General features: G+C 42.8%; 1 protein-coding gene across 1 annotated transcript; it reads right to left on the bottom strand.

Moving 5' to 3' along the window:
• Positions 1-32822: 32822 nt before the first annotated feature.
• CPLX2 (complexin 2) lies at positions 32823-101846 on the bottom strand. The gene is made up of 4 exons (XM_066591182.1): positions 101660-101846; positions 77412-77510; positions 75292-75467; positions 32823-36987 (listed from the first exon to the last, which is right to left on the bottom strand). The coding sequence occupies exons 2-4, from the start codon at positions 77440-77442 to the stop codon at positions 36790-36792; spliced, it is 405 nt and encodes a 134-aa protein (XP_066447279.1). The 5' UTR covers positions 77443-77510; positions 101660-101846; the 3' UTR covers positions 32823-36789.
• Between the last annotated feature and the right edge of the window lie 42333 nt (positions 101847-144179).

Below are 144179 nucleotides of genomic sequence, written 5' to 3'. Positions count from 1 at the left end.
TGGCCAAACCTTTGACGGACCTTACCAAGAAGTGCACGGAGGTAAATGTCTGGTCACCTGAAGCTAAGGAAGCCTTTGCTCGCCTTAAGAAGGCATTTTCTATGGCCCGGTATTAGTACAACCTAATCTCGATTGCCCATTTGTTGTGGAGGTGGACGCGTCCGAGCATGGGGTGGGTGCTGTCCTATCCCAGGGAACTGCCCCTCTCTCTAATTTGCAGCCATGTGCCTTTTTCTCCAGGAAATTTTGTCCGGCTGAACGTAATTCTGATATTTGCAATAGAGAATTGCTGGCTATCAAATGGGCATTTGAAGAGTGGAGGCACTTCCTGGAGAGGGCCAGACATCAGATTACTGTATTCACGGATCACAAGAATTCGACTTACCTAGAGTCTGCCAATCGCCTGAATACGCGACAAGCCAGGTGGGCTTTATCTTTCTCTCATTATAATTTTGTAGTCACGTATGTACCAGGGTCCAAGAACGTCAGAGCCGATGCTCTATCCTTCAGTTTTGGGGCACCTGAACAAGAGGATTCTAAACCCCAGGCTATTCTATCCACTGAGGTGGTGGTGGAAGAGTTGTCTTCCTACATCTCCGGCCAAATTCTTGCGGCTCAATCTGGTGCTCCGAGTGCCCTCCCTGAAGGGAGGTTGTTTGTACTTTGTGCCTTGGGTTTACTTGTTCTGGAGGAAGTTCATGCATCGGTCTTGGCAGGCCACCCGGGTATTTGTTGTACGTTGGAATTGTGCAGACGTCTGTAATGGTGGCCTCGGATGGCCTGGGATGTCAGAAGCTTTGTCGAGTCCTGTTCAGTTTGTGCTCGAGGGAAGAATGCCAGGAGATGACCCGTGGGGCCCATTCTGCCACTCCTGGTGCCATCCAGACCATTGTCGCATTTTTCGATGGATTTTGTCACGAACCTTCCGGTGTCTCGGGGACACTCGGTCATATGGGTGGTAGTTGACCGGTTTTCCAAGATGGCACATTTTGTCCCTCTAAAGAAGTTACCGTCGACTCCCGAATTAGCTTCCATTTTCATCAAGGAAGTAGTGCGGTTACACGGCATCCCCGACAATGTAGTGTCGGACCGAGGGGTGCAGTTTGTTGCCCAGTTTTGGTGTGCTTTTTGTAAAAACATTGGAGTTGGGTTGTCGTTTTTCATGGCTTTTCACCCGGAATCCAATGGACAGAATGAGCGCATGAACCAAAAACGTATTCAGTAACTTAGGTTATATGTCAGCGATCATCAGGATCAGTGGGCAGATTTTTTGGCGTTGGCAGAATTTACCATAAATAATCATTGTAATTCTGCTTCTGGAACTTCGCTGTTTTTCTGTAATGCTGGCTATCATCCCAGGTGTTCCTTTTCTGTGTCTTCGGCATTCGAGAATCCTTCGGCGGATTCTATGGTCAAGAGACTTCAAGAAATTTGGGGTGAGGTACGTTGTAACTTGGAGCATTCTTGAGAGGTCATGTTAAGGAATAACGAGAACAGACATACGGTCTCTGATTCTTTTTTAGTTGGTCAGTTGGTTTATTTATCTTCCAAGAGTTTGAAATTGAAGGTCCCCGCATTAAAACTGGCTCCGCGATTTGTGGGACCTTTTCCGATCACCAGGATTGTTAATCCTGTGGCTTATGGATTGGCATTACCAGATTCTTGGAAGATCCCTAGAGTTTTTCATAAATCTATGTTGAAAAGATATGTCCCTCCTGTGGTCCTAGTCCTGACATCTGGTTTCCCAAAACCCTGGTGTTTGCTTCCATGCATGGTGTTCTTTATGGCATGGACAGTGACGCGCTCTGTAGGTCTGTGCAGGTAGCCGGACATAATATTAAAAAAGTCTTGTTCTGCATGGTATGCATTCCCTGGTGTGTTGGTGTGAACTGTGTCCTGTCCTGTTTTGGATCATTTACCATCTGGGGCGAGTTAGGTTCTTAGGTTCCAGCATGGGTCTGTCACTATTGGGATGATCACCTCGCATGCAGTCGAGATTCATGTGCAAGTTTTCTGGTGAGAGTAGGGACCCCCAGAGGCCACGAGGACCCTTGTCGTGGGCTTGTGGACTTAAATGTTTGGCCCAAATACAAACCAATACCTCGTATCATTTTCATTCCAACTGTTTATGCATGCAGGTATGCTAGGTGAGTGTTTTGGGTATTTGTCAGTCATTGTGTATGTCTGCCCATGAGTCCAGTTCACAGTTCATTTTGTATTTGGTGTGGTGTTTAGAGTGTGTGCACTTTTTCCTATCCCAATCGTTCTTTACAGTCATCCACTGGCTGTGGAGGAAGCCAGAGCCTGGAACTGGTTCCTCTGTTTACCTTAATCTATGCAAAGCTAAGTACAGCTTTTTATATTTGTTACATCTTGTTTGCTGTGGTATTCTCCTATCCCATGTAGGGTCAGCTAGTGGTCTAGGTACATGGTGCATATAGGCAGGTTCCTTCCCTTTGTAGGTTCATTAGGGACAGAATTTCCCTTGTTGTGGTTGTCTTTATTGTTTATCACTGCTGGGTGTGTATTTGCAGTAGTATTTCAGGTTATGGATCCAGTGTGCCCCGTTTAGACGCTACAGTGATACAGTGTATAACTATACCAATACCATGCCCAAAATGCATTGGTGTAAGAATTTAAAGGGTTACATCTGCACCTGCCATGTGGAGCCTCCATGCCTGTCAGTATCACATCTTACATCCAAGCTAGAGGCGGTACAACAGAGTACTAGAGACCCCATGCCTCCTGGTATCACATCTTGTATCCAAGCTAGAGGCAGTACAACAGGGTACTAGAGCCTCCATGCCCGCCCATGTCACATCTTACATCCAAGCTAAAGGTGGTACAACAGGCTACTAGAGCCTCCATGCCCACCTGTATCATATCTTACATCCAAGCTAGAGGCAGTACAACAGGGTACTAGAGCCTCCATGCCCACCCGTATCACATCTTACATCCAAGCTAGAGGCAGTACAACAAGGTACTAGAGCCTCCATGCCTGCCTGTATCACATCTTGTATCCAAGCTAGAGGTTGTACAACAGGGTACTAGAGCCCCCATGCCTGCTGGTATTGCATCTTGCATCCAAGCTAGAGGCGATCCAACAGGATACTAGAGCCTCCATTCCCCCCTGTATCAGATCTTGTATTAAGGCTAGAGACGGTCCAACAGGGTACTAGAGCCTCCATGTCCGGTTGTATCACATCTTGTATCCAAGCTGGAGGCGGCCTATCAGGGTATTAGAGCCTTCCTTCAAGTGGTCAGTTTTAATAAATTATCACTTAGCTCTCATATTGTAATCACTTCATGAGATAAAATGAAAGCTGCACTGTAATTGGTTTCTAGAGCTCAGCTTTCATTTGTTACACAGCTGAGGTAAAATGAAGGCTGCACTGTGATTGGCTGCTATTTCTTAAACTGCTGCTCTAAAAGGAAAGCTGCGCTGTGATTGGTTGCTACAGGCAATACAGATTTTCTTTTGGACAGCTTTCATAGCAGTGCTGTACTCGGCTCATTTTTGTGGCCAACTTTGTATATTCTAGGACTGCTTTTTATAAAATCACTGTGCAACGCATGGGTATATATCCCTTATAAACTATATACAATCTGCTCAGCTACTCCTGCTATATAACATGATGTCTTGCAGTTTTAACAGCATGTTCCAGCTGACAGATTCCCTTTAAGGCACAGTTACCTTTGTTAAACATTTACAGACAGGAGGCAAGAAAATATTTAATTTTCCATTTAGAAATGAACAGCAGATTAATAGTAACCAACATTTTTTCGTTGGAAAATTGCAAATCAATTAAAAGTTGATCATGTTGGAAATTCTAGAATATCTGTTACTTGCTACATGTAAACAAACAATGCTAAAAGGCACAAGTAGTGAGAAAGCTGCACCATCAATCCTCCCACAACGAGCAAACGGTTCATTTCTTAATTCTGGCATTTCTCTATTGCAGTAATTAAGAGTTATTTTAATTTTATTATACATAGGCATTTCGTCCTTCTATACCAGATTTACAGTTTCTCTGGTAGGGAAGGTTTTACCCCCCACCCCCTTCTTTTGGCTGTGTAAGTACAGTTCTTGCATTCTCATTCCCCTCCAGTAATCAGCCAGCATTGTTTCAGAAATTCCCTTTTGTCTTCTCAATGAGCTGGCTGAATGCCTGCTGCCATTTTCCTTTTTGTTTCCAGATGGTGAGAAAGATCACACAAAAGAATGAAGCAATTTGCAATATGGAGTAGGTGATATTCTTGCTCCACTGATGCACTTATACTTTAGTTTTACATATAGAAAAAATATTCAGGTCTGAAAACTCATAGTTATTCAACAGTAAAATCATTAGAAAGCTAAACATTGCAAAAAAAGTGCAGTGTGTATGTATCTATATTATAGCTACAAAAAACTCCTACTTTTGGTTGCTAATGAGTCTAACAAGCAGCCAGCTTGGAGAGCTTCTTAGAGGAGATGTGATTCCTACACACAAGGCAGTAAGGAAGGATGGGCATTGTCAAGGCCAGGGGTGGATTGGGAACTCAAAGTGGCCTTGGAAGAAAATTATAAAGTGGCTCCATGTTGTCAGTAGACCCAAACCAACAACAAGTAGGGTGAATGCAAGTAGGCAGGGATCAGCAAACTGCCAGCCGCAGCCACAGGTGCCACATTAACTCAAACCTTCATGACATAAATGAACATCATAGATTGGCTTGCCCTAAGCCTTTATGATGGACATCATGTAATGGGTCCTGTGCCTGCATGATCCTCACAAGAGCTCTGTGTTGACTGACACCCGGACTCATGTTGTATTAGCATTATGTGGTTACACAGCAAGAGAGAGAAAGGCCCTTCTGTCCCCAATGGCAGTCTGCAAATGTAATTGTGGGATGCTGATAGGTAGCTACGATAGCTAGAGGCCTAAGAAAAGCATTTAGGCATGCCACATCTGTATACCCCTGGTACAGATCTGATATAGTCAGTTTCTCTGTATGGCCATTTGTTTAAAAAGATGTCAGGTATTAGCTATTTCAGGCAAAGCAATAGAAGTGGAATTTTTGTTGTCATATTTGATTTTAAGTTAATCTTAGAGCACATTGAATTCCACTCCCGCAGAGTAGCTCTCACTGTTGGGGGACTTGGTAAGAGTTTCTAGGATGGCAGCAAGTTTGCTAATAGATATGCTCTCCAATTAGAGATACCCATCAAAAGTCGGGTAATCCTATGCCTCCAAATCAGAATAGAAAAGGCCACTCTAGGTCATGCTCCCCTCCATATGAACCTATTTATTTGTTGGTGGAATGCTGAAAAGATGGATTCAAGGATGGTCACAGGAATAGTTCTAAGGCGCTATAAAATGTGGAGAAGAATAAGCATGTTGTATCGGATTACTCTTCCCATCCAGCTAGGTTCCAATTTGGCCAGGCAGTCTAGTTCCTTTTGTAATGACGTTTTTAGTAGCGGGAAGTTTGCTGCTGGTAAGTTGTTAATTGAGGGAGTTAGCCTTATGCCTGGATAGGGTAGGGATGAAGAACACCACTGGAATGGGAAGACAGTCTGTAAAGACTTCTTGTCCGTTTTTGGTAAGTGAATAGCCATCATTTGTGATTTGTTTAGGATTTACCTTGTAGTAAGAGATAGTTCCAAATTGTTGCAAGCTGAACATCACATGGGGAAGTGAAGCCCTTGGATCTGTTAGAGTTAATATTACATTGTCAGCAGATAAGTTAAACTTATGCGTGTTTGCCCCAAGGGGAACATGTATGTTCAAAAGTGGTGGATTTGCTGCCTATTTTCTCCAGCAACATTCTTAGCAAAGCTAGCCATACATTAGCGATGTTGAACAGGGAAAAAAGGGGGTGAGGGTCGGTTCATATGTGGCAGATCTGCTGCAGATTTTTTGCAGTGGAAAAATCTGTAATACATCGCAATCTGCATCAGAATTCACACCAAATAGTGCACATTTTGATGTGGATTTGGCACAAATTTCATAACCTTTAATTTAGGGGGTGAAATCCAAGGTGAATCAGCAGCATTTGGTGTGGATTTTGGTGCAGATTTGTTGTGTGTTTTTCTGCTGTGAAAAATCTACAGCAGACCTGCCACATATGAACTTATCCTCAATCTACTTTTTTGCCCATCCTAAGCCCCCTTGTCCACGGGCATTGCGATATCACGCGGCGAATCTCAGCCATGGGAGCCGCCGCCCGGGAGCAGACTGTTCTCCGCAGGTCAGCCAATCTGACAGATAGGCTGACCGCGGAGAATCGAGGCAATTTGCAGCATGCTGCGAAATGCCGGCCGAGAGTGGAGAATCGCAATGATTCTCTACTCATGGACACGGGGCCGGGACTTTCCATAGCAACGCTATGAGAAGCTTCAGCTGGCGATTTACCGCTGGCAAAATCACTGGACAGGGGGCCTTAGTCTCTAATGTATGGCTAGTATTACTCAGGGCTCTTTCACGCGAGCGTATATCGGCCGCCGTTTTCATGGTCAGCCGCTATACGCTAAGATCCAATGCATTAGCTCACATGGCCATATTCCCGCAGCATAAAAGCGCCCCGCCGGGCCAATATAGTGCCGGGCGCTTTTATGTCAGGCCGGAAAGATAGTCCTGCAATACGTCCACCGCTGCATGGGCTCCTATGGGAGCCAATGACAGCGGACAGAGAAGGGAGGTGGGAGGGAGTTTAGCAGCGTAGGGAGTTTTAGACTGCTAAACTCCCTCCTTCTCTCCTCCTCTTTCCTCCCCTCCGGTTGTTTGCAATAGCATGGAAAGGAGTGGAGAGGGGAGGTGAGCTGGCGAGATGGAGACAGCTAAGCTGACTTCTCATGCCCAATGGAATTGTGGCCTCAGAGTATATAGGCGCGGACGCTGTGCTGTCTAACGTTTGTGCACCCATTCATGCGTTTTTACGGCACCGGCGGGCGCACGTTAAAACGACTATGGCCATCTGAAAGAGCCCTCAGATTGTCATCTGGGGAATATGACTGCAGAGATCGTGAACTGTCCAACCTTTTAACTACTGCCTCGAAAGACCTTGCTCTTCACTAGGTCATTTTAGCACACTGCTTTGATTTCTCTCAAGTAATTAAACAGTAATAGACTATGAATAGCTCAGTCACTTTTATGCAATCTAATTGACAGTAGAAAGCTACACCTAATGTGGCAATGGCTTCTGTGCAACTGTAAGGGGGGAGCACTGCTTGCCCTGCCCATTACAGTCTGCAGTGACTTTGGCTAATGTAAGGGTTCTGCTAGTTGTCCCATGTAAAAGGACCCTTAAACTTGGCTACATTTGTAGGACCGGTACACAAGACTATTAAATATCATACAGTTACCTTGGCAACTTTACTGCCCAATTTGCGTGCGCTCCTTCTCGTTATTATATTTGAAGTGGATGCATAGAAAGGTATAAATTAGGGCACAGGATCAGCTCTGCTGGATTTCTGCTACTTTCGGACCAGCCATAAAGGAGAGATTAATAATTCTATTTAGCAAAAGGGTGTACATCTTTAATGAATTCCACCCACGGATTTTCCATTTGGATAAGGTCTGTAAGCTGCTTCAGGGGACGTTCCAGTTAAAAAAAACTTGGTTATGTTTTTAGTTCAATTTCTGCCAGAGGACATCCTCTTAATTAGTTAATTGATTCTAAGCAGAAGATGGAGATCCACTAATTGCTTTTAAAATGATACACCAAGGACTGAAGGAAAGAGATAATAAGTAGATGAGAGCAAGTAAGATGAAAAGGAAAGAAAGTGCACGTGCCATCTTGGGAATTAGAATGGAAATGGGACAGTTCAGCTGAAAAAGATGAGAAATAAGGGCTGAGGGTGAAACATAAGTGTGACACTGGAAGTGAAATATCAGAGCCATGACAACGGTAAATGATACAGATGATTTTTCATAGACTTGTGGTTCAGTAGAAGAGTATTTTCCCCTCACTGTACACTACGCCCAGATGGCTACTATGAATGTATGACAGCTTCTGTTGGATGGTCATTGGTATGGTTATGCATATAAGTTCATCCAGCATGTGCATGAGCTTTTACAAACTCTGTTCAGATTCTGCTTGTAACACATCTGTCAAGCCTGAATTTACTTCTTGAGAAGCCATATGTAAAGGTATTGAATATCATAAAAAAAAGACATATTTCAAAATGTTTTATTATAAATTTATGTTTCAACTAGAGATGAGCGAGCACCAAAATGCTCGGGTGCTCGTTACTCGGGACGAAAATGTCGCGATGCTCGAGGGTTCGTTTCGAATAACGAACCCCATTGAAGTCAATGGGCGACCAGAGCATTTTTGTATATCGCCGATGCTCGCTAAGGTTTCCATTTGTGAAAATCTGGGCAATTCAAGAAAGTGATGGGAACGACACAGCAACGGATAGGGCAGGCGAGGGGCTACATGTTGGGCTGCATATCAAGTTCCCAGGTCCCACTATTAAGCCACAATAGCGGCAAGAGTGGCCCCCCCCCCTCCCAACAACTTTTACTTCTGAAAAGCCCTCATTAGCAATGCATACCTTAGCTAAGCACCACACTACCTCCAACAAAGCACAATCACTGCCTGCATGACACTCCGCTGCCACTTCTCCTGGGTTACATGCTGCCCAACCCCCCCCCCCCCCCCCCGCACGACGCAGTGTCCACAGCGCACACCAAAGTGTCCCTGCGCAGCCTTCAGCTGCACTCATGCCACACCACCCTCATGTCTATTTAGAAGTGCGTCTGCCATGAGGAGGAACCGCAGGCACACACTGCAGAGGGTTGGCACGGCTAGGCAGCGACCCTCTTTAGAAGGGGCGGGGCGATAGCCCACAATGTTGTACAGAAGCAATGAGAAATATAATCCTGTGCCACCGCCATCAGGAGCTGCACACGTGGGCATAGCAATGGGGAACCTATGTGCCACACACTATTCATTCTGTCAAGGTGTCTGCATGCCCCAGTCAGACCGCGTTTTTTTATAAATAGTCACAAGCAGGTACAACTCCGCAATGGGAATTCCGTGTGCACCCACAGCATGGGTGGCTCCCTGGAACCCACCGGCGGTACATAAATATATCCTATTGCAGTGCCCAGCACAGCTGGTGTAACGTCAGCTTTAATGCAGGTGGGCAAAAAATTAATTGGATTACACTGTAGGCGAGGGCCCCAAAAATTGGTGTACCAACAGTACTAATGTACCTCGGAAAAATTGCCCATGCCCAACCAAGAGGGCAGATGAAACCCATTAATCGCTTTGGTTAATGTGGCTTAATTTGTAACTAGGCCTGGAGCCTAGTTAAAATAAAAATTGGTTCAGGTGAAAGTTTCAACGCTTTAATGAGCAGTGAAACGTATAAAAATTGTTTACAAAAATTATATGACTGAGCCTTGTGGGCCTAAGAAAAATTGCCCATTCGGCGTGATTACGTCAGGTTTCAGGAGAAGGAGAAGGAGGAGGAGGATGAATATTATACACAGATTGATGAAGCTAAAACGTCCAGGTTTTTGATGGTGATAGAGAACAATGCTTCCATCCGCGGGTGCAGCCTACGTATTGTTTAGGTATCGCTGCTGTCCGCTGGTGGAGAAGAGAAGTCTGGGGAAATCCAGGCTTTGTTCATCTTGATGAGTGTAAGCCTGTCGGCACTGTCGGTTGACAGGCGGGTACGCTTATCTGGGATGATTCCCCCAGCCGCACTAAACACCCTCTCTGACAAGACGCTAGCCGCAGGACAAGCAAGCACCTCCAGGGCATACAGCGCGAGTTCAGGCCACGTGTCCAGCTTCAACACCCAGTATTTGTAGGGGGCAGAGGCGTCACGGAGGACGGTCGTGCGATTGGCTACGTACTCCCTCACCATCCTTTTACAGTGCTCCCGCCGACTCAGCCTTGACTGGGGAGTGGTGACACAGTCTTGCTGGGGAGCCATAAAGCTGTCAAAGGCCTTAGAGAGTGTTCCCCTGCCTGTGCTGTACATGCTGCTCGATCTCTGCGCCTCCCCTGCTACCTGGCCCTCGGAACTGCGCCTTCGGCCACTAGCGCTGTCGGATGGGAATTTTACCATCAGTTTGTCCGCCAGGGTCCTGTGGTATAGCATCACTCTCGAACCCCTTTCCTCTTCGGGTATGAGAGTGGAAAGGTTCTCCTTATACCGTGGGTTGAGCAGTGTGTACACCCAGTAATCCGTAGTGGCTAGAATGCGTGTAACGCGAGGGTCACGAGAAAGGCATCCTAACATGAAGTCAGCCATGTGTGCCAGGGTACCTGTATGCAACACATGGCTGTCCTCACTAGGAAGATTACTTTCAGGATCCTCCTCCTCCTCCTTCTCCTCCTCAGGCCATACACGCTGAAAGGATGACAGGCAAGCAGCATGGGTACCCTCAGCAGTGGGCCAAGCTGTCTCTTCCCCCTCCTCCTCATCCTCCTCATGCTCCTCCTCCTCAACGCGCTGAGATATAGACAGGAGGGTGCTCTGACTATCCAGCGACATACTGTCTTCCACCGCCTCTGTTTCCGAACGCAAAGCGTCTGCCTTTATGCTTTGCAGGGAACTTCTCAAGAGGCATAGCAGAGGAATGGTGATGCTAATGATTGCAGCATCGCCGCTCACCATCTGGGTAGACTCCTCAAAGTTTCCAAGGACCTGGCAGATGTCTGCCAACCAGGCACACTCTTCTGTAAAGAATTGAGGAGGCTGACTCCCACTGCGTCGCCCATGTTGGAGTTGGTATTCCACTATAGCTCTACGCTGCTCATAGAGCCTGGCCAACATGTGGAGCGTAGAGTTCCACCGTGTGGGCACGTCGCACAGCAGTCGGTGCACTGGCAGATGAAACCGATGTTGCAGGGTGCGCAGGGTGGCAGCGTCCGTGTGGGACTTGCGGAAATGTGCGCAGAGCCGGCACACCTTTCCAAGCAGGTCTGACAAGCGTGGGTAGCTTTTCAGAAAGCGCTGAACCACCAAATTAAAGACGTGGGCCAGGCATGGCACGTGTGTGAGGCTGCCGAGCTGCAGAGCCGCCACCAGGTTACGGCCGTTGTCACACACGACCATGCCTGGTTGGAGGCTCAGCGGCGCAAGCCAGCGGTCGGTCTGCTCTGTCAGACCCTGCAGCAGTTCGTGGGCCGTGTGCCTCTTCTCTCCTAAGCTGAGTAGTTTCAGCACGGCCTGCTGACGCTTGCCCACCACTGTGCTGCCGTGCCGCGCGACACCGACTGCTGGCGACGTGCTGCTGCTGACATATCTTGATTGCGAGACAGAGGTTGCGTAGGAGGAGGAGGGTGGTTTAGTAGAGGAAGCATACACCGCCGCAGATACCACCACCGAGCTGGGGCCCGCAATTCTGGGGGTGGGTAGGACGTGAGCGGTCCCAGGCTCTGACTCTGTCCCAGCCTCCACTAAATTCACCCAATGTGCCGTCAGGGAGATATAGTGGCCCTGCCCGCCTGTGCTTGTCCACGTGTCCGTTGTTAAGTGGACCTTGGCAGTAACCGCGTTGGTGAGGGCGCGTACAATGTTGCGGGAGATGTGGTCGTGCAGGGCTCGGACGGCACATCGGGAAAAGTAGTGGCGACTGGGAACTGAGTAGCGCGGTGCCGCCGCCGACATCATACCTTTGAAAGCCTCCGTTTCCACAACCCTATACGGCAGCATCTCCAGGCTGATAAATTTGGCTATGTGCACGTTTAACGCTTGAGCATGCGGGTACGTGGCGGCGTACTTGCGCTTGCGCTCCAACACTTGCGCTAGCGACGGCTGGACAGTGCGCTGAGAGACATTGGTGGATGGGGCCGAGCACAGCGGAGGTGAGGGTGTGGGTGCAGGCCAGGAGACGGTAGTGCCTGTGTCCTGAGAGGGGGGTTGGATCTCAGTGGCAGGTTGGGGCACAGGGGGAGAGGCAGCAGTGCAAACCGGAGGCGGTGAATGGCCTTCGTCCCACCTTGTGGGGTGCTTGGCCATCATATGTCTGCGCATGCTGGTGGTGGTGGCTCCCCGGCTGATCTTGGCGCGACAAAGGTTGCACACCACTGTTCGTCGGTCGTCTGCACTCTCAGTGAAAAACTGCCAGACCTTTAAGCACCTCGGCCTCTGCAGGGTGGCATGGCGCGAGGGGGCGCTTTGGGAAACTGTTGGTGGATTATTCGGTCTGGCCCTGCCTCTACCCCTGGCCACCGCACTGCCTCTTCCAACCTGCCCTGCTGCTGCACTTGCCTCCCCCTCTGAAGACCTGTCCTCAGTAGGCGTAGCAAACCAGGTGGGGTCAGTCACCTCATCGTCCTGCTGCTCTTCCTCCGAATCCTCTGTGCGCTCCTCCCTCGTACTTACTCCAATTACTACTACCTGAGTGATAGACAACTGTGTCTCATCTTCTATTTTTTTAAAATGCTGAGCTGATACAGCAGACAGATACTGTAGGCAGCGTATAGTATTATGTATACTGTTTCCCTCTGGCGGGATGACAGCGCTCATGTAACAGAGACAGCAGATCCAGGAAACAATTTTGCGCAAACCTGCTGTAACGCTTAGCTGCGTATTAATTAGGACTACTACCCCCAGCAGATAGATACTGTATGCAGCGTATAATACTATGTATACTGTTTCCCTCTGGCGGGATGACAGCGCTGATGTAACAGAGACAGCAGATCCAGGAAACAATTTTGTGCTAGCCTGCTGTAACGCTTAGCTGCATATTAATTAGGACTACTACCTCCAGCAGATAGATACTGTATGCAGCGTATAATATTATGTATACTGTTTCCCTCTGGCGGGATGACGGCGATCATGTAACAGAGACAGCAGATCCAGGAAACAATTTTGCGCAAGCCTGCTGTAACGCTTAGCTGTGTATTAATTACGACTACTACCCCCAGCAGATAGATACTGTAGGCAGCGTATAATATTATGTATACTGTTTCCCTCTGGCGGGATGACAGCGATCATGTAACAGAGACAGCAGATCCAGGAAACAATTTTGCGCAAGCCTGCTGTAACGCTTAGCTGCGTATTAATTACGACTACTACCCCCAGCACATTTTATTCTGTTATTTATGCTTTCCGTTTCTTACGGGATGGACAGCATTTGCATTTGACTTACCCCCATTGCTCTTTCCACGAGCGCATAACTGTTTTCACTTAAAACCCCCAGCACATAGATACTGTAGGCAGCGTATAATATTATGTATACTCTTTCCCTCTGGTGGGATGACAGCGCTGATGTAACAGAGACAGCAGATCCAGGACACAATTTTGCGCAAGCCTGCTGTAACGCTTAGCTGCGTATTAATTAGGACTACTACCCCCAGCAGACACGCAGTAAACTGAAGACGGTCACAGGCAGCCCAAATATAGTATTTTTCCCCAATTTTTTGGAAAAAGCCCACAGCCTATATAGCCTGAATATCTCTTTCCCTGCCTCACCAGTACTGGCCCTATACTCTGTACAATGACTGCAGACTGCGGACGCAATGCTCTGCACGGCCGATATACAAAAAAAAAAAATTGTGCAATACTGCTAAAAGCAGCCTCAACAGTACTGCACACGGTCAGATGTGGCCCTAAGAAGGACCGTTGGGGTTCTTGAAGCCTAAAATAACTCCTAACGCTCTCCCTATAGCAGCTCCGGCATCAGCAGCACTTTCCCTGATCTCTGTCAGAATGCATCTGTGGCGGGAGGGGCCGATTTTTATACTCGGGTGACACCTGATCTCGCCAGCCACTCACTACAGGGGGGTGGTATAGGGCTTGAACGTCGCAGGGGGAAGTTGTAATGCCTTCCCTGTCTTTCTATTGGCCAGAAAAGCGCGCTAACGTCTCAGAGATGAAAGTGAAAGTAACTCGAACATCGCGTGGTGCTCGCCTCTAGTAACGAGCATCTCGAACATGCTAATACTCGAACGAGTATCAAGCTCAGACGAGTACGTTCGCTCATCTCTAGTTTCAACCATCTTTGTGCTGTTATTTTGATTGACCACGTGTAAAAGTCTTGAAATATTCAAACTCTCTTAGTAGTTACTAGAGTATATGAGGTACAGCTGAAGGAATCGCTACCATGATCGGCGCATTGTGTTAACTCGATTTATAGCAATTTAGTACATTGTATTTAAAGGGAATCTGTCAGCTAGAATCTGCTATCCAAACTGCAGGCATGATGTTATAGAGGAGGAAGAGCTGAGCAGATTGTATAGTTTTATGGGGAAAGATTCAGTATAAGGGTACATGTACAGTCTTTTTTTCCATCTGATTTTAGACAGAAATAGCACCCATTCATTTGAATGCATGGGATTCCTTTTTACTCACATGAGAATCACACATGTCAATATGTGTTGTTCCGCACATCGGACAGCACACAGACTGGATGTCTGAGTGTTGTCCGGTGCGAGTTGCACCCGAGAAGCTCAGGTGCAACTGAGTTGGAAGGGACCTCCAGGGTCCTCTGGTCCACCCCCCCTGCTCAGTGCAGGATTTACTAAATCACCCCAGACAGATGTCTGTCCAGCCTTTGTTTGAACACTTCCATTGAAGGAGAACTCATCACCTCCCATGGTAACTTGTTCCACTCATTGATCCCCCTCACTGTCAGAAAGTTTTGTCTAATATCTAATTCATGTCTCCTCCGTTTCAGTTTCATTACATTGCTTGTAGTCTTTTCTTGTACAAATGAGAATAGGGCTGATCCCTCTGCACTGTGACAGCCCTTCAGATATTTGTAGACCGCTATTAAATCTCCACTCAACCTTCTTTTTTACAAGCTAAACATTCCCAGATCCTTTAATCGTTCCTCTTAGGACATGATTTGCAGACCGCTCACCATCTTGGTAACTCTTCTCTGAACTTGCTCCAGTTTGTCTATGTCTTTTTTAAAGTGGGGTGCCCAGAACTGGACCCAGTATTCCAGATGAGGTCTGACTAAGGAAGAGTAGAGGGAGATAATTACCTCATGTGATCTAGACTCTATGCTTCTCCTAATACATCCCAGAAATGTGTATGCCTTTTTGGCTGCTATATCACAATGTTGACTCATGTTCAGTCTATGATCTATTAGTATACCCAAGTCTTTTTCACATGTGCTGCTTAGCCCAATTCCTCCCATTCTGTATGTGCTTTTTTCATTTTTCTTGTCCAGATGTAGGACTTTGCATTTCTCTCTGTTAAATACCATTCTGTTAGTCGCCGCCCATTGTGCAAGCTTTTCTAGATCTTTTTGAATACTCTCTCTCTTCCCTAGTGTTACCTACCCCTCCTAGCTTTGTGTCGTCGGTAAATTTGATCAGTTTCCCATCCTTTCCCTCCTCTAGATCCTTTATAAAAATGTTGAACAGCACTGGGCCTAGGACAGAGCCTTGTGGTACCCCACTTGATACATTGTTCCACTATCTGTTTTGGGCTTCTACTTTTCAACTTTGCTGAGTAGACTTGAGCAGAGTCATCTCAATTGAACTGGTATAGTCTTACAGTAGATAAAGCAGAACAGCAGCACTATGCATTATGCATTACCTTAGTCTATGGAGGATGGGTAATAATCCATCTCTTCCCAGACACTGTATTGGTCTCATCACTTTTTACTCAAAAATGTCTTATGCTAGGGCAACACAGTAATTTTGACTGCTATGTAGTGCAGCAATATCGCAATGCCATTGAACTCAATGAGTCATAGTTTGAGTCGTAGGTTGCTGTGTTTGCAACAGTGCAGTCTCAAAAATCCCACCTGGCTGAATTTTTTGTGATCACAGTCGTTACACAGCAGTTTTGGTCCTATGACACCTATTGCAGCTAAATTGGCCATGTAACCCTAGCCTTATTCACATGGCATGTATTGTGACTGTATGAAATCACGTGCAGTCTCTATCACTCTGTATAGTGGAAGTGGTATCACTCATTGACACTTCCAATGGAGGTGTTCATCCATATAATACTTCCTTAACATTTCATGTAATAGAACATGTCATTAAAGCCATGCAGAGGTACACTAGCATCTCATAGACTAACATGGATGTTGCAGTATAGCTCCCTACAAGTTGGTGGTTTTATACATGTTGCACATTTTAACTTGACTTTTTTAATGCATTATGATAACTTTCTGTGCCACAAGTTGTTTATCCTTTCAATTGCTTTACAATGGTTTTTGCTGTGCTAAGATAAGAGGACAATCGCTTTGTATTGCTTAAGATAAGATAACTTGTCACAGAAAGTTGAACTTTGTTACATCTGTATATAGTCAAAATAGAATAACTCTCATTTATTGCAGGTGTAAAGCACACAACCTACTGCACTGCCTATACAGACAATACAGGAAGGAAGTGTGTCTCCAATCTTGATGCGCATAGGGTAGGCTTTAAAAAAAAAAAAGCTACAGGTAAAGTCCCGTGGTGCATGCACCGAGTCGTGGCCGACTCCTAGGGTGATGTCACATCATGACGTTTTCTTGGCAGACTGTTTTTTCAGGGTGGTTTGCCATTGCCTTCTCCTGTCATCTTTACCCCCCAGCAAGCTTTTACCGACCTTGGAAGGAGGGAAGACTGAATCAAACTGGAGCCGGCTACCAGAACCATGCAGGGATTGAAGTTATGGTCTAGGGTAAAGGGGGATTAGTTTAGCAGTATGGGTGGTAGGGGTGCTCTTTCGCCATTGGGATGTTAGCCATGTAAGTGTCCTCTTGTGGCAGCATCGGTTACAGTGCATGACTGCATCTAATATCAGGTAGGGATTCGCATAAAAGAGTTTGACATGCAAGCGGGCCTATAAAATTTGATTTGTGTACTAAGAATTTCATGTTCGTGTTTGCTTTAATTTATGGTCAGTAGCAATAAATCACTCTAAAATTAAATGTGAGGATCTTTTGTTTTTCTCGTTTTTTGTGCTGTACTGATCTTCTTGTTTAGTCAACCATTTGTATGATAAATGAGTATTGATCCTAGCACCCAGCAGTTGGCATGTGTGACATAATGGATGAGGTATACAGAGATTCTCACTATTCTAATAAATTCCAGAACCACCATTGTAAAGTGAAAATATGGTCAAGTGTGATCATAAGATCTCATCTGCACGTTTCTTTGCTGAGATTTTGAGGAAAAAAATTGGCAAAAATGTGTGAATGAGGTCCTATTGTATTCCAAGGCATTAAAGGGGTTGTCAGTGGTAAGATATTTCTTTTACAAATAGGTCTCCCAGTATGTAAACTTAACAAACAGCTCATAGAGCCCATACTTATGATCTGCTTTAGACTATGTGCAACATGTCCTCTAATAACTAAGCAAGCCCCTCTTTTTATCACTGCATTGGCAGTGATAAAAAGGGAGGTTTGCTTAGTTGTTATAATGGGCCGACAGTCTGTCCCTCACCTATGGTGTTCCTTGTCGGAACTCAGCCAAAAGTGGAAAGTCCAACTTAGCAAGTGCCTGCAAGTAATTCATATCCCTGGATAGCCCTTTTAAAGCCCAGGACCAAGCGGTCTATATTTACAGCGCTTAGTCCTTAAAGGGGATGTCTCGCGAAAGCAAGTGGGTCTATACACTTCTGTATGGCCATATTAATGCACTTTGTAATGTACATCGTGCATTAAATATGAGCCATACAGAAGTTATTCACTTACCTGCTCCGTTGCTAGCGTCCCCGTTGCCATGGTTCCGTCTAACTTCGGTGTCTTCTTGCTTTTTTAGACGCGCTTGCGCAGATGGATCTTCTCCCTTCGGCTGGTCTTGGAAGCATCGGCGTTTTGGCTCCGCCCCCTTTTCGCGTCATCGCGTAGCTCCGCCCCCGTCATGTGCCGATTCCAGCCAATCAGGAGGCTGGAACCGGCACACGTCATGGGGCGGAGCTACGCGATGATGCGTACAAGGGGGCGGAGCCAAAACGCCGATGCTTCCAAGACCAGCCGAAGGGAGAAGATCCATCTGCGCAAGCGCGTCTAAAAAAGCAAGAAGACACCGAAGTTAGACGGAACCATGGCAACGGGGACGCTAGCAACGGAGCAGGTAAGTGAATAACTTCTGTATGGCTCATATTTAATGCACAATGTACATTACAAAGTGCATTAATATGGCCATACAGAAGTGTATAACCCCACTTGCTGCCGCGAGACAACCCCTTTAACGGTTAAGCAGACTTTGTTGTAGTGTGCCTTGCGTGCTACTATCATTCTTCAATATGTAAGCAATATTGTATGTGAGTGCCTGATGGGGCTCATATACCAAGGTTGCTTTTTAATCACAGTCCGGCCCTGGGTAATATTATAATTTTATAAATTGCAATATTCAATTAAGGTACAGTAAGTTACAATGGTGCAGAGATGGTGCAGATTGCAGACACTGTGTAAACAGATTTGGCAGCCTGTGAGTGCAGGGAGCAGCCTGCAAAGATAGCCCCTCTCCCGTGTCTTAGCATCCCAGTAACTACAGAAGCCCAGTACCTAACAACAGACAGTGGATTGCTAAGTTACTGGAAGGGAGACTCCAAGTGGCAGCCACTACTTCAAACTTGATTTATAGTGGTAAAACAACAACATTTTAATGAAGGTATATTGCAAGATTGATGAGACACACACAAGCCTCTTTAAGGGCAATTTAATGGGAACAGTGCTTGCAATACCAGCCTGGGCTGCTGTAAAGTATATGAAGCTGTCTGCTTCCAGGTCTAAAGCAGGGTTGCCAACCTTCTCCTCAATTTTTTTCTGCCCAATTTCCCTAAAAACCATGGAAGATCCAAAATGTTTAAGGCCAAATGTCCCATCCCTTTTTAGAGACAAAGCCCACAGGCCACGCCATCAACACAAAAAAGTTTGCATTGTTTATCTGACTGTTGGCCGCCGTAACAGAACCTTGTTTGCACAGCACAAATTCTGAATCGAGAGCTGAAATTCACAGACAGTGGCTTTATTCTACCAGATAGTACGAATGGCAGAAAAAAGCACTCGGTTTTAACAAACTACCTGCGAATTTATGACGGTTGGCGACCATGCTCTGACTGGGGCTTGGCAAACAATTGTTCAGCGGGGATCATCTACAGCAGATCCTCACCAATCAACTATCAATGAACTATCCTGAAGATGAATCATCAATAGTTCAGACACGGGCAAACCCATGGAAACCAATATAAATTATCATTATCATTATGCAGAATGAGATTCGTGTATTTTAGAGCGTGATCTTCGCAGCTCTGCTTATTCGCATGTCGCATATGAAAATGTCTGTAGCTTTGTATAACATAAATTGGCTTTCTGCATGCCATGAGGTAATTTTTCTTTGCCAGTGAAATAAATGGGAATTCAAACATCATTCACACATAATAAATTTACTACAATCTTTGGCCAGTAGCAAAAAACTGTCAGAATTGTTAACAAATGAACATTAGAAATCTTATAAACTTGTGCTATCAAAAAGATGTAGAGCAATAACTAATTCATTAAATTACTGCCTGCATAATAAGAAATCTCTACTACAATCTATCAGGTCGGGCGCAGAACTTTGAAAATGGAGATTTGCCCTATTTCAACTTACATTTTAATAAAGTAGCTTTGTAGATAAGAAGAGAGCAGAATGTTGATAAAGCTGCTTTCTTGCTATTTATACTCTATCTTATCATATAATAAAGTTGGGGGTGAGGGGATGTTTGCAGTTTCTTTTCACAGAGATCAAGTTAGTGTAGCGAATCTTACAATGCTCCCTTGGGGAAGAAAATGCGAATTAGCTCTTTGTCAAAAGGTAGAACATTTTCTCTGGTACCACCTATAGGTAAGCTACTCTGCAAGTTAATGTCCGGCCTTGAAACATGAGTAGGGATTTCAGCCAAACCAGATACCCATCTGTAGACAGATGTTGGCTTAATTGAAAAGAGTTTTATTTTAATTACTCGTCAATCGCAAACATACAATATACTAAGATGCATTGCAGGCTGGGCAACAGTACGGTATATACCATAAGGGGCGTATTTTATGCTGTTTTTAGCAAGAGCATAAAATACAGTACAAGAAACAGCCCTGTATAGCAGGTTGTTGTTGTTAGCCATTTAGTCATTCACGACCCTCGGCGACCCTAAAGGCCAGCTCCCTTCATGTTTTTCGGTTTTGCACTGCTTCTTTCAGCTGTGTGATATCTATGCTAGTAATCCACTCCAATAGCCCACAGCACACCTCAGGATTTTTAAATCTATTCAGAAGGGACTTACAAGTCCAATAGATGCACGCCAAAGCGAGGGGGTCAGAGCCTCCAGATACCCCTTAGGTATAATCCAATGTTTCAAAGCAGCAATGCAATGGCAGTATTCCAGGCGTGTCAAGTGAAAAAAATACTTTGACAAAGACCCCAAGAGGGTCGAAACGTAGCAGTGTATGGAGGAATAAAGTATTTTTTTCACTTAACACGCCTGGAATGCTGCCATTGCATTGCTGCTTTGAAACATGATATCTATGCTAGTATCAGCTCTGACAGTATCAGCCATCGTGTCCTTTGGTGGTCGGGTCTTCTTTTGCCACTGATCTGTCCAAGCATTATAGATTTTTCTAGCGACTCCGCTCGCATTACATGGCCAAAATATGTGAGTCTGAGTCTGGCCATCTTGCCCTCCAGTGATATACCGGGTCTTATATGATTCAGGACTTCTCTGTTTGTTACTCTTGCTGTCCAGGGTATACGCAGCAGCTTTAGTGGGACCAATGTTCTACACCAGCCAATCTAAGGATACTTTTAGATGGGATGACTGTCAGGTACTAAAGTGTCCAAAAACTGTCCCAACAACTATCACTCCTGTGTTTTCACACAGAAGTGATAGTCGTTCATTGAATGGAGGTGAAGTGGAGCGGGCCGGAGATCTTTCCGGCCACTCACCTCCACTCTCTGTGAGCAGGCAGTCACTCAAAGATGAATGACTGCCTGCTTACGCTGAGTGAAAAGTCTTTTACTAGTCGCTTTATTTCGGTGAGCTGAAACAAAGCGACCAGCGACTAATTAGCGGTTTCTTGCTTAGTACTCTGTCGAGTCCGTTGTATGTACGACACAACTATCAGTCAAAGTGGCTCATCAGAGCAATTAGCCTGTATAAAAGGCTGTGTTAACATCTGTATCAGAGACTCTGGACAGATCTTCCAATGCAGATCTAATACAAAAGCTCACACAGCATGCTGTGCTATTTTGTCTGGGAAAATGTCCTAGTGACATGTCAATAATCAATGGGGTCCAATGGGCTTTGTTTAGAGATGAGCGAGTACCTGCCCGCTCGGGAGCAAAGATTCGGCTGCCGGCGGCGGGCGGGGAGCGACGGGGAGGAACGGAGGGGAGATCTCTCTCTCCCCCCCGCTCTCCCCTGCTGACTGCCGCAACTTACCTGTCACCCGCGCCGGCAGCCGAACCTTTTCTCCCGAGCGGAGAGGTACTCGCTAAGGACAATGCTCGATCGAGCAATTGTCCTTGGCAAGTATACTCGCTCATCTCTAGCTTTGTTCATTTCTGTCATGTGAAAAATCAATCCATTTTCATTTTCCTATGATAGAACAAGAAAACGAAGAGCTACAACATATATGTAAACACAGCCTGGTACAGCTAAATATTTCATCCAACAAGCAAAAAATGAGTATGAGGAATTGCGGAAAAAAGGGAAGGAGACAAAGAATAACTGAAGAATTCCTTGAACATAATAGTACTGAGTCACACAATAAAGATAAGGTCATTTTTACTTGACAATGAACACACAGTAAAAGCGAAACATCCCAAAAGTGGCAAAATTGCATTTTTAAAAGTTTTCCAATACATATGGTATATTAAATGGTACCATTAAAAAATACTAGTCCCACAAAACAGAAGCCCTCATGTAGATATGTTGCCAGAATAATTTTAAAAAATTATAATCTTTTTGAAAGTGGTGTTAAAAAAGTAAAATGAAAAAGGGCTCCAGTGTGAAGTGGTTGAAGCACAATTTATTCCAGATAGCTGTACACCGGAAAAGAGGGATCTTAATATATTATGTATAGAAAAGGCCAGGAACAATACATTTGGGCTAAATGACTTATAAATTGATACACAGGGAAAGAAGATCCTGCCCATGAGGGCTTTCAATCTACAAGGAAAGGGGAAGGAGACAGCAGGTGAGGGTAGAAGGTATTTGTGTTGTAGTGTCAATGGGGCTGCTATAGGTTGTAGGATTTTCTGAAGAGGTAGGTTTTCAGGTTCTTTTTGAAGCTTCTCAAGGTGGTAGAGAGACTGATGTGGTGGGACAGCAAGTACAAGAACATGGATAATGCACAAGAGAAATCTTGGAGGCAATTATGTGAAGAACACACTAAAGGAGAGCAAAGTAGGAGGTCTTCCGAGCACCATAGATTACATTTTGGGAGATATTGGGATATTCAGAGATGTATGGAGGTAGCCAGTGAAGGGATTGACAGATGAGAGAGAAGAGTGTAATGAGGCGAAATGTAAATTAGCTGGCTAGCAGAGATAAGGATGGATTGGAGGGGTACCAGAAAATTGGATGGGGAGCCATAGAGAAATATAATGATAAAGCCTTTTTGATGCCTTGGCGCTAACTTTCCTCATATCTTAGAGATGTTTTTGAGTTTTTATAATCAGTCCTATCTTACTCTTTAAAACCATAATTTTCTGTTGCATATACTGAGAAAGATGCAACATGAGAGCATATAGATGAGCACCATTCTGTCGTGGGCAGTCAATGCAGTGTTGAATTTATTTGCCCCTCATTCACTTAAGGATTACCAGGCATAGTTGCATGCACGGATAAACGTTTGTGCATGAATAGCAATGAAGGAGGAACAGCACTCAAGACATTAACATTACCCCTTTATTCAGCCAAGCCCGAGGCTCCTGCCAATCACACCTTGATGGTCCATCGTAGGAATATTTTTTCTCTGGAAAATCCCTTTAACCACTTCACGATCACATAAAACATAAATATAGACAACATGAAAAAATCCCTTTATGCTGCAATACTGAAATATTGCAACATATAGTATGAGTAATCCAATGATTACAACCTCATCCTACAAAAAACAAGCCCTCATACAGCTTTGCTGATGGACAAATGAAAAAAAAATCTCTGGTCTTGAAGCGGTTAATATTTGGCAATACTGATGTACGCTTTTGCATGTTTTCAGCTTAACGTGTTTTAACTAATCAAGTCTGGTTTTTAAAGTAAGCATTTCTTTTCTTAGGGCTCTGTAATAACTGCAGCAGTAGATGAGTTTGTAGTTCATTGCACAGTAAAATCCTCCTAATCCGGTATTGCTTATCGTGGGCAACACAGGAATTTTATAGAATTAGCAACATAATTGTGAATATTGCATCTCATTATTTACGGAGTATCTTTTCTTTTCCTTAAGTATACTTATTAGCATCCAAACAGGTACAACATAATAATGTTGTGGGTGGTATAAAATTAACCTTAGCATGTGTCTGCTTGAGATAGGCAAATTACACCGTGAGTCTCACGGGGGACACTGACTGATGTGAGTACATTTTCTGTACAGCCCTGTGGAATATGTCAGTACTACCAACACATAAATGACAGTCCTTGAGTCATATATTTTATTATATCAAACCTTGAGTCATCAAACAACATTTTAATTGTAAATGTAAAATATCATCAGACTTTTATTCATTGAGAATAAATGGTTTGAAGGATTGAAAATCTTTGCGTCCTTACATGCAGTAATATTCTTTCCAGTAGAACGATGGAAACCCGATAGATCTCATTGGAGGTTCATCTGGCATCAGTGATTTCCTAAGTGTAATGGATAAACAGAAACCATGACACATCTGTGAACAGAGACTAAACCATGATCTTTAATCATACTTATATGATAATTACCAAATATACTCAGGATTAGAACTATTTATGGACACAGCTGTGGAAGTTAGAGCAGGTTAGACACCAAAGAAGGTCAAGAGAAAGGTTTCATAGGGTTCTAATCAGGGGCATTAAACACAATTTTCTGTCCTTGTTTAAAATCATTCGTCTTATTTCTCTATTCATTAATTTGTCAGTTTACAGTTTTCCCAGGTTTAGATGTCCTAGCAAATTCACCCCAAGGTCAGACTATGCAATGCTCAGAGATATTGCGAAAACCCAAGAGCTACATCTCAGACTCTAAAATCCTCAGTTAGAATGTGAAATGTTCAAGTTCATGAATGATGACAGTGCAATTATAAAAAGACTGAACAAGTATGTCTTATTTAGAGAGGTTGCCAAGAGAAAGCCGCCTCTTTCTAAAATGAACATGGCAACACGGCTAATGTTTGCAAAGTTGCATCTGAAAAAAGCCTCAAGACGTCTGGAGCAATGTCCTTTTGACAAATGAGACCAAAGTGGAGATGGTTGGCCATAATGCCCAGCACCACGTTTGGTGAAAAGCAAACACTATCTGAATGTGGAATCAGTCGAATAGCAGATGGAAGATTAGGGTATTGAACTGTTCCTGTTTTCTTCATTGACAATCCTGCCTCTATAAGTCAAGCAGAAATAGCAGTCATCTGTATGATTTGTAGGCTCCCTCCAAACCATAGGCACAGCAAAAACCATAGATCGTTTTTTATTTTTCAGCCATTATCGTAGTTTAACTGAACAAGAGTTGCAACATATATGTGGAGCCCATGACTTATCCTGGTCCCCTACCTTCATGCCAAAATAATAATGATAGGCAGTCTTCACAAGAGGCGTCAGATTTCGTTTCCTTGACTAAAATGTTATTTCATGACAAATGTAAGTACTATCACAGGATGTTAAAATTCCTATTTGTCAAGAGGCACCTGTGCATATAGGTGCAGTCTGGCAATTGTCAGGAAAACACAAACACGGGGGGCTCTTGCTCATGCTCATGTAATAGCAGCCTAAGACAGTTGTGCATAAATGAATATCCACAAATCTTTTCACATTTTCTTGTATAAGAGTTTCCATAGTAAGTATAAAAGGGGAAGGGCAGAGTGGTCAACCCTGTCTTGTGCCATTGTAGATGTCAAAGGCATGGGACAGGGTGCCATTGATTTGTAATTTCACTTTCTTTGGAATAAGCTAGATATGGGCCCTCAACGCCTGTATGGGGAGGTGTCCACCCTTGAGTAAATTGTTACACACATTTAAAAATCTAGGTAAGAAAAGGTGTTGGAATTTCCTATAGTAACTAGCTGAGAATCTATCAGGACTAGGTGCTTTTGCATTATCAAACGAGTTTAGTATTTGAAAAGTTCCTTAATGATAAAGGGTTCCAACAGGAGTCCTTTTTCCTCCATTATGAGTGGAGGTAAGTTAATGGAACTCAGATAGTTGGAGGTGAGCGTGTTTGCATCTGAGTGTTTGGGGAGGTCATACAGAGAGCTATAAAAATGTAGGAACTCATTTGTTTTCTGATCAGTTTTTGTAGCTAAGCTATTGTTAGAATATCTAATTGTCTCAATGAAAGAATTTTCTTTGTGTTTCTTGAACGCCTCAGACATACATTTTAAGCCTCTATCACCATATGCATAAAATGTGAAAGAGCTTCTCTGGTATAACCATGCTGAGCATATATTAAGTAAATTGATGAGTTTTCTACAGAGGTCGGAGAATTCCTCCTGCACCCACACTGTCCTGGAAAACTTACCAACGTTCTCCAAACCAGAGATCTGAGCAAGTAAAGTGTTAAAGGAGATGTCCCGCGCCGAAACGGGTTTTTTTTTTTTTAAACCCCCCCCCCGTTCGGCGCGAGACAACCCCGATGCAGGGGTTAAAAAAACCACCCGCACAGCGCTTACCTGAATCCCGGCGGTCCGGCGTCTTCATACTCACCTGCTGAAGATGGCCGCCGGGATCCTCCGTCTTCATGGACCGCAGGGCTTCTGTGCGGTCCATTGCCGATTCCAGCCTCCTGATTGGCTGGAATCGGCACGTGACGGGGCGGAGCTACACGGAGCTACACGGAGCCCCATAGAGAAGAGGAGAAGACCCGGACTGCGCAAGCGCGGCTAATTTGGCCATCGGAGGGCGAAAATTAGTCGGCACCATGGAGACGAGGACGCCAGCAACGGAGCAGGTAAGTATAAAACTTTTTATAACTTCTGTATGGCTCATAATTAATGCACAATGTACATTACAAAGTGCATTATTATGGCCATACAGAAGTGTATAGACCCACTTGCTGCCTCGGGACATCTCCTTTAAGTGTTAAGTTTAGATGAGCATTGTTTCTTGCATTTTGTACCTTGTATAAAAACTTTATGTATTTACAATAATATAGGAGGGGAAATCTCGGGCATTTCATTTCTGGTAAAAAAAAATGCTCTAGGGATTCCTTTAATTGGCTCATGGGGTGAGAAGCATCAAGTAACATTTTATTTAGGGTCTAAGTTCAAGAACAAGGTAGAATGTTAGAGAAGTAAAGAGAAAAGAGGAACCTATTTGAGAGGAGTATATTAAAATAAGCATTTCTCGCTGATGAAGAAATAATCTAATCTGTAATGGCCGTTATGTATCGGGGAGAAGGTATAATCTCTGTCAGATGGGTGTGAATACACCAGATATCAATTAAATTCAAATCAATCAAGTGTTTCTTCAGTTTTTTAAGGGCATCATAAGAAATACAGGATTTCTGATCAGAGGTGTCTAAGATAAATTTAGTTCTACAATAAGGTCTCCTTTAATTGATATTATACCCTTAGCAAACATTTTAAAAGTTCCTAGTGTCTGAATAAGCCAAGGAATTTGCAGATGATTCGGTGCATGTAATAGTGATGGTGAGAGAGCGAGGGAATATGGTTGGCTTTAAAATGAGTTTCTTGCCATAGAATAATATCACTCTCAGGCTTCCTAAGCTGCGAGAGGATATGGCTTCTCTTTCTGGGTTCATTTAAACCTTTAACATCATATAGCATGATGTTAATTAGTTTACTAATAGTATTGGTAGATATTAGATAGGTATTTTTTTAAAATTATTCCATTACGAGGGGGTTCTGGCATGTGGGGAGGAACCTAGAAGTATTTTTAGGGGACAACATCAATCAAAAGAATATTCTAAAAGCAATGAAGTGAAAAATGAAGACCACTCATCTTCAGTTAGTTTCAAAACTAGATCCACATATAGAGAATTATTAATTAGTTGGCACTAGGCCTTATATATCTATCAATCAATCATCAGACAGGTGCAGTAGTAGGGAAAGCTAGGGTGGGAGGAAGGGGAAAAGTGAGAGAGGAAAGGAGGTGGCGAGGGGAAGGTAGGGGGGGGGGCTAATTGAAATCAAGACTATTATTTTAAATTCTCCATAGAAGACTAAAGGTATTGATCATATTCTGTCAATCGGAACACAGAATAATAACTTTGAGTGAGAAGAAAATGTTTTACTGACACTTATATACTTATTCAGAAAAGCAGTATGTATGAGCAAATAATATGTAGTTGACCATGTAGTATCCAGAGATGAGTAGAGACTTCATATGGAATTTTGAATCAAAAAATTATTACCTTATGACGAGTCTGGAGATGTTGAGGGCTAGGAAGACAAGAAGGGGTAAGAGTAGAATCAACAATTCTAAATCTTATTAAGAAATAGGTTAAGTTCCAATAACTGATGTTGTATGAATAGTTCCTTATAAGTCTCTCAAAGTCTGACAGGCAGGAAGCCAGTCATTAATTTCAATGGAAGAGGGTAACTTGCAAACTTCCACAGAATGGGAAGATGTAGTTCCTGAAACTTTGTAGAGGCTCCAATGTAAAGAGGTGGTAGCAATGTTGAAGGTATCGGTGTTGATACCGATGTTGAATCCCCTCCTGAAACATATCAGTGAATTGGGGTTGATGTTATTAAGGGGAATCCATACTGATTCTTTTAGGGGTACGTTTACCAGAACATTTGCAGGTTTTGTTTTAGCTTGTTTGTTGGAGTGACTGAAGGGAGACCTGTAATGTTCTGAATTGCTAACCAGAAATCTTTAGATCTTCAATACCAATAGTAGCATATATTTCACAGAGGTTGTAATGTTTGCAAATCAGGAATCTCTGCCCCTCTGTAAGGAAAGAAAGGCCAAAAGGAAAGAGGCAGTTGCAGATGATCCCTTTTTTTCTAAGAGCCTCTATCAGAGGTCTCAATATGTAGTGTTTAGAGAATAAAAAAATAAATAAATCTTGTTATTTGTATAGCGCCAAATTATTCTGCAGCACTTTCAAGTAATTTATTTATTACCCCCCACTAAGCTGGGTTCTCATTTTACCAACCTCAGAGGGATGGAAGGCTGAGTTAACCTTGAGCCGGCTACCTGCACCATGTAGGGACTGAACTCACCTGCATTTCACAACTGCATTTCTGCAGCCTTAATACTCTGCACCACACGAGGCTCAAAATTCTAGTTGGGTCTTGAAAAATAGAGATTTCTATTCCATCCAGTGACACAGAACTAGATTCTCTGTTTTTACGGGAAATGTTGTCCCTTGCTTTGGAGGGGACTAGTAGGGATGAGCGAGTATACTCGCTAAAGGCAATTGCTTGAGCGAGCATTGCCTTTAGCGACTATCTCCCCCGCTCGAGACTGCAGGTTCGAGTGGGAGCGGGGGGTAGAGAGGGAGAGAGAGATCTCCCCTCCGTTCCGCCCCGCTCTCCCCCGCAACTCCCTGCCGGCACCCAAACCTGCAGTCTCGAGCGGGGGAGATACTCACTAAAGGCAATGCTTGCTCGAGCAATTGCCTTTAGCGAGTATACTCGCTCATCTATAGAGATTAGTTTACAAATGGTGTATTTCGGTGGTTCATGTTTTTTAGGTTTTGCTCTCAGGGATCTGTGGGCTAGCTTAACAGAAATTTTGTTGGTGTAATCATTGCCAATAACAGAGATATTGTATTTTTCGATGTATAAGATGTGTTTTTTTGACAATTTTTATTTTTTTAAAATCCTCCAGCATCTAATACACGGGATGCCAACATTATAGTGTAAGTTTTCGTCGGAAGTGATCCAGGGAAAACTTACACTAACATGCCGGCACAATACAGACCAGAGAGAGCAGCGCCAAGAGAGAGGGAGTGCAACGGATAGGTGAGTATGCCTGACGCCGTCCCACATCGTCCCACACACACTACATATACACTACACAACATACACACACACATAGATCCACTGTATACTTACCAGCCATGTCCTGTCAGCACTAGCCGGATGGGTCTGCAGTCTCCTGTGCTTGGTCCCCATTGCAAAATGTAAACAGGAAGTGAAGGGGGAAAACTGCAGAGAACCTGCCGACAGCAATGAAAGGACGCTTGGTAAGTATAACAGGGACTTTTAGTGATGTTCAAACATAGAACAGCACTATATAAACATGTGTACAATTCTATGTTTAACATCTTTTTTTGGGGGAGGGAAAATTAGGGGTGCGTTTTATACACGGAAAAATACAGTAAATAGTTGTTCCATTATCACAGGAAGGGACCCAGGGGGAATGGATTCTGAAACACCTTCAATCTGAAGGTTGTTGTGTCTTCCTCTATTATCTTGGCCCTCAAGCCAGTCAATTGTTTTGCTAAGATGGTCTTGACATTTAGTGGAGGAAGAAGTGGAAGCTTCTGTGTATGTCATTAGTTGCGCTTGAGTGGTTTCAAACTGATCCACTCTTCCCCCTATCTGTCTCATATCTTGTTTTAAGACTGGGTCTAGGGCTTTAGTAAGGGCTCTGCTAATAAAGAACCTAGAGATTAGCAGGTTTCGGTTCATTAAAGTGTCATCATTGTTATTGCTTTCATTGTCCATATTTGCATGTGTTATTATAGGAGGAACTTGTTTAGCAGTCTGGAGTGTTGAAGCTGAGGTTTTTGGAAGTTCAGTAGAGTGATTTTTTTTAAATAAAGTCATCAATACTACCAGTCTTTCATACTGTAGCGGAGTTTCTTGATTTATTAGGGCCTATCTTGACCATCCTAGTGAAAAAAGGTAAATTCCTGGGTATCTTAAATAAGTTAAATCGTCAATTCCTAGGAGGAGGTATCTGATAAATTATCAGAGTGAAGCTTCCAGCGTGTGGATCAAATCTTTTCTTTACACATTGATTGTAGCGTTCATGTTCACATGCAATAGAGATGTATATTTAGGAGCTTGGGTAATGGAGAGAAGAGAATATTTATGCTTAAAAATATACAGAGGAGTGAAGTAGTATCTCTCCAAGGGGAGTATTAAATGAACAAATGGAGAAAAAGCAGTCCTCTGGAAGTGATGCTCAGAAAGCATGGGATATAACCTCTCCAACGTGTGTTGAGGGATGGGAGTTTAGAGAAATAGAGGCTATTCAAGGCGGATCTCTGACATGGGGATCCTGTAAAAATTTAGGTTAAGCCCACAAAACTTGTATTTGATACTGATTCAACAACAAGGATCCTAGTAGCAACAGGAATAGTCTCTATATTGCAGGGGTGATCTTATCTTTTTCTTCTATATTAAAGGTGAGAAGTTATGTAGGGATCTTAGGTATTGGATTTATTTGCTTGTGTTTGGGTGGTGTTGATGGTGATAACTGGAGGAGCAAGTCTTGGATTAGACGACTGCAGTCACATTTAGGCACATGATCTGCACATTCAGGCATAAGTAAGATTTCAAGAGAAATTAGAAAAGTAGGCTTCTTTACAGTGGTATACACCTAATCATTGTCCTGCTGGGATAATTTGGGAGAAAGGGCCTCACAGAAACTGATGTCCCATGCACAGACCCCAGCAATATAGTGAGAGTAGGCCACGTGGCCAGAGGAGGGACTCAGGACTGGAGTGTCGGCTTGAGAAGAGTCCTTAGTGAGAGCCAGGAGTTGGAGGCTTCTTAAAAATGTATCACTGTGTGAGTGGTATTTTGTCTGGACGTTCCGGAAGCAAAGAGCTCACTGCTTCTGATGTTTAGCGCAGAGGTCCCGGCATTGCTGTTGGAGTAGGCTAAAGCAGGGTTCCAGACTAGACCACCAAGCGGTATTAAGCTCGCCCAGGGGCGTAACTATGGGGGATGCAGGGGATGCGGTTGCACACGGGCCCAGGAGCCTTAGGGGGCCCATGAGACCTCTCTTTTCCATATAGGGAGCCCAGTACTATGATTAAAGCATTATATTTGGGGTCCCTGTTACTGGTTTTGCATTTGGCCCAAGAGCTTCACGTTACGCCTCTGATCTCGCTCTTGGAATTGGGAGGTGGAGGTCCTTTCTTGAGGTTCCACACCAGAGTGAAATATCCTGGAGGTGCAGGTCTCACGGTAGTTGGTACGCTGCATCGATGTTACATCAGTTCAGACCGATTAGGCCACGGGTTGTTGCAGAAGCTTCAGCACAGAGGGGTCTTCCTCCAGAGAAGGGCCCAGGAGATCACTAAGATAAGGGGAAAGGGAGCCTAGGTGTTCCCAAGATGAAAAGGTTTTCAACCATGGGGGAAAGTCCTCTTTTAACAGACTTTGTTTTTGTAACTTTAACCATGTGCGTCTGTCTTGCTCCTTCAGTAGGTCATGCCCCCATTCTCTATTTGTTTCCTGTTTTTTAAGTCCACCTAACTGATGTACATGGACACGACTGTCCACATAATATAAAAGAACATATGATTCATTAAACCAGACTACCTTCTACTATTGCCATAATGTCAAGTTGTGATACTCACATGAATAATAGATGCTTTCGGTGAACAAGGGTCAGCATGTTCACTCTGACCACTATGGTGCTTCTCAGTTCAATACCCAGAAAGCTGTGATAAGCTGTGTTATCTGACACAAAAAATTATAGCCAGCAATAACTTTTTTAGCAATTTGTGCATAATGCCACTTCTGTGGGATTGGTTGAGAAAGGCTAACCTTTGCTTCCAACATCTTTCAATATGCCTACTGCAACTATGACCCTATCGCTAGTTCACCTGTTGTCTATCCTTGGACTAATTTTGCTGAGTACTAACCACTGTATCCCAGGAACATTTCACAAGACCTGCCATGTCGGAGATGCTCTGACCCAATGGTCTAGCCATCTTAATCTTTATCAGAGTTGCTCAGATCCCTACACTTGCCAATTTTTCCCTCTTACAACACATCAATTTCATGAACTGACCGTTCATTTGCCATGTAACATATCCTACCTTTTAACAGATGCAGTGGGAAAGCTATAAGGCTTGCTTGGACTCCATCAGCAACTGAATTCTAATATCTTGGGGACTAGAGATGAGCGAGCATACTCGCTAAGGACAATTGCTCGATCGAGCATTCTCCTTAGTGAGCATCCCCCCGCTCGGCAGAGAAGGTTCGGGTGCCGTCGCGGGTGACAGGTGAGTTGCGGCAGTGAGCAGGAGGGAGCAGGGGGGAGAGAGGGAGAGAGAGATTTCCCCTCTGTTCCTCCCCGCTCTCCCCCGCAGCTCCCCGCCCGCTGCCGGCAGCCGAATCTTTGCTCCCAAACAAGCAGGTACTCGCTAAGGGCAATGCTCGATCGATCAATTGCTCTTAGCGAGTATGCGCGCTCATCTCTATTCGGGACCTATAGTCCACTCGATCACATACGAAAAAAAAGATTTTAAGTAGTTGATGAAATTCTTTTAAATGAACGGAAATATTGTAGTGCTAGATGGAGTCATCTTACTATATAAATGAAATTATTTCTCTATTGTATGTCGGTCCTTTATAAAGTCATGATTAGATACACTGGCTTTGGAAATCATCGTCAATCATCATCATATATATCCCATGTAACAGAAGACTTTGATGACCTGTATATGCTGGCTTTGCTGTACATCTTCAATATCAATTCATGGAATATGCATAAAGAAACCCTGTGTAGACATGGGTCATCCACAACGTAAAGATTATTGTGGCCTTTATCTTAACCCAAGTAAATGTGGAGGACTGTTCTTATTACACTGATATGGTGTTCAATATTTTTTATTATTTAAGATTATGAGGTGATTTTATAGCATAAAAAACCCCAAAACATTAGCATGTAAGGAACCCACCTTTTAGTACAGGTATTCTGACATTTACAAAATCCAACTCACTTTCACACAGTTCATATAATTAAGAAATATTGCAGTTATAGCTATAGAGGTGAGGAAATCCTGTATGGTTCAGTTTCCCCCGACGCGCTTATAGATTTTGATTAGTATAATTGTTATCATATCAGTGTTCTTTTATTAATGTCGGTACATTTTAATTACATGTAGTGTGGCCATTTTTTCATACTAGGTTGGTAGTGTTGTTTAAAAAACATCTACAATAAAAGTGTTTTTTAGACAGCGTGTTTAGTCTGTTATAATCTTAGGAATAGAATGCCTCTAAAATCTGAACCGTGCAAGAGTGATTTACTCATCCCTACGTAGGAATATGGCTTCAAAGAAAACCGGGTTCTAAAAGAGGAATCTGCAAAGCTTGCCCCATAGACAAGATTGAAACTGTTTGGATTAGAAAGAAAAAAAATGAAAGTAGAAATATTAAATAGCATTTGCCGTATAAATTAAAAAATCACCATTAAATATAAATCTCCGAGGTATCTACTGTATATTGACCGGTTTCTTATTTTTGCGAAATGTTAGGCCATGGAAATGTCAAACCAGCCTAGAAATTCAAGAATTCGTGTTTACTGGTGATTTTTTTAAGAGGTAATGTTCTTTACCAAATTTTCGGATACTTATTGAAGCCAATGTCCAGAGGCTATAAGTACAGTTACCATGTCTATCACTGTTATCATTTGTACAATAGTTTATATAACATTTTCTAATCTCTCATATAAGACTTTTTCAATGTTGACTTTTAGGTAAAGTGCAAAGTGGGAGCTTTTCTTAAAGTAATGTACAAGGCAGAATACATACAGTACTATGTTTATGCTGCATAAAAACCAATGTAGATTATTTCCTGTGCCAAACTATATTAATATTGCATTCACAACTTAAATACTTTGGACAATTTTGGTTGCTTTCAGATTTGGCCCTAACAGAACCTCTAGAACGGAGTTGGTTGGATTCTATATAGTCATGTGCATAACAGAATGAACATATACAAAACAGACTTTACAAGACATCAAGTAATGGCTTTATGGCTTTATCTCCTACAGAAGCCTCAGGGCTTCAATGACCGGTCACGGTTGGCCGTTCCCAGTCATGTGACATGGGCAGCTTGGTATCACTGTGAAACAGAAGCATGCATGTATGAAACATTTATCCATTTTTGTAAGTCATAGTAGGTGACAATAAACACACACAGGAAATATAAGTGGTAACATCGAACATCTCAATGTACATAAATATAGATACACACACTGGACGCACACATATACATACACACAGATAATATATGTACATTAATATTTGCAAGGACCACTCAAAGTTTTTCAGCTCTTAAATTCTAGGAATTTACTATTTGTGAATATTATATTTAAAAGATCTACAGAATTAAACCCATTTCATATTACTATGCTGTATAACGCCCTTTGTTCCCTTTATATTTAATGTTTTTTAATACATTACAGAAATTTTATGTTTTTAGTTATGAATGCAAGTAATTATCAAAATATATACAAACCCTATTTATGAAAAAAGAACCTCTATGCCAAATAGTAGGCTGACAAACATACACTTCATAGAAATATCTGGCGGCAAAGGATTTACGTTCACATTGTGTCATCATTACTATGTTCGTTAAAGGAGTTGTAAATGATCGAAGTAATAACATGCAATAGTAGAATGTAGTGGGCAACCAGGAACTATCAAAATGGAATAATTAGCATTTTTTGCATTGTAAATATCCTTTTCGCACTGCTATGTGTTGCATTGCATACTAATGTTGAGGCTTGTGCATTGTTGAAAGGGATAACACACTAAAGGAGTTTCTCAGATATAGACACAGAATTTATTTACATTCAATTGATTGAGTGGCTGTAACTCAGCTGCCGTGCTGGGACTTCCTGCTGCGCTAGAGGCAGATAGACCTGCTTCGTTCATTGCCTGGAAGGAGCACTGGTCACATGGTTGCTGTAGAGACATTACAATGTGGATCACCGATAAACTGAAAAAAAAACTACTAATTTTATATGGAATAGAGAGCAGTAGTGGTGCATATTATATGCAAACATTTTGCTTTGTTTTTGTTGTACTACATGTGAGGCAATGATATTGTGTCTACAACCACTTTAATTTAAGGAGAACAACCTTAAAGGCAATTCGGGCCTTTTGATTACATGCTAAGATTGTTTTATAGTAGGCAGAAATGTTGGGTATTCCCTATTCGTATATATTGTGTATAATACCTGTAAATGTAGAAGCATTACCCTAATTCATTTCCTAATTAATAAGTCCTATAAACCAACGTTTCTTGATAATAGGTGAATGGAATGTACTAAACTTCTTTAGAAAATCAATGATATAGAAACATGGGATGCAATCACAGTTGTGGGTATATAGAGCGGTTCCAAGAAGCAAAAGGTTATGGACTCTGTGCTATATTATATAAAATATTATGCTATTCCTTTAGAGGATCTGCAATTTGGTCCTTGGCATTTTGCCTTACCCCTTGGCGATAGGGAAGAGGAATTATGCCTTCACGTTTTCGGAATGTTGGACATAAACATTAACTGACAAAGACAAATATAAACTTTTAAGAGAGAATCACTTTGGTTTGATTACAGAAAATAAGATCTCCCACAATAAAAAAATAAAGAAGTGAGCGGCTGCTGAGTGCACACAACGGTATACATGTTAGATTCACAGCTCTACTCTGGTCCTCATGGTATTAATGTAAACAGGAAGTACAGTGATAGGCACAGGACTAAGACAGACAGTGCTTGCAATTTCCAAAAGGCATTAAACACTTGTATGTTCCTAAGCATGCAGTCAGCATTACAGTCATAGAAATCTAGAAGTGAAGTCTATGGATCCTAGGCAGCGTTCATGTGCGGATCCACACCAGGCTTCAGACCCTTGTTCCCTCTGTAAGAAAATTATTGCTAAGAGACCCGCAGGGTAAATATAATTTCTACACGGCACCATAGCTTGTTTCATTTTGTGTAGAAGTCTTCACAATTTCTGTGCAAAGGATGTTGGTGGATCAGAAATTTTGAATGAAAGAAGCTAAATGCTGCAGGTCCCATTAGCAAAGAAGAGATAAGGGAAGGCGAGAAGAAAGATCGACAAGAAAACAATATACAGTGTACAGTACAGATGGAAACACACCAGGGTTTCTCCACATGCATCTCATGACATATTCCAAGCTCCCGGATGTCACGCAGTGTGTGACAAAATTCACAAAGTTGACTGTAAATCTGCATATGAACTCGATCACTTTGCATCTCCTTATGCCCTTGTGGGAGAGGAGCCCCTTATTTACACATATTAACACTCGTAAGATATTACAAGCCTTAAATTATTGTTGAGCACTGGAGCCTTGTTTTGTTGTTTAGTAAACATCTATAGGGCACAAACATCAACCCTATCTACTCATCCAATGATTACGGCAGTTCGGCAATGACAGCTCCGAAAGTGGTAAGTCTTATAAATTTGTCTCTGCTGAAATCAAGCAGCAGTGACAAGTTTGGTCCATGTAACATAGTGTGAGACTTAAAGACCCATGTCCATAAAAAGGAGATTAGACGTTGAACTTTGTGTCCTTGTGTTTTCCGGAATGTACATATATATATGAAATTGTGCTTGTGTGTCTGCATGTATGGTTATTGTCTGTCAGTAAAGTAGATTTTGTGTTGTACTTATGCTTGTTTATTCTATTTTTGTGTTACGCAGTGGTGTGCTTTTATGTATTTCTTGTGGTCAAAGATCCCATAGATGGTCCCGTTTTTTTTTTTTTTGTAGCTGAAAATATGTTGGCTAGAGAAGAAGTCCGCTTCAGTGGCCACAGTTACTTTTTGAACATGTCCTGGAGAGGACCTGGAAGGTACTTGAGTACAGTATCCAAAATGCTTTCTTCTTCTTCCTCATCATCATCACCGCAACCTGCTGGAATAGCTTTCTTTGGACGAGTCAAGCTACCTTCACAAGGCTGTTCCATGGCTGCCTTCTCTTCTGCTTCTTTTTCCTCTTTCTTTTTCAAACCATACTGTACAAAGAAAAAAGAAGTTGTCAAGTGGACTAGCTATAACTAGTATGCAGCTCTAATAAAGTGAGGAGTAGTAGTGATTTAATAAAGTGTCGGCACTGAGGTTCAGAAAAATGAAAGTCATGTTAAACAGTCAAAACTTACACAGTAGAGTACTAATGCTTACATGCTTAGTCAATGTGTCTCTACTGAGAGCTTTTGATGACATCCCCTTCTGATTTTTGTCAGGAGTAGTGATGCCATGAAGACCTTGCATAGATTCAAATCATATCGACATCAGCATCTACATATGTCTCATATATACAAAATATCTAACTGGCTTAAAAAGTAGCAAGTCATTGGTGAACATTGATGCAAGATAACTGTCAATACTGCATCAGAAGGAGAAATGTCATTAGAATATCTTTAACCTCAAGCTTTGGGTTTCCTTCTACATGTTAAAGGGGTTGTCCCGCGCTGAAACGGGTTTTTTTTTTTTCAATAGCCCCCCCGTTCGGCGCGAGACAAACCCGATGCAAGGATGAAAAAAAAAAAAAAATAGTACTTACCCGAAATCCCGCGGTCCGACGTCTTCATACTTACCTTGTGAAGATGGCCGCCGGGATCTTCACCCTCGGTGGACCGCAGGGCTTCTGTGCGGTCCATTGCCGATTCCAGCCTCCTGATTGGCTGGAATCGGCACACGTGACGGGGCGGAGCTACGAGGAGCCGCTCTCCGGCACGAGCGGCCCCATTCAGCAAAGGAGAAGACCGGACTGCGCAAGCGCGTCTAATCGGGCGATTAGACGCTAAAGATTAGACGGCACCATGGAGAGGGGGACGCCAGCAACGGAACAGGTAAGTGAATAACTTCTGTATGGCTCATAATTAATGCACGATGTATATTACAAAGTGCATTAATATGGCCATACAGAAGTGCTTACCCCCACTTTGTTTCGCGGGACAACCCCTTTAAGTATATCACAGCAGAAAAAGGATGCACTACAAAATTAGTTTTTTACATGCTCTTTAATATTCTAATGGACCTTTTGTACATTTTTTGGGTCTCTTTACCCCTTAAGAACGCAGCCCTGTTTTTTTTTCCATCTTTAGTTTTTCCTCCCCTTTTATAAAAACTTTTTATTTATTCATTGACATAGCTGTCTGAACGCTTTTTTTTTAATTTTTTTTGCGGACGTCCTGTAGTTTCTACTCTGGTACCAATGTGCAGTACATATGACTTTTTGATCACTATTTATTACATTTTGTCTTAGAGACGGTCTGAGTAAAAAAAAAGCACAATTCCGGCATTGTTTTTTTTTTTCTGATTACGTTCACCGTGATGCGTGTCTTTGATAGATCTTACTTTTACAGATGCAGCAAATATGTTTTTTTGTTTTATTATTTAGATACTTTTATAATAAATACGGCAAAAGTGTTTTTTTATTACCTTTTATTTTTTTTTATAATAAGTAAAACTTTTTTAAACTTACTTTTACCTTTCTTTCAGTCCCCATAGGGGACAAGAATTTGCAATGCTTTAATCGCTTTTACAGTATGATGTAATACCAATGCATTATATTATACCGCGATCTGAAAGGCAATCTTTCAAGCCATGCTCCAGGAGCATTTAAAGGGTTAACAGCTCAGATGAGCGGCGCGGCAATGGGAGCTGTTTTGGATGGGTTTTGGCTGTAAGAAACAGCTGACACCCACATTGTATGGAGCAGGATAGACCCGTGATCCCCCTCCATACAAGCCCGAACCTGCAGGACATAACTGTACACCCTGTAGTGTTAAGTGGTTAAAAATAGGTATGTACTATGAAAAAAATATATATAATTTATGGGCATAGCTATTTAGGTGTACATAGTACAAACTTGAATATCCTCTTATTTCATTCTATTTCTAAATGCATTACTGAAAATGGAAAGAAAACATTATGTTGAAAGCAATTGTGGACAAGCATAGCTCTTTTCACATGCCACATTATGAGCTAACTGATGAAACATAATGTTATGAACGCATTATCATACCTATTGTACAGAACAATATAAGATCTGATTACATTATATGTTAGTTATACTCTGCTTTTCCATTATAATAAACTATGATGACCTAAAGTGGTTGTGCAGCATTATGAAATCATGACTACTTTTTTTCCAAAACACGGTCATATCTATACCTTGAACAGCTCTTATAAACCCTGGGTATATCAATTGAACAGCTCAGTAAATAAATACTGTACCAGAACCAGGCTCATAGCATAAATACACCACCAGAAGCAAGCTCAGTACATAAATACACCACCATAACATAAATACAGTAGCAAAACTAAGTGACCATGTTGTTTGGATGCCGATGGACTGACTGTGGAACCTTGGAATGTCAGAGGTGAGGACACAGAGCCAGGAGGAGGATGATTCATTTAGCTTCACATGACACTAGTGCACAGTGAAAGAAAATTATCTGACCAGATTGATATCTCAGGTTCCTTCCCTATAAGCTGGCACCATATGGGTTGCACATAGGTAAGCCCAGCCATATCTAGGTGTCACCATTCCCTTTATCTAATAGGTATGTCTCTACATAGTCTCAAAACATAAAAGTCGACAGGTGGCAAAATACTGAGCCCTTTACTGGCTTATCACATAAAACCAAATCTTTATAATTCATTGAGACAACAACAAGCCATAATTTAAAAGCTAGTTAGGCTGAAGTAGGAATACTGGTTGAACGAGCCGATTTGTGGTGTTAATAACATAGTATGTAAGGCCGAAAAAAGACCTATGTCCATCCAGTTCAGCCTATTACCTCCCCAATACACCTCTACACTTTAAGGCCTCAGTCAGACGAGCGTGTGATGTTGTGCACTGATGTGTACAAAAAAATGCGTTGCACGCATGTGCAAAATACGCGTGACTGAAGCTCCGTGCTTTTTTTTTTACATGTGCGCAAAATAGTGTGTTCACATAATGTAATTATCTGCAGCTTGCACCCATACAGAGTTCAGTTCTATCTTTAATGTGCAGCACGGACCTTATAGGCACGCATGTTCTATCTCTTGCAGGTGCGAGTATTTTGGTATCAAAAAACGGGCGGGAACACTTTATAGGAAACCAATGGTTCTAATAGATGCAATTTTTTTGCGGGCACAGGAGCGCAAAATAACATGCTCATGTGACCGAGGCTTAAGATTGCAGCTTTTCACAGTACTTCCCCACTTACGGATCAACTGATCCAATAATACATCAAGGGAGCACAGAGGAAGGTGAATTCCTGCTGCAGACAGATAAGTATCTCAATAACACATCTGGCTCTAATTCAGACCACTGCTCTATAAAAATATCTAGCTGCCTTCCCCCTGATGTTTCGGCAAGCAAAGGCGTCATCAGAGGAATGGGACTATACTAAGTTCAAAGGGGCTGTGTTAGGCCATTTAAAGGCTCCAAGTTAGGTCACATATACATGACATCGTAACAGAACTTTCAAATGGCCTAATGCCGTCCCTTTGAACTCAGCATAGTCCCATTCCCCCTGATGATGCCTGTTAGAGGGAGGCTCTAGATGATTTTTATTAGAGGTAGATACTGCACATTATTGAGATACGTATCTCTCTACAGCAGATATACACTTTCCTCTGTGCTCCCTCCATGTATTATTGGGTCAGCGGGTCCTTATGTAGGGAAGTACTGTTGAGTAGGTGCACTATTACAGTGTATAGGTATATTAACACCACCAATTGGTTAGTTCAGACAGTATTACAACTTCGCCCTAATGAGGCTACTATACTTTTAATTTAGGCTCTGCAGTTGTTCTAAGGAATAATTTAATAAAGATTTGGTTTTATGTGATAAGTAGGTAAAGGGCTCTGTAATTTGCCAATCGGCAACTTGTTTGTATTGAGAATACTTATTGCCGCCTCTATTTAATTTTTACTCTGACACTGGCAATATTGATTTGAAAAGGGGAATGGTAACACTCAGTTATAAATGTGTTCCTAAATTTCTAGGAGGAATAACATAGGAACAGTACAACACAGAGTTGTAAGAAAAGATGATCTCGAATGGTTATTTCATGAACATTACAAGCATTTACTAGACAGAGCTGACAGTAATGCTGACAGATACGCTTTAATCATTGTTGGCATCATTATACACACACTACGTATTATACATCAGACAGAGTAGATTGTTGTTGAATGAACCCATTGAAAATATAGCCATGCATCACTTGGCTCCAAAGTCAGGTTCATATGTGGTTGGATTATTGGAACACATTATTGAGTTAGAGCAGGCCTGCAAAAGTTGACAGAAAGTAGGGGCCAAAATTAAATTCGTCAAACCTCTTGGGGACGCACATAGTAAGTCGTTAAAAGTATCTATTCTACAGTTTAATTATTAAAGGGGTTTTGTCATTAGAAAAAAAAAAACAATACTTACATATTCTTCCCCAGGCAGTCTTCTTACCACATCTTCTCCTCACCCAACTTCTCCTGGCTCCTCCGGTTCCCCGAGTCACGTCACCTCCAGCCGGATGGATCTTCTTCTTCCTGTTTTGGAACGTCCATTAGCTGCAGTTCACTTCCTGCAGTAAACACTACGAGTGACGCAGCATTCACTGCCTAGCAGGGAATGCCGAATGCTCGGCAGCCTGCTTTAGCACGCATGTGCGATATCTTGCCGCTAGTGTTTCATATAATATATAATATATGAAACACTGGCGGTAAGACATTGTACATGCGCAGTCATGCTAAAGCAGGCTGTCGATGATTCAGCATTCTCTGCTAGGCAGTGAACGCTAGGTCTCTAGTGGCTGGCTACCCTGCCCTGCTTGAAGCAGAAAGCAAAGAATGTACACTTCGTCAAAAGAAGAAGAGGATCCGGCCGGCTGGAGGTGAGGTCACCTGAGGGACTGGAGGAGTCAGGAGAAGATCGCGGAGGTGAAGATCTGGTAAGAAGGCTTCCTGGGGAGGAATAGGTAAGTATATATATATATATATATATATATTTTTTTTTTTTTTTTTTTTTTAAATGACAGAACCCCTTTAAGCTAAAACTTTGAAAAACCAACAATTTACATTTACAATATCGCTATGGACCTAAGAAAAAGCACAAGTAGAATGATATAACTTTTTACCCTACAATGCACTTACTGCAGGAAATACACATGGCTCGAAATATTGTAGGTTGAAAGATTCTGCAGAGCATTCCAACACCCAAGAAACTCCATGTCAATAGTCATTTCATCTGAGCAAACTAGAAAACATTGCACACATATTTGGAACCATCAATCAATCCCATTTCAAGAAATGTAATTTCTACCTCCACCACACTGTAAACAGAAGAAGATGAAGAGATTTCTTTCTTTTATGAGGAATATGCTTTATTTATCTGATATGGTAGAATTCGAGAAGGCCAATTTAGTGTCTGTTATCTCTCTCATCTTCCTGACAGGATATTAAAGATCTATGTCCTTCTGCCCACCTTTTGATTAGATGGAACATCTGCTGAGGGAATGAGCTGCCTAAGGGAGATCATAGATAGAGATATGACAGAGTTTTCTAATATTAAGCGATTTGTTGATAACATTGAACTTTCTTAAAGCTCTTCAGTGACAACATACATTTGGTTTCCCAAGGTCACAGATGGGAGTGAAAAGTAAGTTATATGCCTTCAAGTCTGTTTAATCTTGTTCCTGCAAATGTACAGATACAATTTCTATGAAAGAAATAAGAGGAAAGTCTCCATGCTATTTCTAAATAAGTTACAACTAGAGATGAACGAGCACCAAAATGCTCGGGTGCTCGTTACTCGGGACGAAATTTTCGCGATGCTCGAGGGTTCGTTTCGAGTAACGAACCCCATTGAAATCAATGGGCGACCTGAGCATTTTTGTATATCGCCGATGCTCGCTAAGGTTTCCATTTGTGAAAATCTGGGCAATTCAAGAAAGTGATGGGAACGACACGGAAACGGATAGGGCAGGCAAGGGGCTACATGTTGGGCTGCATCTCAAGTTCCCAGGTCCCACTAGTAAGTCACAATAGCGGCAAGAGTGGCCCCTCCCCCTCCCAACAATTTTTACTTCTGAAAAGCCCTCATTAGCAATGCATACCTTAGCTAAGCACCACACTACCTCCAACAAAGCACAATCACTGCCTGCATGACACTCCGCTGCCACTTCTCCTGGGTTACATGCTGCCCAACCCCCCCCCCCCCCCTGCATGACCCAGTGTCCACAGCGCACACCAAATTGTCCCTGCGCAGCCTTCAGCTGCCCTCATGCCACACCACCCTCATGTCTATTGATAAGTGCGTCTGCCATGAGGAGGAACCGCAGGCACACACTGCAGAGGGTTGGCACGGCTAGGCAGCGACCCTCTTTAAAAGGGGCGGGGCGATAGCCCACAATGCTGTACAGAAGCAATGAAAAATCCAATCCTGTGCCACCTCCATCTGGAGCTGTACACGTGGGCATAGCAATGGGGAACCTATGTGCCACACACTATTCATTCTGTCAAGGTGTCTGCATGCCCCAGTCAGACCGCAGATTTTTATAAATAGTCACAGGCAGGTACAATTCCGCAATGGGAATTCCGTGTGCACCCACAGCATGGGTGGCTCCCTGGAACCCACCGGTGGTACATAAATATATCCCATTGCATTGCCCATCACAGCTGAGGTAATGTCAAGTTAAATGCAGGTGGTCTTCGGCCCACACTGCATGCCCCAGTCTGACCGGGGTTTTTAATACATAGACACTGGCAGGTACAAATCCCTAATGTGAAGTCCCTGTGGACACACAGCATGGGTGGCTCCCTGGAACCCACCGGCGGTACATAAATATATCCCATTGCAGTGCTCAGCACAGCTGAGGTAACATCAGCTTTAATGCAGGTGGGCTAAAAATTACTAGGATTACAATGTAGGCGAGGGCCCCAAAAAATTGGTGTACCAACAGTACAAATGTACTTCAGAAAAATTGCCCATGCCCAACCAAGAGGGCAGGTGAAACCCATTAATCGCTTTGGTTAATGTGGCTTAATTTGTAACTAGGCCTAGAGGCAGCCCAGTTAAAATAAAAATTGGTTCAGGTGCAAGTTTCAACGCTTTATTCAATTGAGAATTGAAACGTATAAACATTGTTTACAAAAGTTATATGACTGAGCCTTGTGGGCCTAAGAAAAATTGCCCGATCGGCATTATTACGTGAGGTTTCAGGAGGAGGAGCAGGAGGAGGAGGAGGATGAATATAATACACAGATTGATGAAGCTAAAAGGTCCCCGTTTTTGATGGTGATAGAGAACGATGCTTCCATCCGCGGGTGCAGCCTATGTATTGTTTAGGGTGCAGCCTATGTATCGCTGCTGTCTGCTGGTGGAGAAGAGAACTCTGGGGAAATCCAGGCTTTGTTCATCTTTATGATTGTAAGCCTGGCGGCACTGTCGGTTGACAGGCGGGTACGCTTATCCGTGATGATTCCCCCAGCCGCACTAAACACCCTCTCTGACAAGACGCTAGCCGCAGGACAAGCAAGCACCTCCAGGGCATACAGCGCGAGTTCAGGCCACGTGTCCAGCTTCGACACCCAGTAGTTGAAGGGGGCAGAGGCGTCACGGAGGACGGTCGTGCGATTGGCTACGTACTCCCTCACCATCCTTTTACAGTGCTCCCGCCGACTCAGCCTTGACTGGGGAGCGGTGACATAGTCTTGCTGGGGAGCCAGAAAGCTGTCAAAGGCCTTAGAGAGTGTTCCTCTGCCTGTGCTGTACATGCTGCCTGATCTCCGCGTCTCCCCTGCTACCTGGCCCTCGGAACTGCGCCTTCTGCCACTAGCGCTGTCAGATGGGAATTTTAGCATCAGCTTGTCCGCCAGGGTCCTGTGGTATAGCATCACTCTCGAACCCCTTTCCTCTTCGGGTATGAGAGTGGAAAGGTTCTCCTTATACCGTGGGTCGAACAGTGTGTACACCCAGTAATCCGTAGTGGCCAGAATGCGTGTAACGCGAGGGTCACGAGAAAGGCATCCTAACATGAAGTCAGCCATGTGTGCCAGGGTACCTGTACGCAACACATGGCTGTCCTCACTAGGAAGATCACTTTCAGGATCCTCCTCCTCCTCAGGCCATACACGCTGAAAGGATGACAGGCAAGCAGCATGGGTACCCTCAGCAGTGGGCCAAGCTGTCTCTTCCCCCTCCTCCTCATCCTCCTCATCCTCCACCTCCTCCTCCTCAACGCGCTGAGATATAGACAGGAGGGTGCTCTGACTATCCAGCGACATACTGTCTTCCCCCGCCTCCGTTTCCGAGCGCAAAGCGTCTGCCTTTATGCTTTGCAGGGAACTTCTCAAGAGGCATAGCAGAGGAATGGTGACGCTAATGATTGCAGCATCGCCGCTCACCATCTGGGTAGACTCCTCAAAGTTTCCAAGGACCTGGCAGATGTCTGCCAACCAGGCCCACTCTTCTGTAAAGAATTGAGGAGGCTGACTCCCACTGCGCCGCCCATGTTGGAGTTGGTATTCCACTATAGCTCTACGCTGCTCATAGAGCCTGGCCAACATGTGGAGCGTAGAGTTCCACCGTGTGGGCACGTCGCACAGCAGTCGGTGCACTGGCAGATTAAACCTATGTTGCAGGGTGGCAGCGTCCGTGTGGGACTTGCGGAAATGTGCGCAGAGCCGGCGCACCTTTCCGAGCAGGTCTGACAAGCGTGGGTAGCTTTTCAGAAAGCGCTGAACCACCAAATTAAAGACGTGGGCCAGGCATGGCACGTGCGTGAGGCTGCCGAGCTGCAGAGCCGCCACCAGGTTACGGCCGTTGTCACACACGACCATGCCCGGTTGGAGGCTCAGCGGCGCAAGCCAGCGGTCAGTCTGCTCTGTCAGACCCTGCAGCAGTTCGTAGGCCGTGTGCCTCTTCTCTCCTAAGCTGAGTAGTTTCAGCACGGCCTGCTGACGCTTGCCCACCGCTGTGCTGCCACGCCGCGTGACACCGACTGCTGGCAACGTGCTGCTGCTGACACATCTTGATTGCGAGACAGAGGTTGCGTAGGAGGAGGAGGAGGGTGGTTTAGTGGAGGAAGCATACACCGCCGCAGATACCACCACCGAGCTGGGGCCCGCAATTCTGGGGGTGGGTAGGACGTGAGCGGTCCCAGGCTCTGACTCTGTCCCAGCCTCCACTAAATTCACCCAATGTGCCGTCAGGGAGATATAGTGGCCCTGCCCGTCTGTGCTTGCCCACGTGTCCGTTGTTAAGTGGACCTTGGCAGTAACCGCGTTGGTGAGGGCGCGTACAATGTTACGGGAGACGTGGTCGTGCAGGGCTAGGACGGCACATCGGGAAAAGTAGTGGCGACTGGGAACCGAGTAGCGCGGAGCCGCCGCCGCCATCATACTTTTGAAAGCCTCCGTTTCCACAAGCCTATACAGCAGCATCTCCAGGCTGATAAATTTGGCTATGTGCACGTTTAACGCTTGAACGTGCGGCTGCGTGGCGGCGTACTTGCGCTCAAACACTTGCGCTAGCGACGGCTGGACGGTGCGCTGAGAGACATTGGTGGATGGGGCCGAGGACAGCGGAGGTGAGGGTGTGGGTGCAGGCCAGGAGACGGTAGTGCCTGTGTCCTGAGAGGGGGGTTGGATCTCAGTGGCAGGTTGGGGCACAGAGGGAGAGGCAGTGGTGTAAACCGGAGGCGGTGAACGGCCTTCGTCCCACCTTGTGGGGTGCTTGGCCATCATATGTCTGCGCATGCTGGTGGTGGTGAGGCTGGTGGTGGTGGCTCCCCGGCTGATCTTGGCACGACAAAGGTTGCACACCACTGTTCGTCGGTCGTCTGCACTCTCAGTGAAAAACTGCCAGACCTTTGAGCACCTCGGCCTCTGCAGGGTGGCATGGCGCGAGGGGGCGCTTTGGGAAACAGTTGGTGGATTATTCGGTCTGGCCCTGCCTCTACCCCTGGCCACCACACTGCCTCTTCCAACCTGCCCTGCTGCTGCACTTGCCTCCCCCTCTGAAGACCTGTCCTCAGTAGGCATAGCAAACCAGGTGGGGTCAGTCACCTCATCGTCCTGCTGCTCTTCCTCCGAATCCTCTGTGCGCTCCTCCCTCGGACTTACTCCAATTACTACTACCTGAGTGATAGACAACTGTGTCTCATCGTCATCGTCCTCCTCACCCACTGAAAGCTCTTGAGACAGTTGCCGGAAGTCCCCAGCCTCATTCCCCGAACCCCGGGAACTTTCCAAAGGTTGGGCATCGGTCACGACAAACTCCTCCGGTGGGAGAGGAACCAGTGCTGCCCATTCTGGGCAGGGGCCCGGGAACAGTTCCTGGGAGTCTGCCTGCTCCTCAGAATGTGTCATTGTAATGGAGTGAGGAGGCTGGGAGGAAGGAGGAGCAGCAGCCAGAGGATTCAGAGTTGCAGCAGTGGACGGCGCAGAACTCTGGGTGGTCGATAGATTGCTGGATGCACTTTCTGCCATCCCCGACAGTACCTGCTCACGCTGCTCATTTTCTAATAAAGGTCTACCGCGTGGACCCATTAATTGTGAGATGAATGTGGGGACGCCAGAAACGTGCCTTTCTCCTAATCCCGCAGCAGTCGGCTGCGATACACCTGGATCAGGAGCTCGGCCTGTGCCCACACCCTGACTTGGGCCTCCGCGTCCTCGCCCGCGTCCACGTCCTCTAGGCCTACCCCTACCCCTCAGCATGGTGTATTACCAGTAGTGCAGAAACAGAATGCTGTAATTAAGTGTGCTGCTTATTGGCCTGTGGTTGGCACAGCAGAGCCAGGAAAGAATTTTGCGCAAGCCCGCTGTAACACTTAGCTGGCTGCGTATACTACCCCCAGCAGAGACGCAGTACAGTCAGGACGGTCACAGGCAGCCCAAATATATTTTTTTGTCCCAAATTTTTTTGGAAAAGCCCACTGCCTATATAGACAGTATATGTCTTTCACGTTTTTCACTGTCCCTGCCTCAGCACTACTGGCCCTATACTATGTAAAATTACTGCAGACTGTTTCCCTCTGGACAGGATGACAGCAATGATGTAATGGGCAACGCAGAGCCAGAAAAGAATTTTGCGCAAGCCTGCTGTAACACTTAGCTGGCTGCGTATTAATTAAGACTACTACCCCCAGCAGAGACGCAGTACAGTCAGGACGGTCACAGGCAGCCCAAATATATTTTTTTGTCCCAAATTTTTTGGGAAAAGCCCACTGCCTATATAGACAGTATATGTCTTTCACGTTTTTCACTGTCCCTGCCTCAGCACTACTGGCCCTATACTATGTAAAATTACTGCAGACTGAGGACGCAATGCTCTGCACGGCCGATATACAAAAAAAAAAAAAATGTGCAACACTGCAAAAAGCAGCCTCAACAGTACTGCACACGGTCAGATGTGGCCCTAAGAAGGACCGTTGGGGTTCTTGAAGCCTAAAATCACTCCTAGCACTCTCCCTATAGCAGCTGCAGCATCAGCAGCACTTTCCCTGAGCTATGTCAGAATGCATCTGTGGCGAGCCGCAGGAGGGGCCGATTTATATACACGGGTGACACCTGATCTCGCCAGCCACTCACTGCAGGGGGGTGGTATAGGGCTGGAACGTCACAGGAGGAAGTTGTAATGCCTTCCCTGTCTTTCTATTGGCCAGAAAAGCGCGCTAACGTCTCAGAGATGAAAGTGAAAGTAACTCGAACATCGCATGGTGCTCGCCTCTAATAACGAGCATCTCGAACACGCTAATACTCGAACGAGCATCAAGCTCGGACGAGTATGCTCGCTCATCTCTAGTTACAACGAAGAAGTAAAATGTTTTCTTTCATGGATGCTGCTTTATTAAGATAATGGGATGTATCTGATTTGGCACTGTTACAAACAATTTTGGCAAATCCACAAAATTAGATATACCGTGAAAGATTGACTAAAATGAATTACATGCAACTCAATGCCAAGAAAAGATAAGCTGGCAGACACAGAAAACATTGCCTAAAACCTAGTATTCGTTATGGAGAAATTTTATCAACTGGGGTTATATGAGCATGGGGTGGCAGCATATTACACATGCGGGTTTTGTGCGCATAAAATGCTGTACCAATCTCCTATAGGCGGTTATGTTACCGCTCACATGAATTGCGTGAAATACGTACAGAAGAAAGATCGCAGCATGCCCTATCTTGATGCGTAATACAAGCGTATATACGCCAAAATAGTAAATAGCGATGGGCGATACGCAGTCAATATGATGTGAGATACTCTCGTGTGAGCCCGGCCTTACAATGACAGATCTCAAGAATTAGAAACATTAAATTAATCTAAAGCCAATTCATTGTCTCTGAAGAGTTTAAGCGTAGCGAGAGACTCTGACATTTACCTCATATGATTGGTGCCATACTTTAAATAAGAAGACATCAGTTTATGGTATCATCTTCAATTAGAATTTGTGAAGATCACTGCCATTTTCTTAATCAAAAACAGGGAGATGAAAGTGAAATAAAAATAGCTCTTACAGAAGTGAGTTATTTACTGTGTTACAGCTGCTGGAATTACTTCTCCACTGCTCAGTGTTGCTGTATAGTGTCTTTCATGATGCAGCTATTTTTGTGTCTGTGTCTCGAACAAGAGACAGTTAGGGATCATGATCTGCATTATTCTTTGTAGATAGTGTGTAGAAAACAACATGACATCTGGACTCTGCCTACCAACTCAGAGAGAACTGAAAATCAGAGATAAAAATAGTGATAATTGCAGGATACAAGGGATATAATGACCAGAAACAGTATTATTACTCATATGCAAACCTAGTAACATAGCATTTAAGACCGAAATAAGACATATGTCCATCCAGTTCAGCCTATTATCCCCCCATGTTGATTCAGAGGAAGGCAAAAAAAAAGAAAAACAATGAGGCAGAAGAAAATTTTCCCCATCTAAGGAAAAAAAATACTTCCTATCTCTAATCTGGCAATCAAAATAATCCCTGAATCAGCAACCCTTCTGAAGTTATTAATGGCAGTTATAGCATGACAGCTTATTCTGAAACGTTTTCTAAAAGGCCATGCATGCTTTAAAGTAAATGTGTCAAATGCAATAGGCACTCATACCTGCCAGAGATATGCTATATAACAGGATATGAGACTGGTTTGACATACAGTTTAGCTTATAGTTTAAAGGAAACTTAATTTAACTTGGAATTCATTGATAAAAATTACTGCTTATTATGAACTTATGAGTTCTGCTGTTGGTCTAATATTGATTTGTGTGAACGCGCATATAAAGCTAGTTGTCAATCTTTGAGTTGGTCCATTCACTGGATTCATGAACCCATGGATTTAAATGAATACATTATAAATAAATGTATTTAAATCTTTTCTAAGATTGTGCACTGTGGTCAGTACTAATTAACTAGTAAACAGTAGTTCACTTTAGAATAGAGGTTTGGCATTTCATGGGCAAGATTGATTCGAAAGCATATCTCCATTTACACAAATGGGAAGATGGAACAATGCCTTTACATTGCCACCTATTAAAAGGCAGCATTTCTACCAGCCAATGTCAGACCTTTTGACTGGCCTTGTATCAATAGCTGGAAATATAGGCCAAAGATATAATACTCTCTAGAAGGAAAAGATGAACCTCACACAGACATCTGTTTAGGGGTTTTTTTGCCCCTCATCAGTGTGCAGTAGGTTGTTGGCTTGGCTGGGTGTAGGGTCAATCTTCCCATTTGCATACATTTCCCAGAGGAACATGCATGATCTTATCAGTCTCCTCACACCCACTAGGTGCTCTCCCTAAGTAGGAACGTTATCGCTTCTGACATTTATCTCATCGTACATGCATGTCTAAAGACAAAAATAGTTATATTGTTGTAAATGCATTATAATGATCTCAGGAAATCGAATCAAAACTCTAAGTCATCTATCTGCTAAAATGGTTTAGAGAAATACCTCCTGACATGACACCCAGTAGTCATTCCAGTTCAATTATTTCTTAATATAATCTTAGGTTTATATGGGAAATTATAGTTCTATGTAGTATTCAAATGGCCCTTTGCTGAAAGCTTTGTTTCAAACAATTTTATGATGGTTGTACACATCTTATGGATTCTTTTAGAGATGAGCGAGCATGCTCGTCTGCGCTTGATGCTCGGTCGAGCATTAGCATACTCGAAAATACTCGTTACTCGAGCGAGCACCAAGCAGTGCTCTGATGCTCGATCAAATTTCAGCTGAAATAGAGAGAGAGAGAATTGAAAATTGCTCGACACCCGGCGGGTCCATTTAAAAATGCTTGAGTCTCCCGTTGACTTCAATGGGGTTCATTACTCAAATCGAGCTCCCGAGTATTACAAAAAGCTCGGCTCCAATGACAAGCACCCGAGCATTTTGGTGCTTGCTCATCTCTAGATTCTATAGATAGTGTTCTGTATAGAATCATTTTAAGAAAGGTTAACATGTAAAGTAATAATAATGCTGAAACCGAAAATAGATCTGTTTAAAGTAATATGATTACTTTTCTTCTGGTAGACTCTTATTGTCATCACTTGAATCCTTTCTTGTATGCCCAAACTACATTGAAATCATACTTTGCTTCTTAAATAACTCATTAAATAAACATAAGACTTGTTAACATCAACTTATTTATGAGGAAGGGAAAGGGTTACAGCCATATGGTGTAAAGTAAAAAAACAGGAAGCATCTCGGAAGCTAATCAATTATTAAGTGGGCAAAGCCAGTGCAGTCTGCTAAGTCCTTACAGAACACTGAACATTATGATAAAATATAGGCATTAGAAGAAAGAAATAAAGCAAAAAGATGGTGGTACGGGGGAGACTTTGATGTAGACAGCTGTCACAGGGGTTAATTCCTTCCAGGCTAAATGTTCAAAGAGTAAACAGGTTGTAAATATTGCATAGTATGAGATAGGCATGAGAGAGGACCAGTAGGGAGATGAACAGTACAATGCTGACCCATTATTTTTGATGTACAGACACAAACTACATCTGATGTTCCAGTTCACTGCTCCCATACTGATCTCTGTCTCAGGGAGTTCAGAGGTCTGTATTTCTCAGACAGCCAGTTCAAAGAGGCAAAGTTTGATGGATAGGTTCCAGTTATATTACAGTAGCCTCAATAATAGCATAATATTCAAGGAATCTTACAGATAAGTATTGCAGTTTTGATTTAAATGTATGGTGTACTTGTCACTCCCTTACACTACTATCAAGGAAACTGGCTAAGAGATTCTGGGACAGGGACAGATTGAATGACATGAAGAACCCAGGGGGTTACAGGGTTATAATATAACTGATCATGGTACAAATGGTAATGAAACCTAAGATCCCTGATCTGCCCCGACTAGACCCGACAATAAAGCAAAGCACCCACCCTGAAAAGGGCGACCCCACTTCTGGAACTTCACTAGATTCCTTATGTGTACCTAGGTGAAAAATGAAGGAAATGGAATATAAGTGCACATAGTGGGACAGGAAAGACAAATTAATAGGACAAAAGAAAGTATATTGAAAGCGCCTCTAGGTGCAATGGTCTATGTTTACCTGGTGTGGAAACCTGGACCCTATTGGTCTCTAGGTGCCTCACCTATGGTCCTTCAAATGGTATTCACTCGGCTTTATCTTATGCTGTTCCAGACCAGAGCCTGGGACCAGAGCCTGGTTAGTGCCACTGTGACAAGTCAGCACTTATGCCTCACAGCTCTTCATGTTAGCCAGGTGCCCAGGGTCACCTCTCTGGGGTGTTGCACAACATCTTAGTGTTGTGCCCAAATCCAGTTGCACAACCTCCTGAGATGCCAAGGTTTCCCCCCTTTGTGACCAACTTTTTTTTATATTTTATAACAATCAGTTCCAGGATCCATGGTGTCTTTTTTCTGTACCTTGCTTAGCATCCCATATTAGCAAATCCATATCACGTATGCTATGTTATACTTTTCTGCCATTAGCGTGGTAAACTGGACTCTCTTATATGTATTAATTAGTAAAAATATTTGGCCCTAATGGAAATAAGGGGTATAAGTAATAAAATTGGAGGTTCTAAGGTATCCAGGATTTAGGGGTTCTGATTTCTGACAACCTCAAGATAAATCCACAATGTGGTTGGGCAGCAAAGAAAGCAAGTAGGATGCTCAGCTGCATAGCTAGATGTATTACCAGTAGAAAGAGGGAGATTGTGATCCTGCTGGTGAGACCACATCTGGAATATTGTGTTTAGTTCTAAAGACCTTGTCTACATAAAGACATTGATAAAATAGAACGAGTCCAAAAGCGAGCTACGAAAATAGAGGAAGGTCTCAAGAACAAAATATATCAGGAAAGACTCCAAGAACTTAATTTGTATAGCCTCGAGGAGAGAAGGGAATGATCAAAACTTTTACATATGTTACAGTATACACAAGGTTCAGGAGGGAAGGGTATTTATTAGTAATATAAACACTAGAACAAGGTGGCACCATCTGAGATTAGTTGGAGGGGATCAAAAACAATGGCAGGAAATATGTTTTTACTGAAAAACTAGTAGATGCTTGGAACAAACTTCCAGCAGACGTGGTTGGAAAATCAACAATATATGAATTCAAGCTGCTTGGGATAAGCATAGATCTATCCTAAGAAAGAGAATAGAAAGGGAATATAATAAGGGCAGACTGGATGGACCGTGCAGTCTGTTCTGGTGTCAATTCTCTATGTTTCTGTGTTTCTAAGTGAAGCATACGACTGATGTTCTGTATTGTGCCTATTCTACCTTTGCTTTTAAAAGTTATACTTCCGGAGTCAGTATTTTATTGGCTACTCAACACTGATATTTCATTTCTTGGTCATTGCAAGCCAAATATTGGAGTATAATAAAATGAATATATATATATATATATACTTTTATTAAAAATAACATTCTTTATTACAAGGTTGTATAATATATATATATATATATATATATATATATATATATATATATATATATATATATATATATATATATATAATACAACCTTGTAATAAGGAATGTTATTTTTAATAAAAGTAACAAATTCATATTTACAACTATTGTTAGCTTTATCTAGTAAAGGCTTTTGAGACATTGTACTTTTTGGCTCACACAGGCCAGGCAGCAATAGCTGATGATGCTGGAGGGTGAACACAGAGGCTAACAAATGTTCACAGTCCTGATAGGATCTTAGACAATAGAACTCATCCTTGAATGCCAAATTCAATGTATTCATGTGTGCTTGCTCTGAGCTCCAGTCTGCTTTGAATGCAATTTTACAGTATTTTTCTTTTTCCACTGGCAACAATCTTCTAATATCAATTATATTCCCCAAACTACTTTTTAAATGTCATTTAAGCCCTTGGACATGGATGGCTTGTAGGAAGAAATGACAGCATATGCTCCTTCTGTTGCTTTTAATGAAAGTTTTTTTTCTTTTCCCCTTTGTATAAAAATTGCCTAGATGTATGGCAGAAGGTGAGTAAATATTGAAGTTAAATATTGGAACAGAGTTTTGAAAGTGTCTCTATTTAAATAACATTTGCTTCTTCTTGTAGTTGACCTTCAAGTACAGACAGCAATGAAAGTCATATGTTCCATAAAATATAAAATTCTGTGCACTAAGATGCACACTCACTTATATCGCCATGTGCCAACTTTGTGTTATCAGTGGGCTTCTCTTCCCTGCGGTGTAAGAAAGAGAATTAGCAGATGACAGTGCTGCAGTGAGACTATTTGTCACTTCTCTCTACTGGTTTCATTGCAAAATAACAAAAAGGATTATTTTAGATGGTATTTCTCCCTTTTTGTAAATGTGTTTAATATGCATCATTTCACAAACCAATGACCCTCTAAAATGTGGGATCTTAAAGGAGAACCCCACTGCAAACTTAACATACGTATGTCTTTCTTGGTGCAAACCCTTGAGCGGGTAGAGCAATGCTCAATTCCTCACCTCCTCTAGGCATAGGTGCTTGAGGAGGGCTGAACGGATGAGAATACCACTTCTAGTGACCTCCTCTCCCGGCTGTTGGAGGGTCGTATTTTGACAGATAAACAGACCTGCAACTTTCCCGTTTCCAGTTTGGGAAGGTTGAAAACACCCCTGGTGGTGAGACACTGCTTGCTGCCAGATGTCTATGTTCCTGGTCCCTAACACTGATTTAACGACATTGAAAGGAGATATGTTAGTGATATGGTTCCTACTCAGAAAGGCAGTATATTGAGGACAACAATATAATTTTCTATCTCTTTATTTACGATTTTAGTTTGTTTTTTTTTTTAAAAAAGAGTGCCAATCAGGAAATTCTGCAGAGAATAGGTTTGCAGAAAATTTAATCTGCAGTAGTTACTGCAGCTAAAAGCTTTATAAGTTAACATTAAAAGCAAGTGTGGGAGCTTGCATGTATTGTGTTCTAAAGGGAATCAGTAACGTTAGAACAGTACCATAAGCTAAATTATGCTGCTATTCCTGTATGTAATGGGGAGTCGAAGATCATGTGTAGTGGTTCAGGTACTGGGTGTTGAGCCTTAGGTCTCAGTCACACGGGTGCATCGGCGCCAGTGTACGGATGCTGATGCGCCCGTGTGACTGAGCCCTCAGGTGTAAAAGCCGCAGATCTGGAGAGTAGTCAAGGAAGAGTCAGTAATCAGCATTGAGAGGTCTCAGTTTGCAGTACATATGGCTAAGGCGGGTAGCGTGTTCAGATGGAAGCCAAAAGTCAGTATCAGGAGGTCTTGTAGCAATAGCAGGCAAAAGAGAAGCTGGATCAAACACTGTGTGCAGTGACCGAGACACGAGGCCCACGCTGAGGAGCTGGCAGGGGTAGAGATGGCACTTGTCATGGTGGCTCTACCAGACTCCTCCCCAGAGGGACGCATGTAACCTCAGTCAAGGTACTGCTAGGCCTCTTCCAAGCAACGCTAAGTCAGCAGTTACCTGAATAGATGTGTAAGGGAATGCAGAAGTTGTCCCTCGTGACACCATCGTTCCTTCACACCGTTGATTCTCCAGCGGTAGAAAATAAGAGAGACCACACACGGTTTAACTTGGGAAACTCAATCACTGGGAACGGACAGTGATCGGAAACTTTACTTCTTGCTTTTCAAGATACAGCTTTACTCCAAAAAACTCCTTTTGTTGCGGCACTCAGGAACTCATAGTTGAATCCAGGTGAACTGATAATCGCTAAAGACCTTTATTCTGACTCCATAAAACAATTAGACATATGACGCTTCGACCTAAGCGGTCTTTGTCAAGCATAACAGCATGGTCCAAATACACTCACATAAATACACACAAGTAATACTCAACAACCAATTAAAAGCAACAAATACGAACCCACCTTCATCTCATGTTCTATCCTTATTGGCGCATGGGTCCTCAGTCAGGTGGGTCCATCCAGATCACCTCAATTATAGATGTCTGGGTAACAGGTGTGCTGGCCGCATGTCCATATGAGGAAACTGCCATACATCTATATCATAGTGCCGTGCGGCATCCTGTTGCACTGAGCATGCGTAAGGATTGAACAATGTCGCAAGCTTTCAATAGAGTCAAATTAGCCCAGTTACAATATAATAGAGATGATATCTGCGCCCGCGCATGTACGGGAACACCCTGATATCACGAGAGACTTGATTGACTGTCCTAAGGGGGTGGTACTAGGCCTGTAAATCTGTGGCTCATGCGCACTGCGGCCGACTACCGAGATGATATTGCGGCCAAATGTGAGACCATAAGCGGGGTTGTCATGGCACTAATATAATCAAGACACCCACATTCGTAGTACTCATGCGTCCCCCAGTATTGTCCTAAATGATGTGTCAAGTCAATATACCCAAGTATAATTACCAAAGGACCATTATGTATCTCTCAGCATTTGCCATTCAATAGGTGCAAGACCAAGTCACTGTAGATCATATCTATAAAAAGATTAATTCAAACTCCAAGTGGTATGTATATATAGATATACAAATACATATATGATTTCTTACCCACACCACACTCGTGAGTGAATAAGCTTGACTCTATGGAAAGCTCGCAACATTGCTCAATCCTCGCGCATGCTCAGATAACTGCTGCACGACGGACTCTTTCTCTTCTCTCTCACTCCTCACAGGTGGTTCCTGGAATTGGGGACCTCAGAATACATTTCTTCTGCTTCCATCCCTTCACCACATGAGGGTTGAAGGTACCCCCATGTGGCCGGCACTCTCACTCCTCTAACAACCATTGAAGCAGATGGATTCAACTGAAGACCAGACCTAATTTTCAATCATACGACACCTAGACAAACTAGACAAACTTGATACTTTTTTCAGACATATCACAGCCACTTTCAGACATTAACCTCTTACATGCTGCAGCTGTGCAATACATATAACTTGAGACAAGCCACTTTGCACAGACATGTATAACAATTATGGAGGGGCCAGATATATAGATTTTGACCACTGCACTATGGAGCAGAATAATCATGCAAGGAATGGGTGGAAGGGCCAGGCTTTATAGGGAGTCCTAAATAGCAGCAGGGCGGGGCCAAGACAGAAAGGCAGCAACTAGAACAGGAGCAAGGAACCAGTAACAAGGATTCAGCAGGGGGGCTTATCTAGAGAGCTGGATAGCTGAACATGGAGAACCGGTGGCTGGAGTACAGGAGGTCCCAGCTTTGATCCCTGACATCATGGTAGGCGTGAAGGTATCACTTTCCTCTGAGTCACGTGTGCACTCTCCCACAGACTTGTATGAAAGAGCATGCACGTAACTAAGAAAGGAGTCATATGTTTGCTCCAGTGCAATCTTCACCAGCGAACACCAAGGGAATCGGGGAATGGGTGAGCATAAAAATTACATCCCCCAACTCCCCTTTATCTACAGGAACAGCAGCATAACTTAGTTTGTGATGCTGTTCCGACATGATGGTCTACCTATAAGTGTGGGAATTGAGAATAATTGTACCCTTACATTAAGTAATTATTGTTCGGATAGTTACTCAGAAAAGTCATTGAGGTGCACTAAAATCAAACAAACAACGAGAATCATCCAGTTGTTCACTTTCAAGGAGCTTAAAATCCGAATGACACATCGTTCTGTGTAAACAACAGCCATTCAGAGAGCCGGGGGGAGAGCGGGGAGACTACTCTCCTCCAGCCGCCCGCCTCCTGCCAGCTGTGCAGTGAGAGACCCAGTGATACTTGCTCCTGTGCAGAGGGAACATCACAGGGACGAGTGTCACAGGGAAGGCATCGTTTGACCAACACTGGTTATGTGTAAAAGCACCCTTAAGACTATGCAATACAAATGAGGGTGGAATACTGGGAGAGGATGGTACAGTTAGAACAGTTAAAAAGAAAATATCTAAAGTAAAAAAAAGTAAACAAAAACCTCTAAATTATATGGTGACTAGTACTAGACGTTTGACCAGTAAAGTTGACAAACTGGAATAGTCGGAATAAGGGCTCAGTCACACGGGCACATCGGCGCTCGTGTGACTGCAAGTAGCAGTCGGCCGTACCTGAAGACGGACGTCTCTCTGCAGCCCTGGGCCGGTCATGTGTTCTTTCATCAGCACTGCAGAGAGACGTCCGTCTTCAGGTACGGCCGTCTTATTTCTGCAGTAACTGCTCAGTCACATGGGCGCACCGGCACTGGTGTACGGGTGCCGATGTGCCCGTGTGCAAGAGCCCTAACTGGATGAAAGTTGTGACTAGGTGGTTAACGTACAGGGTTACAGTCTGTTCAGACGAGATCGTAAAAAACAGGGGTAGGTGTTTGCCTTAACATGAAATCCTGTTTAAAGCCCACGCTATGCTTATATGTGAGGGAGATGAACATGTGGTATCTCTATTGGTTGAGATACATGGAGGGAAAAACAATAATAAAATCCTCGTAGGGGTTTTCTATAGGCCAACAAACAAAACGGAAGCTACTGAAAATCTATTACTAAAGCAAATAGATGAAGCAGAAATTCTGATATAGACTGTCAAGGTATTTCTTTCCGTAAATCATGAGTTTTTTTTTCTTCCTCTGGATAAACAGTGCAGGATGGACATATTTATTTTTTATTTTTTCAACCTTAGAAACTGTTGTTAGGTGATTTCAATATCCCCATTTGTATCTGTCAATGTAGGCTTATTGTAGGGTTGTGATTTTAATACTTACAATGCCTAAGGTGATTTTGCAAGTACTGAAAAACCTCTTTAAACCTAGCATATACGTGGTGGCTGAAGCAAACCGTGAAATGTTGCCCCCACTTCCAAATTGGAGATGAGGAAGGTGTACAGATGGACCGTGTATCAGCCAAAATACTTTGCTGCTTCCAATTAGGGAACGGTGCTACCTCAGGTGAAGTTCTCACTATGCTCCATGGACGATGTACCCCAGCCAACTACTCATTGATGTTGTTTACTTTGTGCATATCACATGTTATACAATAATATGTGATAAATATGAGAAAATACTATGTATCAGCTTCTCAGTTCTCATTCTAATAGGCATTTGATATCTTTTAATTTATTACATGCTTTTTTATACATTTTACTGGACAGATTCAGACATGGCAAAACATTTACATAGATGCATTACTAGTTTTCAAAAAGCTTTTCTTTTATGATTACATTAAGAGCTTTGCATTTTAGTGTTCCTGAATATCTTTTTAGCATCTGTGTCTTTTGGCAGGTTAAAAAGGATGAACTTAATTAAATACGTTTGCAGCTTTTACATTTGTATATACTGATGTATATATTTTTATGTGTCTAATGCGGAATAACACATTTGTTACACATGGACTTCAATTTTTCTTTCCTGTGATTTCTAAACATAACAGTTTGGCGTAGCATAGAGAAAGGAAAGCTGTTTTCTGTTTGAAGGTGACCTTGTATTAAATGAAGCAAGTTTTAGATTGGATCCATGGACCGTTGATTCTGTGCCCACCACTCTTGGATGACACCGTAATAGAGGAAGTCATGGCTCATTTACTCAATCCCACCCTTCTTACACAGCAGGAAATATCTAAAAGGTATAAATGGAGTCCTAATATGCACAAGCTCTTTGCCTCTAATATGAATAATACAAAGATGTATAAAAGCAACTCTTATTGAGAAAACAAAAATGACTGAAAACTATGCAAGGACATAGTGTTCATTTCTGATATTTCTGTAATAAAGACATAGATGCACAGTAAAACACCCGATTAATCCAATTAATATTATCAATAATATTGCTTTTTAAATATCTGATTATTTCTTCCATAGAGGAACATCCAAAAAAATATCTATATAAACAGTAACTAAATGATCTGAAGGAAAATTGGGACACCTTATAAATACAATAGTTTAAGATAAGCTTCAAACCCCATTGCTACCCAGCATCCCATAGACTGTAATATAAAACATATTATTTTATCAGTCCAAATAAATAATATTTTCTGATGGAGCAAATTGAAAACGGGTGACAAATAAAAGCATAGCTGCAGTGAAAATATTTCAGATTACTCTTAGATATACATGTGTAGCACCCATGTGAAGCTATTTGTTCTGCAGACTTTCTCCTAATTCACTAACAGATAGTTGTTAATATTGTCTACCGTGTTATAGAAAGTTACTTGTTCATCAGTAACTGTTTCTATAAGCCTTATATTTTCTGTAATATTTTCGATTCCTCCCACTCCCCTGTTAGTACATTCCTGCAAACTGCAGGTATCCGGGTTGAGGCTGCTGTAATCACAGAACTTTATTAAAGGGGTTGTCCTATTTAGTTATTTTTTAATTCATGTTTCTCATAGCCAAACATAATAAAAGATCCTATACTCACATCTCATGGCTACACATATGTCTAGTGCCACACCTTTGTATTCTGTGCCTGATCTGTTTTAACAGGCCACAATCTTTTAACAGAAGGCCGCAGCTTTCCAGTGCTTAGATCTGTCATTGGTGGCAGCAGATTCCAGGATAGTGTTCAGCTCAACCACACTTGACGCTATCTTGGAATCTAAGTAGCAGGAAAGGAAGCCGCCTCAGCCACGGTTGGATCTAATTCTAAAACACAAGATTTCTTCCAGCACTCATATGAAGTTGAAAACAAAACCTTTATTGTAGAATCCTTAAAAACATCCTCATAGAAGCAGACAAAGAAAAGGAACAATTAACATGTTTCCAGCCGGAGGAAGAGCCCCGTTTTGTAATTGGTTGCAGCAACCTGTAATGTGCCATTCACAGACTGTCTCTGCTAGTGGTGCTTGTAGAGATGAGCGAGCATACTCGGTAAGGCAATATACTCGAGAGAGCATTGCCTTTTTCGAATACCTGCTGGCTCATCCCTGAAGATTCGGGGGGGCTGCGGGGTGAGTGGGGGGTTGCGAAGGGGATCGGGAGGGAGAGAGAGAGGGATCTCTCTCACTTTCCTCCCCGCTCCCCCTCGCTGGCCCGCACCGCCCCCGACCCCCGCGCCCCCCCGAATCTTCAGGGATGAGCCAGCAGGTACTCAAAAAAGGCGATGCTCTCCCGAGTATATCGCCTTACCGAGTATGCTCGCTCATCTCTAGTTGCTTGTGATAATCAGCCAGGCAATAAAATCATGCCAATTTTTGCATAATCAGATCAGGTGATCCTGACATGATTTTTTGGCAAAAATCATCAGAAAATTACTTTACAAATAGAGAGGTGTGTGTCTCAGCAGCTATCACAGTTAAATTTCAGTGCTAAGGTTCTCGGTTTAGATCACATAAAGCACAACATCTGTGTGGACTTTGAAAAACTTCCTCCAGATGTTACCTGTTGTCAGATTTGGACCCAAGTACTATAAGGCAACAGTGCTAAAGACTGAGCCACCATGCTTCTTCATTCTTCCTTCTCCTCCTTCTTCCTCTTTCTTCCTATTCATCCTCTTTTTCCAGATGAGGAGAAGAAGTAAAAAAGGAGGAGAAGGATGAGGACGAAGAGAAACAGGGTTGAAGGAGAATTATAAGAACATCTCCTTCTTCTTTTTTTCCTACCCATCCAGAGAAGGAGTAACCAAGAAGTTATAGCTTTTGAAGTTATAGTGTTGCTTGGGTGAGCGCTACTGTCATTTTAGTCTATAACAGGCACAGCGCCATACATTATAGTGGTTGTACTTGGTATTGCAGCTTAGTCCCATTCACTTGAACAGAACTGACCTGTTCTTAGACCATGTACCCCTCATGGCTTAAGAAGTGGCTACAGTTCTCACCTGACCACTGCAACCTGTTCAACCAGCTGACTGGCAGAGATCTTGAATGGTGGATCAGTTAAAGACCCATCCTGAGAATAGTTCATCAATAATTCAGTTCTGGAAAATCCCTTTACCCTTTATTTGTGAATGTTTATTGTTCCACTTTATTATTCTGTAATACACAGTGATAGAAAGCTTTTTACCTTTTTACACATATGACATGCAATGACAATATAGGTAGAACTTCAGAGCTCCACCCGGAGGCAAATAGAATGCATCTATTCATCTTTCATTCATTCAGTTGGAATACAATTCTTATCATTGTCCAGGTTTTGCACAACAGCTGTTCCATTCAATCTGCAGTGCACACGATCAATGCCTGATGAATCCTATAATTATATTTGTCCTTTACTATTCTCTTTAAACTTACTTTTCATTCTAGGTTTTACTCTGAACACACACAAACAACCAGCAGGATAATTTATAACCAGCAGGAGCTACTTCCATCTATCAGCTGCTGCTAAACTAATGGCTTATTGCATTATGGATGTGGGAGCCAGATTGTGAGGGTTGAGAGGTCAGATCATGTCAGCAGTGTACAGTATGTATTGTTTTGGAACTTTTTACACTTAAGTTATAGTTGTTGTTTACATAATGTATCATCATTTTGATGGACGATGGAGCCTCCAATGGTAAATTACACAATACAAACTGCAGAGGATAAGTTGTATTTACAGTGCTTGCTACCCTGGATGCAGGGGCGTAACTATAGAGGATGCGGGCGATGCAGTTGCACCCGGGCCCAGGAGCCTTAGGGGGCCCATAAGGCCTCTCTTCTCCATATAGGGAGCCCAGTACTATGAATAAAGCATTATAGTTGGGGGCCCTGCTACAGGTTTTGCATTGGGGCCCAGGAACTTCAAGTTACGCCTCTGCCTGGATGCTCTGCTGTATAAATGTCAATATAAATTATTAGGTATCGTCTTCTCCAATGTTCCTTTTAGGTGTATCCAGAAGTACAAAGCTTGTGACTATCCTCCTTTCTGTTCTTGATTTTCCAAAGAAAAAAAGGAAGACTAGATGTGTGAAATTAACAAATGGTGAATCATTAATTTATTTCAGTTGCTTATATAGAGCCAACAAATTCTGCAATATGGTGAAGAGTTTTTCATCATTCATATGTCATTATTCCCAGTAGGGCTCACAATCAAACTTTCCAAACTCAGACACAAACTCCATGAAAATTTTGTCTTTAGTCGGATTCAAATTCAGGACCTTTGTGCTGCCAGGCAACAGTGCTAACCACTGAGCCACCCTGCTACCAATAGGAAAGAAGGAAAGGATTAACAAAGGCCAGAAGAGAAATAAAATTATCATCCAGTCCACATCATTATCTATTCTAAACAGTGCAGTAACCATGTAATACTCAGACCATAACCAGCTCTGTACAGTGATAGTGATTACTGTGCAGTTATTTCCAGTGATTATAGCTGACATCTCCTTCAAAGTCATTCTTTTCTGCTTTTCTTCTCTATCTAACCCCAGAACAACATAAAAACTTTTTCCAGCCACGATGTATCTCTTCACATGCTCCTCGTCTTGCCACTGTGTAACTGTGATCCCCTCTGTGCCCCTCACTGGAATTGTGTTCCCCTCTGTGCCATTATCTAGGGGGAAAAAAAGAGCTGAGCTGCTGTATCTAAGCCCGGTGTGTTACAGAGATTGTCTTATGCTGTCTCCAGTGTGTGCATGCGTTGTTCTATCTGTTGCTTAAACAGAATGTTGTTTATTCAAACGGTGCGAAACAGTGCCCTGTGAGTCAGTATAAATCTTCTTGCGTTGCAAACAGGCAGAAACAGTAATTTCTTGGTCTCCTACTGTAACACTAGAGCTGGGCACTGGGAGAGAAGGATACCCGAGTTCAGGAGGCATGGAGGGGATGGCGTCATAAACAGTTGCACAGAAAGGAACACGGTAACTTGTCTCATCTTACAGTGTCAGCACCTTGCAGTCCAAGGGGCCCAAAAATGTTTCAGCCTGTCTGATGCAATACGAGGGGCTGCTGATAAGTCTTTGGCTTTGTGTTCTTTTTTTGTTTCTATGGTAACAAATGTTAAGCCTTATGTGTCTAATATATGTTTTCAAAATTTTGTGTATGTAGCTTATGGCAACAGTGATCTAGGCATGCGGAGAACAAAATGGCGGAGTCTGAGATGATATTCACAGCAAATGAGAGCAGAGGAGTGATAAAATTCTTGTTTATGCAAGGAAAATCTGCAAAGGATATTCATGGTGATATGTCGCAGACATTGGGGGATCAATGCCCTTCATATTCTGCAGTTAATCCTTTCCAATCCACTGTCTGACGTCTTAAGACATTATGATTTAAGGCTGTACAGCTCCGATGTTGTAAGACATCCGTCGGGGTTCTCTCACTGTATATTGCCAGCATCCCTGCTGTCGGAGCCTATCCAATATGTCACCTCATGCAGTACTGGCTTTAGCCAGCATATAGCGCTGTTGTATAATGGCAGAGAAAGAGTAAGCCCCCTAGGAAAACCAGGATACAAATTGGATTGGAAAGGGTTAAGAACTGGGATGCCAAATTTAAAACGGGGCACTTCAACACCAATGATGAGGAACGTCCTGGACGACCGAGAGAGGTTGTTGTTCTGGAGATCGTTGATACTGTGCACAACCTCATATTGGAGAATCTGCGAATTTCAGCTAAAGGAATAGTAGACATCATGGGGATTTCTCGTGAACCTGTTTGTGTCATTATCCATGAACATTTGAACATGAAGAAGCTATCTGCAAAGTGGGTCCCCAAATGTTTGACACCAGATCAGAAAAGCATGCGAGTGAAAACTTCCTGGTCCATTTGTCAGCGTTTCCAGACTGATAAGAACTTCCTTGATCAACTGGTCACTATGGATGAGACCTAGATTTATTTGTATGACCCTGAAACTAAGGAGCAATCGAAAGATTGGAGGCCCAGTGGTTCTCCTCGCCCAAAGAAGTTCAGGGTGCAAAAATCAGCCACTAAGGTGATGGTGTCTGTGTTCTGGGATAAGGAGGGTGTGCTGCTAGTGGACTACCTTCAAAATGGTTCCACCATCAATGCAAGGTATTACATTGAACTTTTGGACCAATTGAAGGCAGCCCTGAAGGCCAAAAGGCGGCGCAAGCTGTCCAAAGGAATCTTGTTCCTGCAAGACCATGCCTCTGCTCACACTGCACAAGTGACCATGGCAAAACTGGTGGAGCTAGGCTTCCAGCTGGTTGACCACCCACCTTATTCACCAGATATAGCTCCTTCCGACTATCATCTGTTTCCAAACCTGAAGAAACACCTCAAGGGTACCAAATTTTACACAATTTATGATGCCATGGCAGCTATGAATGACTGGCTTGAGGCACAACCGAAATCCTTCTTTTTGCAAGGGATACAGAACTTGGAAGACCGATGTAAGAAGTGTGTTGACATCAGTGGAGAGTATATGGAATAAATGTAAAGTTTCATCTTCCTATTTCGTTTCTGGGTGAAGCCAAACACTTATCAGCACCCCCTCGTATAACAATAGCGGACCCAAAACAAAAACCAGGAGCTACTTAATACAAGCTCTCTAAGCCATTGCCACCTCCTGTCCCCAGGAATCCGTCCACCAATTAAAGGTACACACAAACAAGCTGAAATCTATGAACAAGCTAAAATGTTCAAAAAGCAGGGGGGTACCCCATTATATACATATGTATTGCTATAGCTGAGCAACTCTAGTAAAAACCTCTCTCTTACTTAGGATTACACAAGGTTTTTTCTAATGTAAAGAAAGGGCAATTTTAAGCCCTTTTTCCCATTTATTGAACAGCTTCTGAACTTGTTTAATAGAAAATCTGTCACCACAGGCTGCCCCTATCCTATTCAGCTGAAGACCATTGCTTAGGAAAATCCATCTTCAGCTAAACAGCAGAATACAGCTCAGTACGCGGACGGCTGTTCTTCAGTGCTGCAGCCTGCAACACTATTCAAGGCATAGTTCTGAATATACAAGGTTTTTTTTTTTTATTAAACATGGCTTTTATCTCTATAATAACTTAATTTCCCTCTGCAGAGTGCAGGAGTACCAAATCCATACCCCCTAACAAGAAGCTGCATTCAGCTTCTCTTCACAGCATGCTGGTTACACTTTTAACAGGCTGGCGGTCTAAAGTGGTGAAGTTATCAGAGAAGGAATCCCCAGGCACAGTAAAGTGGGGAGATTAGGCTCAGCACGTGCTAATAAAAGCAGAGTTGGATAGGAAGAGTCAGCTGAATGTGTTTATGATGGATTAAGCGTTAGAACCAGGCTGTGTTAGCCATGATGACACAAGTCCAAGATAGAGCACCGCAGGCTTACTGGTTGTGGTCGTGGGAAAGTAAAGTCTGTAGCATGTGTGAGACGGTGACCGGCAAGGTGCTAGAGGGAAGGTATATCTCCCCTAGGATGCTCTCCTATGCTGCCTTGAGGAGCGCTTGGTCAGATGCGTGGCACCGAGCAGCCTGGGCTCGGTGGAGGAAGCCGGCAGTTTAGTGTTAGTGGCATTAAGTCACTAACACATTGTAGTGAGTAAGTGGTTCCAAGCCGCATAATCCGGGCCGGCTTTTCCTGGAGTGACCAAAGTGAAGGGTGGGATGGTCACTCCCACGTACCAGGTGGGGCTGGTACCAGGCCATATAAAGCCTGGGCCTACAGGGCCAGCAGGAGAGCTGAGACTTTTGCAGGTCTGAGAGTCCTCGCTGGCTGTGTGCAGGAGCTATTTGTTAACAGTGTGTAGACAGGAACGCTACATGTATAGTAAGTGCTCAGACGAGCAGGATTTATGTTATGTTTGCCTGATGTTAAGGCTGTATTTTGCTTTTGTTTGCTTGGAAATAAACCCAGGCAAAGCCTGGACTAAAGACTTTATCCTATGTGTCACTGTCTCTGACTGCTTATGCCCAGGTTGCTACCGATCCTAAACGCTAATCCCTCACACATGTTAATAGAATAACTAGAGGGGGTACTTTTTGAGTTGGTCAGTGAGGAAGGAAATCCTCTTGCTAGCTACTACTGCCAGCCTTTCATTGTCACAGTAACCAAGTATGAACCTCTTGTAAGAACTGTTGTTGTAACCAGTAAGCCTGTGTGCTTTCTTGTTAATAATGGGGGGGAAAAGTTGGTCCTGCACTCATAAGAAATAGTGAGATAGGTTGAATTAGAACAAAGGAAAATTAACTTTGGAGGAGATCTCTGTCCTTGAGACCCCCCAAACAGGTTTCCAAGCGGTGTGTATAAATCCAATCCAAGGTCTTGACTGGGAAGTTTTTATTGGTCCATAAAAACAGATATACCGGTACAGAATGATAACACAGGAAATGTTGAAGTTGAAACATGTTTCGGGGTGTAAGGAAGCTCCATTTTCAAGCATATTTAATATGTAGAATGAATTGACTTACATAGCAAAACTTAAATAAAGGGGACGATTTGCGGCCAGACTGATTAATTGGGTTGGACCTCAGACACCAGGTGAGTCCCAACAAGGAATACGTTTTTTTATGAAACTCTCAAAAAAACAAATTTTTATTAACCCCCTAATGCCCATTGAGCGCTGTCCCTCAAAATTTGTCTTTTCTTGTTAATAAAAGCATTTTGTGAGTTCAACAGAAACATTTTGTGTGAGCCTCCATGTCAGCACCCAACTGTCAGCTACTTCTTTTGTCACGCCAGGCCGTGTGCACATCTTACTAGGAAAACACTAATATTTTTTTTTGCCTGTCTTTATCCAGCGTTGGCAAGTCATATCCAGAAGTAACAAATGACAGCTACACAGGTTGTGCTACTAATTAAAGCAAGTAAGATACAAAGGCCAACCTGTCACACTATGCATAATTTAACCATGTCAATAATTAAAGCGATGAGTTAGCACCTCCCCCACTTACAAGATTGCAGAGGATCCAGTCATGTGCACTAATTCTCTCATAATAAAATATTTAATAATATAAAAATGGTTGGAGTATAACATAAAATGAGCCATGGTCAGATATGAGTAGAACATGACAACTCCCAAAGTTTACTACTGGAGTAATGCGATCTACACGAAAGAACAAATATAAGAGTAATTCCCATTGACCAGTACACATGTACTATTGTCACAGATATTAACTAATTAGTTATCATCGTAATGGTGGGCACAACCAGATGGCCCTTCATCTACTATATTAAATATATGCAGTAATGAAATGAACGAGCCATAAAATTTGACCTCTACTTCAACTGTTCTTGAGAATTGAGTGAGTTAATTTTGTGTACAGCACGGAACAGGAGAAAACAAAAGAAACTTGGCTACCGAATGTCACCAAAGGTTTCAAATTTTACAATCTATCAAAAGAAATAAGAAACCTAAAGCTGACCATACACATAAGATCAGTATATTCTGGCTGTTCAAGGACTTGTTGGATTAAAAAAAATCAAATTGACAGTTTACATTTTTTGGCAGACAACAGCCTGCTGACCAAATGATGGTCGAAATTGCCCATTTCGGCCAACGTTTATTTCATTATGTCATCAACTATGGAGGCATTTCCATGACAATAGAGATGACAGTATCAGGCAAAGTCATAATAAGAAGCATAAAACATTTTATACTAACAGGAAAAGGAATTGCATTGAAACTTAAAATAAATCATGGAAGGGTAAGAAAGTTTGTAAGTAGGCGGGAGTCTGGTGCCCCCCACGGTAGACCTCAAGCGGCATGCAGCTTATAAAACCAATTTTCTGCACTGTTTGTCAAATGTGATTGCTATCAGTCACTATAAGTAGATCAGCAGCTATAAAATTGTCTACTCCATATCACCCCAGCCGGAGCCAACGCCCTTATGGAACTTCAGATGGTCTGGAGTACCTTATCCGTTTTTAAATAATTTATTGACTAAATATTGCACTACTCATGTCAGTGAAACTACACCGTGACCATCCAGATCACCTCCTCCCATGCAAATGCGGACAGAGAGAAAATTCCACCACAGAGGATCAGGCCATAGAATCTATCGCAGGGATGTTGAAAGCCCCAGCTAGGGATCGATGCACCTAGATCAATCATCAGTCCAACTTCATGAGAGTGTAGGGAGCACAACCGCTCCTGGGAAGCACCCGGACCATATTTTCTGCCTGACTTGAGTCTCTTGTAAATAGTTATATATCAGTGAAGGTAGGAAAGCTTCTGTATATAAATAATGAAGTGTAACTTGTATAGATGCCAGAGGTTATTATAGAATAAGGTTTCTTCTACATACGTGAGCAGATTTCCCGCTCTGTAATGACCATCAATCAATGATAATAGCATGTTGATCAGTGCTTGTTTAGTACTTTTGAAAAAAGTAATCATTGCAGGTATGGGAATGAACAATTGTTAATATATGAGGTGTGTAGCAAACAGTGTTGGTCACCTTCCGTAGCTCTTTCATGCCCAAGGGTTATTGACCCGCCTGCGTTCAGATCACATTTTGCACATTTTGGTATTCCCAATTTCAAAGATATCATAACTTATTTCTCCAGTGACATATTTACATGAGGGCTTGTTTTTTTTTTGTGGGATGAGTTTTATTTTTCAATGGTACCATTTAATGTATAATATAATGCATTGAAGAATTTTAAATATTTCTGAGCGGGACAAAACGGGAAAATTGCCAATTGCACCAATTTCTTTTGTTTTTGTAGCATTTGAAGTACAAGAAAAATGACAATTACAGCAATACTAAATTTATAAAGTTTTTTTTTTAAGTAGTGCTACTTAAAATAAAATAGATTTATTTGAAAACATTTCTTTTCTGCAGACACCTTTTGACCCTCGTTATTCCACAAACTGCTAAACCACGGTGAAATATGGGGTAATGGTAAAAAGGCTAGTCTCTGCCCCCTAGTGTGGTGCGTACCCTGGTAAAGAGTCTAAGGAGATGGGGAAACATTCCAACTCATGTTTACTTGGTTCAGAAACTTGTCAATTCAACATCCAATTGATGTAGGCCCAAAACTTTACAATTCAGTTCAACATTGGCCCTGAGTGTGGTAGCTTTAGTTCCTGCTACCTTCCTGGTCTGTACTGTCTTTCAGTAAACACCATCGCTCCTTGAGGACTCTCTTCTAAACTTTCTAGAACACTACATGAACTTTAAACTCTTGCTTCTCCCACTGCTCAATGCTGATTGGCTGTACCTGTGAGAAACTGAATCACTGGGCTGTTCTATCTCTCTCTGTACTGTATTCTGCTTTAGCCACCACCTTCAAGGCAAGACAATAATAAAGTGCAAAATATATTTAAAGGCATACACACGACTCTTAGGAAGGTCAATATTATTATGTAGGGACAGTTCCACAAGCTAGTGTAAATGCTACCACTAGAATCTAAGGTTAGTTATGTTACATTTTAATTAGCTGATTAAAATACTTGTGTTTTAATCTTTTCAACTCAGGAGCCAAAAGTGGCTTATGCATGTTTCTGATATCGGCTGCACGCTCACATCCTGCTGAATGCAGTAAAGGCTAGGAGTGGGAAGAGAAGACGCCTGGCTAGAAGGCAGCACAGCAACAAGTTAAGAAAATGTTCCACTGTCCTAAATGCACCACAAACCCCATCACTTCTAGACTCTGAGCCTCTACAGAACAAGACTTCCATAAAGCACCTGTGACACTACAACTACAGTTCTCAGTATGTAGTGACAGCTGCAAATTTTCAGTTCCTGCCAGGAGTTGTAGTCTCCAAAACCGCAACTACCACCATGTCTTGTAGTTATACAGATCTCCGAATGTGCTTGGAATTGTAGTTTACCAACAGATGAATGGGTAACCTCTTTGATAATCATGTGACCCTTCATCAATTGGAAAACTAGAACTCCTAGCATATCCTGACAGCTAGGAGCCCTCAGGATATGCTGGGTATTGTAGCGCCTCAACAAACAACCATTTCAATAACTACCATGACTCGCCTAAAATGACAATCCTACAGAGCATGCTGTTAGTTCTAATTTTCCTAAGAGCTTGTGAGCCATAGATTGCACATCGCCGGGTATCCCAGTAGAATCATTTTAACTTGCATCATTCATAAAGTATATGTAAAGAATGATCTTAGCTGGAAATAGTTAACCATGAGGGATATGCAGCGTTTCTTATTTTTCTTGATTTTACAAGTTTAAAGTATTTCAAGACTTAGTTCCCATAGTAACGGAATGTTTCACTGTTTTACAGTATGTAGGATATGAATGAACTGTACCAAGGTCATTTTCAGATTTCATCAGTCACAACAGAAAAGGTCATAGCTAGGTAACCTGGCACGGAGCTTAGCCAGCTGTAAGAGTTAATATCTAATGAACGTTGTAAATGAAAAGTCTTCTATTCAGAGTAACCCCATTATTTATTGTAACCTTTTGCAATGTATTTCTCCTTTCGCATGCTTTATCATTTAATATGAACCAAGTGCTTTATCACGCACAGACACCATGTACTGATCCTTAGGTGCCTTTCATGCGGGACAGAATATTCCGCAACCGTATTGCAGAATATTGAGCACCAAAATCCATACCGCTAACATGTGGATTTTAATGCGGAATTAAGAATAGTAGAATTCTGCTTGCATTTCCGCATTAAAATCTGCAGTTAGCCATGTGGATTTTGTTGCAGAATTCCGTAATGGACAGTTCTGCTTCACTTTTGCGAAATATTCCGTCGTGTGTGAATGGTCACTTAAGGTATGTGTCCATGGAGCAGAAATTCACACCATTTACACTATATGGGCAAGACTTTTTAATTTTGTCTATGTGGTGCAGAAAATTTTCACACCAAATTTGCAGTAGATTGAACATGCGGTCTGGAATTTTAATCCAGAGCATGTTGCAGATTTCTTAGTGCAGCAGATTTCAAATGAAGGGGTTAAGTCTGTTCCATTATGTGCAGATCTGGGCAAGGCAATGCAGTAGTGATGCCATGGTTTATTTATGCTTATCTTTTAACTGCTATTTCATTAAATAAGAGTTTTAATTCAAATGGCTTTGGAATCCTGTGGTTTACTTGCTTTGCTCATTGCTAAAAGTCATGCCCAGGGATTCCTCCATGCATAGGTGAACTGACTTTCTTTGGCATTTGCACAAAGTGGTGTGGATTTGGCGTAAATTTTATGTTGTGTGGTTTCTATTGTGAAAAATCTCCCATTTTCAATCCATGGAAACATACACTAAGGGTGGCGTCACACGAGCGTGTTTTTGTAAGCGCAAAAACACGCGTGTATGAAGGCAATGGTCTGCCGGCACCCCTGAATTGTTTTTCAGGAAAGGGCTTTACATATAAGCCCTTCCATGAAAAACAAGTGTCCCCGCGGGGATGAAGAACACATCTGCCGCATGAAGCAGATGTTTCCTTCATCTCCGCGAGGAAAAAGAATTCCCTGCTGCACCTGCCACATCTGTGGCAGATGCAGGAAAGGAATTCTTCATCCCTGCGGGGAATAAAGAATTCCCTACCACAGCCGGCATCCTGTGATTGTTTTTCAGGGAAGGGCTTTAAATATAAGCCCTTCCCTGAAAAGCAAGAAAAATGTGGTAGGTGCAGCAGGGAATTCTTTTTCCTCGCGGGGATGAAGGAAACAACTGCCGCATGCAGCAGATGTGTTCTTCATCCCTGCGGGGACATGGCAGCGGCGGACAGGTAAATATTTTTTTTTACACTAAAATTCTTGTTTTTCAGGGAAGAGTTTATATGTAAAGCTCTTCCCTGAAAAACAATTCAGGGGTGTTGGCAGACCATTGTCGCACCTGTAAAACACGGACATGTGCACACACCATAGGGAATGCATTGGTTCTAATAGAAGCGTGTTTTTGTGCGTGCGTGCGTGCGTATGCATGCACAAAAACACACTCGTGTGAAGCCACCCTAAATGTGGTAACCTCGCATTAGAATCTTGCTTATTTTATTGCACAGTTTAATATATATTCTGCTAAAAGTCAAATAAATATTCTTTAGATTTGCAAACGATGGATGGATACAGTAACTGAATTATATCCTAGTGTTCCAGTAAGCAATAAGCAGTACCAGTAGCAATAGAAAATATGAAAACTGGGTAATCTAATGCCTTTAACATGTTTATATGTCCATCTAGCTGTCACACCTACTAATGATTTAAACAGGTTAAGGCTTTGATATAGGTAGATAAATGTAACATCTATCACTGGTTCTATGTAGTGGCACATGTTATGGAGTCTCATACAGACCATATAAGGGTAGTTTTAGATGGCGTATGCACAACTATGCTTGCCAAAACGGAGCGTACTTGTGCATGAATGAGGGTTTTTTTCCTTGACGGTCGTTCAAACTCCACGTCATGGCGCAAGAGTTTGAAGATAATAGCGGGTAGTTAGATGCTGCCCTATCTTTTCCGCATGTAATTACTACTATGTATGGGAAAGATAGAGCAAGTCCCATCTTTGCTCGCTTGTCCAACAAACGGGCGGGAATCCCAATAGTGGAAATTAAACCACTGAAATAAATTGAAATGAGTGGTTTTGTTTTCTCCCATAATGTCAAGTTCATGTGTTTAAACCCCTGCCCACGAGTGCTCAATTTGGGGGTCAGCTGTTACCAACAGTGCTGTGAATTTCGAAGAGTCATGAATGGAGGGTAAAAGGGATAAACTTATCAAGAGGAAAGCACATCAAGTCAACCCTTGTCAGGACCATCTTCCACTTGGAAACCACTGTCCCAATGCGAAAGAACCTGCGGATCAAGAACAGGTCTCTATAGTCAGACCCCATACTTGGAAGGTAATCATGCTTGGGCACGAGTGATAGTCTATGAGATTATGATGAGATGAGATCTAGTTTTACCAGAGGATAGCTGCCTCCTGAAGCTGTCCCATGATCATAGGGTAATTTTTAAGATTACCTCTCCTAATCTTCATTTTGAAAAATAAAATCTCAGAAAGTGTAGTATGAACTTACTTAACTCATGCTTCAGCTTCTTGGAGGCAAATTCCTTGCACAAATCCTTCTAGCAAAACCCTTCACGCTACAGTAGAAAGACAAGGTGGCAAAGTTCGTATTCTCCTTTCTTCTTCCTACTTTAATCATTTCAGGACCGCCCATAGACTATGAATGTCTAGACAGTCCTTATCTCTCTCTGCAGGTATTCTTAAAAGGTCCTTGTAGAGAATCCCACTAGAGCTTCCCTGCTGTGCAGGAGCTCTGTGATCTGAGAGTCTAATGACAGCTCAGATCATAACGCTTTGCCAGGAGACCAATCAGCATGGCCTCTATGCATGTGATGGCCCTGACAAAGCACTTAGAAGTCAGGCAGCTCATCCCATAAGAAAGGAAAGTTAAAAAAAATGATGCTGACTAGAGATGAGCCAGCATACTCAGTAAGGGACAATACTTGAGCAAGTATCGTCCTTTTCAAGTACCTGCCTGCTCGTCAGAAAATATTCGGCTGCCAGCGGGGGTAAGCGGTGGGTTGCGGGAGTGAGCAGGGGGGAGCGAGGGGGAAGGAGAGAGATCTCCCCTCATTGTTCCCCCCCCCCCCCGCTCTCCCCCGCCGCCCCCACTGGCACCCGAATCTTTTCTAACGAGCAGGCAGGTACTCGAAAAGGACGATACTCGCTCGAGTATTGTCCCTTAACGAGTATGCTCGCTCATCTCTAATGCTGACATAATGTGGGTAAATGGCGAATGTTATTTATTACCTTTTTATGTGATATGACTATCTGTCTTACAAATAGAAAATGCCAAATATTGAAAAATGCAAATTAAAAAAAAAATCTCTAAATTTTGAATTTTTTCTAAATAAACGCAAAACATACCAAACAAAATTTACCATGGATATAAAGTAAAATGTGTCACAAAAAACAATCTCAGAATCACTTGAATAATTAATAGCATTTAAAGGTTATTACCACATAAAGTGAAGCATCTCAGATTTGACAGATTGGGCTTGGTCACATAAGCAAAAACTGTCCTGACTTTGGAGGCAGGTGGTTAAACACATACCGTCCAAACATTGCCAGGACTGCCAGACATTATACATAATTATACAATCTAAATAGGATGTAAAGGAAGCACCTTATCTCTTATTTGTTGCCGGACCTTCTCCCTTTCTGCTTCCATCCTGGCATGTTTGGCCTTTCTCTCCTCCTCTTGTTGACGCAGAGCTTCCTGTCTTTCTTCTTCTTTCTTTTGAGCATCTGGATCTTTCTCCTCCTCCCCTCCAAGCATCTTCCCCATATCCTTTGTTGCCCCTGCATACAATGGGAAATACAAAATGACAGCAAAATGCAGGAAATATTGCAAAGTCAAATAAGTTTATTACTAGGAATGAAATGCTCTATTATATCTATATTTCTGGTACTGATATCAGCAATGTCTACACATCTCAAGTCTTAGATATATACATTTATCATTATATATAACACTACATTGGCAATAAAGCAGGTTGAAGGGGGCAAATATAGTTTATTAATTTATACTGTAACTGTCCCATGGTGCCGTTGGTTTGTGCACATTACTCTTTTACTTCTATGTACTCTGCAAATACAATGCAACACTGAATGATATACACGAGAGGGTACAGTGTCAGGGCTCAGTCACCCGTGTGACTGAGCCCTCACTCCATGAAGCAGCAGTTTGTAGAACCACCTTTAGCAGCAATGATTTGAAGTATCATTTTCTGTATGACTTTATCGGTCTCTCACATCATTCTGCAGTCATTTTAGCCCACTCTTCTCTATAACAGTGCTTCCGTTTATTGAGGTTTGTGGACAATAGCTTATGCGCAACTCTCTTAAGGGCCCACCACAGCATTTCAATTGGGTTGAGGTCTGGACTTTGACTGGGCCATTGCAGCATCTTGATACTATTTTTCTCCAGCTATTTTGATGTAGATTGGCTGGCGCGCTTGGGATCATTGTCCTGTTGGATGACCCAGCTTCAGCCAAGTTTTAGCTTTTGGATAGATGGCTTCACATTTGACTCTTGAATACTTTGTTATATAAAGGAGTTCATGATTGACTGCAAGGTGCTTCAACATATAACATGCTGACTGAGACCTCTAGAGTCTGAGATGTAACTCTTGCCCTTTCTTTTGTAATTTCTCTGAGCATTGTGTGGTCTGACCTTGGGGTGAATTTGCTGGAACAACCACTCCTGGAAAGATTGTCATTTGTCAGCCATCTTGAAAGTTTTCTACTTATGAATAATCTTTCTCAATGAAGAATGATGATCTCCAAAGTCTTTGGAAATGGCCTTAGTTATAATCAAATTGAAAGGCCGTAACAATTGCTTCTTTAAGATCATTGCTAATGTCTTTCCTCCTTGACATTTAGTTAACACATGCCTGAATACTCCATAACAGCAAACTACCAAGACTTCTGCCTTTTATAGAGGTAGTCACACTTGCTAATATCAATTAATCAAGGCCATTAATTCCTATAGAAGCATTAAGCGTGTACTTTATTTTTCACACACTACTTATACATTTTGGGATAGTTTTTGTTAAATAATGACACATTGTAATTTGTTATGTGTAGTTTTTCATCTCAGGTTGTATTAACCTAATTGATTTTTCACTAGGTCCTGATATGTAAAACTATAGAATTCAAAGAGGGTGTATTTAGTTGTCTCCTGACTGTATACAAAGGTGATGTCTTAGGCCAGGTTCTCATATGTCTGGCTCTCTCACTATTTTTTCCCTCTGGCATTGTAGTATAATGCTGAAGAGAAACCTGTTGCCAGCACTGATCCCATAATTTTCTATGGGACAGTTCATGATATCCAGCAGATTTGATGTTGAATACTTAACTACACCCGACAGAACAACATAGCATGAGTTTTTCTGTCTGACTATGTCTGGCTATGGATGTCGCACCAATATAAAAAGTGCACCAAAACAGCATCAGTTGTGTCTAGCTGGAGCATGAAAACAATGGCCAGCCACAACTTATAGGTGGGAACTCAGCCTTATTCAGGCAACGCCTTTATTCTGATTTACTCCTAGATGCTCGGCATAGTTGCTTTTCGTCCGGGCTGGAAAACGAGTCTACATAGCTGCATGAAAACGCTCGTGTGAATAAAGCCTCATGCCTTATTTTAACAGCTGCCCTTAAACTTGTGAGAGACTATACTAATCCTAGCATAATCAGTTAATTAGAAGCAGATGGACTAAGGTTTTAGGAAAGATCACTTACCCCCTAAAGCTTGTTTCATCACAAAATCCATGGTCCTCTGATGAGTTCTACCCTGCTGGTCAAAGAGGTATTCTCATCCAGCACAAATGTAAGGAGACGCTGCAAGACAGAGACAGAGAATATAAAGAAATGTGTAATATGCCAAGGGGTTGATAAGACATAATGGACGACTGATATTTATTACACCACTATATAGAACATACAGTACATGGACTATCCATCACTACCAATGATGCCTGTAATTTGTCTCTTAATGTTGACAGTAATTGCATAAGAGTTAACTCTTAAACTTCTTCTCATTCATATCCCTATATGAATATAAACTGGCCCCCTGGATCAGGACGCATGTAGGTCCCCAGATTTCTCTGCACTGTAAAACATGTATATAGATAATTACAACTGTGATAAAACATTTTCATCCTAAGGAATGGGCAAAATCTGAAGTAGAAGGAACTCTGCTTACACTTTTGCTGACATTTTCTAACAGTTTTCCATTGGGGGTTCCTGTATATTTAGATTAGTATTCTATGTTTGTATCTCACTGCAGCAGAGACTTCTTAATTACATGCAATTGAGCAAAGAAGAACTTGACACTTTTTCTGGCAAAAATAGGCCCTGGATTATTTTTACAAACAGCTATTATAGACTCAGAAAAGCAGCTACACAGCACTGGGAGTAGAAAGATAAAAGGTTTGTGTATAGGATGAGTATCAGGAAGCGAAAAGTATTTGCCCCCTTCTACATATTCCCTGTTACATGTTTGTCGTACGATGTAAAAAAACAATTAGACGACAGTAGCCTTAGTATACACATGGCAAAGTATCATATGCTATAACTGCCCCATTAACTAAATAACTAGCTGCACTACATCAGTAGTAATAACTAGATAAATAGTAATAAATAAAGTTGCCGACTCTCCTGACCCATCTGTTTTAGTAAATATTGGTTTTCCCTGTAAAATAACAATGCATCTTTTCTTGGGGCTATTGTGCCATTTCTTGGTTATTCTTCCTAGAAATGTTTGCATTGATTGACAACGAATGTTACTATTCCAAGTGTCAATGGGGTATGTCTCCACACAATCTGACACTGTGTAATCAGTATTGACAGTGTCATAAGGGGATGGATGATTTCAATGATGCATAAGTAGTGTTGAGTAATTATAGACATTTTTGGGTTAGGAGTACCTGACTCAATTAAAAAAAAATAAAAAACAATTGGGAATCAGAACAGTCAATTAGAAATCCATTGAATTTATGGGGAAAAAACGGGCACGTGAGTTTCTAAGAATGTGGCTTTTTTGTTATAACTTGAAATCCCATCAAGGACAGTATCAGCATGGACTTTGAACAACTCCATCGAGATGTTATACTTAGTCAGATTTGAACCTACAATTTCAGCACTGCAAGACGGCCGTGCTAACAACTGAGCCACCACAACTGTCTTTTCTGCTCTCAAGGATGAATAAACACAAAGAGAATATAAAATCCCCATCAAAATATTGTCCTTGGACCTATTTAGACCTAGAATTTCAGCACTGCAAAGCAGCAGTGTTAACCAAGCCCCTACACTTGTCTGTTCTTCTCCAGAGAAAGACATATAAACACATAACATAAGAACCCCATCCAATGTTGCCCTTGGACAGATTTGAACCTACACCTCCAGCACTGCAAAGCTAACAACTGAGCCACAACACGTGTATGTTCTGCTCAAGAGGAGGACAAGAACAACAATAATAAACACAAAGAGAACATGTGAACCCCATCTAGATGTTGCCCGTGGTCAGATTTAACCATAGAACTCCAGTGCTGCAAGGGAGCAGTGCTAACAACTGAGATAATACCTTACTCCAACGGACATTCTTCTTTAGATATAAGCCTCAATGGATGTTTTTTGTTTATCGAGAAATGGATGTGTCCCTTTTTTCTTGAGCTTTCCATTTACCAATCTTTCCCTGGCCCCTTAATTAAACTATATAGCCTTGTATCCTGCTTATGCCCAAAGAGAAGTGCCTGTTAGAGTTAGCAACCCATCTAAAACTAATGGTCACCTGGACGTAGTGGATGGGCCCACATATTTTGATCAAAATCTGCTCTAAGAACGTTGCATTTTTAAGAACGTTGCATTTTTATGCAGCTAGTATATTTAACAGTTATGCCTTTTGTATTCCGATATTGAATGTGTATTAGTGCTTTCACCATCTGTTTTGCTTGCATTGTTTTTTCACAATCATGGCTTATTCACACCTATACATTTAATTCATTTGCTGGTAATGCTGATTTGTGTTTTTGCTGCATTCATACTAAAATGGTGGTGCTAGAGTGATGGGGTGCTGGTCAGGACCTAGACAGTTTGAAGGAAATTCTGAGCAACAGTAGAAAGGCTGAATCATAATTGTCCATATCTATTTGCTTCATAACCAGAATTCTTCAGTATTCGTGAATGGCAGAAGTGATACAATATCAAAGTTCTTGATTTATTGAAAGTCTAAACTTCAACCTGATTGAGAAGCTGTGACGGACAAGACCCACTAATATGTCTGAAATAAAGAAGTTCTCTTAAGAAGAGTCGGCAAGAGTTCTTCAACGGGTACGAGAAAGTCTAATTTATATGAAATAGTGTTTTCTAAAGATTATTGTTGCTAAAGGCATACACTTTAAAAAAGATCTCTTAGATGCTTTTTCTCATTCTTACCTGCAGGTCTACAACCACATTGCTCCTCTCATTCAGAGAGGCCATGTAGTGTCTGCATACACATATGCGATTTGAAAGTTTAAAACTTTAAAGGGGGCAATTACATATTCAGAGGTGTGAAATTAACATTGGCAGACTTAAATAAAAAAAGTGAAATCAATAAGTGTAGATGTTTAAACTTTTTCTAAAACTCTCAGTAAAGTCTAGTCTTCTCAACTTCCTCATATTTTTTGAGTTGGGTCTTGATACAGAATGTACCGCACACACAACTAAAAAAAACTCTTTTTACCAAAGCTAGGATCCAATTGAAGTGAATGGGAGTTCTGGAAACAGCATAATGTAAGGCCTCCCTCACACAGGGCGTTTTATACAGCGTTTAGCGCTGCCTTTTCAGCCCAGCGCTAAACGCTGTACAACACTCCCATTCATTTCAATGGGGCTGCTCACACAGGGCTGAAAAAGCAGCGCCTTCCAAGACTGCGCTTTGACAGCGATGCAAGTTCTATTTTGGGGCGTTTTCAGCCCTGCGTCGCCCATTGAAATGAATTGGCAGCGGTTTTAGCACTGCCTGAAAACGCGGCAACACTTGGTGCTGCGTTTTTGGCAGCGTTAACCGCTTGCCGATTTTCGGGGTGAGGGCTTGTAATAGAAGCCCTGCCCTGAAAATCAGTCCCAGCTGACTAGAGAAAAAAAAGAAAATAATACTCACCTAGCCGCTGCAGTCCAGGTCGCGGCTGCTGGTCTCTGCCGCTGATCCGGGCTTCCTCTGCACTGACAAGTCTATTGCCGTAGGCCAGGTTTAAGAACCCCGCCTCTGGCAATAGAGTGCTGTGATTGGTTGTCGGCACGCTCGATGCCCAATCACAGCCCTTCATTGACTGTCTCAGCCAATCAGCGCCGGCAAGTGCTGATTGGCTGAGACAGTCAATGAAGGGCTGTGATTGGGCATCGAGCAAGCACCGACAACCAATCATAGCACTCTATTGCCAGAGGCGGGGTTCTCAAACCTGGCCTCCGGCAATAGACTAGGGAGTGCCGAGGAAGCCCGGATTAGTGGCAGAGACCAGCGGCCCCGACCCGGACTGCAGCGGCTAGGTGAGTATTGCTTTTTTTTTCTTTTCAGCATTCTTGGCTGCGTTTTCAGCCGAGCTGAAAACGCAGCCAAAACGCTGGCATAAAGTATGCCAGCGCTGCTGAAACGGGGCGGAATCTGCAGTAACGCAGCGTTGAAAAACGCTGCGTTTCTGCAAACGCCCTGTGTGAGGGAGGCCTAACTCTCTGTGCTACACTTCTTCAGTAACTTCTATTCACTTCTGTAGGCGTTACGCAAACAGTGTAGCACAGCGCGCTCGGCTGTTCTGCAACTGCTGGCCACCACATACAGCCGAGGTGGGGGGCAGTAGGGACCACAACTCATGACAGGTGCATGTACCAGAAGTGGGAATAACCCTTTAATCAGTAATCTCTTGTTTGTACATATCTATCTATTTAATGATCATTTAAAGTTAATTTATTCTAACTTATTTATGTTTATGAGATTTATAATATGTCTTGGAGATTACATTGTAGCAAGGTTACAAAATGTAGATGTGTCATGTATTTGATGTAAATAACCTTGGTAATCCTATTCTATCACGTGGCAACAACTATAAAGTCGGTATATGTATAGTGATTTACAACGCTCTAAGAATACCATCTAACAGTTCTCAGGCTTCAAAACATTCCCAATTACCATAATTATTGGACGTGACGATGGAAGGCATCACAGCTAAAACCAAGCAAAGGAGATTATCTTCTGTTCATTTACGGCATGGATTAATCAGTGCTGTATGGTCATTTTTGTCACAGACTTGCAACCCATTAATGGGAACCACTCACTCATTTGTGATCAGGCTTTGCATTTCTAAGGTAGTTTCATATTATCAAGATTCCATACTCTTTCCCCATATAAAATTCCTTTTACCTAATTTATCTTTATGAATATCCAGAAATCCCAAAACTTTTTAGCAATGCTTAGCAAATAAATTACCTGCTTCAAAGCAATTCTGTTGCGGGAATTTTAATGGGCACATTTTACATTTAGTTGCAATGGACGTATTTTATTATTGTAGATGTGCTTATTATTTTAGCATTGCCATTAGCAATATAATTATCATCGTGTCTCAGTATTGTCAGATCGCTATTCACACATTTCTCAGGAGAACTACTTTTTTAATTCAATCAGTACATAGTGTCCTTCACACACACACATGCATAGTAGTAATTGATAGTAATAACATTATAACAATTACATCATATAAGACAATCTGGGCTTCACGTACCATAAGGGCTTATTCAGAGGTCCGTATATCGGCCGGGTTTTCATGCCTGGCCGATATACGCTGTCCCTCTCTGCAGTGGAAGGAGGTGGGACGGGTCGGGAGCAGTACAATGAGCCCCTTGTCACTATTTGTAATGGGAGGGGCGGGATGGGGGCAGAACCTATACAGATATAGGGATGTCTGAATAAGCCCTGACTGTGTCACACCAAGATGACGCATAGAAGGTTTCTGATGCCTTTTTAATAAAAACGGCAACAGTACTGAAGCAAAAGTTCAACAAAATGGCCATGACATCCCTCACAGAAAGCATATTTCATAAATAAAAGTGGTATTTCTATTCAAGGTAGAGATTCAAAGTTCAGTTTTAATACAGGGTGGGCCATGGAAAAGTAGTCGACCTCAGACAGTTTTGTCTGAGGTAGGCTACTTTTCAGTGGTCCGCCCTGTATTAAAACTGAACTCTGAATTGTTACAGGAAAAAGAGCAAGTAGATTGTTTTTTTTTCCAAAGAATTATTGATTTACCCACACGTTCAAATCCTTGTACCTCTGGGCATGTCGGAGCATGTTGGCCGATACTGCCTGCAGCTCTTCAATGGTGATGTTGTGGATAGTGTTTCTTGATATTTATTTTCCTTGAGTTGATCTACGGTATATCGATTATTGGTGTACGCTTTCTGCTTTAAATTTCCCCATAGATAATAATCGCATGTGGACACGTCCAGGTGATATGGTGGCCATAACCCCTTGCTCATAATTTTCTCTTCCATAAACAGTTTATGCAAGTTTGTTGCCGGAGGTGTGGCATGTTGCCCCATCTTGTTGGAACAAGCAGTACATTCTTTCTTCTGACGTTAGTTGGTCGTAAAACTGTTCAAACATGTCCAGTATTCCTAGGTGATTCAAAGAAAATTAGGCCCACAATTCATGTTCGAGACACTGAACACCAAACGCCAAATTTTCTGGTTGTGAAGGTGTGTTTCATGAGTCAGGTGGGGATTTTCAGTAGACCAGCACCTCGTATTCTGTGAATTCACCTGATATGATAAATGAAACCATGCTTCATCCATCATAAAGTACAGTGATAAGTCCAAAAGTCAGCAACCATGTACAGTAATTTATGCATTTAGCTTTGTCAAGTGCTTTCAATGTCACGGATGACTTCAGATGTTTGAAGCGACAGAGGCCTTGGTTTTTTCAAGTTTGCCACAGACCCGATTTGACGCCATTTCTGAACCAAGCTCTGAATACAACATTTAGCTGATGGTTTTTTACCTGAGTATTCGTTGGTGAAAGCCTCTGGCATTTCCTTAATTGATCTAATTCGCACATAGCCTTACACAATGACTATTTAGTGTCGCAGGAAGAAGACCATGGGGCACATTTATGAAAGCTGTCTAAAAGAAAATCTGTCCTTGTTGCCTGTAGGAACCAATCACAGCACAGCTTTCATTTCTTATACTGCTAAGGTAACATGAAAGGGTCAAGGCCTCCTCCAAAGAGTGTTGTGTTCGGATCGGAGCCTCGCTCCGTGGCCCACCCTGAGCAATTTTCAATCAAAATCCAGAAATATGTGAAAATGACTAAGAGATAATGGAGGAATGTGCTAAATATTATTGTAACTTGTATGATCAAGTACTGTCTAATTCTGTCATGGATTTAAAGGTAGAGAATATCAACCTTCTTATGATGGAAGTCACTGATTATACTATGTGAAATGTTTCTATTTCACTGGAACAATTAGTAGAGGTACTTGTTGGTACAGCTTTCATTTCTTAGACTACTGAGGTAAATTAAAACTGTGCTATAATTTGTTGTTATGGGCAACCAATTTTTTAGACAGCTTTCATAAGAATGTGGTGCCAGGATAGGGCTACTTTTCTACCCTGTATTTCCAGATTTATTTAGGAAATGAAGCCTACGCTCTCATTAGATTTGATGAGGTAACTTAAAAACTTTTGGAGCTTGTCTTAATGTTTTACTATTAAGCAGTCTTTTCTTGTGTGTGTACGCGGATGTTGCCTATGACACATACAATAAGTAGATAGAGTGGGCAAGATTTATTACTAGTGGTACATCTTGTGCATCTAGCTCTCTTCCAGGACAGTATATAATAGATACACAAATGGAGTGCATCTGTTATAGAGGAATAATAACACCAAGTTGGACCTGTCATTATATTTTCTGACTTTTTTTTTAGTTAGAGAATGTAAATTTAGTAATGAGCTGCATTTCACATGACTTTAAAGCCCCAACTTCCCCACTTATTTTTGTGTGGCTCATGGACCAAATACGGCATTTTGATAGAACGCCACAATTTTCAAAATATTAATGTCCGAAAATTTGTGTGTTAATACATAGATAACTTTTTCTCACTCTTTCAAAATGCTGAATAAGTAAGCATGTTACAGGGATTCAACTACAGAAAAAGCTGCATTAGGGGCCACGTTCTTTGAAAGCCCATTGGCACATGAAACTAGCACAGGCATATCTTACAACAAGGTGTAACATCCCATCATGGATTGCCTAGTACTCACACATATTTGTATATGTGACAAAATATTTTGAATGTCTCTGTTGTCTATTCAGGTTATCAAGAATTTTTCAAAAAATATTTCACAATTTCTAATTTTGCCAAAAGTAGGCAAGTGAAGCTGCCAGCTTAAGGATGAAAGAACATTGTTAGGAATGTTCTTGCCTGATCACTGGACTGTGTAAAAGGCCTTTTATTTGGGATGGAATTTGGCTTTAAATCCCAGGTTAGCTACAGAGGTTACTATCAGATACGCCTGACTCTCTCCCTTGTTCACCCTTCTATAGGATTGAGTTTCATGTGCTCTAAAGACCTTGTTCTACAAGTACACTGATTAAATCAAGATTAAAGTGGCTAATAAAGAGAATGAAGTAGTCTTGAGATGGTGTTTTGGTCTAGGAACTCAGAGTGGTGCCAGAGCTAGGGCTATGGGTTAGCAGAACAGAGGTCCTTCTAGAACCCATGGATTTGAAGGGCAGGGGGGCATAATCTTTATTAATATAATCATCACAAAATGTGGAGCTGCTGAGTGACCATGGCTGCAACAGGCCAGTGGATGTTTCTGGATGTTTCAGGTCTGCCTGTCAATTATTGGTCATTAAGTAACTAGGACTTGGATGACTACTAATCTGCACTTTCCTTCAGAACGATTTTACATCTACCATGGACTCCTACGGTCTTTGTGTTGACCACTGGTCAGAGCCTCCACTTTATATTCTATGTCAAATGTTTGGACCTTAGCTCTTATCTAATTTTGATTGTTGGCCTGTCTTCTAACCCATACTACCGATTACTCCATCTGTCCTTCCGACTTTCATGGATCATGTCTAAAGTGTTTAGTTTAGTTTAGTTCCCCAAATGTAAGTGTCTTTTTGCATTGACAGAAGCCAATCAATGAGATCAGTGCACTTCAGCCAGACCTTCACACGGGTAGATTCTGACTTTATCAGGGAAGGAACTATCCATCATAAAATCATTCATTCCCCTTAGAACTTTAACATTCCTGGCAGTAAATACCCCGAACACTGGAAGACGTACCGCCATCAACAATAGGTTTTTGTGCTACATAAAAGATGCAAGCACCCAAAGAATGAGTGTTTGCTCGTTCATTGGGTGGTCGGCCGCAGGTTCACATGACCCAGTGACTGAACAGAAGAACATTGATAGGAATGTTCTTGCCCAGTCATTAGATCATGTAAAAAGCATTTACCGTAGTTGGGATGGAATTTGATTTTAAATCCCATTAACCATCTGCCTTCAACAATCAGCGAGAAATTGAATATTATACTAACATTTTATGTTTGCATTCGAATAAACAATTTTTCTCAGCTCTGTTTAATAAAACATTACGCTTACAAAATGAACAAATGTAAATGTGTAATTTCATGACTCACTTCTAAAAAAATGTGTAAAATATAGATTTCATTCCATTTATAATAACTACTGACATCATGATAATTAGTCAATTAGTGATGTTTCATTATAATAAGATACTACTATATTAACAGTTTTACATATGCAGAAACACTATAGGTCACTGCCAGGGACACTAAAACATCAAGATAAATAAAATATAGAAATAATTCCTGCTCTGCAACGGCTGCCAGTAGCTGAGTTTGATTAAAACAGGTTACTTGAGAGGAGACCACAATGTCTAGTGAATCTCCTCAATTATCCAAGTTAGCTTTGCAAAAACAATCCCCAGTGAGATGCTGGAAGAAGTTTCTTTTAAGACCTTTATTCCATACAGGGGCGTAACTATAGGAGAGGCAGGGGATGCGGTTGCACCCGGGCCCAGGAGCCTTAGAGGGGCCCATAAGACCTCTTCTCCATATATTGAGCTTAGTAGTATGAATAAAGCATTATAGTTGGGGGCCCTGTTACAGACTTTGCATTGGGGCCCCGAATCTTCAAGTTACGCCTCTGATTCCATACACATATTAGTAATAAACATAATGAATGAGACTCAAGTTCAACAATACGTTTCATTTATTGTACTTGAAAAAGAAGGTGCTGGCCTTCGAAATGCGTCCTGAAACTTGAGTCTCATCCATTATGTTTATAACTGATATATGCATGGAATAAAGGTCTTAAAAGGAAACTTCTTCCAGCATCTCCCTGGGGAACCTTCTTGCAAGGCTAACTTGGAAAATCAGGGAGATCCACTGAACATTGTAGTTTTATTTCAAGCAAGTAACCTGCTTTCAGGTTCACTCGCTGAACTTCCTGAACAATACAGGGATTAGATGCATGCAGGGGTGTAACTATAGGGGATACAGAGGATACGGTTGCACCCTTAAAGGGCCCATAAGGCCTCTCTTCTCCAAATAGGGAGCCCAGTACTGGGAATAAAGCATTATAATTTGGGGCCCTGTTACAGATTTTGCATTGGGGCCCAGGAGCTTCAAGTTACGCCGCTGGATACATGTAACAGTTTCTTATTGAAGGCACACCTAGACAAGTGGTGTGGGAGCCTGTCGTCTAGTGGCCCCCCATACCAGGTGAGTTCACCTCCTATTTTTTTCCCATTTCTTCTCATTTTAAGCATTAAACAGTGTTTGAAGCATGTCCGCATTTATTCAATTCTACTAAGAGTCCATTGGCTACTTCTATTTTAAGACCTTGTCAATATCACTCTGAGAAATATAAATCATTTTGTATCGCAGAATACTATACAAGTTTGTAAAGAATACAATGCTGTGAAATTGCACCAATTAATATAAAAATGCCCAGATTATTTTTGGCACATTATTGAGAAAGCATTTATTATGTGATATAGAAAAACACTTTGTGACATTTTTGTATGATATCACAAGTAATGTATTGTTTGAAAATAGTCTTTATTGGTTCTGTGTATCTATTACTGTTCTCAGCTCCCTAGTCAATTAAAAGCCCTTAATCCAAGAATCAATGTGCTGAACTCAAGAAACATCCAGATAATTAAGACACAATGCTACACATGACAATAAATCTCACACTTATTCTGTGCTTCCCTGTTGCCTTCCATGTCTCTGCGGTGAGGGAAATTTTCATTTGATGTATTTTTTAAATGCATCTTTAGCTTTGGCTGGACACAATGAAACAGCATTTTACGACTCAGGCATAGCATCAATATACCCCATATTAACAGTCACCCCATGTATAAGTGCAGATATAGCTGTCAAACACTCTTAAATCCCTGCTCACTATGACTCCTAAACTCACAGTGAGCAGGGATTTAAATGCTAAAATACAAATTATACTGAGTCTTTCTCAATAAAACCACACATCAATCTGCTCAGTTCTTCACACTAGGTAGTATGTTCAATCTGACTTGCTCTCTTGAAAATGTACCTAACTTTTCAGGATGATCTGCCATATGTATACATGAGGAATAACACCATTTCTGGATATTTTATGACTCATATCTTGCATTCATCACCCTTTTCCCTTAAAGACTGTATATCTGATTTTCAGTTCTCCCTAAACAGTTGGGAGGAGCCTGACTGCTGTAGTGTGTTCTCTGTGCACAGAGAAAACTGCAGATTTTGTTCCATAACTTTCTATAATACACACACAAAAATATGAAAACATTACTGAGGACTGTATAGGAGGACAGAACAGTGTAGATGTGATTTTAGTATAACACAGTAAATAATCACAGGCTTGGCCTTCCCTGAAAGTCTGGCCAGCAGAACAAGTCTCCTTGTAACTAACTGCCCTGCTGATCCGGACACTGCTTGACTAAGTGCAGAGGTCAACTCTGCTCTGTGTCTTTCCTTATTTCAATGTACTACTGTCAAAGAGCAGCATGAGTTAGACTTTGAATTGAGCAAAGCAGCATTTGAAGTGGAAAAACTTTGAGCTACAAAGAGAGTTATGCTGCTGCCCAGACTTTTGGAGAAGGGATGGGGATAGAGATGAGCGAATCTACTCTGTTCGGGTGTTTTTGAACTCGAGCACCGCTTTTTCCGAGTAACTCACTACTCGGACGAAAAGATTCGGGGGGTGCCGGGGGTGAGTGGGGGGTTGCATAGGGGAGTGGGGGGGGGGGGAGAGAGAGCTCCCCCCTGTTCCCCACTGCTACCCCCCGCTCCACCACGCCACCCCCCAGCGCCCCCCGAGTCTTTTTGTCCGAGTAGTGAGTTACTCGGAAAAAGCGGTGCTAGAGTTCAAAAACATCCGAACCGAGTAGGTTAGCTCATCTCTAGATGGGGAGACATAGCAGGTGCTATAATCTTGAGCGACACAAAAAGGGCACTATAATTTTCAGGAGCATAGAGGAAACACTATTATTTTTGAGACACAGAGGGGCTATCATTACTTTGTGGTGCCAAAGTGGGTACAATATTACTTTGGAGGGCCACAGAGGGGGCATTATTACTTTGTGGAACCATAGATGAAGCACTTTTACATTGTGGATCCCCATAAAAGACACTATTTCTTTGAGGGGACAATGAGGGGCACATTGGTAGCGGCAAAATGGAAAGAGTGTGCAGAAATTAATCATAGCTGGAAAAAGTTTTTAAGGCAGTCCAGGCCCAGATAAAGAAAGAAAAATAAAAAACTAGTGACACCAATTATAGAAGACATCACCTGTGATCACTGGAGGTATCTGCACTGCAATCACTATCACTATGCATAGCTGATACCTGACTGTTATGTGATGACTGTATTATTTAAGTGTATACCAGAGTAGGTATGCTATATTTTATAATTTTTTTTTGGGGGGGGGAGAGGGGAGAGGGGGTTGGGGTGAGGTGTTGGGACAATTTTTGAGTTTTGCTATGGGGCCCCATGAGTTCTATGTATGGCCGTGAATTCCTGTTCTGTCTTGCTGTCTCTGTTACTAGAGATGAGTATCACATCGCAACAGGCAGTGGACAGTAAAATGGAAGGGAGGCCCTTAGTAACCATTACGTTAGTGATTTTTCAGCACAGAAATGCAATTTTAGGTAAATAAAGTAAATAGCACTTTTGCTAATTATCACATTGGCTATTACATAAGTACAAGTTGTTTGAAATGTTCATGACAATTTAAGCCAAGACTGTAGTTGACAATGAAAACATTGCAAGTATAACTGAAAAATCAAATGTTGTGTGGCATTGTGATGTCATCCAATTACTTTTACACTTCAGAAGTCTTAGCCAGTATCTCATTCATCAAATAAGTTCTGGCAACTAATCCAGGTTTATTGATTTTCTTAAACAAATGAAGGAAGTGCTTGAGGATAGAGAGAGGGTAACTGCCAGTGCTGGGTTATGTGATGCAAGGAGAGGTCCACTGGGAGATTGAATAAGTAAATATCTATAAAACAAAGTTGTGCTAGATAAGCATTTTCTACAAACTGTGTCACTTCCCCAGATACCAGACACTGAACTAGATCTGTGTAACCCATATTCTCTTTCAGCGACAATTCAGTTTACATTTGGCATTTAAAGGTTACCAAAAACATTAGAACAGCGTAGACACCATATATTCTACATCACTGCATTTGGAAAGATTTATATGGCAGACTTCGAAATGATGTCGAACATCTTCAATTGACAATTAGCAATATTTGCAGCTGACCATGGAAATACAAAAGTACTGTGGCCAATCTTTAAAAAGCTTTTCCGGGAATATATCATTGATTACCTATCTACAGCTATTTGTCAGAACTCCTGTAGTGGTCAGGAAAGCTACTGCAAGTTCAGCCCCATTCACTGAACTTGCAGTGAAAAAGGAGAGGGAAGAAAGATGGAATTTGGTCACGCTCTAACACACCCTAGGTTAATCCCTAGCAACAATGGGACACCCACCCTATAAAAGGCAACCCTGAGCAGGAACTTGACCATAATCACCCTAATATACCCTAAGCAAAAGGTGAGGAGTGAAACAGAAACTAAGAATACACCAGGATAAATTGTCAAATGGCAAATAAAGTTTTATCCAGTGATATCCAAAAAGGAAGGTCCTTGAATAGTCCAAACAGTAACTCACATGACAGCTCTACAATAAAGTAGGCCAAAATATAAATAAAAATGTGTCAGTCAATTTTTTGGACTACTTCAAAAACAGTAACTCATATGTAAAAATGAACACTTGAAGACCTTCCTTTTTGGATATCATTAAAGAGAAATTTATCTGTAATTTGTCAATTAATTCTGTTGGAGACATTGCACTCTTAGCTGTATTTTACCTTGCCTTTATGATTAGGGTGTAATAGGGTGATTAGGGCCATGTTCCTATCTGGGGTTACCCTTCTAGGGGAAGCTGCCCAATGGTTGGTAGGGATAGACCTAAGGCTTATTAGGGCCTGAGCAGGTTCCATCTTTCTCTTCCCCTTCCCTATGCTTTTTTCTCTTTATTTGTATATTTTTTTATATGTGATAAATAAAGGTTACATTTTAATTTCTTTTTCAAAAACGCAGACTTTTTGTCTCTGAGGTAATGTATGGCAAATAGTAAACAGGTCTCTTCTTTTCCATGAAGCGAGTTGGTGTGGCGGCATAAACCTAGCCCAGGAGGCCCGTATTGATTATTGCTATAGGATGCCTTTTTCTCAGCTTACACCCAAGATAGGATCTGCATTTACTCTTGTACCCTCAAATGCATCTATCTGCTATATTCTAACTTTGACAAACTTAGACTTTATGTTTGCCTCTACAAGATAAAAGATGTCCCTTCCAAGGGCTTAGCCATAGGGTGTGCAGAGCTAGTAGTTGCACCTGGGCCTTGTTGCCCAAGCTAGCCAAAAACCCTTTGCGAAATAAGTACACAACATGACCATAAATGATGCATAGTAGATGGGGGCAATATTACAAAAGCTCCTTGAACGTAGGTTAGAAACAGATGTAATTTTCACATCCGAAAGATGATTTTCTGAGATAATTCAGGCTTTGTATGGTCAACCACTGAAGCAGTACAGACAACACATGTCAGTAAATTTCAGGCCTGAAGCTCCAGAAGCAGGAATGTTGCAGGTGTGTTGTTCTATTCTGGCTGCAATGTCTTATCAATCTATCATACACTGTCAAGGACTATATGAGAACAAAAGGAACTGACAGATGGAACATTTTTAATGAAAGGCATTATGAAACTAACTGTCACGTTCAACAGTTATGTACAAGTATTTTAAGATAATGCTGTTCTCTATTGGGGGAAATGTACAAATGCATTCTTCATAGCTGACCTAAGCTTTAAGGCATAACTAGGGAAGCTATTGGGACATATCTGTTTCCAGTAAAAAGTCAACATGTCTTCAACATTACTAAGAATGCATTGTTAGCAGTCAGAGCAAAAAAGAAAAAGCTCTGAATAGCAGAAATACCAGATCTAGAAACAGCTATAATCTATTGTGGATATCACGCAAGCCAACAAGAGAAATCAAGTTTTCATTAGAGCAACAGTTTTGCAGTAACATTGCAATTATGAACATTAATGCCAATTACACTACTTATTTATCAAACAGTAGAGAATGGAACCCTCGAAAATTCGGGTTGTATCACCAAGCCAGCATTCCAAAACTGATGCCCGTCTTTGCCCCTGTCCTAAGGCTGTTTTTTCCCTAAGCTTGTCTCCCAATATTGTGTTGCCTGTAAAGAAGGGGAGCTCTACTTAAATTAATACAGATGGAGATGAGTCTAACCCAACTGGGCCATATCGTGCACATACTGAATGGCCACTTTGTTACAGACATCTGCCCTTTCATGGACTGGAGCTGCTCTGTATGGAAATTAGACAAATGACCCTGGTGTGCAGGATGAAATCAAGTAAGTATGTTTTCTTTGGATTTGTTTCCATGTGAATCTACATTACAATGGATAATTGGGCGATCTGAGCAACCTTTAACTAGGCATGGTCATTGGTGCTAGCCGGGGCCAATATTCAAAAACAACAAACATTGTGGGGTTTTCTCATGAAACAGTGTCAAAAGTGTACTAATAAAGGTGTAATCAAGGAAAAATATCTAGTGAAAGGGGATCCTGTGGATGCAAACAACTCATCAATGAAAGAGGTCAGAGGAGGAATCATTCTGCTGTATGGATGGTGTACAGTCAAACAAATTGCTAAATGCGGATTTTGAAATGGCTTAAAAACTGCCTGCAATTCTGTATCAAAATCCACAATTAGACCTGCGAATTTTGGTGTGGAATGGTGCAGCTCTGGATTTGGCAGTGTCCTGAGGCATAATTCCACCCCATGAATAAGGTCTCTAAGAATGTTAAAGGTATAAATAAAGCTCAGCAGGCATAGTATTGTCGAGCGAGTATTGTCCTTAGCGAGTACCTGCCCGCTCGGAAGAAAAGATTCGGGTGTCGTCGCGGGTGAGCGGTGAGTTGTGGGAGTGAGCAGGGGGGAGCGAGGGGGGGAGAGAGGGAGAGAGGTATCTCCCCTCCATTCCCCCCTGCTCTACCCAGCCGTTCCCGGCCCCCCACCGGCACCCGAATCTTTTCTTCCGAGCGGGCAGGTACTCGCTAAGGACAATGCTCGCTCGAGTAATTGTCCTTGGCAAGTATGCTCGCTCATCTCCAGCAGAGATGTTTGGAAAATCAACAGTAAATGAATTTTAACCTGCCTGAGATAAGCATAGATCGATCCTAAGAGAGGCATAAAAAGGAAATAAGTGCAGACTACATGGACCATGTGGTCCTTTCCTGCCATCAATTTTCTATGTTTTCATTTTTTTTTTATGGCACATTAAATATCGTTTTTACATTTTGTTGAGAAAAGTGATATAACTACATAAGGTCTCATGATGTCACTAATCTTCCCCAGTGGACCCAAATGTAAAGTCTGCCCCAGATGGAGCAATATGCATTGTGTCAAAGTCTTTGAGGAGGCAGATCTTACTGGATGGGGATTAGCAAGATATATAATAAATACATAAATAATCAAAAGCTATTTTCTCTAGAGAAACATTTAAGCTGTGTTTTAGCACAAAATGTCTGAGCACTTTGGAGTATATTTCTACTTAAGCTTATTTGAGTTTCTTTGGGTATAATACACAATATTTTGTCAACTGACAAAAACACAGTTTTTGTGTATAAGCAAATGTATTGCATCCTTCAGAACTGCTTGCCCTTTAATGATAAGCATTGTAGTATACATGAAATACCAAGTCTCTCCTTTCCTGCTGATAGACACAGGCTTCAACAAAACACTTTAATATCTGCATCAATAAGGAAAGGTCGTACCTTCTGTATCACAGGGCCAGTTAATATAGGCAATCTAAAGATTAAGGAATACCAGAAGGATCATAGAGATTTATATTTGCTAATATATTTAATACCATGCCAAATTCTATGAATTATTAATGATTAGAACATTTAGAGTCTGTCCATGTTCTTATCTATGGATTTCTTTGAAAACAGTAAAATGACTATTTACACTCATAAGTTAATAAATAGAAAATAGAGATACCATACTTCCAGACGAGTCCATGCACTACATACAACTATTAGGCCTCATTCACATGAGCGCTGTTTTAGCGCAGTATAGGTGGGCAAAAAAATAGTGCCTATACTGCACGAAAAAAGCGCTAACAGGCAACTGCACTTAAAAAAGCACACATGCTCCAAGATGAGAAAGAGAAGAAGCCCTGCAGGGCTTTGAGATTTCCCGATAGCAGGGAGAGAGTGGGGCTATAGAGGATTAACCCATAGCCCCACTCTGTGTCTCCTGGCTATGGGTTAATCCCCCATAGCCCCCTCTTTCTCCCTGCTATGAGGGATTAACCCATAGCCCCGTGCTCTGTCCCTCCTGTTGGGGATTAATCCATAGCCTCGTTCTCTCTCTCTCTCTCTGCTCTAGAGATCCCTGAGGAATATCCCCATAGCGCATAGAGAGTGGGTGGGGCTAGAGAGAGGGTGCAGAGCTATATGGCTTATAACAGGGATTACCCATAGCAAAGATAGAGGGGGCAGGGCTAGAGGGTGGATTCCTCTGGCCCCACCTCCTCCTCCCACACTCTTGGGGAAGCCCTGTAACCCCACCCCCTATCTCTCCCCGCTATAGGGAAATCCTTTGGGGAGAGAGGTAGAGCACACACCCCCACTTTCCCCCCCTTACCCACCCCGCTGCTGGGAATTGCCCAGCAGTGTGGCTGGAGGAATACATCGCTGCTTACAGCAGGACATTTTAGCTGTGCTGCCCAGAAGCACATTTTAAATGTCCCTTCAAAATTCCTATAATAATTATATAAATAATAATCATATTAATCATAAGAACAATTATTATAGAATTCCAGTGTTACTTATCTTCTGACATGTTGCATACGTCCTCCTGAATCCCCCATACATGCGAATGGTCAGTTTGGCTGCTCGTTCATATGTGTTAGATAGGGACAGTGGGGAAAGCCACTGCCAGACAACTCTGGTGGTAACTTATCGGACAAATGGATTGGGTTATGAAATTCGAGGAGTTTGATGTTGGGGGAAAGTTGAGCCAACCCACCCCATCCCCACCCCATACATGTGCAAGAATCATCTGGTCCTATCAACATCATCGAGTTAGAAAAACTTTCATCTAATGAATATGGGGGCCTTAAAATGTATATGGGTGGATTGATGAAATAATAACACTGTGCAACATAATTTTGAGGCTTATAGTAACTTTAGTGCGCTGAATTCAAATATGATATTTGTTTTTTTCTGCCATGTAAGATTTTCCAATTATGGAGAATAATGTAATCCAAGTGTTGTTGTATTATACTTTTTATAAATATGCCTATACAATTAATCCAGTAGGCCCGCCATTAACCTTGCTAAATAAAAAGAATACCAAAAGTGATTGCCCAACTGTTCCATAATCACTGTTACATACCGCGGGCTGACTGAGCACTATAAGGGTAGGTTTATGTAACATATAGGGTATGTTTCCATGTGGTGTAAACACTACAGATCATCCACCAGCAAGTTGTAATTAATGAACTGTGTTTTTACAGGTCATTGGTTAGACTAAATAAAAGAATCAAAATCATAAAACAAAAGCACATGTTTGGCATCGCTGCATCCGCAAAAGTCCGATCTATCAAAGTAATGCATTATTTACCCTGTGCGGTGAACGTTGTCTGAAAAAACAATTAAGAACGCCAGAAATGTGCTCTTTTGATAATTCTGTCTCCCAGAAATAATGCAATGAAAAGTGATCAAAAAGTTATATGTATTCCAAAATGGTATGAACGCAAACTACAGGACACCCCAAAAGAAATGAGCCTTTGCTCAACTATGTGGATGGAAAAATTAAAAAGCTATTGCGTGCAGAAGATGGCGGCAGAAACTAATTTTTTAAAAATGAAATGTCTTTGAAAAAAAATGCAAGTAATAGAGCAAAAAAAAAAAACTACATATGTTTGTTGCAGTTTGTGCGCCGTAGAAAGACGCACCGAAAGATGGCGGAATTTGATTTTTTTTCCCATTTTACTCCACGTAGAACTTTTTTAAAGTTTTTCAGTCCATTATATGGTATATTAAATAGTCCCGTTGAAAAAGACAACTCATCCCGCAAAAAACAAGCTTTCATACAGAGATGTCAATAGATAAATAAAGGAGTTACGATTTTTTAAAAGGAAGCAAATGCTTGATCACTAAGGGGTTAAATAACTTGAAAATGGGACCAAAAACATCATTTTTCAACAGTTGCCCAACCATCAACCTACTTCTGTCTAATGTTTAGCCACATATATTAACATGCTAAAATACCTAAATCTATAACAATAATACTAGTAATAATAATCAGCTACTGCAAAAACAAGTATAACACAAGTTGCCTTCACCCCTTGCTCCATCTCACTCACTATGTCAATATTTGTGTTCCAATACATCAGAAAACAGCCGATTCAGTATTGTTTGTACAGACACTTCAGTCGCTTTCTGTTGAGCTTCTAGTATAAAGCAAAACCAGACAGATGTTAGACACAAACATCATCAGAAACCGTGCAGTCAGCGCTCTGTGGATATGCAGAATGTATGGGGCTTTGGAGCTGAATGCATGCTCTATGCATTGTGCTAAACAAATGATTCCAGCTTACGCATCATATATTTTCACTCCAAAATGCAACGTTTGATGAAAAGCATGACTATGGTTTAAAGGGGTTGTCTGGGTGTGAGACGATTTAAAAAAAAAAAGAATTCAAATCTTTTAAAATAATTAAAGCAGCAGTACTCATCATCTCCCCCAGTGATCCTGCACTGCAGCGCCTGCGGTCTGCCTGGTCCGTGTTTAGACAGGCATGTTGACCTATGATAGTGGTCCCCAACTAGTGGTTCGGGAGTCCCATGTAGTTCATGCCATCCTGCTGTATGACTCATCATAGGAATCCTGAGTTATGACCATATTCAGAGATATCCTAATTAGAGATGAGCAAGTATACTCGCTAAGGGCAATTACTCGAGCAAGCATTGCCTTTAGCGAGTACCTGCCCGCTCGAGACAAAAGGTTCGGGTGCCGGTGGCGGGCAGGGAGCTGCGGGGAAAAGCGGGGCGGAATGGAGGGGAGATCTCTCTCTCCCTCTGCCCCCCCCCCCCCCCCGCTCCCTCCTGCTGACTGCCACTACTCACCGCTCCCCCGCGCCGGCACCCGAACCTTTCATCTCGAGCGGGCAGGTACTCGCTAAAGGCAATGCTCGCTCAAGCAATTGCCTTTAGTGAGTATACGGTACTCGCTCATCTCTAATCCTAATCATTGAATAGTGCCAACTTGGATTGTACAAGACGAGGGCTAGACCTCTCACTAAAATATGTATCAGCACATTAGTACATTTGTGATTTCCTGCTTCTCCATATCTAATATGTTTCCCCTCAGTTTGAACATGGATGCCATACATGACTCAAATATGACTGTGGCTCACAAGACACAAAAGGTTGGGGGACCACTGCTCTATAACATAAGGTCGCCTGCACACGGGCGATCTGGATTCTGCATGCGGGAGCCCACAGCAGAATCCGGCTCTATCAACCCAGCGTACCTTTGCTTTCTGTATTGTGAATGACCACGGACGCTCACCGACAGTTATGCGCAGTTCAATTTTTTTTTATATTTGTTTTTCCAGTGCCATCAATGTCAATTGCAGATGGGCTGCAGGTCAGACGGCTTTCATTGACTTCAATGGAAGCCGTCCATGCGGAGACCGCACAAAAATAGAACATGCTGCAATCCACTGTCTGTTGTTAGGTATAGAGCTTCCATTGTAACAAGCACACAGAGACATTTCCATAGTAACAGGGGGATGGGCTATCTTCACAGTCGGCTCCTGCACACTCCCAGGCTGCATGCTGACAGATCTGTGATAATGATCTGCATAGTCTCTGCCTGTCCTGCTGTTACAGTGTGTGGGCACACATTGCACACACATTATGGTGCGTTTACTAATCATTTAGCCAGAATGTCTTTAAATGCCTGATTGCCCTGGGAAAGTAGAGGGGTGGGCACTCAGATACTGCCTCCCTGCTGATTGGACCAGAGACAGTACAATGCAACATGGAAAAAGAGGAAAGGAAGTACTGGAAAATGAACTACTGGCAGAATGATAGGCTTGCTACTCATCCTCTCCCTGAAAGTGGAATGCAAACAGCAGAGCAACAGAAAATTGGGAACACCTGAAAATCAGAATTTACAGACATGAAACAGGGTGCAAACAGCAGCAAACAAGTGGGTAAGGAGAACCTGGTGTTTTTATTTAAAAAACTGTTAAAAACTCAGGTGTGTTTTAAGGCTCAGTTTTTTTTCAAAAATGTAAGGCATCTGAGAACCCTAAACATACAGCCAATGTCATTAACAAAGCTCTTCAGCATAAAGAGTCCTGAAAGTGATGGTACGGCCCCCACAGAGCCCTACCTCACCATCATTGAGTCTGTCTGGGATTACATGAAGAGACAAAAGGATTTGAGCAAGGCCGCATCCACAGAAGATCTGTAATAAGTTGTCCAAGATGTTTGGAACAACTTCCCTTGAGAACAAGCAGGGGCAGGCTGGGGCAGGGGGTCATAAGCCCCCCCAGGCTTGACCCTCAGCAGATTTTTGGGGCCATCTGTCTTTTCTCTACTGACTGTAACCGGCATCCTGACTTACTTCTCATCCACTGCTAACAGTTCCAGCCTCTGTCCCTCTGTTCTTCTGTAGGCTGCAGAGCCAGAAGAGGTCTGTGCGCTCCTAAAATTTAGATAAGTATCTTCTTCTTAAAAAAAAAAGAATAACAATTGAGCACTAGCAGCATAATTACTACCTGAGGCACTATTACCACTAACTGGTACTTGGGTGGAGGAGTGGGGGGAGCGAGCTCTAATACCACTAAGGGGACACTGCTATTATTTTGGGAGTACTATAAATTCTATTAAAGCAGACAGCCCTGTTACCACTAAGGGGACACTTGGGGACAATATTACTATTAAGATGACACATGTGAGGACAATTAGTGTTAAAAGGGTTCTATATATATTATTAATGTGACATTTTGGGACACTATTACCACAAAGTGAAAACTTGGGGACACTATTACCACTGATGGAGCATTTGGGGCACTATTACTACTAAGTGCTCGCTTGGAGCACTGTTACCACTCAGGAGTCCATTGGGGGCACTGTTGCCATAAAGGTAGAATCTAGGGGCAGTATTACCACTAAGTGGGCAATTAAGGAGCACTTAAATATTTAACAAGACACTTGTAAGAGACACAACAGTGGGAATTGTTACTATATGGAGCACAAAGGGGTATTATTACTGTGTGAGAGCACATATGGGAAAATATTACTATTTAAGCATAAAAAGCAACACTAATAATGTTTAGGGTACAGAAAATGGCACTTCTACTGTGTGGTTCAATATCATCATCTCTACAGTCATAGGGGCAGATAGGGCAGTAACAGGCACACAAATGGGGTAGCAGTAGGCTTACTGCAGGTTTAGAAGAGGTTAATGCTGGAAAAGTAAATACCCAAAGATATCTGTGTTGCAAACTTAGCGGACACAAGTCGTGGCTGGAAGAGATTTTTATGGCGGTCTGGGCTAGATAAAAAAGTTGGGAACAATGATTTCCAGAGAGGATGTCACCAGTGAGTCACTAAACATAGCTGTACTGTAGTCATATACAGGGTCTGCAGATTACTTGTGTGGAACTGGTATCTACCACTACATGATCACTGTGATTAGGATGCACCTCTATGATGTTGTGATTTCAGGTAAGGGGAAACAAGGTTGGTCCAGGATATTCATCTGTATCATAAACACAAAAATGCATTCTTCATACCCTTGTCTAAACTTTCAATATAGAGAAGGAATATTGTTCATGGTTCTGGTGCTGTATTAATGCTTATTAAGTATTAAGCTTACTTCTGGTATTGTATGTGCATACAAAGGGTTAGTTCTGGTACTGTATCTATGTACTGAGCTTGGTTCTTGTGCTGTATTTATGTTATGGCTGTACACTACCAATTGTGCCCACCCACAGAAGCCAATGACTGCACAATATTGGCAATAATTTTTTGCAGCCATTGGCAGCAGCAGGTGGGCATGGTTTAGCTTTGTGCGCACTGTGTGTTTCCACATTAAGGATGGGCCTCTAATCACAGGCCAGTGCTATGTGCTTGCCCCCCAGGCTAAAATCCGCCTATCCAGCCTCTGTGTGCAAGTGTACCTAGAAGAAGCAATGCTGTTTTGAAATCAAAGGGCGATCACACCAAATACTAATTTAATTGACATGTCTCCTGTGTTCACTCATACAGCATTTTGCTAATTAATAAAATAAACCATTAACACTTCTAATTCTTGAAAGCATTCTTACTTGACTGCATTTTCTACACCTGCCTAAAACTTTTGCACAGCACTGTATAACATAAAAAAACAGCCTAAGCATCAGCTTGCATGTACATGGAGAAAGCATCCAGGAAATAAGATACGCTGTTACTGGACAAGACAGTCACCTCTCGCTCACACTACACAGAAGTACTATAGGTATTGCAGGTGAGCATGTTGTCTTGTTGGAGAATCGGCACATTGAGTATTGGAAGGTATACATTAGTACACACAGAGGGGTGTTTGTTCAGCAGTTGAATACCCTGTTGCAGTATAGAGGGATTTCAAGTTTTCCTAGCAGGGATCATATAACAGTATTTGTGCATAAGTCTTAAATACAGAGTCTTTCAATAAGGCAATTACAGCTGTATGATAGGCAGGTATACCCACTCTGCTACTTCTGCACATCTATAAACTGTAATTTGATGCATCCCATCATGATTAATATGGTATGTGACGTTTTCTATAGGGCTGCAGGTAATTCTACAGAGTTGCCATAACTTAATGAGTTCTCCTAGCACACAGGAGTGACCTCACACAAGGCAGCACTAGCAGGTGTGAGTGAACTTAGTTGGTTCCCATTGATGAAAATGTTCCTGCTCTCAGTAAGAGAAGCACAATAATCATGTTCTTGCAGGCAAGATCCCTTCCCATTGATGATCGGGGAGCTGTCCGTTCAGCACTACTCTGCTCCATTCACTCCAGTGAGGAGGACTCTACTCTATAGGTCTCCAGGTACAGATGGAGCAAATTTTAGCTAGATTGTGACAGCACAGAAAGTTATCCTGTCTTAACCCATTAAAAAGCTATTGTTCTCTTACCGTAACACAACAAAACCCATTGTAAAGCAATTCAAAGTGTAAATAAACCACTCTGCTAGCACAACACACTGTGATACAATGTTGCATAAAGAGTCAAGCTATAGTAAAATCCATCTGTAGATCACTAACCTGGATCTGCCGTGATTCCCTGTGAAATCCAGTCGTGTCCTGACTGCTGCAGAGTGTGATTGTAATGAGCCCGATGACTGGGAGAGTCGCTCCCTCCTCCCTATTACTAGTCTGTGCTCCGCATTGATTGATAGTGATCAGCTGCCTCCAGCCGCCTTCACAAAACATCAACAGTGACTATTGCACAGAAGGCGCCTCCTTCTGCATGAAACACACAAATGGGGGGTGGGCAATGCTTCGGGTGGGGGAGGGATGACCTTGCATTTTGATAAAAAGCTCCAAAGGCAGTGTCCCCCGGAACCCAACCCATATTTGACCTTCTTGTAAGGATCCTAATGAGATACTTCATTATTTCTGTCATCTTTGCTTCATTGGGCAGTGCAATATTAATCACTGGCCGGCTACAAAGACAAGAGAATCCTCGTCCTTCTGCAGAAAAGTTCATGAATTAGTCATACACATGTCAGACTAGTGCTGCCAGTGCAGGCATTGCCACAGATGCCCAGCACTTGTCACCAGCGTACCTTAGATTTATAGGCACAATGCTCTGCTGCTGTTCTGTCTTCTAGGGATTTCAAGGATCCATATTTTGCAGGTTGTTAGTTATTATGCATGTTGCACACAGACTCGCTGCACCAGTCACCTGAGGTAATCCTGGTAGGCAGCACATGGAAAAAATCTGGAGCAGTCCAGGTATGCTTACCTGTATATTCTACCAATCATATGCACAATACACACATCACTTGGCCTCTGCCATATATATATATATATATATATATATATATATACTGCCTTACAGTGCTGGGCACCTGGGTTCAGATCTAAGGGCAACATCTGCATAAAGTCTGTGTGGGTTTCTTCCCACACCCCACAAACATACAGGTAGGTGAATGTAGATTGTGAGCCCCAATGGGTACAGAACGCAGTATCAAGTGATATTAAGTGCTGGGTTCTATGTAAATTAGGGTAATTATGATTAATATATGCTGTATTATTAAGCCTTTAATGACGCAGCCTTTTTTTGTTATTTTCTTCTCCCCCTTTCTAAAAAGGATAACTTTGATTATCAGCATAGCTGTCTAAAGGCTTATTTTTGCGGGTTGTATTTTTATTATTACTATTTAATGCACCATACAATGTGTTACAAAACTTTAAGAAGTGAGTGAAATGGGTTTCTTGTTTCTACAGCATACACACTACGGCAGAAATATAATGATATCTATGATATTCTGTGGGTTAATACAATTACGACAATAACTAATGTATATCGTTTTTTGAATGCACTACTTTTAGATCTTAGAAAAAAATATATTTTCTACCGCCAAATGTTATGACTGCCAGATCGTTTTTGGTTTTTCCATCAATATAGCTATTGGAGAGCTCCTTTTTTGCAGGATGCCACTGCCAGCGCTAGGAGTGGCTGCCACTTTCATGACGTTATCGGGACCTGAATCAATAAGGTCTCAAAGATTGGTACCCAAATAACAGGCTGTTATTAACAGCCTGTTTCAGGTGTTAACCCTTTGCAATCCAATTTTAGATTCAGGGTTTCCTAGGGTTTTTTATCTTTTTGCCATTATACAATGGCGCCACCCGCTGGCTAGAGCCAGTACTATGGTACTGGACATGCTGGAGAGGCCCCCGACAACAGAGCAGCCAGTAATATACAGTAAGAATACCCTGCAGGATGTCTTCCGACATCGGAAGTTGTATAGCCTTCAATCACGTCAGACAGTGGATTGGAAAGGGTTAAACTCACTCTGGGCGATCACCTGTAGAGTGAAGAGCATGAATTTACATTGCTGCTGCACAGAGCCCAGCAAACAGTAATGTAAATTTATAGTTGGTGGTCACTAAGTGGTTTAAAAAATATGGAATTCGGGTTTTGCAGCATGTGTATTATAAGGCATGTGTTCTCTTCAGCTGTGTATATTCCTGACCTGCATGCTCCTATGTCACATCCACAGAGGTCAGAAACACTATCTCTTCTCCTTAGGGAGAGCACCTAGACGGTGAGTGAGGAGACTCAAAAGGCCATTTATGCCTCTCTAGGTAATATGCAAATAAAGCAGATGGAATAATACCTCCACAGTGCCACCTATTGGAAGGCAGCATTCATGGAGTCTGGCTTTGCTTTTAATTCCCAGTAATTGTTACAAAGCTTCTATAAAGAGTCTAACTTTGGCTTGAAGGAATGCTGACTTCCAATAGTTGGCGCTGTGGAGGTTTTATTCCATCTCACTTATTTGCACATCCACAGAGTACACATACAACAAAACATGCACCCATACAGTACATCAACAGTCCTCGTAGCGCACTAAGTACCTAGGTGAGACAGATATGTGGCACATAATACTGGCCAGTTTTGATTTATAGGTACGTAGCTATCATACTGTAAATCTATCAGGTAAACTGTTACTAGTTTTACTTTTGTCCCACAAGAAGTATAATAAAATGAAGAGTGTGAGCACTACACACAGACTTCCAACAAATACTATTTCCTGGCCACTGCTGTATCATTCCCAATCTTCACAATGTGTGGATAGGACTACAGTGCAGCTATTTTCATTTGTACCATAGACTTTAAATACACTATCAGGGCACATACACAGCCACCCCTCTAATCAAAGTCCTCCTAGCTGCCATCTTGTGGCTGGTGGTCCCTGATAGACCCTTACCTACATAGAAATGATCACTTATCCAATGAAAAGCTGAGAAGTACCTCAGACTGGAATACTCATGTAAAAGCTCTGCTTTAAAGCTGTAGGTGTAGTTATGTTATTGCCCAGCCAGCAGCAGCAAGGAGTGAAGAGATACACGGAGTAAAACAATCAATATCTGTGTCACCGGTTCTTGGGCATGTATGAATATATTCCTTGGATATCAGACAAAACATTGTTTGCTCAGACTCGTGAAGAACAAAGAGGGGAAATGCTTCGGATCTAGAACATAATGTACAGAGGTAAGTGTTTTTTATATTTACTATTGTTTTTCATTAAACCTCATTTATTAAAACACCTAAAGGGGTTGTCCCGTGAAATCAAGTGGGGTTATACACTTCTGTATGGCCATATTAATGCACTTTGTAATATACATCGTGCATTAAATATGAGCCATACAGAAGTTATATACTTACCTCCTCTGTTGCTGGCGTCCCCTTCTCCATGGCGCCAACTAAAGCTGCCTTCTCCTTCCATTAGACGCGCTTGCGCTGTCCGGTCTTCTGCTCTGTTGAATTGGGCCGCTCTGGCGTGCTCGCGCCGCACATGTCTTCTGCGCATGCGCAGACCAGCTCTCCGGCGCGGCCACACCAGAGTGGCCCCATTCAACAGAGCAGAAGAACGGACAGCGCAAGCGCGTCTAATGGAAGGAGAAGGCAGCTTTAGTCGGCGCCATGGAGACGGGGACGCCAGCAACGGCGGAGTTAAGTGTATAACTTCTGTATGGCTCATATTTAATGCACGATGTATATTACAAAGTGCATTAATATGGCCATACAGAACTGTATACCCCCACTTGATTTCACGGGACAACCCCTTTAAGGTCCATTTAGACACAATGATTATCGCTCAAAATTCGCTCAAAAACCATCTTTTGAGCGATAATCGTTGTGTGTAACTGCATTGACATCGTGCAGTTTTCGTTCTCCCGTCGCTCATTGTGTTCCTTCAGCGTGTTGAAAGACAACAATGAGCCTTATCAGGGATTTACAGCAGGATACAGCTGATACTATTGTTTCAGCTGTATTCCGCCCCTGATAACGGGTTGAGTATGAAGAACAGAGCGGTCCAGCTCTGTTCTCCATACCTGGCACAAAGCGCTCAGCTGTATAACAGCTGGGCGCTCCGTGCAGAAAACATCTAAATGCAGAAGACAAGCGGGGACACTCTGCTTGTCTTCTGCATCCTCCACTCCGAGCGCCCGGCTGTATGACAGCCAGGCACTCGGAGTGGAGAACAGCTGTATGCAGAAGATAAGCGGCAACACCCTGCATGTCTTCTGCATCCTCCTCTCCGAGCGCTCAGATGTATAACAGCCGGGTGCTCAGAGCGGAGAACAGCTGGATGCAGAAGACAAGCGGGGTCACCCCACTTGTCTTCTGCATCCTCTGCTGGCAGCGCAAGGTGATCCCTCATCTTGAGCGATCATCTTGCGCTGTAAATGACACATCGATGAAAGCTCAAAAGTCGCTTGAGCGACATCTTTTGAACGATTATCGTTGTGTCCAAATGGGCCTTTAGGATACTCTCCTACAGATAACAGTAAATGTGCCATACTGCCATCAGCTATGCTAATTTACAGACATGTATTTTATGACACGCTGTAAAACTCTTAGGTAAACTGTAATATATTGATAAAGAACAGAATTACCCCACGCTGTGCAGTTCTATTTGATGTAACTGCCGTTTATGTCTATGGTTTAAAACTTTGTTTGCTACTGATATGATGCTGTACAAAATATAAAAAAATGTTGAGAAAAAAAGAATGCAATGATTTGGAAATTTAATGTAGCCATATTTTATTCACAATAGAACACGTATCAGATGAAAATGAGACATTTTTCCATTGCATTAAAAAAAATAACTCATTTTGAAATTGATGGCAGCAACACATCTCAAACAGTTGAGACTGGGTTAGCAAATTGCCTGAAAAGTAAGTGAAAAGAAATGAAAAACAACTGAAAGGTAAATTTTCTACTAAGTCATATGACTGTGTAAAAAAGAGTATGTTAGAGAGGCAGAGTCTCTCAGAAGCAAAGATGGTCAAATGTTCACCAATCTGTGAAAAACTGCATCCAAAAATTGTGGAACAATTTCAGAAAAATGTTCCTCATTGTAAAATTGTGAAGACTTTGAATATCCATCTACAGTACACAACATCATTATCAAAAGATTACGAGAATCTGGAGAAATTCATGTGCACAAGCGATAAGGCCGACAGTCAATATTGGATACTCAAGATCTACAGGCCCTCAGGTTACACTGCAGTAAAAACAGACATGGTTCTCAAATACAAATCACTGCATGGCCTCAGAAATACTTCTAGAAATCATTGTCTGCGTGCAATTCACAAGTTAAAGCTGCATAAGGTAAAGAAGAAGCCATATATCAACACAATCCAGAAACACCAATATCTTCTCTGGATCAAAGCTAATTAGAGATGGACTGAAATGGAAAACTGTTCTGTAATCAGATGAATCCAAATTTGAATTATTTTTTGGAAACCACTTATGCCGTGTCCTGCGGAGTCAAGAGAGGAGGGACCGTCCAGCTTGTTAGCAGAGCGCAGTTCAATTGCCTTTATAATATGGAATTGCATTAGTGCCTATGGCATGGGCGGCTTAAACATCTTGAAAGGCACTATCAGTGCTGAGGTGTACACAGAGGTTTTAGAACAACATATGCTCCCATCCAGACAATGTCTCTTTCAGGGAAGGCCTTGCGTATTTTAGCAAGACAATGCTAAACCACATACTGCATCCATCATAACAGAATGGCTTCAGAGAAGAAGAGTCCGGCTGCTGAACCACCCACCTGCAGTCCAGACCTTCCACCAATAGAAAACATTTGCACATTATGAAATAGAAAATCTGAGAAAGATGACCCAGGACTGTTGAGCAGCTAGAATCCTACATCAATCAAGAATGGGCCAACATCCCTTTCCTAAAACTCCAGCAATTGCTCTCCTCACTTTGCATATTGTTGTAGAAAAAGAGAAGATGCTACACGATGGTAGACACGGCCCTGGCCCAACTTTTGTGAGATGTGTTGCTGCCATGAATTTCTAAATTAGTTATTTTTTTTAATGAAATGTTAAAATGTCTCACTTTCCCCTTCTGATGTGTCTTCTATGTTCTATTGTGAATAAAATATTGTTATATGAGATTTCCAAATCATTACATTCTTCTTGTCTTTACATTTATTTTAAGGCATGTGACAGGAGAGTTACTAAAGGGATTGTACATCTCACCAAGATGCTTAGCCAGGGTGATATGAAAAATTCAGGAGTGATGGTTCACTCAGCAAATTTATTTTGCAGCGCTGTTAAGTAAGTTACAGGCTGCATTTTTATTGACTGATGGGTAGTTCCCGTCCCGTACAAGACTTTTTGGTCCCCCAGTCAGCTCAGCTCTCTTTACTAAGCTAGTGACTGGGACATAAAAGACTACGAGCCCCAGCAGTGTGAGTCAGAGCCTGGGAGTGAACATAAGTCCACTGTAGACTTCTATTTGCTCATAAACACCACATGGTATGCTAGGTGAACAAAGTACTGTCTAGTTAGCTCCCAGCCGGCCAGGTGTTTTATTTCTGTTTATTAAACAAAGTTTATATACTGCAAATGGCTGTTTCTCGACTATTCTTCTGTTGCTGGCATAAAATAAAGCTGGATGGACTTTATATGGACTATATGAACGACTTTGTTCTTGCCGAACCCCACCCTCAATACAGACATTCATATATATGAATTTCTGTTGTTTATGCCAAATACAAATCTATTGGGATTCTTTTTTCAGAATGTGATTGTCCCAATCACCTCCTCTTAGTGAGGGCTGTGTTTTTTCTATCACTTGGAAAGAGATCCATCCACAGTCACCACCATGAACCTCATTGACAGGTCTTGCCACAATCACATTCTGAAAAAAGAATCCCAATGGGTTTTCAGACTGGATTGTGTCCCTCCTCCTAGAGGGGTGAATGAGATTCGGTCCTTTACCTGTTTTATCCCTGATTAATTTATCCCTTAAACAATTCTGTTCCTCAGTTGACTACAAAACTGTGTTTTTTTTTCAGTTTGTGCTTGGGAGATTATGCCATCCAATTATGGGAAGGCGATGGCCTCCCACGCTCTTAGAGCTTGTATATCGTTTTAAGCATAGATTTACCAATTTCACATCCTCCTGATTAATCCAATCATGATGCGTTTTTTCTTGGTGATGACAAGGATCGGGTGTCTTCTCTGATCTAAGGACTGTAGATTATATAAGGGGCAGGAACATTGTTCATGTCTTGATTAAGTACAATGGGCTGCTGACATTATCCATTATCACTGGACTGATATATAAAAGGAGCAATGCATAGCAATGGTCTAAACTGATCATAGAGGTGGGAATTTGGAGCCCCCATGGTCTCCTGGATCAGGGAGTCTAGCCTCCTGCTTAATGCAGTGTGCTTTCACCTCCATGAACAATCATTGTGATGCCAAGGGCCCCGTGACTGTAACACACACGATTTAATAAATTAAGGATCGTAATGAGTATTACACAAATTAGCACATTTTGCGCTCAAAGCAGTATGAGGCCCCTTTTGTTCGGGTGACTGCAATATTACAGTTTTGTACATGCTGTTTTGCAGCATCAGAGATGCTTTTCTTGAGCATAATCTCGCATTGCATCGCTGCTACCCGCGGTAAAATCATGAAAGTCAATAGGACATTCTAATGTTAAAAACACCGCATCATTAGAAAATGGCAAGTTGGTGTGATACGATAAACAAGGAGGCTCCATAGGTAAACATTGGAGATAAAAAATAGTACGATTTTGTAGCCCGTGTGAAAGCGGCCTTAGGGCTCTAACCCACATGCATTTTTTTAACGCTGCATTATTGCTGCGTTTTTTAATGCGATTGTCAATGGGACTTTCTAATGTTAAAAACACATCACACAAAAATCACACAGCACCAACTTGTGATGCGTTTTTAACATTAGAAAGTCCCATTGGCAATTGTGTTAAAAAAAAACGCAAGTCGGTAAGAGCCCTCAGGCTGGGTTCACACTTTGATTTTAGCCTTACTTTAACGTATATCCTAGAAAAAGCTCTGAATGTATGTATAAGACCAGATTCACACTGGTATATTTGTGTGCGTAATACACAGTGAATAGAATCCATTGATTTCAATGGGGTCATATACAAGTGTGTACTTTTCCTGCGCATTTCGATTGCGAAAAAAATATGCAGCATGTTGTATCTTCCTGCACATTAGCACACCAAAAGCTCCCATAAAAGTCAATGGGGGTGCGCACACAATATGGTAGGAGGTGCGTCAAACACTGCATAATTGCACAGGGAAAAGAACACATCTTGATCACATTAGACCAGTGTTCCCTGACTCCGGTCCTCAGGGACCACCAACAGGTCATGTTTTCTGGATTTCCTCAGTATCACACAGGTGATGTAATTATTGTCGGAGCCTCAGCCACAGGTGTTCTCACTAAAGGATATCCTGAAAACATGACTTGTTGGCGTCCGTGAGGACTGGAGTTGGGGAAACACTGCATTAGACTAATTAGTAGAGATGAGCGAACACCAAAATGTTCGGGTGTTCGTTATTCGGAACGAACTTCCCGCGATGCTCGAGGGTTCGTTTCGAACAACGAACCCCATTGAAGTCAATGGGCGACCAGAGCATTTTTGTATTTCGCCGATGCTCGCTAAGGTTTTCATGTGTGAAAATCTGGGCAATTCAAGAAAGTGATGGGAATGACACAGAAACGGATAGGGCAGGCGAGGGGCTACATGTTGGGCTGCATCTCAAGTTCACAGGTCCCACTATTAAGCCACAATACCGGCAAGAGTGGGCCCCCCCCCCCCTCCCAACAACTTTTACTTCTGAAAAGCCCTCATTAGCATGGCATACCTTTGCTAAGCACCACACTAGCTACAACAAAGCACAATCACTGCCTGGATGACACTCCGCTGCCACTTCTCCTGGGTTACATGCTGACCAACCGCCCCCCTCCCCCCCACAGCGCACACCAAAGTGTCCCTGCGCAGCCTTCAGCTGCCCTCATGCCACGCCACACTCATGTCTATTTAGAAGTGCGTCTGCCATGAGGAGGAACCGCAGGCACACACTGCAGAGGGTTGGCATGGCTAGGCAGCGGCCCTCTTTAAAAGGGGCGGGGCGATAGCCCACAATGCTGTACAGAAGCAATGAGAAATAGAATCCTGTGCCACCGCCATCAGGAGCTGCACACGTGGGCATAGCAATGGGGAACCTATGTGCCACACACTATTCATTCTGTCAAGGTGTCTGCATGCCCCAGTCAGACTGGTAATATGTACCTTAACAGTAACCGCGTTGGTGGTAATGTGGTGGTGACTGAGGACCTAGTAGCACGGTTGTATTTTGTTGGTTTTCGGAATGCGGCCAGGATTAAGTGGGCCGTGGCGGGGGGATGGTGTGGGGGCTCTCGTTGTGTCGGTAAAGGTGAAATTCTTGGACTGCCACCAGACGAACCAATGCAAAGACATTTGCCAAGAATGTTTTCCCTGTTGGAGGAGGAGGGGGATGTTTTTGAGGCACTACGTGTCCTCTCCACGTGTCCGTGGTTATATGCACCTTTACAGTAACCGCGTTGGTGGGAAATGGCCTCGCCGCCATCATGTCTTTGGGAAGCCTCTGTTTCCACACCCCAGAGACATACCATTAGCAGCGGTATAGGCAGAGGCCAGAATTCGTAACATTTCAGCCGTAGCATTAGGACAGGCCCCACTAACATATCACTAGCAGCAGTATAGCGGGAGCACAGTCTTCGTTCCATGTCAGCAATAGTAGCACTCAAGACAGGCCCCAGTAACAATTCCGAAGCAGCAGTATAGCGGGAGCGCAGTCTTCGTTCCATGTCAGCAATAGTAGCACTCAAGACAGGCCCCAGTAACAATACCGAAGCAGCAGTATAGCGGGAGCGCAGTCTTCGTTCCATGTCAGCAATAGTAGCACTCAAGACAGGCCCCAGTAACAATTCCGAAGCAGCAGTATAGCGGGAGCGCAGTCTTCGTTCCATGTCAGCAATAGTAGCACTCAAGACAGGCCCCAGTAACAATTCCGAAGCAGCAGTATAGCGGGAGCGCAGTCATCGTTCCATGTCAGCAAGAGTAGCACTCAAGACAGGCCCCAGTAACAATTCTGAAGCAGCAGTATAGCGGGAGCGCAGTCTTAGTTCCATTTCAGTAGCCTTAGTATAGCCAAGGCCCAAGTTACATTTATGTAGCTAAAGTGTAGGCCAACCCCACACACCTTTCTGTACCATGAGTGCAGGCGAAGAACATACAAATTGCTATGATTACACTGTAGGTGAGGGCCCCAAAAATTTGGTGTACCAACAGTACTAATGTACCTCAGTAAAAATTGGCCATGCCCAACCAAGATGGCAGGTGAATCGCTTTGGTTAATGTGGCTTAAGTGGTAACTAGGCCTGGAGGCAGCCCAGTGTAACGAAAAATTGGTTCAAGTTAAAGTTCCAACGCTTTTAAGCGCATTCAAACTTATAAAAATTGTTCAGAAAAATTATTTGAGTGAGCCTTGTGGCCCTAAGAAAAATTGCCCGTTCAGCGTGATTACGTGAGGTTTCAGGAGGAGGAGCAGGAGGAGGAGGAGGAATATTAGACACAGATTGATGAAGCAGAAATGTCCCCGTTTTGGATGGTGAGAGAGAACGTAGCTTCCATCCGCGGGTGCAGCCTACGTATTGCTTACGTATTGCTGCTGTCCGCTGGTGGAGAACAGAAGTCTGGGGAAATCCAGCCTTTGTTCATCTTGATGAGTGTTAGCCTGCCGGCACTGTCGGTTGACAAGCGGCTACGCTTATCTGTGATGATTCCCCCAGCCGCACTAAACACCCTCTCCGACAAGACGCTAGCCGCAGGACAAGCAAGCACCTCCAGGGCATACAGCGCGAGTTCAGGCCACGTGTCCAGCTTCGACACCCAGTAGTTGTAGGGGGCAGAGGCGTCACCAAGGATGGCCGTGCGATCTGCTACGTACTCCCTCACCATCCTTTTACAGTGCTCCCGCCGACTCAGCCGTGACTGGGGAGCGGTGACACAGTCTTGCTGGGGAGCCATAAAGCTGGCCAGGCCCTTAAAGACTGTTGCACTGCCTGGGATGTACATGCTGCTCGATCTACGCACATCCCCTGCTACCTTGCCCTCGGTACTGCGCCTTCTGCCACTAGCGCTGTCGGCTGGGAATTTTACCATCAGCTTGTCCGCAAGGGTCCTGTGGTATAGCAACACTCTCGAACCCCTTTCCTCTTCGGGAATCAGAGTGGGCAGGTTCTCCTTATACCGTGGATCGAGCAGTGTGTACACCCAGTAATCCGTCGTGGCCAGAATGCGTGCAACGCGAGGGTCACGAGAAAGGCATCCTAACATGAAGTCAGCCATGTGTGCCAGGGTACCTGTACGCAACACATGGCTGTCTTCACTAGGAAGATCACTTTCAGGATCCTCCTCCTCAGGCCATACACGCTGAAAGGATGACAGGCAATCAGCTGGTGTACCGTCAGCAGCGGCCCAAGCTGTCTCTTCCCCCTCCTCCTCATCCTCCTCATGCTCCTCCTCCTCCTCCTGTACGCGCTGAGAAATAGACAGGAGGGTGCCCTGACTATCCAGCGGCATACTGTCTTCCCCCGCCCCCGTTTCCGAGCGCAAAGCAGCTGCCTTTATGGTTTGCAGGGAATTTCTCAAGATGCATAGCAGAGGAATGGTGACGCTAATGATTGTAGCATCGCCGCTCACCACCTGGGTAGACTCCTCAAAATTACCAAGGACATGGCAGATGTCTGCCAACCAGGCCCACTCTTCTGAAAGGAATTGAGGAGGCTGACTCCCACTGCGCCGCCCATGTTGGAGTTGGTATTCGACTATAGCTCTACGTTGTTCATAGAGCCTGGCCAACATGTGGAGCGTAGAGTTCCACCGTGTGGGCACGTCGCACAGCAGTCGGTGCACTGGCAGCTTAAAGTGATGTTGCAGGGTGCGCAGGGTGGCAGCGTCCGTGTGGGACTTGCGGAAATGTGCGCAGAGCCGGCGCGCCTTTACGAGCAGGTCTGACAAGCGTGGGTAGCTTTTCAGAAAGCGCTGAACCACCAAATTAAAGACGTGGGCCAGGCATGGCACGTGCGTGAGGCTGCCGAGCTGCAGAGCCGCCACCAGGTTACGGCCGTTGTCACACACGACCATGCCCGGTTGGAGGCTCAGCGGCGCAAGCCAGCGGTCGGTCTGCTGTGTCAGACCCTGCAGCAGTTCGTGGGCCGTGTGCCTCTTATCGCCTAAGCTGAGTAGTTTCAGCACGGCCTGCTGACGCTTGCCCACCGCTGTGCTGCCACACCGCGCGACACCGACTGCTGGCGACATGCTGCTGCTAACACATCTTGATTGCGAGACAGAGGAGGAGGAGGAGGAGGAGGGTGCTTTAGTGGAGGAAGCATACACCTCCGCAGATACCACCACAGAGCTGGGGCCCGCAATTCTGGGGGTGGGTAGGACGTGAGCGGTCCCGGGCTCTGACTCTGTCCCAGCCTCCACTAAATTCACCCAATGTGCCGTCAGGGAGATGTAGTGGCCCTGCCCGCCTGTGCTTGTCCACGTGTCCGTAGTTAAGTGGACCGTGGCAGTAACCGCATTGGTGAGGGCACGTACAATGTTGCGGGAGATGTGGTCGTGCAGGGCTGGGACGGCACATCGGGAAAAGTAGTGGCGACTGGGAACTGAGTAGCGCGGGGCCGCCGCCTCCATGATACTTTTGAAGGACTCCGTTTCCACAACCCTATACGGCAGCATCTCAAGGCTGATGAATTTTGCTATGCGGACGGTTAACGTTTGAGCGTGCGGGTGCGTGGCGGCGTACTTGCGCTTGCGCTTCAACAGTTGCGCAAGCGACGGCTGGACGGTGCGCTGAGCTACACTGCTGGATGGGGCCGAAGACAGCGGAGGTGAGGGTGTGGGTGCAGGCCAGGAGACGGTAGTGCCTGTGTCCTGAGAGGGGGGTTGCATCTCAGTGGCAGGTTGGGGCACAGGGGGAGAGGCAGGGGTGCAAACCGGAGGCGCTGAACGGCCTTCGTCCCACCTTGCGGGGTGCTTGGCCATCATATGTCTGCGCATGGTGGTGGTGGTGAGGCTGTTGGTGTTGGCTCCCCGGCTGAGCTTTGCGCGACAAAGGTTGCACACCACTGTTCGTCGGTCGTCAGGCGTCTCTGTGAAAAACTGCCAGACCTTAGAGCACCTCGGCCTCTGCAGGGTGGCATGGCGCGAGGGGGCCCTTTGGGAAACAGTTGGTGGATTATTCGGTCTGGCCCTGCCTCTACCCCTGGCCACCGCACTGCCTCTTGCAACCTGCCCTGCTGATGCCCTTGACTCCCCCTCTGAAGACCTGTCCTCCTGAGTAAGCGTTGCACACCAGGTGGGGTCAGTCACCTCATCGTCCTGCTGCTCTTCCTCCAAATCCTCTGTGCGCTGCTCCCTCGGACTTACTGCCCTTACTACTACCTCACTGCAAGACAACTGTGTCTGATCGTCATCGTCCTCCTCACCCACAGAAAGTTGTTGAGACAGTTGGCGGAAGTCCCCAGCCTCTTCCCCCGGACCCCGGGAACTTTCGAATGGTTGGGCATCAGTGACGATAAACTCCTCTGGTGGGAGAGGAACCGCTGCTGCCCAATCTAAGCAGGGGCCCGAGAACAGTTCCTGGGAGTGCTCCCGCTCCTGAGCAGGTGTTATTGTAGTGGAGTGAGGAGGCTGGGAGGAAGGAGGAGCAGCAGACAGAGGATTCGGATTGGCAGCAGTGGACGGCGCAGAACTGCGGGTAGACGATAGGTTGCTCGAAGCACTTTCTGCCATCCAGGACAGGACCTGCTCACACTGCTCATTTTCTAATAACCGTCTCCCGCGTGGACCCATTAATTGGGCGATGAATGTGGGGACGCCAGAAACGTGCCTCTCTCCTAATCGCGCAGCAGTCGGCTGCGACAAACCTGGATCAGGAGCTTGGCCTGTGCCCACACCCTGACTTGGCCCTCCGCGTCCTCGGCCGCGTCCACGTCCCCTAGGCCTACCCCTACCCCTCAGCATGCTGTATTACCAGTGATTTGATTTCACAGGCAGGAAATAAATTGGCGCAAGACTGCAGGCCAAATATAATTTTTTCCCTTTTTTGAAAACGAAAGGCCCCACTGCCTCTAGTGAATGAATAATCTAAGTTTAATAACTGTGCTGTTTTCCTGCTAATGTGTCACAGAACGTGAGGGTAGCAGAGTTATTAACTGTGGCAGAGCAGGTATTTTTTTTCCCAATTAAGGAAAGCAAATGGCGAAGCCAGGAGTAAAACGTAGCTGGGTGCGTATGATTTTTAAAGGTGTCACACGCAGCCGACACGTGTCCACCGCCCTTAGGACGGACAGAGGCCGGACAAATAGAATTATTTTCCGTTTTTTGGCACCAAAAGGCAGCACTGCGTATATTCTATGAACATGAGAAGTTTAATAACTGTGCTGTGTCCCTGCTAATGTGTCACAGAACGTGAGGGTAGCAGAGTTATTAACTGTGGCAGAGCAGGTATTTTTTTTCCCAATTAAGGAAAGCAAATGGCGAAGCCAGGAGTAAAACGTAGCTGGGTGCGTATGATTTTTAAAGGTGTCACACGCAGCCGACACGTGTCCACCGCCCTTAGGACGGACAGAGGCCGGACAAATAGAATTATTTTCCGTTTTTTGGCACCAAAAGGCAGCACTGCGTATATTCTATGAACATGAGAAGTTTAATAACTGTGCTGTGTCCCTGCTAATGTGTCACAGAACGTGAGGGTAGCAGAGTTATTAACTGTGGCAGAGCAGGTATTTTTTTTCCCAATTAAGGAAAGCAAATGGCGAAGCCAGGAGTAAAACGTAGCTGGGTGCGTATGATTTTTAAAGGTGTCACACGCAGCCGACACGTGTCCACCGCCCTTAGGACGGACAGAGGCCGGACAAATAGAATTATTTTCCGTTTTTTGGCACCAAAAGGCAGCACTGCGTATATTCTATGAACATGAGAAGTTTAATAACTGTGCTGTGTCCCTGCTAATGTGTCACAGAACGTGAGGGTAGCAGAGTTATTAACTGTGGCAGAGCAGGTATTTTTTTTCCCAATTAAGGAAAGCAAATGGCGAAGCCAGGAGTAAAACGTAGCTGGGTGCGTATGATTTTTAAAGGTGTCACACGCAGCCGACACGTGTCCACCGCCCTTAGGACGGACAGAGGCCGGACAAATAGAATTATTTTCCGTTTTTTGGCACCAAAAGGCAGCACTGCGTATATTCTATGAACATGAGAAGTTTAATAACTGTGCTGTGTCCCTGCTAATGTGTCACAGAACGTGAGGGTAGCAGAGTTATTAACTGTGGCAGAGCAGGTATTTTTTTTCCCAATTAAGGAAAGCAAATGGCGAAGCCAGGAGTAAAACGTAGCTGGGTGCGTATGATTTTTAAAGGTGTCACACGCAGCCGACACGTGTCCACCGCCCTTAGGACGGACAGAGGCCGGACAAATAGAATTATTTTCCGTTTTTTGGCACCAAAAGGCAGCACTGCGTATATTCTATGAACATGAGAAGTTTAATAACTGTGCTGTGTCCCTGCTAATGTGTCACAGAACGTGAGGGTAGCAGAGTTATTAACTGTGGCAGAGCAGGTATTTTTTTTCCCAATTAAGGAAAGCAAATGGCGAAGCCAGGAGTAAAACGTAGCTGGGTGCGTATGATTTTTAAAGGTGTCACACGCAGCCGACACGTGTCCACCGCCCTTAGGACGGACAGAGGCCGGACAAATAGAATTATTTTCCGTTTTTTGGCACCAAAAGGCAGCACTGCGTATATTCTATGAACATGAGAAGTTTAATAACTGTGCTGTGTCCCTGCTAATGTGTCACAGAACGTGAGGGTAGCAGAGTTATTAACTGTGGCAGAGCAGGTATTTTTTTTCCCAATTAAGGAAAGCAAATGGCGAAGCCAGGAGTAAAACGTAGCTGGGTGCGTATGATTTTTAAAGGTGTCACACGCAGCCGACACGTGTCCACCGCCCTTAGGACGGACAGAGGCCGGACAAATAGAATTATTTTCCGTTTTTTGGCACCAAAAGGCAGCACTGCGTATATTCTATGAACATGAGAAGTTTAATAACTGTGCTGTGTCCCTGCTAATGTGTCACAGAACGTGAGGGTAGCAGAGTTATTAACTGTGGCAGAGCAGGTATTTTTTTTCCCAATTAAGGAAAGCAAATGGCGAAGCCAGGAGTAAAACGTAGCTGGGTGCGTATGATTTTTAAAGGTGTCACACGCAGCCGACACGTGTCCACCGCCCTTAGGACGGACAGAGGCCGGACAAATAGAATTATTTTCCGTTTTTTGGCACCAAAAGGCAGCACTGCGTATATTCTATGAACATGAGAAGTTTAATAACTGTGCTGTGTCCCTGCTAATGTGTCACAGAACGTGAGGGTAGCAGAGTTATTAACTGTGGCAGAGCAGGTTTTTTTTTCCCAATTAAGGAAAGCAAATGGCGAAGCCAGGAGTAAAACGTAGCTGGGTGCGTATGATTTTTAAAGGTGTCACACGCAGCCGACACGTGTCCACCGCCCTTAGGACGGACAGAGGCCGGACAAATAGAATTATTTTCCGTTTTTTGGCACCAAAAGGCAGCACTGCGTATATTCTATGAACATGAGAAGTTTAATAACTGTGCTGTTTTCCTGCTAATGTGTCACAGAACGTGAGGGTAGCAGAGTTATTAACTGTGGCAGAGCAGGTATTTTTTTTCCCAATTAAGGAAAGCAAATGGCGAAGCCAGGAGTAAAACGTAGCTGGGTGCGTATGATTTTTAAAGGTGTCACACGCAGCCGACACGTGTCCACCGCCCTTAGGACGGACAGAGGCCGGACAAATAGAATTATTTTCCGTTTTTTGGCACCAAAAGGCAGCACTGCGTATATTCTATGAACATGAGAAGTTTAATAACTGTGCTGTGTCCCTGCTAATGTGTCACAGAACGTGAGGGTAGCAGAGTTATTAACTGTGGCAGAGCAGGTATTTTTTTTCCCAATTAAGGAAAGCAAATGGCGAAGCCAGGAGTAAAACGTAGCTGGGTGCGTATGATTTTTAAAGGTGTCACACGCAGCCGACACGTGTCCACCGCCCTTAGGACGGACAGAGGCCGGACAAATAGAATTATTTTCCGTTTTTTGGCACCAAAAGGCAGCACTGCGTATATTCTATGAACATGAGAAGTTTAATAACTGTGCTGTGTCCCTGCTAATGTGTCACAGAACGTGAGGGTAGCAGAGTTATTAACTGTGGCAGAGCAGGTATTTTTTTTCCCAATTAAGGAAAGCAAATGGCGAAGCCAGGAGTAAAACGTAGCTGGGTGCGTATGATTTTTAAAGGTGTCACACGCAGCCGACACGTGTCCACCGCCCTTAGGACGGACAGAGGCCGGACAAATAGAATTATTTTCCGTTTTTTGGCACCAAAAGGCAGCACTGCGTATATTCTATGAACATGAGAAGTTTAATAACTGTGCTGTGTCCCTGCTAATGTGTCACAGAACGTGAGGGTAGCAGAGTTATTAACTGTGGCAGAGCAGGTATTTTTTTTCCCAATTAAGGAAAGCAAATGGCGAAGCCAGGAGTAAAACGTAGCTGGGTGCGTATGATTTTTAAAGGTGTCACACGCAGCCGACACGTGTCCACCGCCCTTAGGACGGACAGAGGCCGGACAAATAGAATTATTTTCCGTTTTTTGGCACCAAAAGGCAGCACTGCGTATATTCTATGAACATGAGAAGTTTAATAACTGTGCTGTGTCCCTGCTAATGTGTCACAGAACGTGAGGGTAGCAGAGTTATTAACTGTGGCAGAGCAGGTATTTTTTTTCCCAATTAAGGAAAGCAAATGGCGAAGCCAGGAGTAAAACGTAGCTGGGTGCGTATGATTTTTAAAGGTGTCACACGCAGCCGACACGTGTCCACCGCCCTTAGGACGGACAGAGGCCGGACAAATAGAATTATTTTCCGTTTTTTGGCACCAAAAGGCAGCACTGCGTATATTCTATGAACATGAGAAGTTTAATAACTGTGCTGTGTCCCTGCTAATGTGTCACAGAACGTGAGGGTAGCAGAGTTATTAACTGTGGCAGAGCAGGTATTTTTTTTCCCAATTAAGGAAAGCAAATGGCGAAGCCAGGAGTAAAACGTAGCTGGGTGCGTATGATTTTTAAAGGTGTCACACGCAGCCGACACGTGTCCACCGCCCTTAGGACGGACAGAGGCCGGACAAATAGAATTATTTTCCGTTTTTTGGCACCAAAAGGCAGCACTGCGTATATTCTATGAACATGAGAAGTTTAATAACTGTGCTGTGTCCCTGCTAATGTGTCACAGAACGTGAGGGTAGCAGAGTTATTAACTGTGGCAGAGCAGGTATTTTTTTTCCCAATTAAGGAAAGCAAATGGCGAAGCCAGGAGTAAAACGTAGCTGGGTGCGTATGATTTTTAAAGGTGTCACACGCAGCCGACACGTGTCCACTGCCCTTAGGACGGACAGAGGCCGGACAAATAGAATTATTTTCCGTTTTTTGGCACCAAAAGGCAGCACTGCGTATATTCTATGAACATGAGAAGTTTAATAACTGTGCTGTGTCCCTGCTAATGTGTCACAGAACGTGAGGGTAGCAGAGTTATTAACTGTGGCAGAGCAGGTATTTTTTTTCCCAATTAAGGAAAGCAAATGGCGAAGCCAGGAGTAAAACGTAGCTGGGTGCGTATGATTTTTAAAGGTGTCACACGCAGCCGACACGTGTCCACCGCCCTTAGGACGGACAGAGGCCGGACAAATAGAATTATTTTCCGTTTTTTGGCACCAAAAGGCAGCACTGCGTATATTCTATGAACATGAGAAGTTTAATAACTGTGCTGTGTCCCTGCTAATGTGTCACAGAACGTGAGGGTAGCAGAGTTATTAACTGTGGCAGAGCAGGTATTTTTTTTCCCAATTAAGGAAAGCAAATGGCGAAGCCAGGAGTAAAACGTAGCTGGGTGCGTATGATTTTTAAAGGTGTCACACGCAGCCGACACGTGTCCACCGCCCTTAGGACGGACAGAGGCCGGACAAATAGAATTATTTTCCGTTTTTTGGCACCAAAAGGCAGCACTGCGTATATTCTATGAACATGAGAAGTTTAATAACTGTGCTGTGTCCCTGCTAATGTGTCACAGAACGTGAGGGTAGCAGAGTTATTAACTGTGGCAGAGCAGGTATTTTTTTTCCCAATTAAGGAAAGCAAATGGCGAAGCCAGGAGTAAAACGTAGCTGGGTGCGTATGATTTTTAAAGGTGTCACACGCAGCCGACACGTGTCCACCGCCCTTAGGACGGACAGAGGCCGGACAAATAGAATTATTTTCCGTTTTTTGGCACCAAAAGGCAGCACTGCGTATATTCTATGAACATGAGAAGTTTAATAACTGTGCTGTGTCCCTGCTAATGTGTCACAGAACGTGAGGGTAGCAGAGTTATTAACTGTGGCAGAGCAGGTATTTTTTTTCCCAATTAAGGAAAGCAAATGGCGAAGCCAGGAGTAAAACGTAGCTGGGTGCGTATGATTTTTAAAGGTGTCACACGCAGCCGACACGTGTCCACCGCCCTTAGGACGGACAGAGGCCGGACAAATAGAATTATTTTCCGTTTTTTGGCACCAAAAGGCAGCACTGCGTATATTCTATGAACATGAGAAGTTTAATAACTGTGCTGTGTCCCTGCTAATGTGTCACAGAACGTGAGGGTAGCAGAGTTATTAACTGTGGCAGAGCAGGTATTTTTTTTCCCAATTAAGGAAAGCAAATGGCGAAGCCAGGAGTAAAACGTAGCTGGGTGCGTATGATTTTTAAAGGTGTCACACGCAGCCGACACGTGTCCACCGCCCTTAGGACGGACAGAGGCCGGACAAATAGAATTATTTTCCGTTTTTTGGCACCAAAAGGCAGCACTGCGTATATTCTATGAACATGAGAAGTTTAATAACTGTGCTGTGTCCCTGCTAATGTGTCACAGAACGTGAGGGTAGCAGAGTTATTAACTGTGGCAGAGCAGGTATTTTTTTTCCCAATTAAGGAAAGCAAATGGCGAAGCCAGGAGTAAAACGTAGCTGGGTGCGTATGATTTTTAAAGGTGTCACACGCAGCCGACACGTGTCCACCGCCCTTAGGACGGACAGAGGCCGGACAAATAGAATTATTTTCCGTTTTTTGGCACCAAAAGGCAGCACTGCGTATATTCTATGAACATGAGAAGTTTAATAACTGTGCTGTGTCCCTGCTAATGTGTCACAGAACGTGAGGGTAGCAGAGTTATTAACTGTGGCAGAGCAGGTATTTTTTTTCCCAATTAAGGAAAGCAAATGGCGAAGCCAGGAGTAAAACGTAGCTGGGTGCGTATGATTTTTAAAGGTGTCACACGCAGCCGACACGTGTCCACCGCCCTTAGGACGGACAGAGGCCGGACAAATAGAATTATTTTCCGTTTTTTGGCACCAAAAGGCAGCACTGCGTATATTCTATGAACATGAGAAGTTTAATAACTGTGCTGTGTCCCTGCTAATGTGTCACAGAACGTGAGGGTAGCAGAGTTATTAACTGTGGCAGAGCAGGTATTTTTTTTCCCAATTAAGGAAAGCAAATGGCGAAGCCAGGAGTAAAACGTAGCTGGGTGCGTATGATTTTTAAAGGTGTCACACGCAGCCGACACGTGTCCACCGCCCTTAGGACGGACAGAGGCCGGACAAATAGAATTATTTTCCGTTTTTTGGCACCAAAAGGCAGCACTGCGTATATTCTATGAACATGAGAAGTTTAATAACTGTGCTGTGTCCCTGCTAATGTGTCACAGAACGTGAGGGTAGCAGAGTTATTAACTGTGGCAGAGCAGGTATTTTTTTTCCCAATTAAGGAAAGCAAATGGCGAAGCCAGGAGTAAAACGTAGCTGGGTGCGTATGATTTTTAAAGGTGTCACACGCAGCCGACACGTGTCCACCGCCCTTAGGACGGACAGAGGCCGGACAAATAGATTTATTTTCACTTGTTTTACAAGCAAAAGGCAGCACTGCATATATTCAATGAATAATAACTGTGTTGTTGCCCTGCCTACACAATTCTTTCCCTGCAGTATCAATGGAGGGTGCAATGCTCTGCAGAGGCGATTTTGAGAAGCAAAAAAAAATGCAGCACAGCTAACAGCAGCCTGGACAGTACTGCACACGGATAAATATGGCCCTAGAAAGGACCGTTGAGGTTCTTGAAGGCTACACTCACTCCTAACACTCTCCCTGCCTATGCAGCACTTCTGTCCCTAATGCCAGGTGCAACGGTCTGCAGAGGCGATTTTGAGAAAAAAAAAATTGCCACTGCTAACAGCAGCCAACACACAGCTATCAGTGGCCCTAATAAGGACCTTTGGGGGGTCTTGAAGCCTACACTAACTACCAATTCTTTCCCTACAGCAGCTCCGGTACAAACAGCACTGTCCCTCATCTAACTCACACGGCATCTGAGGCGAGCCGCGGGAGGGGCCTACTTTTATATTAGGCGGACACCTGATCTCGCCAGCCACTCACAGCAGGGGGGTGGTATAGGGCTTGAACGTCACAGGGGGAAGTTGTAATGCCTTCCCTGTCTTTCAATTGGCCAGAAAAGCGCGCTAACGTCTCAGGGAAGGAAGTGAAAATAACCAGAACACCGCATGGTGTTCGTTACGAATAACGAACATCCCGAACACCCTAATATTCGCACGAATATCAAGCTCGGAAGAACACGTTCGCTCATCTCTACTAATTAGCCATTTCAATGGCTGGGAGCATCGGTGCATATTTTGTTGCCCAACCAAATGCCTACAACTTGCATGTGCAAACAGTACAGTAAAATACGCTAATTTCGTCCCACAAATATGTAGCGCTCATGCGCATGCAACTATGCATCTAGCCTTACACAGAGATTGTGACAGATGCATCAGTGGCATCCATCACCCATAAAATAATATGGGATCCATTTAATACAAACCTTACATGATGGATCTGTTAAACGCATGCCATTATAGCCTACGAATGACGCATCTGTTTAATGGCTCAGTCACTCATAGAGTATAATAGTATCCGTTTAGGGGATCTGTCATGGGAAACTATGGCAAAACTCATGAAATATCCATTAAAAAGATGCCCGTGATAGATACCATACAGTGGCAGTCATCACCCATAGGATAATCTGGTATCCATTTCATGGATGTGTTTTCACAGGACTCCATAGATGTATATGTACTACACCATCGCATCCAGAAAGAAACCCCGATAAAATAAAATAAATATCATGCCATCATGATGGTGGCCGACCAGATGGAGGCCAAAAGGACACTGCAAGACAAATTCTCTGCCGTTTTAGAATACTTTATTTGTATGCATTTAAAGGGCCACTACTCTTTTTTTTGCAGCAAATCTTGCTTTGTTACTGCAAGACAATTTTTGTTTATTTCATTGAAGAACTTTCTCTTTATATCTTAGTTCTGATAATTATAATTCTAGTATAAGTCTATCCTTATGTGTTAGATAGAATGGCTTAGAACTTTGTACAATTCTTCATTGCATTGAATCATTTAATTTGACTTCATTGACTAATGTTAAACAATAAAGGTTATAGTATTGCTTCATTAATCACATAATGTCTAGTAGCTAGACACAGTATGCCTCTCGTGGAGATAAGCAGCGCTTTGCCGTTATGTTTTACTGTCATCAGATAATTATATTGAATGAATGCATTTATATTGTGACTTTCCGTGTATTTTAATTAATCAGAATGCTAATAAGATGCTTATTAACTATTGTGTTTTAGGATTTTAAATGATTTAAAAGGAATTAACACGTCAAAGAATGCAAATGTTACCAACTCCGATGTGATTTCCACACTGAGCAGCTGTCACCAGATGCCAACTCATTAGCATATGACTGCAGAAAACCAGGCGCTCTGGAAATCTGAATGGGAGGTTCAATGCCAACCTTTGGACTCAAATGAAAAGAAAGGGAGGGATGTTTATTTTAATGGTTGCTAGGAGACCGAAGTAGCAGGTCAGATAAAAGCGAATCCAAAGTAACGCAGTAGAGGAAGGGTGAATGATACACCGCATTCCGGAGATGACCCTGCTTTGATAATTTTGCGAGGCGAATAACTCAGATGCTGATGCCCAGAGACAATACAGACTGGCATTCTTTGAATTTTCTACTCAGTAACGCTTTTATTTTCTCATTATGTGTATATTAGCAATGTGATGAATTAGGACGTGTTATCACAGCCAACGACTCGACATAATGTGAACGAGAACGCCTCACCTCCCGGGCCCTATTGTGTTTATTGTAAAAGCTGCTATTTAATAGAAAGACAAAACCTCATCTAATATAAGTGGTTAAAAAATGCCAATAAAGTGGGAAGCTTATGCAAATTGTCCAACTCTCTACAGGACTCAGGCATGCACTTCCAGGCAGCAATACTCAGCGGCAATCTCTCATAATTTTTCCTGGCCCCATACAACATTGGAGCCGCAAGATCTTATTTATCATGGCATGCCTAAAACAGTGCTGGCAACAGTGCTAATTCGGGACTCATTGGCATACAGGAGTCATTATCTTCAGTATGGATGGTAATGATGACTGCTGTATTAATGTTAGAGAGCATTACCACAGTCGGTTTGTACTATGCTATGGGATTATGTCAGGGGTTTCCATTATAGCTACCGAAAACAGCCCTGTGGCGGACCCCAGAATGGAACTGATGTACGATCCAACATCTCATCCCAGGGTAACGTAGGAAATTAACTTTATTCCTGTGTCGACACAATTTAGAGGGACATATAGATATGGTCAAAAAATCTCTAAATGGCTATTACATCACATGTACACAATTTATATAGTGAGTAGGCAGGCTCACTGGATGTTAAAACTATAGGCTGACATTATCTATATATTAATCCTTTCCAATCCAATTTTGGATTCAGGGTTTCCTAAAAGACTTTCTCTTTTTGCTGTTATACAATGGTGCCATCTGCTGGCCAAAGCCAGTGTGTGTGCACCAGAGAGGCTCCGACAGCGGAGTGGCTGGCAATAGACGGTAAGAATACCCTGTCGGACGTCTTCTGACATTGGAGCTGTACAAGCTTCAATTAGAATGTAGGAAGATGTCAGCCAGTGCATTGGAAAGGGTTAAGGAAAGGCCAGGAAGCATGTTCTTACTTTCTGTTATGAAGGTAAAGGAGGTGGGAGGGAGAGATAGATCAATGGGGCATCACAGCTACAATCTTCTTGGTATCCAATTACAAAGTTGAGAGACAGTATCACACAAGAGAGGATTAGATACATAGCTCAGCAGACTGTATGTACTTTTGTTAGAGAAAAACATCTTTTAGTCAACTACATTTTATACAAAGAGGAAGGGAGGTTAATAAAGCTTACGTTAGTATACAATAGCTACATTTCATTTGTTAGATACATATGTAGTAAACAGATCAATATATAATATGATTCAGCCTTTGGGCTGATAACAGAGAAACAATAGATTATAAGTCTTCATACCACAGAACCATTTACTGTCACTACTGAAACGAACATCACTTAGGATTCACTTTCCGTTATATTTGGAGTATAGAATAAGAACAGAAATGAACCGAACCCTTGCAAAATAGGCACCAAATATTTTTAGCAATGTAAGGGAATGATTCCTTTTAGATCCATTCGGGGTTCCATCATGGTGCTGTTTTTTGGCAGCCGTGACAAAAGCCCAGACATAATCACACACGTTCCTTTACTGTAGGCAGAACTTCTTTAGGTAGAACCATATAATCTCACAATTATTAGTAAGATCTTATAGTTCTGATGCTGCATGAGGCATGTGGATTATGGGACCGCTGTTGAGGATGCAAGGACCAATATTGAGCCATTAATGCTATTTAATTAGCAGATACTAAAACATGCTACACTAATTGATTATTAAAGCCCATAGTACCCAATTTATGTAAAAAAAACATTAAGTGTCCTGTAATAGTTATCTCTAGTACAGGTTAACAGACAGCTCATGAGAAATGCTGTTTGGGACCTGAACAGGGTGAATGAAGACACTCAAGGACCTCTGGATATGGCAGGCATCAGGTAACCTTAGTGTGGGATGAGTGCCTTCCCTTCAAGCAAAAGTAGCTTTGTTAGCTTTTCTGGAGGGTGACTACATCCCAAAACAGTATCCCAATAATGAGGTATGCTTAAGTTATTATTTTTATTTAGGCATGGTGTCTATTGTGGATATCCCTTTTACAGATACAGTAAAAGGTCCCCCAACAACAAGCAGATCAGAGGAGATCACACTGTTAGACTCTGCAATCAACAGTTATACAGTCTAGCTCAGAGATAAAGCATTAGACATTGAAATAGTTGTGGCTTCCCCAGACAGAGAGCAGCTCTCCAATCAGACTAGTAAAGGGGTTTTCCAGGTTTTGAGAGGGTACCACTTTAATCATCATAGAAGTGAATATTAGTGAAGTGAATGGGATTCAGCTTGCAATACAAGCCTGCTCCACTGCATAATGTATGAAGCTGTCTGGTCTGCTTCCAATAGCAAAACAGCTTCGTAGACAAAGACACCAGCCTGGAGGAATAACTGATTGCCAAGGGTCCCAGACGGCGGACTACTACCAATCTGCCATTGATGACCTATCCTGAGGATAAGTTATTAATAGCTAGATAGAAGGGGGACAAACAGAGGCATAACTAGAAGCTCTTGGGCCCCAATGCAAAATCTGTAATCAGGCCCTCTATATATCATGTGCTATTTGGAATACTCATGTCTTCCTATATAATAGAAGGGCCTTGGGGCCCTCTAAGGCTCTAGGGCACAGTAGCGACTGCAATCTCTGCACCCTCTATTCAGTAGCTATACCCCATAAATAATGGCTACCCTCGAAAGTATGAAGCTCTGCTTACACTGCCTGCACTATAGCAATATGGAAATAGTCTCCTCCAGTATTATTATTCCAATCACTGTAACTCAGAACGGTAAAGAACTTCCTAGAATGATATTTAAGGCAAATTGGGCCATTGCTTTTTGAATATTACTACATAAAGCTTGGAAGTTCTGATATATTTTCCATCAAATATGTCATTCACTTACATGGTTAAAAGTGTAAAAGGGGATGTCTGAGTTATTGGTGGTAGTTGGTGGATGTAAAGTCCATTAAAAAATAAACACAACTCTCACCTCCTTCTTCCGTTTCGGTCTTCTGTTTACAAGCACTGCAGCGGTCACATGCGTTGTTTACCCACGTGACTGCTGCAGCCAATAGAAGGCCCGACATGGATATCATGGATTTCACCCTATACACCTGCCAGGAGCTTCTACATTAGAAGACCACATGGCAGGTTTATGGGATGTCATCGGGCCTTCTGATGGGTGACATACCCTGTCAGATGCTATGGAGTCAGACCACCGAAATGGTGGTTCGGTGTTTCAGTGAGTATTTTTATTTTATATAGTTTTGGGCATGGGGGACCCTAATCTATGTAAAATAGATGACTCAGAAAACACCTTTAACCCCTTCAGTGGCAGGTTTATTATTACCATGTCAGGCCTCACAGGGCAGGTTTTTTAAATGAGTCAACAATGCAATTAAAACCCCGGAAGGTTTCAGATGACAGCTCAGTGCTCTGCACATTTTAGCACTAGAACTGTCCACGGAAATCTTCTGGCGTTTAACTGCATGGTCAGTGCAGCAAGCCCCAGAGATTTTCCGGGCGTACCACTAAAGGGGTTAATGCTCGAAGAAGAGATAAAATCAAAGTAGTGATCCAATAGGTAAAAAACTATAGTTCAGTCTATTCTGTAAAGTATTGTACATTACAAATACTTTCTATAACAACATTGCTTCACAATTAAAATATCCTGTATTCACCTATACTGCATCTTTAGTGGCAATCCTGTTTCCCAGAGCTAATGCTCACTCTATACATAAAGACCACCGGGAATGCAACTGCTAATGGCTGTAAGAGAATCAGTACTGATCTCTAGATAGTGCTTACAGGAATGGGAATGTGAAAATGGAAAAATGACTTCCTCTGGTAAATGAAAGTACACAGCCCTACCCAATTTAGCAAGTCCTATAAGTCCCAAGATGTTCTTTCAGTGATAGTCGCTGCAGCAACAGTTTTAGAATACCGATAGGAATATGATAATGGCTTTCAGGAAGGCCCATTATTGATAGAAGGTTCATAAAGATTCATGAGAGATTGTGCCAAAGATTTGATTCACGGTGGTATTTTTGTCTCCTCGTGCTCTGCAGCATTACTCCTGACCCAAGAGAATAAGTCTAACAATGGCTGAATATGGAGCAAGTAAACCAGCCATTATCACATAATAAACAGTGCAAGAAGGGATAAGCTAATCTGGGCTGGGTAGAGCAAGATGCCTGGTTGATATTTAACTCTATCATGGTTGCAAGTCCTCTAGAGTTATATGAATACATATATGTATTATTCGTCACCCAAATTAAAGTGATATGCACATATTGCATCCTTTGGCTTATCCTTGCAACTGTATTACCTCCGCCTACAAACTCCAAGTTATATGGAGCTGTAATCCGAAGGTCATATAACTCTGCCATTCTGAAGCTTTGTATGCTCCTGATTTCACATGGAAACAAATGGAATCCGTCTGAAAAAAATTGTGCCATGTTCCATAGGACACCATATTACCAGACCATTCTTCTCTACAATATTATAGGAATACATGGAGGCACTATATACCAGCATATGGAATGCCCATGTTTTTTAAAGTGGTGTCGCAGAATATTTACTATTGATGGCCTATCCTCATAATAAGTCATTAATAGTTGATTGGACACAAATCTTCCATTTGGGATCCCCGTCAATGAGCTGATCAACCAGCCCACTGCATTGATGGCTTCTCATTGGCTCTTCATTACAGTCAGAGCCGGAAGTGTAGTAGGAGGCATGTTTCCATTGATTTCAATGGGAGTGAAACCATCTATTACACTTCTGGTCCTGACTACCAAAGACGACATCTGGCCTGCCGTACTGACAGCAGACCAGACGATCAGCTGATCCAGAGCAGCAGACTCCTACCGACTAACTTTCAATAGTCAGGTCATCAATAGTAAGAGTCTCAGAATGCCCCTTTAAGGGTGGAGCTGCAGGGTCCTGTTCAGTCTTCATGCTCTTTTTACATGAATATTCTTTTAAGCCACATGGCCAGATATGAAATTATTTTCAGATGCATCATTAGATTTCCCACTAGACTCACAGTTTACACTTTTTATTTTGATGCAGTTTCTGTACTGCATGTACTGTTAGTTTAGTCAAAACTGGGGGAATGAATCTACTGGGAAGTCATGCACTCCACTCCTGCTTTTGGCAAAAAAAAGAAATGCATGCAAAAACATCATCATTAGAGATGAGCGAGCGTACTCGTCTGAGCTTGATGCTCATTCGAGTATTAGGGTACTCGAGATGCTCGTTACTCGAGACGAGCACCACGCGGTGTTCGAGTCACTTCCATTTTCTTCCCAGAAAAGTTTGCGCCGTTTTCTGGCCAATAGAAACACAGGGAAGGCATTACAACTTCCTCCTGTGAAGTTCCAGCCCTATCCCACCCCCCTGCAGTGAGTGGCTGGGGAGATCAGGTGACACCCGAGTATATAAACTGGGGCTGGCCGCGGCTCGCCACAGATGCATGCTGAGAGACATTAGGGAAAGCGCCATCCTGCTGTAGCTGCTATAGGGAGAGCGTTAGGCTGTTATCTTCGTCTTCAAGAACCCCAACGGTCCTTCTTAGGGCCACATCTGACCGTGTGCAGTACTGTTGAGGCTACTTTTAGCAGTTTTGCACATTTTTTTTTTTGTATATCGGGCGTGCAGACCATAGCGTCCTCAGTCTGCAGTCATTTTACTGAGTATAGGGGCAGTACTTGTGAGGCAGGGACAGTGGTACAGGGAAAGAGATATACTGGCTATATAGGCAGTGGGCTTTTTAAAAAAAAATTGGCAAAAAAAATCTTTGGGCTGCCTGTGACCGTGTTCAGTTTACTGCGTGTCTGCTGGGGGTAGTAGTCGCTCATTATTACCCAGCCTTGCGCATTATTTTTTCTGGTTGCACTGTGCTTTCAATAACCACAGTCATCCTCCAACAGGGAAATCCATATACAGGCTATATAGGCAGTGGGCTTTTTCCCAAAAATTGGGAAAAAATACTATATTTGGGCTGCCTGTAACCATCTTCAGTTTACTGCGTATGTGCTGGGGGTAGTAGTCGCTCATTATTACCCAGCTAAGTCTGTGACCGTCTACAGTTTACTGCGTGTCTGCTGGTGGTAGCAGTCGCTCATTAATACCCTAGACTGCTACTACTACTGAAATAGAACTAATACTGTGCTCCCCCTATACTGCTGCTAGTGATATGTTAATGTGGCCTGTCTTGACTGCTACTATTACTGAAATGGAACTAATACTGTGCTCCCCCTATACTGCTGCTAGTGATATGTTACTGTGGCCTGTCTTGACTGCTACTATTACTGAAATGGGACTAATACTGTGCTCCCCCTATACTGCTGCTAGTGATATGTTACTGTGGCCTGTCTAGACTGCTACTTCTACTGAAATGGAACTAATACTGTGCTCTCCTTATACTGCTGCTTTGGAATTGTTACTGGTGCCTGTCTTGACTGCTACTATTACTGAAATGGGTGGTTGGGCAGCATGTTACCCAGGAGAAGTGGCAGCGGAGTGTCATGCAGGCAGTGATTGTGCTTTGTTGGAGGTAGTGTGGTGCTTAGCTAAGGTATGCCTTGCTAATGAGGGTTTTTCAGAAGTAAAAATTGTTGGGGGGGGGGGCACTCTTGCCGCTATTGTGGCTTAATAGTGGGACCTGTGAACTTGAGATGCAGCCCAACATGTAGCCCCTCGCCTGCCCTATCCGTTTCTGTGTCATTCCCATCACTTTCTTGAATTGCCCAGATTTTCACAAATGAAAACCTTAGCAGAGCATAGGTCCCATACAAAAATGCTCGGGTCGCCCATTGACTTCAATGGGGTTCGTTACTCGAAACGAACCCTCGAGCATCGCGGGAAGTTCAACTCGAGTAACGAGCACCCGAGCATTTTGGTGCTCGCTCATCTCTAATCATCATCCATTGCAATGTGTGAACTGAGCCTTAATATGTGTCAACTGCACAATAGTCCTTTCCTACACAATTACTATTTTGACCTGTGTAGGGTTTATTGGAGGTGATAATGTATAAAGCCAACTTTTCAGCTTTAAGAGAGTGTTTACAGTTAAAAGTGAATCTGTCATCTTCGTTATCCTGTCCTCACTGAGTAGTGACAGTAGTATGCTGATTTCAGTGGTTTGTTACTTATGTGCTAATGTTCAGCAGTTTTGGATCATTTTCTTTTTAAGGCCTCAGTCAGACGAGCGTGTTTTTTTGCGCACCTACACTACCGTTCAAAAGTTTGGGGTCACCCAAACAATTTTGTGTTTTCCATGAAAAGTCACACTTATTCACCACCATGCGTTGTGAAATGAATAGAAAATAGAGTCAAGACATTGACAAGGTTAGAAATAATGATTTGTATTTGAAATAACATTGTTTTTACATCAAACTTTGCTTTTGTTAAAGAATCCCCCTTTTGCAGCAATTACAGCATTGCACACCTTTGACATTCTAGCTGTTAATTTGTTGAGGTAAGCTTGAGAAATTGCACCCCACGCTTCTAGAAGCATCTCCCACAAGTTGGATTGGTTGGATGGGCACTTCTGGCGTACCATACGGTCAAGCTGCTCCCACAACAGCTCAATGGGGTTCAGATCTGGTGACTGCGCTGGCCACTCCATTACCGATAGAATACCAGCTGCCTGCTTCTGCTGTAAATAGTTCTTGCACAATTTGGAGGTGTGTTTAGGGTCATTGTCCTGTTGTAGGATGAAATTGGTTCCAATCAAGCGCTGTCCACTGGGTATGGCATGGCGTTGCAAAATGGAGTGATAGCCTTCCTTATTCAGAATCCCTTTTACCCTGTACAAATCTCCCACCTTTCCAGCACCAAAGCAACCCCAGACCATCACATTACCTCCACCATGCTTAACAGATGGCGTCAGGCATTCTTCCAGCATCTTTTCATTTGTTCTGCGTCTCACAAACGTTCTTCTTTGTGATCCAAACACCTCAAACTTGGATTCATCCGTCCACAACACTTTTTTCCAGTCTTCCTCAGTCCAATGTCTGTGTTCTTTTGCCCATCTTAATCTTTTTCTTTTATTGGCCAGTCTCAGATATGGCTTTTTCTTTGCCACTCTGCCCTGAAGCCCAAAATCCCGCAGCCGCCTCTTCACTGTAGATGTTGACACTGGTGTTTTGCGGGTACTATTTAATGAAGATGCCAGTTGGGTACCTGTGAGGCGTCTGTTTCTCAAACTAGAGACTCTAATGTGCTTATCTTCTTGCTTAGTTGTGCAACGCGGCCTCCCACTTCTTTTTCTACTCTGGTTAGAGCCTGTTTGTGCTGTCCTCTGAAGGGAGTAGTACACACCGTTGTAGGAAATCTTCAATTTCTTAGCAATTTCTCGCATGGAATAGCCTTCATTTCTAAGAACAAGAATAGACTGTCGAGTTTCAGATGAAAGTTCTCTTTTTCTGGCCATTTTGAGCGTTTAATTGACCCCACAAATGTGATGCTCCAGAAACTCAATCTGCTCACAGGAAGGTCAGTTTTGTAGCTTCTGTAACGAGCTAGACTGTTTTCAGATGTGTGAACATGATTGCACAAGGGTTTTCTAATCATCAATTAGCCTTCTGAGCCAATGAGCAAACACATTGTACCATTAGAACACTGGAGTGATAGTTGCTGGAAATGGGCCTCTATTCACCTTTGTAGATTTTGCACAAAAAAACAGGCATTTGCAGCTAGAATAGTCATTTACCACATTAGCAATGTATAGAGTGCATTTGTTTAAAGTTAGGACTAGTTTAAAGTTATCTTCATTGAAAAGTACAGTGCTTTTCCTTCAAAAATAAGGACATTTCAATGTGACCCCAAACTTTTGAACGGTAGTGTATGTGTGCAAAAAAATTGCGTCAATTAGAACCATTGGTTTCCTATGAAGTGTTCACATTTCCGTTTTTAAAGGCGCAAAATACTTGCACCTGCAAAAGATAGGACATGCGTGCCTAAAATGCGCACCTGTAAGCTTCGTGCAGCGCGTAAAGACATTGTGTGATGTTACAGAGCTCCCGCCCAATTGAAAACAATGGGATCAAGGCAACCCCCGCAGCGCTGATTTTCGGGGGCACAAGCTTGAAATATAAGCCCTACCCTGAAAATTATCTCAAACTGTAGAAAAAAATTTAAAAATTAAAGTTAACTCACCTAGAAGCGCTGTCCGTCTCTTCTCCCCACTCCGGCAGTCTTCTTCTGTATTCTGGTGGCAGAGGATTGAAAAATCCCTACGACCAATCAGAGACAGCGCTCAGCTGTCATTCAATGGCTGAGCGCTGTCTCTGACTGGTAACAGCGCTCAGCCAATCAGACACGCTTGTCTGACTGAGGCCTAATCTTGCAGAGTGCTGCCAGAGAGGAGTAACGATTATCTATGAGCTGCTGCTCCCCGCCCTGATTGACAGTTTTTTGCCTATTTTTCGATCTATTACCGTGCATAGCGAGTAAACTGTCAATCATAGCAGATGGGGGCGGGGGACTCAGCCGCTCATAAATAACTCATCTCTACCAGCACACTGCAAGATTAAAGAATACGTTCTCCAAAACTACTTAACGTTGGCACATAAGTGGCAGACCACTGAAATCAGCGCATTTTAGGCTATTCATTTAATGCTACTCTGTGTGAGGGTAATTTTTTCAATCCCCTTCATTGCCTCCTGCCAGACTTCTAAATGTCTTTGAAGGTGTTGGGGATTGACCTCGTTAGATCTGCAGCCCCACTGTCTAATGTCCCTTTTACACGGGACCATTATTGTTGACAATCGTTCAGATTTCCGTGGGAGCACGATAATCGTCCCATATAAACTCATGCAGCGACTGAACAAGAATTATTCAGTTGTCCAGTTTTCTGTATGCAGAAAGCTGAACGATGCGCCATTCAGTGTAAACAGTAATTGTTCACTTTTGAACAACTGTCTGCTAAGTGTGAATGGAATCAGGTGGGGGAGAATGCTGCCTGGCTGCTCCGCCTCCATTCCGGCAGCGCTGTGAGCGATGCCAGCGATACTCACTCCTGTGTACTAGCGCAAGAGCGAGCATCACTGGGACAAGTGTCAGGCATCATTTGTCCAACATCTCATCCCATGCAAAAGCCCACAGTCATTTATATGCCTTAATGACTATATTGAGTGACTATTCAGACAATAATTGTGTCGTGGAAAGCCCCCCTAAGTATAGTGAATTGCCTTTGGCCTGCTACAGCTTATCTGGTTGAAGCAAGAAGAGTAGAAGAGCACCACCCAAATAATGACCTCCAAATGAGGTTCAGCCACAGGTGTCAAAGAACAACTATGATGATCTAAGCAGCTGTAGACCCATAACAAGTGGCACACACTCCAATATAGAAAAAACAGTAAATCATTTATTATAAAATAGGTACGAAAATACAGAAAAAGGTTAAAATCACTTAAAGGACCATGTAATTTTACGGATTCAAACTTGATGCTCCTAAAAGGATTACATCAGTGATTTTAATTTATTCATGCATTATGTAGCTACCCCCCAGTATATATTAGTAAGCTAGTGTTATCTTGTTCTCCTCATTCTCCTCAGATGGTCATGTGATCTCAATTCTGACCAGGGAGCACAGTCACATCTACTAATGATGATCACACAGTTCCTGTCACACAGCTGTGATGAAGAAGATCACAACTCATCCTCCTGACTGTATACTTATGGTCTGAAGCCTATTTAGAAGACTATAGAAGATTATGAGCATTAATTTATCCCCTGACCCTGCAGAGAGAAATAGTATAGCTGTGCTGTTGCATCATGGGTTAGATGTGCATGTGAATCCAAAATCTTTCAGCCTCACGATATTGGCTGATAAGGGGGCTACACTGCAGGGAAATGGCTACACTCCACAGAGAAGACCTCCAGAATGTGACAAGCAATCACGTGAGGAAGGGGCAGAGAAGGAAAAGAGTGTTTTTGAAGGAGTGGCCCTTTAAAAACTAAATGCGAAAAACTACTAAAGTTCACATGATAACAGAATTTAGTTAGGCAGCCAAACAACACAGAAAACACTGTAAAGGTAAGGAAGGCTGTCATCCAGAAATATTTATATATTAAGCATACAATAAGCATTCATAGCAGCATAAAAAAAAGCCTTGCTGAAAGCTCCATAGAAAATAATAAAAAATCACAATGCGAGAAAAATAATACAGGAAATGTCATTAAATAAAAATATCAAAAAAAGTTTTTGATCTCTGATTTCGTAATACCCATCTATGGTACGTCGCATAGCAAGAGCCCAGATCTCATGCAAATTGTTACTGCATGTGTAGCTTCATCAGGGAGCTCAGCTGCTGCTCCACTGCAGGCACCCACCAACAACCGGGTACCAGATCAGAAATCCTGCAACTGCCGATGCCAGGATCAAGACCTAAGTTATGCACCAAGCCTATACTTCATGTCACACATGATTTGCCTGCCATGCCCTCTGTCCACAGCCTCCCCCTAGCCCTGAAGTGGAGTTGCCCCCCATTCTGCACTTGTTTAAACTTTAAACCTTACAGAAGCCGAAACAATCCCTCTAGAATTCTGGGGACAGGATTGAGTCCCAGAGCTCTTTTGGGGTTCCCCATTAATCTAAATGTTATGTTTGTCCAGAAAAAACTAAATGTGTCAGTTAAACCTAGTTTCTAGAGTTTGTTTCTTTTCTATTCTCAATTCTGCTGATTTTGCCCCAATAATTGACGGCCTCTGCATTGCGAAAGACAGAGACAAATACATATTAATTAATTAATAGGAAACCATACGTATTATTCACTTATATCGACCAGCAATATAAATAAGTTGCGACAAACAAGTGTCAGTTATGTTATAAGATTCGGTAAAACCTTTATATTGGGTACCGGCAGTACCTGCTCAGTACTTCTACCTCCATTATGTAGAAAACATTATCTCCAAAAATCAATAAAGACGAATTTTCAAGTGTCACAACACAATATTCCCATATTTTGCAGTATTTCTACAAGCTGATAGAACAGGTTTGAGCATATAATTAGTTTAGTCTCTGGAGGTTCAAGGAATATGCTAGTTGTTACATAGCTTATCTTTCCGACTTCTTCATATGCAAAACTTTACTAATGTTCCTATGATATTATTCAGACAGATGGTGTTAAAAATGCAGACAAATATTGTGCAAACTCTACTGATAAAACTAGATTTTTTATCATCAAAGTATACTTACAGTTGTGGTCAAGATTATTAGCACCCCGACTATTGGCACCACTGAATATTAAAAGGTTTTTTTCAGGCAATTTCTATTGATGACCTATCGTCAGGATAGATTATCAGCAGTTGATTGGTTGGAGTCTGCCGCTTAGGAATCCATCAATCAGCTGTTTGGGCGCCCACTGTCAATGCCACAACACAGTGTATAGAGCAGAAGCAAAAAAATCTATACTTACCTATTCTTTCCCTGTCAGGTTCCTTAGCACATCTTCTCCTAGCTGAGCTTTTACAGTGTCCCAGGTCACCTCACTGCACACTGGGCCCAGCTTGTTATGAAGGCTGCATTCCTAAAATTCCTTCTGGTCGGGTCAGTGAAGGTCAGGTCTCTGTGCTGTAGCTTCACTGCCTAGGAAGGAATTGTAATCTATTTAAGAGACAGCTTGCATGAGCAATCTCTGAAGAAGATAGGCAGTCCCCCTGCTGTCCTATGAGCTGTGATGTAATGTACATTGTTTGGCAGGCAGAAGACTGCCAACCAAATGTACGTAACCTCACAGGAAGGAGAAGAATAAGGCAGCTGGAGGAGAAGTGACCCCCCTGGACTGCAGGAGATAGGAGAAAATTGGGGAGTTACAAGATCTGGTAAGTAGACCGATGGGGGAGGAATAGATAAGTATAGAATTTTTCTTTTTTAGTGACAGAACTCCTTTAAATACATCATGTAAAATATTTCCCGAAAAAAGTTTTCTTCACTGGGAGGATTCTTAATCTCTAAAATATTACCTTTATTAAATACATTTAAAAACTCAATCTCGTGGGACATACAAACAGAAAGGTTTTTCCAACACCAAGCAGGTGCTACTAGCCTTAATGGTAGGCTGGTGATGCTGCCACTTTGTTATTTTTGCTGCTGATAGGGTGGTGGTTGGGTCAGGGCTCTACGGGATTATAGGGTCTGGCTATACAGCACTGACTATTGAATAGAACCCCTCACTCTCTATCAAGCCTGGACTGCATTAAGTTGCTTGTCCATTTAAAAGGTGGATTATCAAGCCTTAAGAATATCTACTACTAATAGGATGCATAGGTTCCTGACGAAACTACCTTATCGTAGTAGAAACGCGTTGAACCTGCAACTGTGAATTTGAATACTAATATCTGGAACTGGAATTTTTGAAGTCCAGAAAATCGACATTCTGAAGTGGAACGTTGTTCCATAGATAATCACCTGGTTATCATATTTTAGGAGCAGTACTGTAGGGGATTCAGGTTCTCTTGGGGCACCCCTAATAAATATATATGTGGCACCAATTTGGATTGCCACGAGTACATCCCAGGAATTTACATTATCATCCCCTCTGGGTTTATCCATAGACCCTAATACTCCTATGCTGTAGCACCTGCTTGGTGTTGGAAAAACCTTTCTGTTTGTATGCCACACGAGATTGAGTTTTTAAATATATTTAATAAAGGTTACATTTTGGAGATTAAGAATCCTCACAGTGAAGATATTTGAGTTATCCAGTTGATTCTTCTGCCCCAGTGAAAACCGAAAAAAGTTTTCAGTAGAAATGCTTATCGACTGTATATAAATATATACTATATATATTTATATATACTCATATATTTAATGGCACAAGACACAAAACTGACAAATAAAAAATTTGCATGAACAAAGGAAGCAAAATTTTAAAAAATGCCAAGACATGATTGATGGTGCAAAAGACAAATTCAGACTAAGAGCTCGTATGACTTTAATTAGTACAAGACCGTCAACAAAGATCGTGGTATCCCAGCTCAGCTTCAACAGTTTGAAATGTTATCAAGAAGTTTAAGACTACTGGAGCAGTAACAAACCTTCCAGGATATGGTGTAAAGAAAGAAATGAATCAGAGAACCCTACCAAGGTTGGGTCAAGATGATTCAAAGAAAATAAATACAACATCCCAGGAACTTTGGGGTGAGCTGGAGACATCTTGAGTGATAGTTTGAATCTGTACCAAATACCACACACTGGACAAAACGGGTCACCACAAGAAGGCCAAGAAGGTACTTACTGCTTAAACAAGGACATTAAAAAGAGCGACTGATCTTCAGCAAATGTTACATAGACAAGGAAATATTCTATGGATAAATGAAACTTAACTAGAGCTCTTTGGCAGTGCCTGCAACCGTTATGTTTACAGATGACGAGATGAGTGCTATAAAGAAAAGTGCCCCCTACCTACAGTGGGCCATGGTGGAGGATACATAATGTTGTAGGATGACTTTGCTGCCTTTAAAACTGGAGACCTGGAACATGTTACAAGAACAATGAAAAAAGACGATTATCAGAGCATTTTAGAGTGAAATATGCTCCAAGTGTAAGGATCTGTGTAGGTGAGTCGATTTCTAGTTTTATCGAATGAGAATTACTGAAGACTGCCTGCATAAAATGAACGACAAAGAAAAAATGAATTATTATTATTATTCATCTTTCGGTCACTGGCATGTGCTTAGACTGAGCGATCATAGTTCACTTTCGCTAGATTGAATGATTTTTTGAACAAATCGTTCTGTGTAAAATGGCCTAAAGAAAGCTATTAGAGATGAGCGAGAACCCAAATGCTTGAGTCCGCGTTATTCAAGTCGAGCTTTTCGTTGACTACAATGGGAGACTCGAGCATTTTTGTATGTGGGACGCCGGGTCCCGAGCTTTTTTTTTCGCGTGTTCCTTCTCTCTCTCTCTCTCTCTCCCTTGCCTGCCAGACAAAAAATTTACCAATGACGCATGCTGCGTTGCAGCGGGGAGGGGCCAAAACAGGCACGTCACAGCGGGGAGGAGCCAAAAACTGGGGCGGGGTCGAACACGGCTTGATGCTCGTTCGAGTAACGAGCACCATCAGGTATGCTAATACTCGAACGAGAATCAAGCTCAGCAGAGTATGTTCGCTCAACTCTAAAAGCTATGATAATGACCCAAGGCACACACCCAAAAGTACACAAGAAAAAATAAGGCTGTTTTAAACTGGCCAGCAGTGAGTCCTGATTTCAATCCAACTGAAAATCTTTGGAGAGAGCTGAAATCCGCTATTGGGAAAAGGAATCTGCAAACATTCAAGAGCTTGAGAGAATTGCAATGGAAGAAACGACCAACAGGCAAGTGCAAGAAATTTGCAAACCAAGAAATAGGGAAGGTGCCTTTAATCCTGCCCATGTCATAGACTACATTTATTCTTTATTTCTTTATGACTGTATGGTGACAGGTAGACTGTTGAATAAATTTAGACATGTCATTAAAGTATTTTTATATATTGCTATTATAGCATTTTTATACTAAACATTCAAGGCTGCCAAAACTGTGTACACAACTGTAAGGAGGATGAAGGTGTGCCACAGGCATGCCTTGATAGACAATTATTCATGGGAGCCCTGGGGGCCTTCAGGAGGCCCCCAGCTGCCATGGCAACCAAACTGCACCCTCGATCGCATTGTGTGGGTGGCCATTTTGGACCCCTGAACAACAATCAGGGCATTTAGAAGGTTAACAGTCGCGATCAGTGTCAGCAATTCTGCTGCATATAAACCCAGCCATGATGTAAATGAACACCGTATGGTTTTAGGAAGTCAACAGATTGTGTATGCTAACCTAAGTGCCTTATTATGAAGCTATACTGCAAATGCTCAGTGTATTCAACAAGAATTATAACTCCTAAGCTGTGTGCCGTATCTGTAACCTCCAGGCCTTGTATCATTACTGTAACCACCAAGTTATGTGCCTTACATAGGCTCTGTAACCATCAAGCTTATATGTATTGTGAATGCGACCACTATGCTTTGTGCCTCCTGTGGAGTTGCTGATTTCCACATCAGCTAATGTGCTATCCATGTGTGGAACTCTGCACATGGGTGAAGGGCTAAAGATAAGGATCAAATCTCTGAAACACTGTTTGTTTTTTGCTTTCCTTGACAATCACGTGAAAAAAACGCAGTGATATTGTGTGAAAAGAACCCAAGTGGGTGTCCACCCTTGCTCTTACACAGGCGTTTTTACCACGTTCCAGCAGGTGTTTGAAATGCCCACTAAAAACGCTGTAAAATGCCCCTATTGATCTCAACAGAGCTTCTTAAATTAGCATTTGAGTGCGGTGTTTCTAACACTGCACTTTTAATAATTATTATTAAAAGTAGTCCTGAAAAAAGGCCTCCTTTGCTCAGCAATATAGATGTCCAAGATGCAACAAGAGACCATTGCCTAGACCCTTTTCTAATGAGAAGTTTCAGTCTCTGGACGATATAAATTCTTCTTCCTCCTTGGAAGATGAGGACATTGAAAGGAAATTATATCTTACAATGGAGAAAATCCACAAACTTTTAGGTGGCCTCTACAGGAAGAGGTCTTGAGCCATTGGAACCGTTCTTCCAAGGGGTTGAGCAAGAAGTGCACCCTGTCTTGCAAGACCTGCCTCTCCCTTCATTGATGGAGCAACCTGATAGATGGGAGGTCTACAGTTCAACCTCTTTCAACTCAATTGACCAAGGATGCATCCAAACTAGGTTGCGATGCCCATTTAGAGAAGGACATGGAACAAGGAGTTTGGAAAGAGATTTATTCTCCAATATGAGAGAACTTCAGGCAATCTCATATTCAAGGGAAAAGTGGGAAAGACCAAGTCAGGCAACATGACTTTGGTTTGCTACATCAACAAGCAGGGTGGCACTTGATCTTAGCCCTCCAAAAAGAGGCACAACACATCATGAAATGGGCAGAGAAGAATTTAATCCACCGTACAGTGGTCTATATCCGACGGACATGCAATTTAATAAGAGACAGATTGAGCCAAAATCTCTGTGTCTAAGGAGAATGAGCTCTAAACCCAGAAATATTTCATCAAATTACCCTCAAGGGGGGTGTTCTGGAGGTCGACCTGATGGTGACCAAATTTAAAACCAAGGTGGAGAAATTTTGCATCCTCTACCAGGAGAACAATCCCTAGACAATCAATGCTCTGTCCATCCAAGTTTAGGCTGACTTGTATATTTCCTCCAGTTACCATGATACCAAGGGTATTGATAAAGATCAGGCAAGACCAAACCACAGTAATAGCCATCATACTATTTTGGCCCAGGAGGTCGTAGTTCTCCCAGCTCATGCACATGAGTCAAGGGTCTTATTGGAGGCTTCCCCCCCATGTAGAACCTGGTGTATCAGGGCAAGCAGCTCTGCCCGAATCTAAGACGGTTCAACCTGACAGCCTGGAGGTTGATCATTCCCTACTATGAAGTAGAGAGATTTCTTAGTGTTGAATACAGTACAGCATTCCTGAACAGAATTCTACAAATACATCATATGCAAAAATTTGTAAAGTGTTCATGACCTAGTGTATAAGGACTGGAGTGTCTGCTGAGGATCTCTCTGTCAGTAATATTCTGGAATTTTTGCAAAGTGGATTTGATGAAGGTACAAATATCTGCAATGACAGCCTTCTCAGGCAGACAAATCTCGCCGTTGGTAAAGAGATTCCTCAGAGAAGTAGCAAGACTCAGACCAGTCGTTCTCAGACCTCACTGAAGGGACAAAAGGTTTCAATAATGACTTATGAAAAACCCTAGGAACTTTCCATGTATCTGGCAAATCAAGTTCATAAGCAAGCGGGTTTACTACGCTCGTGATGACAAAGGGACCCACGTAACGAGGCGCCAGTTTCAAAGACGGAACCTTGAATTTGAGATTTCTAGAAAACAAATATACCTTCTGTCCCATCCTGTAAGGTTCAGATACTGACAGACTCCTCCCACTAAGCAACTGCACACGAGCCCCCGTTGCTTCCAGGTTCTTCTGTACTTCTTTCCATACCCCCTGCAGCGCATCTGTGGTGACATCAGCTGTAGGACAGGCAGACGGTGCAGAAATAGCTGTAAGGTAGCGAGGATGCTGACTATATACGCAAAGGAATGGAGATACCCCAGTGGAAGAACAAGTACGGTTGTTTAGTGCAAATTCTGCCAACGGCAGGAATTCTGCCCACTGATGAGCCTTTTCGCTAGTAAACAACCGTAAATATTGCACTAAATCCTGGTTTTTCCGCTCAGTCTGACCATAAGTTTACAGGTGGAATGCTGACGAGAAGGAAAGTGACATTCCCAGGTTTCTACATAAGGCTCTCCAAAATTGCACAACAAACTGAACCCCGTGATCAGATACAATGTTCTCGGGAACCCCATGTAGACAAATGATTTCTTTTACAAAAATCTTGGAAAATTCTAAAGCAGAAGGTAGCTTCTTTAACGCCACGAAATGTGCCATTTTTGAGAAACGGTCTACAACAACTAAGATAGTGGTGAACTTCTGAGACTCAGGTAGATCGGTGATAAAATCTAACGAAAAAATGCAACAACGGACGAGAAGGCACCGGTAACAGTCTCAGAGGCCCCTCCGGACAACGACGATGACTTTTACTGTGTGCACAGACAGAGCATCCCTTAACAAAGTTGCGGATCTCCCGAGACATGACTGGCCACCAGTAGTGTCTAGTACAAAGATCCAGAGTCCCCTGATCCCATGGATGGCCTGCGAGAACAGATGAGAGAGACTCTTCAATGACTCTAAGAAGCAAGGTCTCTGGCACAAACCATCTGCCCTCCGTCACACTGAGGGAGCGTCCTGCTGACAATTTTGTAGATGAGGAACGAGGTCAGATTTTACAGCTGCCACCACCACCCCAGGTGCCAAGATATTCTTGGGAGCCACTGTCTCACTTTCCGGTGAACCGAAACTCCGTGAGAGGGCGTCTGCCTTCACGTTCTTCTTCCCTGGAATATATGTAACAACGAGCTTAAACCTGGCGAAAAACAATGCTCGTCTGGCCTGACGAACTGTGTGTCTCTTAGCGTTGGCGAGATATACCAAGTTTTATGATCAGTATACATGGTAATGGGATGCCTTGCCCCCTCAAGATGGTGATGCCACTCTTCTAAAGACCACTTAATCACCAATAACTCACGATTACCCACGTCGTTGTTACATTCCGCCAAACTGAACTTCCGCGAGAAGAACGCACATGGACTATACCCAGATCTCCCGCTAACTTCCTGAGACAATACAGCCCCCGCCCCCACCTCAGACGCATCGACCTCAATGAAGAACGGTCACCGCGCGTCAGGCTGTACTAGCATCGGTACAGCAATAAACGCCCTTTTGAAATTACTAAAAGCCTCTAGGGCCTCTGGCGACCATCTTACCAAGTCGGCACCCTTCTTG

This window comes from Eleutherodactylus coqui, chromosome 2 (genome assembly GCF_035609145.1).
Source record: "Eleutherodactylus coqui strain aEleCoq1 chromosome 2, aEleCoq1.hap1, whole genome shotgun sequence".
NCBI classification, from domain to species: domain Eukaryota; kingdom Metazoa; phylum Chordata; class Amphibia; order Anura; family Eleutherodactylidae; genus Eleutherodactylus; species Eleutherodactylus coqui.
This window is presented reverse-complemented; position numbering and strand designations above follow the sequence as displayed.

Excerpts from the sequence above, each read along its gene's own strand:
- CPLX2 (XM_066591182.1), bottom strand. The coding sequence starts at position 77,442 with ATGGATTTTGTGATGAAACAAGCTTTAGGGG. Across the intron at positions 75,468-77,411 it reads GATGAAACAAGCTTTAGGGG|GGGCAACAAAGGATATGGGG; the intron begins GTAAGTGATCTT and ends CATTGTATGCAG. Across the intron at positions 36,988-75,291 it reads GGCAACAAATAAGAGATAAG|TATGGTTTGAAAAAGAAAGA; the intron begins GTGCTTCCTTTA and ends TTCTTTGTACAG.